The following is a 143,395-nucleotide window of genomic DNA, read 5'->3' as shown; positions in this document are numbered from 1 at the left end:
AGCTGAGGTTGGGCAGGAGTGATTGAGATGCCAGGTCCAGGAGACACTGCAGCGACAAGGTTCCCAATCTAGAGTCCATGTCTAGACTGAGCCTCGGACCTTGGTAGTCGGCCCTTCAAAGACACAACTCACATTTTCTGATTTTCGAAGTGAGCGCGAGCTCGTCCGAATTCTGCTGAATTTGTCAGCGCGCCGCCTGGCTTCCATTATTAGGTGTCGCTCCATTAACAGGGCCGCGATTACTCACACGGGTGTGTAATTATGGGGGAGTCAGAGGTGATTCATGTCGGCTAATTGCACCAAACTATCCGCCGCCACTTAGCTTTAAGTGCCGTCGGTAACAGTTGCATTTGGGGACGGATGTGTTCGCCCTAATTGATTTCCCAGCGCTCATCAAAACAGATTGCTTTGAGTAAAAAGAAGAAAAAATCCAATGACGCTCTGAAGTGGAAATGAACGTCTTTTGAATTTCTGAGAGACGGCGCGAGCTGAAGGAGTTTGGGGGAAGCGTGCGCGCCACATATTGACATGGCCGCCTCATCCAGCACGTGCAGTCACTTGTGACGGCCAATTAGAAGCGCTTGTCACCGAGCGTTGCCAGCCAAATTGAAATCATTTCTCGGTGTGACAGCGGCGATGATGACACCCTCATATTGCCGGGAGGGATCTTTCGGGCTTGGACTTGTCATAAATTATTAGGGTGATTCATCAGTGCAGATGACCGGAGATAAACACCATTTAAAAAGCCAATATTTTACTGAGCTCCCCTTTCATCTCTCTATGAAAACAAGATGCACATTATGTTTTGTGTATATGTTTTCGAGGTCACATATGTGCCACATCCAAGTTTTAGGAAGTACGATGAAGGACATCACCCTGTTGTCCGAACATCGGGTTCTAGACTCAGAGTCGGGAGCACGAAGAAACACAGATGTGGAGGGATGAAGGCTTCAGTTTATTCCAGGTCAGCATCAGCATAACAACATTGCTCAGTATCAAGTTGCCATTGCTCAACATCAGGTTGTCATTGCTCAACATCAAGTTGTCATCGCTCAACATCAGGTTGTCATTGCTCAGCATGAAGTTGCCATTGCTCAGCATCAGGTTGCCATTGCTCAACATCAGGTTGTCATTGCTCAGCATCAGGTTGTCATTGCTCAGCATCAGGTTGCCATTGCTCAGCATCAGGTTGTCATTGCTCAGCATCAGGTTGTCATTGCTCAGCATCAGGTTGTCATTGCTCAGCATCAGGTTGTCATTGCTCAACATCAGGTTGTCATTGCTCAACATCAAGTTGTCATCGCTCAACATCAGGTTGTCATTGCTCAGCATGAAGTTGCCATTGCTCAGCATCAGGTTGCCATTGCTCAACATCAGGTTGTCATTGCTCAGCATCAGGTTGTCATTGCTCAGCATCAGGTTGCCATTGCTCAGCATCAGGTTGTCATTGCTCAGCATCAGGTTGTCATTGCTCAGCATCAGGTTGTCATTGCTCAGCATCAAGTTGTCATTGCTCAGCATCAAGTTGTCATTGCTCAGCATCAAGTTGCCATTGCTCAGCATCAGGTTGCCATTGCTCAACATCAGGTTGTCATCGCTCAACATCAGGTTGTCATTGCTCAGCATGAAGTTGCCATTGCTCAGCATCAAGTGGCCATCGTGCAGCGTCAAAGAAGTAAAAGTACAGACACGTTAAATAGTATGAAGGGTAGGTGAGGTTTCATGAAACAGTGTCCTGATTTTCAGAGGCCACCAGATGACGCTGTCTGCTGTAAAATGTTTCGACTTGAACAACTGATTCAGTGAAACCTCACATCATTTCTAAAACAAGAGCTCCATCTAGTGGCCTAATACCCTGAGGACACTGTATCATCAACCCTGCAGTACTGTTTCATGAAGCCTCACCTACCCATCACTACACGACACTAAATGAGCTGGTTGAAGTATTAGCTGCGAGCAAACATTGCCTTGGTCATGAGCAATAGTTATCCACCAACAGCCAGAGATCCTGCTGCAGATGGAGTCCTGTCTGCGCTGCACTGTTTCCTTCTATCTTGGAGGTTGTTGATCAAAACACTAATGTGTTTTTAGCAAGTCTACTGCTTAGCATGATTAGCAGAGACAAGGGCGGTGAATGGAGGCGCCTTTCATTAAGCCTAAGATTTACAGACATTCTACCGCTCTACATCTCTAAATGAACTCTCTTCCTCACTTACAGCGTCCGTGCAGTTTCACAACACGTTTGGCAGCGCTGCGAGATCACTAGCTGAAGAGGGGAAACTTGAGAATCGTTTGCTTTTGTCTCTCAGGTTGTATTTGTTGGGAGCAATAAAGAAAGAGTGACATCAATATTCAACAGAGATGAGACTGCAACATCCTCTCCCGGCCGAGACAATACCAGAATCATTGACCTACATTCACAGATCCCAGCATCTACTCCATAATGCTGCACTGATTCATCCCTAAAAGTCTACTCTACTGTTCAGCCTGCATGTGATGCATGTTCCCAGCCTGTCCACTTCATCAGGCCAGGTCTTCCAGAAACAGCACTGCTGCTTTATGCACTCATAAAATAAACTCGCCCCCTGGAGGCCTCTGGTCCACAGTTTGTTGCAATGTCACTTTGGAGGGACTACATTAGTGATGGCTACATGAGGCTTCATGACACAGTATTGAAGGGTTGATGAGGTTTCATGAAGCAGTGTCCTGATTTTCAGAGGCCACCAGATGGTGCTGTCTGCTGTAAAAAAAAAAAAAAGAGCACCTTCTAGTGGCCTCTGAAAATGAGGTTTCATCCACCCTACAGTACTGTTTCATGATGCCTCATCTACCATCACTAGACTACAGCCTCCTTTTCAAAGAATTGAGGCGTCACACAATGTTGATAGAAGAGTGTCTGCTGCCAAGACGTGGAGGAGGGAATCAGCAACACAATATTTAAAGTTGGACATTTATAACAAAACTAGCGTCACGTCTTTTTTTATCAGCACCATCTGTCGCCCTGCTGTTTCAGAGCATCTTTAAAGTCTGTGGTTTACTAACCAGACCAAAACCGTCTCCTCATTTTCAGAGCCCATTAGATGGCACGCTCCACTTTTTCCAGAGCCATTTTTATGAAACCTCTCATCGATTTCAAAAACCTAGAGTGGCACCTGCTGAACTCTGAAAATGAAGGCGATGTTTCGTTGGGCCTCAGCAGCCAATAAGCAAACAGCTAACAAGCGCCTACAACTGATGGTTGAACGCGTCATTAACATCATCGTGTGGCACTCAAGCCAAACTGGAAAAAAACACAGAACATAATTTAAATAATAATAATAATCCAGTGTCCTATTCTTTTTTTCAGAATCCGGAAATGAAATTGACCACGCGACAAAAAAATGCCAAGTCAGCACATCTGGGGTGGAGCTTAAGACGCCGCACCAATGATTTCATTTCACTTCATACTGAAGTCACAGCAGATGCTCCTCCTCGTCGGTAGTGTTGTCGCACTCAAGACTACATTTTTTTTGTCAAGACCAGTGAGTACTACACTCACACCACCTCTTGGATGTGACCATTATTGAACGTTACTCACGTCAGACATGAGAGGGAAGAGAGCGCTCTGGCTGTTTGGGTTCACAGTGACATCTAGACTCATGTGTTCTGGATTCACTTTCGGACTTGGTCTTGCCCATCCTTGATCTTGACTCTGTTCCACACCCTCGGAGTCTTGGTCTTGTCTCGATCTAGGTTCGCTCCGGTCTTTGCTCTGTATAGGTTTAGATGGTCTCAAGGACAGCGCTGCTTGTGGATCCTCTCTGTCGGTGCAATAAGTTACTGAGAATGACTGTACTCTCTCGTGTGCAGTTGTACTGATATTGAATTCATATTTTCTGATCATTATCGGCCTGAGAATGAAACATTGATCCCTACTCAGCACACCTGTCCAATTATTATTTTTTTATTTGTTTGTTCATGATATTGCCGCAAATATTTCATCTGTTTTTTTTTTTTTAATGGAATATCTTTCGGCAAATAGATCGTTGGAATTATTCTCCCTGGCATTTCTCGGATGGCTGCGCCGTAAAACTGCTGAGGATGTTTATGATTTGTAATTGTTTTTCTTGGCATTTGAGAAGGAGAATCTGCATTTCATGAAGACTCGGTTGTTTTTCCTCTTCCTCTTCCACAGCTGTGGAGCTGTGAGCTCGACACAACAATCGCACAGCGGAGAAAATAAAATGGTTTTATGTCACCATTGTGAAAAGCCATTTACCATAGCAGATATTCACGCAACCTTTGGTGGCCAGTTCATCTCCTCCTCTCACCTCGCTGGCTTTAAAAGCCAGCTGGGACCCATATTTCTCTTTTAATAGAATATTTAGATGAAGTATTGAGTCCATATCCTCAGCCTTTAATTGGTTTTAGGACAAGTGAACGGGAGGATTTCTCGAGATTAGAACGAGATATTTCTCTCGGAGGAAGACGTGTTGTGGCGAGGCCTTCTGTCTTTGAGTGTACATCCAGATATGCTGAATAAAACTATAGGACAGACTCAACCATTGTTCCAGCAGAGTGACCACCTTGACTTCCCAGAGTAATATCGTATGTTTCTGTGTGTTTCTACGCCAAGTGATATGTGAACAATTATTTTCATCGATTGTTTTCGCTTCTTTCTATTGGGCTGAAGTCGTTTTTTTCCTCCTCATTTTTTGTTGGTAGATGAGGCATCATGAAACAGTACTGGAGGGTCAGTGAAACAGTGTCCTCATTTTCAGAGGCCACTAGATGGTGCTCTTGGTTTGAGGTTTCATTGAACAGCTGACAGCGCTTATCTGGTAGCCTCTTAAAACCAGGGCACTGTTTCATGAAACCCCATCAACCTTTCAGTACTGTGTCATGAAGCCTGATCTACCCATCACGAGCAAACTTTTACTTCATTACTTCGGACAGCATTTCTAAACAATGGGTGCCATCTAGTGGCCCCTGAAAATGAGGACACTGTTTCATCAACCCTGTAGTACTGTTTCATGATGCCTCATCTACCCATCACTAGAGGTAACATTGTAATGGCCAACATGGGGCTCAAACTCAGCCCAAAATTGAAACAATATGTCAATATTATATTTCATATCAACCCAATATGACATGATCACTTCACCTAAGAAACAGTGCGACCCAGTTGGATATATTTGTAAGATGGGTCTGTCCCCACCATCTGTATCTGGTGCAACCATGCGATCTGAGTTTAAGTCTGTATCCCTTGCACCTTACAGCCTTGGTCTAGCAGAGGAGATAAGCTCACACGTCCCCCATTATTCGATAAAACCCAGCAGTGGACCTCAGTGAGGTTATCAGCAGCCAGAGATTTGTTCTGAGGAGGAAGATTTGCAACAGCACCACGGAGTCTATTCAAAAGCCTGTTGAATTAACAGCCGAGGGATTACGTTGCATTTCATGAGCCTGGTATTTAAAAGTTTCTTCCCCTTTCAGACGTACTTAGGTGTGGTTTCCTGGTATGTATTGCGCTGCCGCACAAGATCCTCTGAAGCGGGTCCAAGTGCCATGTGACTCACTTTCATTTTTTGTTTCTTTGTCTGTCTGTGCTTTTACTGCTTGAACATCCAGGTCACCAGCAACAACCTACGTACCGTGGAGCCACTGATGTAGTCTTCGCTCTGTAATTTGAAGATTTTTGTTCATCTCTAGTAGATAGTCGACAGTCAAGTGGGTGTTTGCTTACTCCCAACACTTTCTTGTGTAAGCGAAACGTGGGGAACTAATTCTGTATGCCAACTGCTCCCAGCGTCGCTGGAGATTATGCAAATATGCCCACCAGCTTTATGACTTAAACCTCTCGTCCTGACCCCACTCGCCTTCTCTACCTCAGTGAGCAAGCAACCCGCAGCCAACTCTCAGGTGATGGATTCTCCTGCAAAAAACTGGGCCAGATAATGATTGATGGCAAGGTCCCGCAGCCATTTTTCAACTGTCTCCACCAGCTGGGCAACCGATGTTAATGGCCTCCGCAGGACGTCGCGGCGTCTGCTTTCTGCATTGTGATAACCAAAGTTGTCAGGTTCATGGAAAAGTCAACATTTGAGTCACCTCTAACATGACAGCAGGTCCGGAAAGATGGATATCAGGTCACCAAAACCAACCCAGAATATAAACCAATATTTATCTCTGAACTGAGAAAAGACTTTCTGCCACACGTTGCCTCTCTGAAACTTTCTCTGCAGTACAGCGCTTCAGCACAATACACTCCGTGTCTAACCTTGCGGTCTTGAGGGTGGTTTGCCAATTTGCCTTTTTTGTTTGTTTTTCTTCATTCTTAGATTCTTGCGAATAAAAAACAAAACAGAACAAATCTCTCTCATCAGTTCCATGGATTAAATTTAAAGTTCTCTGGCTGGACACAAGGCCACTGCTCGGAGGCGTGAGGCAAATGAGCGCTAAATACTGCGCCTGGATAATGGATAGTTGTCGAAAATAGACAAGTTAAAGTTGCTTATTTCGACATTTCAACAGCCCCCCAAATGTCTGTGCAGGCGCCTGGTGGAGGGGGAAAGTTGACGGTGCTTTCGGGAGCTTGGTTTTCTGTGTTACATAGATGTGATCGCGGCATGTCTGGTGTATTTTTAGCAGCGTGTATGCAGCGGTGCTGAGCCTCGCGTGGAGCCGTGTTGAGTCCATTGTTAAACATTTGTTGTGCATCATTAGGGCCGCAGGAGCGATAAAAGTCTACCACATTTGCTGATTCCATTTTTGGCTGAAAGATTCCTACATTATATTTCCAACATCGCTGTGCAACATCCTCCCTCAACTCAAGTGCTGGTCTTGGCCAGCAGTCACTGACTGATGTCTGCCCTCTGCAAAGTTGATTCAAGTGAACTTTTACTTACACGTTTACTTATTTAATACCAAAACTGAGGCTATACTTGAAGTTCACTTTTGACATACTACAATTGAGATACTTAAAAGTAGCACGCTGAGGTATGGTTATACTCAAGTATGAACTTCACGTAAGCTACTTTTTCCGTTGGGATTTCAAGTATATTATTGGCACGAACCAGATGTAAACTGTGCAAAGGATCATGGGAATGGTTCATGGTCCGAGAAAACAGAAAGTTCTTGTTTTTGTGAAATGCTTTTGCTCTGATATTTGTGTTCTCATTTGACAGCTGTCACATAGTGCTTTCATTGCATTACTAAATAATTGTTGACCCTTTGTCTTCAACCATGCATCCAACATAGCATACGATATGTCTAGCATTAGACATTAGTTGGCAGTGTACTCAGATGGTGCTAGCTGTATACGACTGAGGGTGAAGGTTCTCACCTATAAATAATGTGTACATTAAATATACTGTATATTGCATTGTTGAAATGTGTATGAGAAGTATACACTTAGTAGTACCTCTTGTATACTTACTGAATACTTGAAAGTATCCTTTAGTAAACCAAAATTTTTACTATTTAGAAGCATAAACTTGGTATACTTCCTAGTATACTACTAGTATATCATCTGGGCTATACTTGTACCTGTGTACTCAAGTATAGATAACAAAATGAACTTCAGGTATACTAGTTTTTGCTAATGGTGTTAGTCTTCTTACTTTCCTTGGAGAGTAGCATTAATGCTGCTGATGAAAGGATGACGCATCTACAGATCATTGTGGAGGTTTGCAAACGTTCAGATCACGCCAACATTCCAGAGAAATATCCATCTGCCAGGGAGGTTTGGAGCAACAGGCGGGTGAGTCCATATCATTGCTCCAGGAAAGCTGTTCTCCTCGTGTCTTCCTGAAACCAAGACACTGGAGCGATACATTAAAAGAAGCGGCCGGCCCTCCTCTTCACCTGCAGGTGATGATCTTTTCCGAGGAAGCTGGAGGTGGGAGGATTCATCTCTTTCATGCCTTGAATGGAAGGGCATTAGCTGTAAGGAACTCAACAATATCACCATAAAGATTTCCTCTGCAAAACTATTGGCACTGGAGCTGGGGATGGACGGATGCTTTCAAAACCCCTCCTAGTAAATGATGACTCCAGCCCTTTAGTTTATCTATTGCTGCAGGTTGAAGTCCACAAAACAACATTTTGAGAGACCTGTTCAATGTGTCTGCGTACTGAGATGATATACTCCTAATTCTCGCGGTTCCTGGAATGTAATCTCTTGTAAAAAAATAACATAGACTAAGGGAAAATGCAGGCTGCGGCACAATGGCCAGATTAGACGTCTGAACATGCTTGGATGGCGGGGGCCACCATTTGGAGGCGAGGCGTGTCGTAGCACTGCGCAGGTCAAATGTATTGGAGGCGCTTGAAATGATTCAATGATGGTGGATTGAAAGAAGAAAAAACAAAAAACAGAATATCAGATAAAAACATACCATTTCTAAATATATTTGAAATAAAAATAAATAAATACAACTTCATCACCTTTGCGCGATATAAATAAATCCGGTGGACCAGATCAGGCAGTGACAGCACTATCTGCCGTCCTCTTTATCTGCTTCCTGGTTCCAGACTGCGGTGCCTGATGGCACTTGTTCCTGCCCTGGAAAGATTCCCTTCTGCCGCGTTCGTGTTTACCTCCTGGTGCTTGGATTAGTATTGAGGCTCCACATGTGTGTTTGTTCATTTTCTGTTATCTACCTCCGCATGTGTCTCACGTGATTGTTCTTCTTAGTGAGTGTTTATTGACTCACATTTTCTGTTCTGTTTTATTCCTTGTGAGTGCTTGTTGTTCGTTGCTCCTTGTTTAGTTATACTCCGAGTGCCTTTTTGTTCTCCTCCTATTACGGCTTTGACTCTCGCCTGCCACCTTTGCCAGGAACTTTGCCAGTGCCAAACCCGCTGGAAGAGCCGATCAAATACCAACCGACCTCCTCCAGATTTTGCCTATCCCTCGCCGCCCTGGTTACCAAAGTTCTCTGACAGTTGACAGCATTGAAGCACATCGTATAGAAAATGAAATTTAGCAACTATATTTGCCTACAATAATGGCCAAAACAAATTTCAAGTGGACAAGGACTGAGGAGTCACATTGCTGTCCACGAACCTTTTTTTTTTTTTTTTTTTTTACCCTTGGACTTTGGTATGTACTTTCCACAACAAGCCCAGGGAAGAATTATTAGAAAGCACAGAGTCATCGATCACGGAGGCTACGGAGGCTATGAACACAGGGCAGACCCGCAACACTGAGTCCAATCTTGTATGTTAGACCTCCCGCCTGAGCATTTATCACCGAAGCTGCTGCAGCGCTGGTGATTCATTGTGTCGTTTTACTGACTCCATCGATGTTCCTTACACCACCTCTTCAAAAGCAAATGTTGTGTAGGATGATCCCTTTGTCCTTAACGTTTCATCTCATTTCAATGTGTTCTCTGGAGAGGACGACTCCAGCGTGCGTCGGCAGGAACACCAGGAAGGGAAATTGTTTGCTCTCCTCTTGTCCTCGCCGAGCTCGTGTGGATCCCCCTCCAACTCATTTGGGGCTTAACAACTTCCCTCTTTAGTTATTCGAGCACTGAGGAGTTCTTAGGGTTCAGCGGCAGTGCAGGAAGGGAGCAGTGGAACAAAACAGAAGGTGTGAAATTGATTATGTAGATTCACAAAAGTCGGTTTTATTTGTGTTTTGTTGTTGTGTGCAGCATGAGGATGACAAATGGAACACGGTTGGTTCAAACAGGGAAAAAAAAACCTAATGAAAATGGAAGAAAAGTTGGGCTTTTGCATGATTCATGAGCGGGAATATATTCCTTTTGCACGTCTGCGTATCAACTTTGACGGCAACTCCTTGATTTCAGCAATTATGGCGAGCACAGACTCGTTTGTTTTGTCCGTGAAGTGAAACGGCTTTTCTCTCACGTGTGGTCAAAGGAGGGATAACAATGAAATGAACAAGTCCCGTGTGTGTCATGGGTTTTTATAAAAGTGTGGTTGATGGAAGGATTGGAAGTGGACACACGACTGCAGGAAATGTAAACACGTATAGATTCTGCTGCGCACGAGGGAAGTTGCAGGTACAGGGCAGAATGGCACATTTTTTGAGAGACTCTCGCTCGGCTCGGTTGTTTTCTCTCCCATGATTGGTGTAATGAAAGCGCAGAATAATCCATCAGCAGATGTGTGCAGTTTCAGGTATTTTCCACACCTCTTTCATGAAATGCGTCAATGCAAAATCCTTTGAATGTGTGCACTCATGCTGAGTATTCTTCATTTCTATTCATACATATTCAACAAAAGGAAAGGCTGCCAATGTGCCCACGCTACATGGCTTTATTCATTTATTTTTTTTTACATTTTTTTTTCTGGGTGAGTCTACCAGTGGATGGAAAACAATAAATGGAACAACTGCCCCCCCCCCATTTATCTTCTACCGAGTGTCAAATGCTGCTCGAACACAGCAGACGGTGATGCAACCGGGAACCAGAATCTCTCCGTACCTGGATGCATTGTTCGGTTTCTCTTGTGTATTGTAACTTAAAGGGTTTAGAGTGGTCATTGAAACCACAGACGCACATCCCACAAAGCGTGCGGGTTTCAATTGTTGTTCTTGTCATGTCAAATACATGACCTGCACTCATGGGGTCAACTGGATCAAAGCATTTTCCAATGTCTACATTGGTGACCCACATGAAAACTTATGAGAGATTCTCAGAGAAACAACCGGGAAAATTAAGGTTGTTTTACCTCGGGTTTTGGTGTCACTTTTGGGGTTGTTTTGTCTCCACCTCACAAAATTCCTGTTAGCCCAGGGGCTCAAACCCGTCCTCAAAGCACCACGGTGGCCGCTGGTTTTGGTTCTAACCAGTGAAGAGCTGGTCTTTTGGCCAATCAGGAGTCTTAAGACTGCACACCTGATTTGTTCACCTTTATGTGCATGCAGGGCTGGAACCTGCCTCCGGTGCAGCCCTGGAGTTTGTCATTGTAACCCCAGATGTTTCCATGACTATACATAACACTCATGAACGCATCATATGCACGCAGGTCTGTCTCGCAGATGCTTTTAGTATATATATATATATATATATATATATATATATATATATTTCTCTGTGAGAGCGAGTTGTCCAAAAAATGCAACAAATACTGGACCTTCTCGGGGGAGACCAGTTAGAATCTCTGTTCATCCTCTTCTTCCATCCTCTAACTTCTCTCACTGGCACAAACAGTGATCAAAATGACGGCAGAGTGCTGAGAATTGTAAAAGGAGGCAGAGAAGATTATCTGATGGCTGGACAAGAGATGTTTGCTGTTGATGTCCTGTCGCCAGAGCAGGTGGGCTTGACAATCATTTCTGTCAATAAACAACACCCCAGGACAAGTGTTTTTTATGGAGGCAGAGGTCGCCTTCCTGTTCATAGTGGCCTCCGGCGTCAAAGGATTTCTTATTACGAGGGTTCGCCGTCTCTGTGCTGACTTTCTTCCCGCCGAACAACATGGCGTTTATAAATGTAGACCTGGTAAATTGGAGATAGTGGATGTGTAGCCTACATTCCTCTTATTCATCCATAACCGCAAAACATGGCATAGAACACACCACATCGAGTCAGTCCAGGGATCTTGGTATGGTGGCCAGACTAGCATCTTTACTGGTGTCTCAGCAAAGTGCTGGCTGGCGGCGTTGATTTGTTCTGCACTTTGATCCCACCTTCACACTCATGGCATAATATATTGACGTTGGGGAAAGTGGACTTTTGTGTCCTCTACTGACGCCAAAGGCAGCCTTCAGTGCTGCATGTTGTAGGTGTTTCAGTGAAGTAAATCATTGATCTGAAGGTCACTTTGTTGTTCTTTAAATGCATGGCCATTTTAAGGGTCTTTAAATTTTAATCGACACATTTTTACGTGTAGAAAGAAAGGAGCGCCATCCCACGGCTCACCTAACTCCAACCTCAGGCTTTGTTTCACATGACACGACGTAGTGATGGGTAGAGATGAGGTATCATGAAACAGTCTTGCAGGGTCGATGAAAACGTGTGCTGGGTTTCAGAGGCCACTAGATGGCGCTCTTTGTTTGGAAGTGATGTGAGGTTTCGTTTTAGTTTTTAATTGAACTGGTATTAAATTCTGCTGTCAACAGTGCCACCTGTTGGCCTGAGGAAATCAGGACACTGTTTCATGAAACCTCATCTACCCATCACTGCTGTCAAGTAAACATCACAACTTTAACAACAACACTATCGCACAAACATCTGTAATTATCGGTGACATTTCCGTTGTTTGCAAGTCGTTTCAAAGCAAGCCACGATTCTAAAAAAGAATGTGGCTGATATAAAGAAGAAATAAAAAGACCATTCCAACAAGATCAATAGGAAGTGACAATAAAAATGCAAAATAAACGGCTGATAGTTTGACTTTAAATCTAAGATTCAAGGCTTTTATTGTCACTGCACTCACACGCCGTGATTTTTCATGGCTGAGGGCAAAAAAAAGCCACGCACACACTCACAAAGAGAGAAGCCATATACACCGGGATGGAACAATTATGGATCAATAAAGTTAAATGTGATGCTTACTTGAATGAAAATGGCTCATCGGTTTCCCAGAGCATTTGTGTTTATTGTGAGGTGTGATGCTTTACTGAGGCAATTAGCCGTTAGACCAGAGATGGAGCTGCAGCTCGAACTTAAAGTGCACGGCTGAGGATAATGGCAATCATGGAAATGTTCGCGCGCCACGTTCGGCGTCCTCAAGCCGCACCGTTATTTCTCTACGGTGTGTGATGAAGCCTTGGACGTCTCAACATTCGCTGGCGAGGATTAAAAATTCATGAGGCAGTTTTGTAAACACTAGACCCGTGCTATTCAGATGTGACTGACAAAGAGCAACAACTCAAGTGTGATGGAAAATCGTGCACCTTTTAGTCCGTCAATGTTTGATACTAATACAGTGAATGAGATTGGCAGCGATTGTAGTGAGCAGGAGACACTGAGAACACATGTCTGAGCCACATTTCACGATAGGATTTCATTCTTATGTTGTGACATGCAGAGCACAGAGGCGGTTTCATTTTTGTTTTCTGACTTATATTAGTGATGGTAGATGAGGCATCATGAAACAATACTGCAGGGTTGATGAAACAGTGTCCTCATTTTCAGAGGCCTTTGTTTAAGTGAACCTGCTCTTCTCTCTCGAAAGCTGCTGACAAATCGCTCAAATATTTGCAGACATTCCTCACAACTTCCTCCGCATCCACGCACCCAGTCGTTGCTTACAGAGTTGGTACCTCAAGATTGCCCCGGTGTTTGAGCCGGTTTTGACGACTCATTGCACGTTGTGGGAATGAAGTTACTTTTATACAATGAATGAAAACACAATGGGACTGAAATTACTTTTATACAATGAATGAAAGCACAATTGTTCTTCCTTTTGATCATGTCGAGGTTGACTCGATTTCAGTGACCCTTTAAGGTACTTATGATAGATGAGGCATCATGAAACAGTGTTGCAGGCTTGATGAAACAGTGTCCTAACTTTCTAAGGCCTCTAGATGGTGTTCATGTCATGATTCGCTTTTATTTTGGTTATTGTAACTTCTGTTTTGTGTTCTGTTTCCTGGTTCATGGCACACGACTGGAGTTTATGATCTTGTCAGCGTCAAGAGCTCTTAAGCACCTGGACTCCAGCAACGTGGGCCAGATCGACTTTGATCGTTCCTTGCGGTAAATTGGCTCTCCTCGTTCGTCCTCACTTTTCGCTTGCGCAGTTCATTGTTTTCATACTTTTTGATAGTCTTTGGTGCCTGAGTTATTGTTTTGTTCCGTCCTCTCTTTCTGCGTGTTTTGTTATTGCTGTTCATCGTGTTTTGTCTCTCTGTTTACAGATTTATGTTTGTTTGATTCTTTGTTTGGTGACACTTTCATTTCTGACATTTCTTTTTTTTGCTTTTTTTCCTTCCGGTTTGGTGGCGCTTTCTGTTCTGGATCTATTGTTGTGTTTCATTAAAGATTGTACTCGCTCCGCATCTGGCCTCCTGTGAGTTCCTCATCACGGCACTTGGGTCCCAACAGTTCAGGCCCAAACATCACAAATCAGGTCTGAACCAACACCTCAAGCGCCTCCATTGTGTTTAATGCTGTGCCTCCATCACTGAGTTTCACAAAAGTAACTTTGACATCATGAATGCATGACTTACTTCTGCGACTGAGTGGGCACATACCATTTGAGAATATCTCTCTTTACAGCTATGTGCACATAGCACCATCCAAAATTAACAGTGATAAGTTCCCACTTTCAGAAAGGTGCTGAAGTATGAAAGTGTGAGTTTCATTCTCGAAGGATAACGGTGTTCTAATACAGCCCTTGTGAGAAGTTCCCATCACTCTATCAGAAGAAAATCTGCTCAGACAAACACCAGTGCTGGTCCATGAGCTCTCGTCCTTTTGGTTGACAGGGAAGCAACAGGGGCTCAGAAGAAGAAGAAGAAGAGAAAGTAAGTAGAGAGACAAAATGTACATGAGATAAATAGCACACATTTGCCAACAATGTGACCTAGAAAGTCGCACCAGAGTTCCTTCACACAGAGCTGAAAATGAAATTAACAAAGTTGGTTTCCTGCCAAAACGATAATCCGTTGACAAATTGGTCATTACCCAGAGGTTCCTCTTCGCTCTGTGGGGTTCCTTTGTTCCGCGTTATAGCTATAATTAAAGAAATGTATATTTGGTATCTTCACTGAGCGTCTTTACTGAAGTTTAATATGTCAAGAAAAAGTCAACCCTTCTGTGGAGAGTGGCTACCTCATGGTGTACAAGCACCAAGGTCACGTACATTACTTTGAGCGACCGAGTCAGTCGAGAATGCAACGATGAGGGTAAACAACTCAAGAGCATCTGCCTTCAATGTTCTTGGCTCGAGTTACCGGTATCTGATGAGCGTCTTCCACGATTGTTGCAGTACTTAAGACCAGTCTTCAGACCACGTTTTCAGGGTCACTTCCAGGATCAGCCAGAGTTTTTTGGCCAGTCAAAAAAACGGTTGACACACTTCAAATGTCAGAGATTCCTGGGTTAGAAGGCAACCAATGAAGTATTTTGGGTCGAACCATTTTACAGCAGACAGCGCCATCTGGTGGCCTCTGAAAATCAGCACACTGTTTCATGAAGCCTCATCTACCCTTTGTTATCAGATACACTCAAGGCATTTATTAGCGGCTGTTTTCAATTGGACTTTTGTATCCAGTCTTCTCGCTGAAGTTGGTGATTCCCACCACTTCCGTTTGGAATGTTACACGGGAGAGGAAACATTTTACTCCAATGAAGCTCAACATTCAAGGCAAAAGCCAGATTATGGCATCAACATTGGTGGAAAATAATCGGTATTTTGTTTGAATTTCCCCTGTTTGTTTGTGTGAACATGCGACTGCTCTGGAATTCTTCAGCATTCTTCAACATTCTGTCACTTTATGAAGGAAAACATTGCATCGTTGTGCCTCACCATTCATGTAGCATTGTGAAAAAGTCAAGTGAAATTATTTTGCAGTGAGTTGCAACAGAAAGAAACACTCACATTTTCCTCTGTACGACTCAAATGCTTCCTATTTTTGAGTCTTAATCTTGACTTGGACGTGCCCCCTAAATGTCATGGTCTTAGTATGGTCTTGTTCTCGGATGAGATAGTCTGAACGACAACGCTGTCTCATAGGAAGGCTAAGTCACGCCTCAACAAACAAACAAAAAAAAAATATGAACAAGAGTCAGTGGAAGGATGTCTGTGTTGAAAGATACATTCTAATGGCGTGAGAGCACCTGTTTCCCCTGGCATCAAAAGTTACTTTAGGTTTTGGGTGATGTATAGTAGCGAACTAGGATGTTCGTCGCAGGCTCCAGACACCAGGCGGGACAAGCTCTCCAGGGTCACGGTGAGTGTTTAGCCATGTCAGCTCATGTTTGCTGTCTTTCACCTTTGATAGTTTAGCACCTTTAGCATCAGCAGTTCCAATAGTTCTGTATATTCACAAGCAAATAAATCATAAATGACACAACAAACGTCGTGGAAAGTCACATCACTATTTCGCATTTAACTGAGGTACAGCAATGTGGCAAAGTGGACCAGAGAATAACTTTGGTCTCCCCATAGACTTCTAGTCATTTCATTCCTGATCTTATGTCCCATGGACCGACCAGAAGGGGCGGAGACTTGGGGTGGGTCCCTATACACATCAGGGCGGGGAAGTGCCACGCTGGACTTCAACATCACAACATTATATTCTTGCCACCTTAAGTCGTGATCACCTTTTGACCGGCTCAAGGACTCCATCTTGGATCTCCATGATATTGTTTTCCAGCTCCAAAAGCCATCCACTGCGGTTCATCTCCAAATATCACAGTAGTGTACAAATAAATATTAGAGCTGCACCATTCCATCCACCACGTCTGGATTTGGGAAGAAAGGTTCAGCGCATGATTGTAAATGATCCGAGCAGCTTTCTAACGCGTTACTTTGGAGATGATTCATATTCAACACAGGCCGTTCATCCGACTTGCGACTGTAGTGACAGTCTCACCACTGTGAGAGACATCAGACAGCTTTGATAACAGCAGCATGGTGGTCCCTCCCAGTCGGGGGGCTCAGATGAACCAGCTGGAGGTCTGGCAAATAAAAACCCTACACGGCTGAACAGAGACTGTCTCATGCTCTTTCTTCCATCATTTCCTCCTGTACCCGGCTGGAACTCTGAACTTTGAACAGTTTCATTGCCATATTTTTCCCCGACAAACGATTGACAAATGTTGGGATGAATGGCTCTTTGTTGATCTTTAGTGCTCCAGAAGAAGAAACCTTAAATATCCTATTTTCCATTTAAACGACTGATGGAGCTTCGCAAGACAATTCATGATTCAGGTTTCATTCACGACACCTTTGCAACAATTACTACTGTTCTCACTGGGATTAGAGAGACATATATATTTAACATTCATGACACAGAGCTGATGGGCAGATGAGGCTTCATGAAACAGTGTCCTGGTTTTCTGAGCCCACCAGGTGGCGCTGTCTGCTGTAACACGTTTGGACTCATTCAATGAAACCTCACATCATTTCTAAACCAAGAGCGCCATCTGGTGGCCTCTGAACATGAGGACACTGTTTCAATAACACTGCAGTACTGTTTCATGATGCCTCATCGACTCATCACCACCTTCAATTGTCATCAAAATTGAGTCACACCCAGCATGATTAAAAGGAAGAAGTATTGTGTAGTTTAGTGTAGTAGAACACACAGCCGCCACCCAACGGTTCGGCATCTCTTCTCTGACAATGAAGCTGAAGAGCTTGTTTGCCTGCACCTACTGAATGCGTCCACGGGAGCTGACTCTTGTCACGTCACCAAGGCAATGCTGAGCTGAATCCACAGAAGCTACTGATCATCTCGTGCTGCATATTTATGCATCGTCTTGCACAGTCTTGTCTGTGACTGTTCTGCTTCAACTCTAATCCACGTGCAACTCAACATCTGTATATGCCCTTAACTCAACACTCAACTTGGTCCTGGTCAAGGTGCGGCTTGATCTATCGCCTGCAAGGGAGAGATGAACCACATCCAGGTTTGCCCCCCACGACGGTGACGTCCCACCAGCCACCACTTAAATTGCTGACACCATTCTTCTTTTATTCTGTTATCCACTCAATATTCGTACAAAGGCCTTCATCAGCAAAACTTCCAGGTGTGAGAAGTGCATAAGTCTTCAATTATTCAAAGCCCCCTGCCTTTGAAGACGTTCGCCCTTTGAGACGTCTCCATTTCTTACAAATTGACCCAGTTGGGTGCTGCGTTAATGGCGCCGTAGACTGAATAATGGGTCACAACTCTGTTGTCAGAAATAGTTAAAAGAGCGTAATTTCCGTGGTGGTGGGGTGAGTACAGGCACCGTGACTTAAGGACATCTGCGTGCACAACTCAGCCTCATGCTGTGGTGTGAAACCTACCACACGCATTCCATGTTCGCCATGCACTGACTTGGACTTGTTCACCAGTGGCCGGACAAGGAGTCAAGGCACAGAGGCCAAACGTGGCCCTCTTGTAAATACACATGAAGTTAAATGCTGATTTACGGAGCCGATGTTTCTGCTTCAAGGAGGGAAGAGAATGAATGTTTTGCGGGGGCGATGGAGGTGAAATGTGCAGCCTGCCACCAAGAAACTTTACACAAAATAAGTAAGTGAACCAGAGATTCCGTTTCAACTCATGTCAGTGGAATCACTTGTTTCCCTCCCACAGCATTGCGTGGTATTCTAAAAGAATGGTTGAGGTTTTGACACACGGTGGTGATCAACAGCTCTTGTTATATTAATATATTTAGCAGCCACGCGCCTCACTCGTGGTTCCGCTAACCCAAGCCCTTAAAGTCTCTATTTGATGCCGTAGAATCATTGTCATATTAAATAAAACAGTTCAAAGACTAGAAGGGTGTGGTTCATCTTGATAAATTCTGGACACCGCTCGATGAATCCCACTGGTTCCAGTCGTCGCAGCCGTTGATATGTTGCGGTAGAGTAGGTTTCATAAATGGATCCTTTCTTTCACAGAATGAAACACATGTCCCTGACTTCTGCCTCCTCTACTGGCTCTTTGCAAGGGACTCATTTCAAATGACGTGAATCGCGTGGTTATTCTGCCTTTTAATCTCAGGCAAAGAGGCAGAGTTCATGACTCTCTTGGATCCTTCCATTGACGACTCAGCATTCATCACAAAATTGAGAAGCATAAACATAAAGATCTTGTGTGCTCAAGGTCTTGAGGTGTTTGGTTAATGGACGTTTTAGAGCTGAGAGTGTCATCTAATGGCTTCATGAAGCACCAAAAGCCCATAACTAGGACTCCGTTGAGATGTTTTTTTTTTGTTTGAAAGCCCAATTGACAGACCTTTTGAAATTGTCTTTGGTAAAACAATGTTGAATGGGCAACACATTTTGGCACCACAGCCACGTGGAAGTTGTGCTTTTGTTATGACTGTATGCTGAAGATTTCTGCATCAAATCCGGATCAACATTGAATCAGCATTCAGTTAGCATTCATTTTTCCTGAAAATTCATCCAATATGTTGCGTTCTCTTTAAGTTATTTCTTTCTCTCTCACACACACACACACATACACACACACACACAAAACACCTTTACAGATATCTTTGTCTGGACATTTCACTGACTTTCATGCGTCCCCTGCCTCTCCCCCTAAACCTAACCATCCCAAACACATGGCTGACCTGAACCAGGACTCTGCACCAAAGAGAAACCCAGAAAGAATCACCCCGTTATTTTGACGTCTTCATGCTCAAACTGAGCCTTCACCTCGTAGGGTCCACCAGAATTGGACCTCACTAGGATAGTTATGCTTCAACACACACACAGGAAGAGGGACAAAATGGCAGAGGTCATCATGATGGATTAGTAGCCTGAACTGATTCACCTCCTCGTGAGGAAGCGTAGCTCCCTAATCCTGCAGTTTCATGGTCCACGGTACATTGAAAATCAATAAACCAGGATGCCAATGGATAATCCTGCAGACAAGCCTCCTCATCTGTTGCAGGCTCTCCGTGGGGAAGACCTCGACCGGACGCACAGTTAAATCATCCAACTTTGGAACATCATTTGTTCATGGATTTTCAAGACATATATTCTGCAGGACGGTTTGCAATTTTTCTTTTTTTAACTCGAGGACACTTCACATTAGAAGCATAGAATCCGTGTTAACATTACAGCAGGTTCAGTATCTACGTATGTAACAGCAATAAAATTATAGACAGAATGTAAATAATGTTTTCCAAAGACTGAAGTGTTGAAGATGTGGGTGTTAAAAGTCAAGGGTGCATGTTTCTGCTTGTTTTTATTCATTTCCATTAGAGTTATAATGTAGACCGTACGTACAGACTCCCCATTAAATTTAGTATTTTAAATGTTTCATTTCTTCATCAACAAATCATCTTCATGCATCATGTAGAAACCGCTCAGATTTTAGATTTCATTTCGAATCAGAATCAGAATCAAATTTATTGCCATGGTCAGTGGGAGCCCACCAACTAGGAAAGTGTTATGAAATAAAGTGCCGACAAAAATAATATTTATAATAATAATAAATAAATAAAATAACATAACAACAAGGCTGTTCATGAATTCAACAGTCCGACGGCCGAGGGGAAGAAGCTGTTCCTGTGACGGGCGGTTCTGGTCTGGATGGACCGTAGCCTCCTGCCAGAGGGAAGAGGAACAAACAGTCCATGTCCAGGGTGAGAAGGGTCGGCTCTGATCCCACCTGCACGTCTCTGGGTCCTGGAGACATACAGGTCCTGAAGAGGTGGCAGGCTGCAACCCATCACCTTCTCAGCAGAACCTACGATGTGCTGCAGTCTGCTCTTCGTTTTTTCTTCGTTTATTTAGTCCAAGAAGCACCCCATGGTTTAGGCCTCATACTGGCCATCAGGGAGAGGAGGAGTCACAGTGAGTCACAGCTTTGGTTTCAGACGCACCTCATCATCGTCCTTTGACTTCGATCCAACACCTGGGCTTTCTCACCTACTCAGCAGTGATCTTCAAGCGAAACCCAATTGTGACTTTACCGATTTCTTCTCCGACTCCAACTTTCAAGCTATTGACAGCTGCCCAAACAAATCCATGGATTTTATAGACACATTAGATGCGTTCCACCTCACTCGGGCAACACTGGAACCTACCCACACAAAGGTCACGCTCTTTATCTTGTTATCCACTCTGGTATTGATCGGAAAGATACTCCGGCCAAGACATCCCAGTGTCTGACCGCATCCCTTTCTGTTTCATGGAGCTTTGTTGTCCTTCTCTAGAGGACAGCATTTGCTATAAACAGAATAAAAAATAACTAGGTAAATGAATTCAGAGTAAATGGTGACCCGATTCTATGGATACATACGAATGGGCAATTGTTTAGAAGGTGAGACACGACCTTCCCTGCGAAGAAGAAATACACTCGCAAACTGAAGCAATGTGAACTGACTTAGATGCCTTTTTTTTAGGTCTTTATGGTCTTTAAAAAATCTGTCAAAATGAGTTCCAAAATTGGAATGACTGAGGTGACACAAGTATTTTCCAGAAGGACTAGTCTCTAATACCAAACGCTATGTGAGGTGGTTCACAATAATTATCCTGCAGATGTTGCCGAGAAGGAGCATCAGAACTTTGAAGCAACGTAAGCGGTGAATGTGGCGCACGTGCACTGCAGAACCTTATCTATTTTGCTGGTTTTGTTTTGGTCAACTTTACTGCGGGTCGCTTGTAAGTGGAAAGGAAAAGAAACAGAAGGTATGACTCATTGGAGAGTGAATTAAAAATGCTAGGGAAACTCAGTCTGCTTGACCACAGAGCACCATGAATGATGCATTCGGAGGCTGCCAGAAATGAAATAAAAATGAAATTCGACTACTTTAATGTAGGTCTGCTACTTCACTAGAGGAGCCAAATGGGTTGAGCTTTTGGGCCACATGTGCTTGCTCATCATGTGTTCAGATGTACGGAGCCCTGGAAGTGACAGGCATGTGTTTCTTTTTTTTGGATGTGGCATGCATGACTTTATTTTTTTTTTGCCTGAGATAACAGTTATCACAAGATAATTTTTTATCTCGTAATAATGCGTATCTCGAGACAACAGTTATCTCGTGATCATTTTTATCTCAAGACACAATGTTGAATGTCTCTCTGGCAGAGCATTTTGTATACGTCCTCCTGGAACCACCATGTATCCCATGGCTTCCTAACTGTTCGCCAACGTTGTCAGTCACTGTCTGCAAGTCTGTGTGCCTTTAACACTGTGATCAAGTGCCTTCTACTCAGAATAACACCACACGTGGCATGTATGACTTTATTTTTTTTATCCTGAGATAAAAAATTATCCTGGATACAAATGATCTGGAGATAACTGTTAAAAAAGTTAAAGTCATGCATGTCACACGTGGTATTATTCTGAGTAGAAGCCACTTGATCAGGGTGTCAAAAGCGCACAGACTTGCAGACAGTGACTGACAACGTTGACGGACAGTGAGGAAGCCATGGGAGACATGGTGGTTAAAGGAAGTCATCGTTTCTTGAGATAAAAATGATATCGAAATACTAATTATCTTGAGATAACAGGTATCTCAGATAACTGTGATGTCGGCTAAAACAAACCAACACATGCCGGTCACCTCCAGGGCTGCGTGCAGGTGACCATCTGTACCTCTGAATCTTTTTATCAGGTGCGTACAAACAAATAATACATATAAAACTGCAATCTACAATACAACAAACTTGACCAAAAACCGCATTTAACTTGCAGAAATGGAAATGAATTTTCTTATTATTTCATAAGAGCATCGTTCTGGAACCATGTAGTGGATATACTGAATTAATTAATAAATTAACCGCACACGTGTAACCAATTTGTGTTCATTTAACGTTGCGGCTGCAGGTGTTTACTTTTCCCTCAATTCCACGCGGATTCTTTTCCACAGCCGTCCAGCGTTTGGTGTCGGGGGACGTCAACATCATCGCCTCTCTCTCTCTCTCGCTCTCTCTCTCTCCGTGCGCGTCTCCTCGCCGCGATTGGTCGGTCTGGTCAGGCTCGGAGAGGATGGAGCCGGAGGAGGAGGAGGGGACCCTCTCCCCGGCGCACTCACCGCCGCACACTCCCAGCTAAAAGTGAAGATGCTCCCGTCCTCACGGGCTCCACCTGTCTTTGTTTCCTTGAGCCGGCAAACTGCGCCCCTGACCGCTGAGACGGAGGAACTTTTCTTGGTGTGCGCGGGAGAGACCTCGGCGAGTCCGACCGTGGACTTGGACTCTGCCTCGGTATGGACGCGCGGGCGCACGGAGCTAGTCTGTTCCTAACTGGACTCCTGCTGCTGCTCCACGGAGCCCTGCCAGTGGTCTCTAAAGGTAAGCGCAACCTCCACGCAACATGGCCACTTTCTTTTCCCTTGTTTCATCGCCGGCGTGCGCCACCTCCGCCTTTACGCACCGCCTCTAATGCATCTTTCGCCGTCGTGCGTTTGTTTGCTGCTCGCTCTCAAAACGGAAGTGTCTCATTGGAATAAAGAGGTGGTGTGTATCCGTCCAAACGCCTGACTATGTCCTTGTTGTAGCCGTTGATTCACAGTTGCCACAGAGAAACCGCTCCACACACAGCAAGTGTCTCCGGTGTTCCGCACTTGTGCAACAGGCTTGACAGCGCTCTTTGTGCTGCAGCCCCTCGCTGCCTGTCAGCAGCTCCCTCTTGGTGCAGTTTTTGGGAGGCTTCTCTGAGGAGGCGATTGTGCTGCTCTGGATGGGATGGGAACAGATGTGCGGTTGTATGAGAACGGTCTATAAATCCGGTGTACCTGAAGCCTCTTACAACACTGGGTTCATGGGCAATAAATGCTCTTGCTTCATACTCAAACCCTGCTTTCTCACTGGCCTTTTTGTTGCTTACGTTGTAATAAAAGTGAAGAAGCGAATGAGCTAAAGTGAGCTATGTTTCTGCAAGAAATGACATACATTTACACACAAATATTACTGCACACTAATGTAAAATAAACAAAAAAAAACATTGCGTTTACAATTAGGACACAACAAAAGACACTTTGGAACAATATTTGTTTTCTTGAACAGTGATATCTCTTCATAGTAGAGGCCATCTTGGTTGTGTTGCAGAAAGGACGAGCGCCATCATCAACATTTATCTTCCCAAGTCCTTTTCATTGTAGAGAATCCAAGCGTTATTGATTCCAATATGCAAGTGTTTTGGGGTGAGGACCATTTTTATTCATGGCCACGCTTCGCAAGAAACGATTTCTGGACTCAGAGTGGAGAAATTGTTGGATTGTACCCGCCAGTTCTATGAATAGTAAAAGACGCGGTTTGTTTTTAACTGACCGCAGTAGTTTTCAAGCTGTCAAGGGAACGTGTTCTGTGTGCTCTGAAATGAGATGCTCACAAAGAAGACAACTGAAAAGCAAACACTTCTTGCACGTCCCAACGCCGCTCTTGTACAGAACACAGTTGCATGGATTTCACAGTACTAACATGCCACGCTGGCTTCTCTGTAGTCACCGACGTCACCTCTGTCAGATGGTTGTATTTTCTTTCCCCCCAAAATTGTCGAGCCGTGACAGCTCCGCTGAACGTACTGTACGCTGATTCTCAACTGGCTGCTGTTGTCTAAGCTTTTATCAAACACTGTACGTGTCTGGAGATCTTGCAGATTCTTTCATCAGCCGTGATGACAAAGGCATAGTAATTGACTTCCTACAGCAAACCTCTACTCTTGCATTTCTCAAGTGTCTGAAGTGAACTGAATGTGAGCAGTTGAAAGAATGTGCTCTTCTGTTGGGATCGTGAAAGGAAAGTGATGAAATCTAGAGCTTCCTTTCGTAGTAACCAGACACATTTGGCTGAGACATGACTGAAATAAACAGAGTTGCATGCGTATATATGTTTCATACACACTTCAAATATTATCATCAAGGATGCACCGATACCATTTATTTTTCCCAAAATGAGGAGTATATAAATACTTGCATTTGAGTACTCACTGGTACAGATACAGTGTCCTTACGCCATTACACATGAACCATTTTTCCATGTACATTGTATGTTATTTGAACAACATTCCTCAGTATGTCACCAGTTGCACCGCAGTACAAAACACAAAATGTCATAAACTGGCATTCATGTATTTCGTGGCTATTTTATGAGCACGAGTACTCGGTGCATCCATAAGAAACCTTGGAAAAATCTCATTTTTATTTCAAAAGGTGTGACTGCACTATACACACACGAGCACAGGGAAAACGAAGAAAACTAAACTCTGCCCCAAATATTATATTATTATATGTTGGCTGTGTGAAGAGCCACTGACGTGGCTGATGTGAGGATTGTTACAGTACTTACCAAAGATAGCAGCAATGACAGCAGGAAGGACAAAGATAATGGTCAGCAGCAGACCAATAATTTCTGCGAGATGAAACGGCACACTGGGGAGGTTAAGGCTGTCAACCCCCGGTGCCAATTAAATCTGTGTGATATACATATGTAGCTCGTAGCGCTGAGCTATAGGTGCTTCAGTATGAAACAGGCAGTGCGCTGAAAAAGCCATGAAAGATTCAAACAAATCTGCACCCTCTCGGCGGCTTGTGTTCACGTAAGGTGAGAACGTTTTTGGAGATGAGATTAAAAAGGTTGTTCTGCTCCAGGTAACTTCAGGGAAAAGACCCTTTAAATACCGAAGACCAACTCTTTAGCTGTGTACAGATTTTTTTAGTCATGGAAATAAGGCATTTTCTGTTGACATTAATTGGATGAACATTTTTTTGTTGCTGTAGGAACACAATGTGATTCTTAAACGCCTGAGTGAACATTATTTTTCTTAGTACAAAAATATTCAGCTTTAAAAGAAATGCAGCTCAGTTCCATATCAACCGCTGGAAATGGAACATACATTATTTTTGGGGGTATATTTTGGCATTCCAGAGGACTAACATATTCCACTTCGGGGTTCACCCCAGGATTTTTTTGTCGGCTGAAGACGGTGTACCAGAGTGTGTTAACTGGCTGGACGTATATCCTTAAGGGTCTACCTTAAAAATGAGGAGTACTCCTTGATCGACTGACAGTGAGCTTGCGATGACATTCAGAGTCCAATTCAGGTTGACAGGAACTGCGGAACACTCGCCCTATGCTGGGAAAGTCCCAGCATCGGCGAGTGCTGTGGAGAACCATGCACTTTCTCATCATTGGATTTGATCATAGTTCAGTCTGAAAACAAAGTAAACGGTCATTTCTGCAGAATGAACCCTCTCGCCAGCCTTCCGAGGGTTACGAAGCGCACAGCTTGACTGCCCAGATTTACATTTAAATGAAACTGTATATTCAGAACAGATATTGAGGAAATGATAAAAGCGATGTGCTGTAGAAAATGATACCAGCAAATGCTCAGGGTTGGTAAAAATTGTGGATTATTCAGCATTGAACTCATAATGGAGTGAACACAGTTGCGGGGTGAGTCAAAATTAAATCTCAAATGTTTCCTTTTTTTGCCAAGGCTTTCAAAAAGTAGAATTTAAAAAATGATTCTGTGCCAAATCTTCAGTTTGGGAACCACAGTCCTCTATATCTGCAGTAGTAGTAATAGTAGTGGTAGTAGTAGTAGTAGCAATTGTATCATATTTTGAAAAACAAATGTTATATTAGCATCAAGTCAGAGTTAAGGTGGAACTAGCAAAACACAGTGGCACCATTGCATCTAATATGCTAGAGCTCAACCATGTACGTATATCGTTCCTGTATCTCTATATGCACAGATCCAAAGATCCAAGGTGTCCTTTGATGCACAGCTAAAACAGTGGGCAACCGCATACTTTGTTTCTTGAAGCCACGTAAACAGCTTGTTTGCGTCCTTTGAAGTCCTCGCGGATGTGTTCAGGGACACGCTCAGCAGAGCAGCCCATCAAAATGACACATTTTATATCTGCAGCAAACACAACTTTCAGACCCAAATCAAACAAGGAATTGAAGCAAATACCCTGAACTCATACAAGCTCCACGTAAGGTTAGCCACTCAATGCTAACTAAAGTGTCGCAGCTCAGAATCGCTCCTCTCAGGTTGTGAACGCAGAATTATTGCGTCGATATGATCAAGGGTCGTCCTGAAAGTGGTTGGTTTTTTCATTCCAGATCCTGATGGTTTTTCTTGTGCTGCGTCTTGATGACGCAGGTTGGGAATCTCTTAAATAATTTCACCCCAAACTGTTACTGACAGAAGTTGTTCATGCATGCATTACGTTTCTTGTTTTATAAAGAGTAAAAACGACTTTTTAAAATCTCAGTAAATTAAGTTGTGCATTCACTGAAACCTAGGTTGCACCTCATTATTACACATGAATTGCTTTGTGTATTTATAAAGAGTAAATTTAGTTTATGCTAAAATGTATGACCACTGATTATTTTTATGAAAAATTAAAAAGTCAGCGACTCATGTATCAACATCACGACATCTAGCATGAAACCTGAAGGTACGAAATTCGTCCATATCATTCAGCCCTGCACGGCCTGACTAGAGCTTTTCTGACTCGGACCTTTGCGTGCACCGTTCTGAGGACATTCCTCCGAAGCTACTGTTGTTTCAGTGATGGAATCTCTGCTGGGTGGAAACCAGAGCCTCCCTCCATCCTACCTAATCGTAGAGGACGGCAATCAGGGCCCGGCGAGTGTGGGCACTCAGGAAGGTGCTAAATCATGGAGGGACGCCTCCGACACTCTTCATCTATCTCAGTCAGAAGATTCAATCAAGTGGAGCTCTGAGCGCCGCGAGTCTTCATCCCACATTGTCTTGACGGAGTGGGGTATCTTTTAATATCACCATCTCTGGCATGAGCCCCGAAGTTATACCGTCGTTGCTTTTGTCTGGATAGGCTCCCTGCGGGAGGCCCACACTGGGGAATATGGTGAGCAGTGGATTCTCCACGGAAATGTAATAAGATAAAGTCTCTGGGGTGAGTTGGTAACACTGTCATTAATACTGTGATCTTCTTTTTTTTTGCATTGATATAGTGAGTCAGTTCAGACTTTCATGACGCTACGGTGCGCACACTTATAAAGGAAAATACTCCTCTAAAAGGATCAGTGAGTTGGGCTTGTGGTGGTTGTTACCGTTGGTGGGGATCGTTCAGCAAAACAAACAACATATCACGACAGGATTCGAGACTGATCGTTGATCGTGAAATTTGGCCCAGAAACCCAGTGATGACAGCAAGATAGCAACGTTGACAACTATATGACACGTACATACAAAGTTGCTGTGAATGTCAGTGCCTTGCCATGTAGCGTGTTTCAATTCTTTATGTAACACATTTAAGCTGAACGTTGCGTATATCCCATTTTAATGCAGATTGTGGGTTGAGTTTGCCTGAGTGAGTCAGGTCTGTTGACAAAATGATAGATCAAGAAAGTGATGGAGCTGTTGAAACAGTTTTTAACATTAATTTCAACATTTTATGGTGATACTCACATTCACACTTTACTTATCTTCTTTAGCGTTTATTTATTAAAAAGAAAATGTTTTAGGATATTTATATTATTCATGACATACAGCTTTTCCAATGTTCTCAACTGTTTGCATCAAAGGTATTTTTTTTTCTTTTTTGGGGGGGATTGTACATTTGATGGACATGACTTGCACCTGGTTCTGTTGCTGGTTGGACTTTTCATCACATGGTTTCATGCCATTTCACCAGGCTTTGGTTTGTTTACATGTCCGGTTATTGAACACAAATGAAATCACAGTATTATATAGTGAATAGCCGGCAAAAGTGGACGACAGACAGACGACAAGTGCAGAGCTGCTGTTTGCCTCTGCCATAGCTTTACATGCAGGGCGAGTAGGGGACATTGAAGGCGTTGATTCAGAGGTATCATCTTAAATGCTCATATCTCAATGCAAACGTGTGAACGATTTCTTCCTGTCAATCAAATTTAGGATCTTGATTTGTCAGATGTGGATAAATAGAGGAGATTGTGCCCAAAAGACAAATATGGGGCCTGTGATGGCGAAGCCATTTCAATGTAATTCAGCAAAATTAACAGGAAGAAACTCCTTTTTCTAGGAAACCAGCATGATGGCACTAGAGTTAGGGCACTATCCAGGCTCTAATGATCATAAACTTGTAAAAAAAAAAAAAGAAAAACGGACATCCAGTTTGTCATGTTTCCATTTCTGGTGCGACGCCCCTCTAGTTAGAAGTTAGTAGTTTAATGGCCGTCTGTCTCTGTGTTGCGAGTCAAACAAATAACAGTTATTTCACCTAAAAAGTGTGACCACGTGGAGTTACCTAAAATTCAAAGCTGTCCAAGAGGTGCCCATTCTTGACCCATTTGGAGCGCAACCCATGTGATTTAGAGAAGGTGAAGAGCTGAGTGGATTGGTGTATAACTTAGAGCTGATGCTTCTGGCCTTTGGGTGAGCTGTTCAAACATGGTCTCAGTTGATCCAAGGTGGGGTGCAGCAGGACCAGTGGGAGAGACGAGTGCTGGAGGACCGGACATGATGAATGGACTTCTCGCTCCAAACCTAAAACTGCCGGGTCCTGCCTTCAGTTGTGACTGAACTATTTTCACTTCAATAAAGTGAAATATGTATAGAATTTTGAAAAACATTAATTTTTCTTTCTTCTTCTTTTTTATGTGTAAAGTTAGTTTTAAGATTCTCATGAACAACAGTTACGTCCAAACTGGTCACACTTCTACTCTGTATAAGAGAAGACTTCACATGAGAAAAGTTCATTCATAAAAAATAATTTTGAAAAGGTTCAGACAGCTGAGTGTCTACTGAGTTAGCTGAGCTGCGGTTTGGAACGCGATGCCACCAATTTGTTGCACACTCATTTGTGTTTGATCTCGATCACTTGGAGAATGATGGAAGAGACGTCTTCTTCTTTTATCTTCCCTCTGTTGACTTGCAGGTCCTGACAGCTCGACATAAAACCTGATAGCAATGTCTGAAGAGCCGTATTTGATTGTACATTCATGCGCTGTCTTGTCAAGTAGCGACCGTCTACCTCCTCTATCCCTGCAGTGCCCAAGGCAAAGTTGCTCGGCCTTCTTTGTATGCCAAAAGTTTTCTCTGTTGAAACACAATTTGGCTTTTGATACAATCCCAGAGTTGTTTGGGGCCAGGCCCGCTGAGGCTTACTCAACCGCAGCACACTCATGGCAACCTTGTGGGCCTGTGTGGAATCTTTGCTTGCTCACAGTTGCCTCTGCCCACGCAGCATCGGCAAATGATTTTGTTTTAGCTCTTGGCTTTTTCTTCTCATGTTCAATTTGATTTTGTTTAGAATTAGATTTTTATTAGAGTTTGGATCACATGGTGACGGAACTTGGTTGTGTGCTCTTTGTACCGACCTGGAGCTGTATCCTCACCCAGTGTTACAGTGTGATACAGCGCTCTTGTTTTGATAATGCAAAGGCCTGATAGTTTTTTCCAATTGATTTGCTTGTTTGACCCATTTTTCTGTGGAATTAGTTTTAAGTAGTTACTTTCACTGCCAACCCTGGCAGGAATGAGATGGTAGAGACAAACCATCACGCCAGCAAAGACCGCGCTGCACTTCTGCATACATATTTCATATTCACGTGAAAACAAGCTTGACTTACACATGCAGAAATGATCAGGTTATACACACGCCGAGCTTTTCATCCACTTCAATCTCCAGTATAGAGGGTTTTCACGGCGCGTCATGACCGCGCCATCCAACCCGGAAGCCGCCATGTTGGAGATACTCTTTGTAAACATCCACGTAGGCTGTGAATGGAGTGCCATGGAAAAAAAAACACAGAAAGGCTCGTCGAAAGGAGTTGGGAGTGACAGGACATACAGAGAGGGACTTGATGAATGAAAATGCCCGACACTTGGAAAAGTTGAGCTTTATTGGTGGTGCAGACCTGTACGAGTTGGCTCCCTCGTCGCGGCTGAACGACGATCCAGACATTCTGCCGTCGGTGACGCATCCTGATATCGTCAATGACCTGTTTTTTCGCCTCTTCCATCCACCGCCGAGCACCTGAACTGTCACTGGAGTTCAGAGGCGTATAACCAGATGGTGTGCGGATGGGTCAGGGAACTGTTATGCCGAGTCATCGACGACATTTGCACCTTATATGAGAATGAGACGTATTTAAACATTTTGATGAGTGTGCGCATGTGTGTGTGTGTGAGAGAGAGAGAAATAGCTTTTTAAGGGAACGTTCTGAAAACTGTGTGGGTTGGCATCAATAAACATGCTCTGACAATGTGTATTCTCTTCCATGGCAATGCAATGCAAATTGACAGTCATTTTGGCTATATGTTTTCTTTTTTTAATGAGCACAATATTCGGATGTCATCCACAGTTTCGCCACGGAGGTCCTGCTTCAGCTTCGTGAACCACAAGCGACTCCTTTCTTCCGACAACTTTGGCGTTGTTCTCCTTGATTTGTCATAACTTTCGGAAGTCAATAAAATTCCAAATGTTTTTCATGATCGGAACGATTCGTACGATCCGAAACACGACCGTAATTCACAATTTTTCAAGGAAACGCTGCAGAATCGCCTTCGGTACCGCTCTGTGCTGAGCGGTGAGTGTCTCCAACATGGCGGCTTCCGACACGCCGTGAAAACCCTCTATTACTGATCTAAAACTGTACTGTTTTACATTTCGCACTTCTGGCAGTTTGAAGCTGGCTGTTAGCTAGGACTATGAAACAGGGCGTCCAAAGCCCCGCCCCCAGCCCATAAGCCCGCCCCAGCCCATTCCCCTCCCGACGCGGCATGTCACCGACTGACTTAACTTGCTCTGTAAAAAAGACGCATCTTCCATCATGTGTAAATATAAATAGCATCTTATCATAATTAATAAATCATACAAAAAAAATCGGCTTAAATTTGCCATTTGATCGGCGGATCATGAAGACATCATGAATGCCGATATTGGCACCGATAAATTGTCGGGCCGATCGATCGGTGCAGCCCTAGTGTGACGCGTTAAAGGGGGGTCAAACATTTGACTGGACTCAAGACAGTAGCCATTGCAGTTTGGTTCTTTTTGTTGGAAATCTTGTGCATTTCCAACAAAAGCTAAGTCGGCCAAGTTTGCATTTTTAGTCAACCTGTTTTCCTGCGTTTTTTTAGTGGCTAGGCTTAAATCCTGTTTACATGGCTAAGCATCACCACAGTGTGAGGTGAGTTTTGTCGTACGAGTGCCGCTATTTGTAGTGTAATTGGTTTAATACAAAGGAGCCAAAGTCCAACGTGACCCAGTACGATTATGAAAGGGTTGAAATAGCAGTGAGTTTGAGTCTAAGATGAAGTTTAATGTGCACGAATGGACCTGAACAGACAGAAGTTTGAGTAAAAAAAAGAAATCCAAAGAGGTCAGCAAATGCCAGCACCAGATGCACAGCGAGGTCCTTAAGTTCCGTGTGCAGACTCTGGAATAAATTGAAGCAGTCCATCACTTGCTAGAGTAATGAGGAGAGACCTCAGGGCTGTATGGAAATCAGAAAAGTGACTGCAGACAGCAAAAGAACCAGGATCAGACATCCATTCACTGAAGAAAACAAACCGCATATTAGATCCAAGTCAATGAAGTATAGTGTTGAACCTTTGGTTCTGAAAACCCCGTGTGAGTCATGAGGATCATGTGCCCGGACCGGACGCTGTGACTTGTGTCTCCTCACACCCGACGGTTGGGAGAAATGTCATATCCGTAGTTTTGCTTTGAGAAACGTTGCGATTCAATTTGGATAAATGTTACCATGTCGCACATGTCTGTGGTCTAAGGCTTCTTCAAAAGGCCACATTTGTCATAATACAAGTCTTTTGCTCAAAATGGACTCCAGGAGACTTAAATGTCAACGGCAGGGAGCGGAGGAGTCGCTGTTTGACGTCTTGTGTTGCGACTTGAGGTGGCAGCTTAGCCTTGGTGTGTGGTGCACATGCACGCACAATGAAATGAGAGTCTGTTTGGAAGCTTGAGAAAGCCGAAGGGTTGAAAAACAACAGTTGCAAATGATCTAAACTGGGAGAACAAGGAGTAGTGGTTACCTTGTTATTGAGCCGTCACCAGCACTGGGGAGTGACAGACGCTGAGCTTAACCAGACTCACATGCTATTATTATGATGTAGTTCATTTGATGTTTTAATCCTTTGATCTTTAACCTTGTGAGGTCCAGCAAGAAAGTATGTTTCCGAGAAGTAGTCCTCTCAAGTAAACGCTGTACAAGGCACATACAGGTTTTTGAGTTTTGCGGGGTCCTCTCATCGCCCTCACCCTTTCCCACTCTGTTATCTTTTTGTCTTCAGCCTCAAATTGGGGCTTGGATTTGTGGGGTCCAGCCCAATGGTCCCTACTGTGAGAGAAGGTTTTCTCAAGGAGAGAAATGGTCCCCATATACGAGGCTCAACTAGACACAAACGTAAACATGCACACACACTTGTGAAAAATGGTAAGAATAATAAATAAACAGTCCCATTAATATCATCCTGTGATCTGTTAAGTCAATAAAGTGAATATAAAAAGATGCCCTCCTTCATCCGTGGCAAACCTTCACGCCTACATTTCAATGAAAACAACTTAAATAATACAATGATAATACAGTTGTAATACAGCTTTAAAATGTGCATGTTTCGCGGTATCTATTATTGGGCCGTTGAATTTGTGTTTCTGTGACTTCAGTGTGTAATCTCCGGCTGCACTGCCAAATCCATCAGTGCGACAGGAAGGCCCATCATTTCAATGTGTCACATACAGGAGGTAGAGCATTTCATTACTGTTGCCTGCCATCTTGAGACGTTGTTCATCACTCAGCGGGATTCCAGCGCTCTGCCAAGGCAGCCTCCTGTTCTACAGCTCCTCTCCTTGAGGTGAGGAGGATTATTACCGGTGAAATAACTGGGAGAAGGGGACACGGGCTCACCTTTGAAAGCAGGCTGTGGTTTACTTTATTGATGCCAAGCTGGAAATGACAGACAAACCTTAAACTTCTTTTCCTATTTTGACCTTGTGCTTCCCTTTGTAAGACACAAGCAACCTCCCCGTACACTCTTGTCCATGATACTCTCCGTTTAGAAGGAGAAGCAAAGGCATTTCTGTTTGAGGTTACATTTGACTGTGCAATTCCACTGAGGCATATGTCAGTGCAGCTCCGGTTACATTTCAGTACGTATTACTTTCACGCCGCTTATATTTCCTTTCCGTCACTTCATGCAATTGTCTCCTGATGGAAAGTCAATTAATGCATTTTACAACCAGCGGCGGTCATGGTTGCTCTTAGTGGCACATTTCACTCAGCTAGATGAATAAATCGGAGCTAATTTAAGCCTTGAAAAGCTGTGTGGAGGTTACACGAAGAATTGTTATTGTGCAGACGACTGTCACACTGTTCTGTTGCCAGGAAGGTTTGTGAGTATTTGACCAATCCGAGCTCCCTGTTGGATCACCTCAGGAAGTTCAAACTGTGGGACAAAATCTATATCTGCAGCTTAAAAATAGTGCTACAGGAAAACACATTTTCAGTCAGGCGAGCAAGTTTTGAGTGTCAAAAAACGACATTCAAAATTCAGAGATGTGGTTCACTGCAAGAAAATAAATAAACACAAAAAAGTTTTCGTCCGTGCTGAAGTGGTGGATCGTGTTGCCACACATCTACAATGAGATCTGAGAACGGTGGCATGGGTTCTTCGATTTTGTCATTGCTCCACTATTCGGCTTCGGTGCACCAAATTTTTGGCGCACGCCTAATATATTTAGTATTAAAACCCATGCAGTAAGACCAAGGTAGGTATGAGGTGTGGGCAGTTTTATTACTTTGACAACAGGCCTATTATTTCCATCTGAAGTGGGTCACATGCCATATGTTCGGGGACTAGAACACAGTGGGTGCTGTTGCATCGTTGACAATGTTCCCGCTGCGTCTGTAGAAAGAGTCTGTGATGGTAAAAGACTCGGTAAAATTAATCGTTGCACGGAAAACAAGGCTTCATTTACACTCGTCATAGAGTGAGTTTGACACGTAAACAATAAAGGCAATTCATTATCATGAACAGAATTCGATTTCTTTGTGCAACACAAGAAAACAGATCGTACAAGCAAAGAAACACACACATGCTGTGGTCTTAATAAAACTGTCCCTGATTTTATGTGTTGCCTCCACCAAAAGTGATGCACATCACAATCTCAAAACAAATAAAAACGACACAAACATCAAACACAGCGAATGAGATTTTGTCTTGTTCCTGTTGTTCTGCACCACCCAGGTTGATCAGTCATTTGAAAAGGTCATTTTGTTTTCCTAAAAAACACATTATTTTGTTCTTGAAAGGCGCTCAATAGAATGCACACCTCCACCAAGCTGCTCATTTCTTCATGCAGTTCTTTTGATCTCTTGTTCTCGCCATGTTGTTGAGCCAATTGGCTCAGTCAGACAGCAGGTGGCAGTAGTGTTGCAGAGCTCCAAATATCTACACAAGACGTGTGAAGAAGAGCTCTTGCATGAAAACAGTCTGGTGTTATCAAACATCTGCTCACGTGCTCGGCTCCTCACCACCATCCTCACTGCCTGATGCTGCAGTGGTTCAGATCCCTGAACTTTTGCCTTCAACTTCCACTTCAGATGCCATTTTCCCTCGTGGCCGGCAACAATGTTGCCCCACGGGGAATCAGTGAGGGAAAGTTTGGATCGGACTTAAAGCCAAATTCATCGACACAACACCTTCAGAATCAAACATTTTTCAAAGATAGCTCTTTTCCAACCGACCTTGATAAACAGTGGTCCATTATAGAGGTGTTCTGAGTCCAAAACAACAAATGAATGAGGAAGCACATGTCACACAACCCTGCTATTCAGAGGCTGCAGTAGTAAAAACGCTCGGCTGAAGGATGCTTTACAGCCTGAAGTTCCCGGTAACCTGCCTTCGTCTTGCGTTTTCCTCCCTGGCTACTTGGCCCCTACTTGGAGGTAAAGGCAATTCACGAAGATGCAGTTTACGAGACAAAAAATTCTGACTTGAACACTCGGCTTGAGGGCGCCGGCTCACTGATGATGTGGAAATGAGCGGGCTCACAGCACAGAGGCAGCATGCAACATTGATTTGAGCAAATATGAAGGTCGTTCCAGTCACATTTCATCTTGGCACTGTTTTCGAAGCGTGATCGAAAACATATTTAATATTGAATAAACATGGATCCTGTGATGTTACCGATGTCTTGTGCATTCCAAACAGACGTTCTTATCCTTTTCCACGTAACATCTGCGCATTGTTGAAGTGAGTTAAAAGAAAAGAAAAGAAAATCTATGCAGGAAGTTGGTCAGTGACAGAGCACAGTGCTCCGACTGCTCTAATGGTTTGTCATGACAATTGCTCCCCAGTCTGACAATTACTGCTCAACATTCCTAACCATAATGGGGACAAGTCTTTGGCTGGAAGTGAGTCGGGCCTCTGGTGATTTGCAAACTGATGTGGCTTCGTAGTAATGTTTACGGATGAACCGTTGGGTATTGGCTTCATTGTTAATGGTAGCATATCAAGTCAATGGACGTAGTTCCATGAAGTGCTACTTAACTTTTAGCGATGAGTAGTGTCAGTGTGTTTAAACTGAATCTAACCTTCCAAGACATTTGAGTCCCGGTACTATGGTGCTGAGAGGACCATCGTGACAGATGCCCTTCTGCGCAAGACTGACCGTTTCCCTGGTGTTGTTGCCTGCCGCCTTTCAACCATTCAGGTAGTACGTACATAATACGTTAGGTGTGGGCAATAGTGGACTTGTAGTCTCACTCCGTGTCCTGGTGGTCATGAAGACCGATGTCACATGAAAAACATGTGGACGATAACTCAAAAACAATATGATCATCTGTTACTCTAATAAGGGGTGTAAAAAAATATCAAAATGCTCAGGTATCGTGATACTTGAATTGACGTTTTTGCTGAAGTATCGTGATACTTGTTAAGTGATATTGTCTTGATATTTTAAGTCAGCTACATCAATGTTTAATACGTAGGTACTTGGATATGCTGCTGTATTTGTGGTGTGTTTCATTATATTAGCATTTTCTTTCTGTACACTGGAGTTATTTTGTAGATTAAAGGGTCATTTCTCTGTCGGACTCGGAAATTTAACTGAAGTCAAACTTGACATATAATAGTATTCTGCATTATCTTATTTTTTTTCCCGTAAAATGATGGCTATTATTACAATACACTACTGAACTCACAGGATTGCAAGATATCGCAATCTACCGTATCACCACTCCTGCATCAGGACTCGTATTCTATCGCCAGAAATCTGCCGATAACCACTACCCTAGTTCTAATGCTGAATAAGAGAAAAAAAGTGCTGTTGTCACTAGTCAATGTATCTTCTGAGGACCATGTTTTGTGATTGTGAGGGAGGCTTGTGTGTTTTACTGAAGTCACGAGGAAGTTCAGTTCAAAACAAAGTGATAACAGAAGTCATCCATCCTTTCCCTCACCCGACTGTATTTTGCCTCTTGTTTGACTTAGGGTTATGGTTAGTAGCTTTGGATTCAGTGCTAGATGGATCCGTTTCTACTGTCTATGGGAGAGAGGCTTTTTTTTGTGTCATGAAACAAAGATCTGCACGAAGAGCTCATTGGCAGGGAACATGAATGAAGTGTTAAACCCAATTTTCTCTGGTGAATAGCTCTCATTCAAAGTGGAGCAGGTTGATCAAGTGACGCCTTTGATTTGTCAGTCTTGTTCTGAAGGGATACTTTAGCATCCCGTCTTCATGCAGGCTGGTGACATCACTGGTGCCTACCTATGGAGAGCTCATGGAAGGGTGAGGGTCACATGGAAGCAGGTTCACTGTGAGACTAACTGAATGGATCGACAGATTGATCTTTTACGAAACAACTGATCTCACCATCAAGGTTTTATAACATGGCAGAAAATGTTGTCCAGGGTTCTCTCCATTTTGTCCCATTTGTGGTAGAGTAGCTGACTGCATGTAGAGTTGAGGTGACTCCGCAGGGGTGGGGCTTATGGTAGAGAAGACGTGTTGGAGTGTGAGGTGGTCCACCTTATAATAGTGATGGGTAGATGAGGCATCATGAAACAGTACCACAGGGGGGACTAAACAGTGTCCTCATTTTCAGAGGCCTCTAGATGGCGCTTTTGCTTTAGAAATGATGTGAGGTTTCATCGAATTAGTCCAAACATTTTACAGAAGACAGTGCCACCTGGTGGCCTCTGAAAACCAGAACACTGTGTCATGAAACCTGATCAGCCCTTCAATACTGTGTCATGAAACCTCATCTACGCATCACTACCTCATAAGTCCTGCTTGACAGACAGAGAGGAAGCGCTGACATTGTCAAGTCACACTTTGCTTTTGGACAGAAATAGAGGCGTGGTTAAATCCGAGCATGTTGAAGAACCTTGCTGTTGTTGAGACAGTACCACAACCTAGTTTTATTGAGTGGGTTACAATTTAGGTGTTAGCTCGGGGATTCATTATTGATATGATCTCATGAGCTACCGTGCCACTGTAGTACTCATTATCTTCCCGTGATCGTGTTACCTCGTGCCTTCACTGCTGAACAAGACTGCTTTGAGTTATCCAGGATGAGAAGGTCTATATGATGGATGGCTTCAAATCCATTAAAAATGTTTCACTACCTTTCGTGGTCTCCCACTGTTCATTCTATATCTGTCAGAAAATCTTGGCGGATGAGTCACTTAAAAGTAGTTTCTATAAAGGAGTGTGAAGAGCATGCAGGGGCGATATGGCACTATAATTCATCTGCGAACCACAGGGAAGTGATGGCCTTCGACTGATCAAACGTCAAGCCCAGCCTCGCTACTCGCATCACAAAGAAACTGCTGACACTTCAGCTCTGCTCAGATATCTGAGAGTAATCTTTTTATCTGGAAGTTGATTGAAAACAAACTCAGCTTTTTGATCTACTGGAGCACATTTTAAATCTCAGGAAAATGTGAGACGTTTGTTTAAAAACTGCCACGAATGTCACATTCTATTATTTACCTTTGTTGTTTCCTAGGAAAAATACAATAAATTAAGAGAAAACACGATCGTCCCTGAACATAAATTCCTGTATGAATTCATGGCCCAAGTTCTTTCTCCAATGTTATTTTTATCCCCAGAACTGATGGATCCAGAAGCTGTGATCGGTGCAGCTGCTTCTCTGGGCCGTGGCCGAAAGGGAGCTGAAAACTGGAGCTCATACATCATATATGTGTCACTGACCAGAGCTGTCCAGCGCCCCCCATAGACCTGAGCCCACTGCAAAATGTATGATAATTTGACACCAATGAAATTACTGGAATTTCCAGACTATAAACGGCTACTTTTTTCTTGTGGTCTGAACCATGCGGCTTATACAACGGATGGATTTCTACAGGCTAAAGAGCCTCATGCTGCCTAAATATTGAGCTTGGTCACATCAAACCGATGACATCACAGGCGTTAAAGCTCCAAATGTGCTGCCCACCTGTCCACAGCTCTGCCCACAGAGCCGATCTCCGGGAGACGAGACGAGAAGCAGCAGCTGAGACCGGCTGTGGTGTCGGAACTTCGGATGGGCGGGTGAAAACAGCATGTTGAGCGCTTTACAAGATGTGAGGAGTTGATGATTTCAGGTCAGAACATTGCCCAGTTTTTATCAAGAGTCAGTCTCCATGCTGGAGCCTGTTTTCCAAACTAGTTTACAAGTGATCCTCATGCATTTTCCAGCCTTTCTATGGTGCAGACAGCACCGCTGCACCTGCAGCTTCGAGACCTCTGCGGCTCATGGATGAACTGGATCTGTTTTCCTTCTTTAGTGGAGGTGGCTAATATTCCGGTGCTTGATTTCATTTGAATTAAATCTAATCTTGATCAACATTTTGGAAAAAGGGTATTTCAAATGTGTTTCAGTTAAAAGTTGATCCGGTAAATAATAAGGGGGGAGAGGGGGAGAAATCATCATTAGAATCTTTGGTAAATATTCTTCAAAGAAATCAATTTCTGTCATTTCCATTGTGATGTCTTGAAATCATGACCCTTAAAGAGACGACGGCCTTACTTTCTCCCAGTTGAACATTCCTTAATGCCTCAAACTGGAAGTAGTGGCAGCCAAATACAAATGTCATTGTCACTTCTCATGGAGGTTGCTGTCATTCTATTCACTTGCAACTAGTGATTGGTTTATGAGGCTTCATGAAACAGTGTCCTTGTTTCTAGAGCCCATTACATGGCACTCTCATCTCTGGAATCTTGGGCTCGGAACAACCATTTCAATCTCTTATCATTTTTCAAATGAGAGCGCCACCTACTGAGCTCTGAAAACGCGGAGCTCTCCATGTTTATACTGTGCTCAGCCATTCAGCCCCTTCTGTGTTGTCTGTTGTTTTTGGTGGTTTGTTGTCAAGCTATGGCAACTTTGAAATCAGTCCTCCCTATTTGTTCAGATTGTTTATTGTTTTTAAAAAACCTTTCATTTTATTTTCACCAAAAATGATGCAAGTCTTGGCTGTTTTGCTTCCATAAAAATGGGTACAGTGCTGCAGCTTGCCTTCATTTTCAGACATTTAGAGGCGCACAGTTGATTGTTATGGAGCACAATGTCTGTCGTTCTTCTATGTACAGAAACCCAACCATGTTGAAAATGATCTGCTTTTCAACGCGACAAGGACAATAGATGCTCTGCAGCTATCGATCAACCAAGCTCACAGATGCTGCGTTGAAGAGCAAATTAACAGAGGAGACAGAAAGTGGCTCATTGAGATGACAGACTGCACAAAAGTGAGTGAGTTCCTGTGACTTGAGTTCAGAGAGAAGTCTGTCATCACAACGCAGGTACGGCTCTCTCATGCCGTCAGCTCAGTGAGGCTGCCTCTCTCAGAAGTAAAGACAAGTCAGTCCTCTGTTAATAAATCAAGGGCGAAACATGGATTTAAACATCAAGAAAAAGGGCTGCGTGTATGCTGGATGCTGTAGTTGGAAGTAAACGTCAACCATCCTTGTGGTCCATTTTCATCGTACAGGCTTAAGTATCGTAGAAAATCAGTCAGAATATAAGAAGCACTGTTTTTGCCCAAGGATTGAAGTCTTTCACGGCCACACTGAATGAACTACATCCTTGTTGCGTGAGCCCAGTGTACTAACAATGAGAGCTACTTAAAGCAAGATGAATTGAGGGCAGGTCAAAGTCTGCTCAGGTCAGATGGGAGAATGTGCTGCTGTAGCATGTTGTCACCTCCATAGTCCTCGGGGTCAGTCGGCAGTCTCAAGTGTCCTGACAAACCAGAGCAAAGCTGGAAAAACAGGCGCTAGATTGGGACATTTTCTTCCAACATTTGAATGAAAGCTCCGGGGTTAAATTGTGTGTTGGTGTGAAGTGTGTTTTCTGGGACCAGGGTTAACATTGGTAACATTGAAAAACATTCAGACCAGCATCTGAAATGACCTACAGGACCTAAACGTTTCAAACATGAAGACGTAATTTTCCAGAGGTTAGATGAGTTTATACTTCTTGCTCACGTAAAACTGCTGTAAATTGACATTTGCTTGGTTTTTATTGTTTTTATTTTGTTCTCTCTCACTCCCTCTATTGTTTTTTTTTACTGTTTCATATTGTCATATTGCATGATCACGATTAAGTAATAATCAATCTGTCAGTCTTTCATAACCTCCCGATCATTGAGATTCTTTGGATTTTAACCGGGAAATCTTAGCATAAGTGCTAAGATTTCCCGGTTTCTACTGACTGAATAAGTTCAGTCAGTAGAAGAACTTTTGAGGGTTTGTGAGGGTCAAGAACAATTCAGTTTTCTCCAGTTCACCAACAGTTATTGACACCAAAACAGCAAAAAAAGCCAATATATACCTCAGATTCAAAGGCTTCCAATGTGCTTTCAGTGAGTTTTTTTTTTCTTTCAAAATTTGTCTGCATTTTTCAAATTGAGTTAATTACTTTTTTTCTATCATTCTTTTTTCATCTCAAATGTATTTGGCTCCATTTCTTCTGCCGCTTATCCGGGGTCGGGTCACGGAGGCAGCATTCGGAGCAAGGAAGCCCAAACTTCCTGATCCGCACAAACCTCCTCCAGCTCTTCCCGGGGGATCCCGAGGCGTTCCCAGGTCAGAGCGGAGCTGACGGTCCGATACAGCGACCGCATCACTGCTGCCGCTGCACCAACCCGTCTATCAATCTCCCGCTCCCCTTTTCCCTCACTCGAGAACGAGACCCTGAGATACTTAAACTCCACCACTTGGGGCAAGAACTCTCCACTGACCCAGAGAGAGCAACCCACTTTATTCCGGTCGAGAACCATGGCCTCAGACCTGTATTCAAATTGTATTTGACTCATTTTCATTAAACGTCATAAATGGCATTGTCATTATTCTTATTCCACTACTTTATAAATCTGAGATAAAAGTGACATCTTCAGGATTCCTGTGACTTTATTATATTAACAGAGTGTGATCACCCTTGGCCCGCAGCTCAGACAGCGGTCAGAATATTGGCCCCTTGTGTGATCATGCCTGACACCCTCTGCCTAATGAACACGGAGGTCTTGGCCTGAAAGCACGTTTTCATCGTGATACTGAAAACCAGTGACTCTTTTAAGCGCTGATGGTTTTCCTGTTGTTTCAAATGTCGTCTGGTTTGAGAGGATATTTGGTTTCCTCCTCTGAATGCTGGTTGTGGTGCCCTGCAGAGAGCACAGAAGCACGAGACAAATGTGTCAGCAGCAGTGAACCCATGGTGTTTTGGGGGATGGTGATGTGTGTTCACAAGAGAGTGGAGTACACAGTGGTACAGAGTGTAAATGTTGTAGGCATTCAGGTCGGACTAGAAAAGTTCAAGAAGAATAGTCATGGCAGTTCAGAGACATACTGCAGTGCAGTTCTTCTGAGTGAAAATGGTTTTGTTTGCATTCGAACTATAATTCTGTGCCGGTTGATCTGTCCATATGCTGCCTCCTGTGGCCAGTAATGGTAAATCAATATCACTGTCATCAATATTAAATGTGACACAGAATGTGTAAACGCGGTTTCCTTCTCCCTCGTCGAACCCGTGGCTGCCCTGCGCTCCCAGAAATTCTGCGGCAGAAAAACATTGTGGACTGAAAGGCATTGTGTCGGTGCCCCCAGTTAAACTCATCAAGCTTGGCAGCATAAGAAGCGCTTTCAAGTCTGCGCAATGTGGGTCACCAGCGCTCCACGCGCCGTCTCTGTGGTCCTTCTTTGCATAAATAACGGCACATCAATAGCTCCTCCAAACATCCGTTCTGAGGTTGTGACAACACACCCAGCGCCAAACGCTGCTTTTGTTTCCCCTCTTTGTTGAGAGAGCAACTTTTGCCCTCTGTTGTCGCTGCACCGACATAGATCGAGCTGTATACGTACGGCTTCTCATTTAGAGGTGTGAATAAGATGCAAGGAAAACAGCTTGTCAAGTCGTCGCTGGCTTCTGTTCTGCTTATATCTCTGACAAGTCCCTGTGACATTTATTTCTGTGTTGGCTTTGTTATTGTGTTGCTGCTATTTTCACTTTTTACTTTGATGTGTCTCATGGCTTCAGTGTTCACTAGTGATGGTTTCATGAAACAGCATTGAAGGTTTCATGAAGCAGCGTCCTGTTTTTCAGAGGCCACCAGGTGGCACTGTCTGCTGTAAAGAGTTTGGACTTGAACAACTCATTCAATGACACGTCACTTCGTTTCTAAACCAAGAGCGCCATCTAGTGGCCTCTGTCTCATCAACCCTGTCAGGTGACTCTCCTTGTTCAACTTTCACGAAGAGGTTCCTGAAGACGAGGAATTGTGAAAAACACAACCAGTAAAAATAGTTGACCATAGCCCAGTGCTAGAACAAGAGAACTATGTCTTCAGCATGATGATGTCAGACGTATTGAAACACAGTGGACTGATCAAAATAATATATACCTGGCATCGTGTAAGTGGATGTGGGTTGGTGGTTTTTGCCATGTTTTGGGAAAATCCCAAAAGAAACGCCGTAATAACTAAGTGACCTTCATGCATGTGTTGCTCACGGGTCTGAAGTCGCGCATCCGGCCGGACGTCCCGAGGCCATTAGACCTTTCACAGCAAGTAGTGATGTGCTGGTGAGGCTTCGTGAAACAGAATTCTCATTTTCTGAGCCCACTAGATGGCACTTTGTGTACTAAAATCTAAAAATGAAACTGCACATCACTCACCTACTTGCTCTGAAGAAGAGGACACTGTTTCATGAATCCCATCAGCCCATTCTTCAATGCAAGTGATCTAATCTTAAACCTGATGGCTTCCAACTTGAGCCATTTTACTGTCTTCTCCTGTAAATTTTGACTTTTCAATGAAACTTCACATAGTTTTTAAACTAAGAGCGCCACCTGCTGGACCTTTTGGAATTGAGGACGTTGTTCCATGAAGCTTTACATCCACAGAATCCAGAGTTTTTCACAGTTAGCCAGTCTCACAGTCGAGAAATAGTGCCTTCTGAAAGAACATGTCATTGTTATGCAATAGTGCAAGGGGTTTTTAATATTAATCATAATTGATTCACACTCTTTAGCAGGGAAGGAATGATGAATTCTAATGAGTGTCAAAACAGTGGCCCATTGTCTGAAGAGCTGAATAAAACTGAAGCCGAGTTAGTGGCAGTACACAGTAAGGACAAAAGTGCGTGAATAAATAACAGGCACGGACGTTGTGGGAGGTTCATTTGCATTGTACAATTGATTTCTCGGAAACCTCCTGCCAAAATGTCACTCACTCTCCGTGCCGGTCTGAATTAAATCCCCGACTTAGTTCTCGTCAAATTTCTCATTTGGAGATTGGCTCGATGAGGCTGAAGGGTCCACTGGTCGGTCCCCGATCCCTGAATCAAGTCCAACAGTGCTTCCAGACTGGCTCCACATGGGGTTGCAGCTCCTCTCTGTGAGGTCTGGTGGAAGGATGGAGGACCATTTTCTCTTTCTCATCGCGCCTTCCTGCTCTAGATCATTTCCGTGTGATGGTGCTCGTGTAAAGATTGGAGCTCATTTTCAAATACGCAGATATTAAATGACAAGATGAAATCTGATGAATAATTCATGACTGTGTCCTTTGCATATGTATGGCTCCTCAGCAGATGATCTCCTCAACCTTGCATCTCAGTGCTATGTACACGGCCATAGACTAAAGTACAGAAGATTTCATGCTGAATAACAATGGCTGTGGTGCAATTGATTCGTCCCGCTGCAGTATTCTCATGACTTGCCACCTCCAGCTTGCTCTGTGTTTGTTATAACAATAACACACGGCTGAGAAACAGAGAACAGAGAAACAGCTCCTGCTACTTTGTCACACATTTTTTTGCACATTAATGTCAGGTTTACTGTGAGTGTGTGGTGGAATATTCAAATACACTGCAGCCACATTAAAATACACTCATCCCTTCATTCATTTATTTCTCTTCTGATATGTCCGTGTGTCATGGTGGGAATGTGCAACTGAGTGAGGTTGATGCAAAGATTCTTCTGGCTCTCAAACAAAGCTAAAAATGCATTGTATGTCAGCCTTGTTTGGTCTGTCCTCCAGTGCAGAGGCTTCATGAAACGGTGCCCTCATTGATGGCCCTTGCTGCTGTAAAGTCTTTGGATTTGAACAACTATTTCCAAGAAACTTCCCGCTCCTTTCAAACCGAGAGCATCACCTTCTGAGCTTTGAAAACAAGGACAATGTTTCATGAAACAATGGTGAAGGTCCATCAGTTGACCCTGCAAGAGCATGTGAATTTTATGGGCGAAGCTTCATGATGCACGGTCCTCATGATCAGGGCACACTAGATGGCGCTGTGTACTCTATCACATGCAGCATTTTGCTACAATATTCATTCTGGTTTCCTCCAGAATACCATCCACCACCCTGTGCTACCTTCCACAAAGACCTCCACAAAGTGAATTAACCTGCACATATTATAAGTTCCTCCATTCATAGCCATCCACAACCTCAGCAAAACATCAAACCACAACTGTTGATGAAACTGCGTCCTGGTTTTCGGAGGCCACCAGATGGCACTGTCTGCTGTAAAAGGGACTTGAACAGCTAATACGATAAAACCTCACATCATTTTATAACCAAGAGTGCCGTCTAACTGTCATCGATCCTACAACACTGTTTCATGATACCTCATCTACCCATCGCAAGCTATTCATGCGCAGTATTTGTGTATGTTATCAGTGCATCATGCTTATCCACTGATGTCAAACGTGACCTGGAGATTCCTGAAGGACAGCTCTATCATTATGATACCTCACACTCATGATGGGTTGATGAGGCTTCACGAAACAGTGCCCACATTTTCATCGCGTCTTTATGAAATAGAGGATTATTTGAAGAAGCGTCATCGCCATGAGTATGGTATAGTTTAGTACATGAATCTGACAGCTTCTTTCCCTCGGTCAGCAGATGGATACATTTGTGATCAGTCCCTGGAAAATCTGCCAAATAAACCAGGAGAGATGATGATAATTTCCTTTGACTCTTTCACCTCCTCATGAAGAGAAGCAGTGTTCTCTGGTAGTGAGATGCCCTTACTCACCCTCTCTCAACAGAGCCGCCACCACCACACAGTTCTCTCTGCAGCAGTGAGCTGGAATATAAAAGGTTGAGATTTAGTCCAGCAAAACATGTATTCTGAATGTTAAATTTAGCCATATTCAAGGGTCAGCTATCGTCCTCTGGCTCCAACCTCACCGACAAGATGTGGGCATGTGGTCTTAATGTTAGAGTGTTGCTGCGCAGTCATTTAAATATTGGGGTTTGGTCAGGTGAGTGGTACATAAGTGGGCAAGTGTGTGTGTTTCACACCTTGTGTTCCACAACAAAGCAATCTTCCTTGAACAAATGCTTTTGAGTTGCTGAATCCCGCCTTATATCGCAGACCCCGATGGAACCTGTCCAACTCAGGGGTGCAACGACTACTTTGATAGTCGACTAGTCTTCACGACCAGTCATCATATGACATGTAACTAGCGCTGACGTTGTGATGCATCGCCGCATTTTTCTGTCTGTGACTAATGTAGTAGCCGACTGCGTCGACTAGTCGCCGCACTTCATCTGTAATTCCACCGACTTTCCTCCAACCTGTCAGTTTAATAATGGTCTGAGAGTTCTTGTCTTGGAGTTATGTGACTTGATGTAATGAATTAAATGGACACTAATAATACCCTCGTCCATCTGCAAATGCCCCTCTGCTTCCTCTCTGCCTCCCGTCCTTCCTCCGAGTCATTAAAGTGCCTGCCTCGGTTCCTGGTCGGAGGGTGGCTAAAAGCCGGATCAGTCAATTCCCTCTGAAATGTGAGACGCAAGTTGACATTCATCCTGCACTTTATCCTGACTTTTGTACGCTGGGTCGTGTGGCTGTCTTGAGCTGCGCAACTGGAATATCAAATGGAATCATCAGAGATTCATTTAAAGCATTTGTTTTGGGAACTAGTTTCAGTGCTCTGCGCAGAATGTAAACAGAAAAATATTCTGCCTCAGAACAAGTCATTTCTATAAGGGCGTCGACGCAAGGCAGGTCCTTGTTTATTCTTTTCTTGCAATTGTTCTTTTGTGTTCACTTTTGTGCAACTTTTACAAGATGTGTTGCAGCCACCCAAAACTATTCCATAATTTCAAGGTAGTCATGGATTTTTTTCAGTTGTGATTTATGTTCTGCTGGGAAAAGAAAGTATTCAATAGGCCTTGTACGCAGGTCATGTTGGCCCTGGCACAGCAGCAGCAGCAGCACGGGAGCTGGAGAAAGAAAATCCTTGGTAGCTCTTGCGAGTGTGTGCAGTGGGGGATTTGCTTCTCCTTCCCCCACCTCGACCTCTCTATCTTCTGCCCTTTCTGGGAAGTAGAGGCGGGCTGTCAATAGCTGTCAGAGGCTCGCTCAGTCCGTCAGGCGGCCTGGGCCTGTGGTGTAACAGGAGGATCTAACAGAAACATCCTATAACTGACACGGCTCTAGATCTATGCTCTGTAGTCACCAGGGAGCGCGCATCTCCAAGTGCAGCCCTGCCAGCTGCCTGACAGTGGACACATGTGCCGCGTAATTGCTTTCCGTAGCAGGCAACATTTGAAAATTGATTACAGGATGTATGGCAGGATTTACTGAAGGGTATGTAGAGGGCAAGCAATTTGGAGTGAGGAACTGTACGCGTCAAGCATGTGTCACACATGCGCACGCACACACTCCCCTGTGGACACGTCCATTAGATGTCAGTCGGGAGTTTTGTGTGTCCTCACCAAACTATCTGCAATGTAAATACAGCCTGAGGAATTACCACCTCATGTACCACAGTATTTGTGTGTGCAAGTCAGACGTTTGTGTTGATATACATCATGGATTGAAAGCTGTGGTCTTTCAGGTATGTACCCCTTGAAAATATATATATATTTCCACTTAGTAGTGATGGGTGGATGAGGCATCATGAAACAGTTCTGCAGTGTCCTGATTTTTCAGAGGCCACTAGATGGCGCTCTTGGTTCAGAAATGAGGTGAGGTTTCATTGAAATAGTTGTCAAGTCCAAACATTTGACATATATATATATATATATACATATATACATATATATATATATATATACATATATACATATATATATATATATATATATATATATATATATATAGAGAGAGAGAGAGAGAGAGAGAGAGAGAGAACGAGATCTGGCTCACAAGCCATAGGTTCCAGACCCCTGCTGTAGGAGATATGAAGGACACAGCAAGGTCAAAGAGCAAACCTGATTTTTCATCCATCAGCAACAAAGGAGATTCCCTTGTCATGAATGGCGGCGTGGATAGTAGACAGGTATGAACCAAAAATGTTGTGAAAAATGCAGTGCTTGGTGGTCGTGAAGTGTACATGATGTCTGATATATATATATATATATATAAAATTGTGAATTGACATTTTAACATCTCAAAAGGTGCCCAACCCATAACCTACAGGGAAACAGGCTTGCAGACGTATGACCTCACAGAACTTTTCATCTGGCCCGTCATATCCACAGTATTTGTATTGTTGAAGACAATATTACGGCATTGAAAAGGTAGAATAAAAATACACAAAGACAACAATGATGATACTTAAACGGGCGTCTATTTTATTGGATCTCATATAACGGCTGTTTAAATCGTAGGTTGTACTGTGCGTTTCTTGGTTTGCAGTAGAGTGAGTCAGTCCATGAAAATAACAGAAGCATAATATATATATATATATATATATCATGTGTACCAGACCAATATCATCTTTGCATTTCATAAATGTGTGCTGCTCTTTTTCCCTGAATTAGAGACTAGTTGTCTTTAATGAAGAGATGTTTTAGCGCCAAGTTGTTTAAGTACTTTTCAGGCAGCAATTTATTGGCTCCGTAATTGTGTATGTATCAGTGTCAAGCTTGTTTGTTCTGTTTGTTTTCATAGCTCAGCCATTAAGTTGCGGTTTCAAAGTGTCATATATTGCAAAACTCCCTTTTTTTTCTGCTAATGAGGCCATTGGAGCTCAGAGGGAGATGAATCTTTATGAACTGAGCAGTGCTCCGCTGGGGTCTGGCCATTTAAAGGGCCGTGAAATGAGCCTCGGAAGCCGACTTCCGTGCAACATTCACAGGCATCGTGTCCCGTTTGCAACTGGCATGTTTTATGTGTTTACACTTTCATTCCTCCCTTTAACAAGCATTGATTTAGTGGACTGGTGAGAGAGCAGATTTAATTACATGAGGCAGAATTAGATTCGAAGGTGGAGTGTAATGGCTTCCTTCGGCCCTCACCTCCGGCTCTGTGTTGGTCCTCCTGCAGGGGCTGCATTTCTAAGAAACAGCAGAGGCAGCAAACACCGTGTTGCTCATTGTCCCGGCCTTCTCTGCTCTCTTCTTTCCTCAAGTGCAGGACACCACGCCATAGCTTAAAAAAGAAGAAGAACTGCTGCGTATAAAGTCACTGGCGATATCAATTCTACACCCTAAATCGATGAGCTGTCTCATGCTGGTGGAAGTGTGCCGGCTGATTGTTTGGCACAATGCCTAAAAGTTCCTTTCTCGGTCTGCCGGAATGACGGCAGAGTCTTTTCACAATGTTTACAAAAGATTTTTTTTCTATTTTTTTATCTTGACCCGGCGTCTGCCGGTGAGGATGAAACAAATCCACTCGCAGTAGACACAGTTTGAGCTCGGAAGGACTGCGGTCCAAGTGTGCTGCGCTGGAGACTCTTGTGACATTGAATTCTCAGGCTTGTTGAAAGTCTCGCTCTCATGCTGCAGTCCTACAAAAAGAAATGGAGCTCTGCTGCCTTTTAAGCGTGACTGATTTATTGACACAATCCACACTTATACTCAGTTCTAGAGGTGGGACTCTTTCACTATCTCACAATAGCATTCGATTCCGATTTTTTTGGGCCACCATTTGATCCTGCCATATACCCTGTAATAAAGTTTAAAATGTTACCTGCTGCGGAAAGCGACTGTGGGGCACATGTGTTGACTGTCATGTGTTCACAGCTGGCAGGGCTACAGTTTGAGATGCTTGCTCCAGGGCGAGAACAGAGTGTGGATCTAGAGCTGTGTCAGTTATAGGACGTTCCATGGGTACAGCCACTGAGACGATCAAGCCAACAGTGTACAGAGACCATTCAAGCATGTGAAATGTCATAACAATTTTCATTCCATCTCTTCTTGTCCTCCGCAATACATTTTGCAAGGTTTCGTTTGCAAAGCTTTATCCTATTCCCCTTCATTTTCCACTTTGTTAAATGGCGACTTTGTGTTTGTTGGTAGGGTCTGCGGCAGCTGTCCAGCCAGATGCCCTGACCTCCGCCCAGGGAACGCTGCCTCACTTCATCCAAGAGCCGGAGGATGCCTACATTGTCAAGAGCAATCCCATTAAACTCCGATGTCGAGCTGCGCCCGCTCTGCAAATCTTCTTCAAATGCAACGGCGAGTGGGTTCACCAGAGCGAACACTTCTCCCACGAGTACAAAGATCTCAACACCGGTAAGACTGTGAAGGAGTGAAGTCAGGAAAAGAAACCATACGTGCACATGACATGTACTCTGCCTGAGGGCCGGGTGAGGTACCGAAATTTGACGTCATTTTGTACAAATCTTTTCCCTCTGTTCTGACTCTGTGCTAGTAGGCAATGACATCTGACTCCACCCATACAGTGATCGACGTCACTTTCGTGTTCTCCCTTCACAGCGGAGCTAAACACCGGCCGACCACAAGCCTTGTGTCGTGCTTCCTGCTGCTAGCCTGACCGTTTTTATGTCTCTTGAAGACATCACAAATACGTCAAAACCGCATTCAATATATGGAGCATTTTGTTTCCCAGACGCACATCAAACAATGAGCTAGTACAAGTTAGCCGTGCAATGCTAACTCAGACGGAGCTGCTCAGGTTCCTCCTCTGAGGTTGTACATGATGGTTTGACACCATCGATATGATGGATGTGAATTGAGCTGGATGTTGGTTTCATCGGTTTCCTCACTTCTGCGTCTGTGAGAGTGTATAATACCCTCCATAAATAATGACCTCATTTGACACACAACCAAAGTAGAAGGTTGAACCCCGACGGTGTCGTGCATGTCTTGTACAGCACACCATCATATCTTTTTTTAACAGTGCTTCCCAACTGAGAGGGATTTTTTTGTGTGCATTTATTGCTATCGAGGTAAAGAAGAGAATTTATCGTGATATTGGTTTGAGGTCATATGGCCGAGCCCTGCTCTCTCTCTTGATCTGCTCATCCTCATGTTTAGGTTCAGGGGATGATCACTTTTATTTCATTGTCCTGAGGTTCCTGATGGTGATACAAAACCTTATTCTTCCACCTGTGTACAGACGATGCGATGCATCGAAACCAACACGGAGTTGGCTCTTTTAATAGTCAACGTGGTGCCTTCCAGCAAATCGAACATTTGCTGGAGCGATGATTTCCAAATATAAGAGCAGTGTTTCCCGTATTTGTCAACGCTCCTCCGCAGGAAAGGCGTCTTAATTGCTTCTGGAAGTTAATGACAGTGTGATTGGTGTGCTGTGAAATTGTTGCAAGCATGGTGATGAACTCTGCCACCTCAAACCGCTCTCTTTTGTTTTTCTCCCACTTTCATTATCGTGTTCAGAGAAGTGTTGGAAAGTTTGCTCAGGTCACAGCGGCACTTTTATTGGGCAGCAATGGGCCAGTCAGATGCCAAACTAGCTGCTTGGTTGTTTTATTGAAGTCATGTGGTTTGGGTCGTGGCTCATGACGTAACGGTTGAAAAGGGTTTCAGCTATCGCTCCGCTGTGTGGTGGGTGCGTGGCGGCTTATTATACGACACTGTAAGCTCAGCAATATATTGTAACTAAAGCCATTATTTTAAGGGGGAAAATCAGATGCAGTGCAGTACAATAATATGTGCAGGGAAGCAAGTCTATTATCATGACGTCAGTCCAGGTAGAATTACAGTGAAATTTCACACTTCAGCAGAGGAATGAATGAAGAGTTCATCATTGTGGTGCTGAAGTCGGGCTCAGAAGAGGCACCACTGGTCGTCATTTTTTGGGCTTGAAACCTTGAAACATTTTCTTACTGCAGGATCTTTAGAGCAGACATATGTTGTCACTCTGTTTTCTGTTCTGGTGCTACACAGGACTAAAACTGCCCACAGTGCTTTAGGTCTACATTCTCACCTCTGGTAGCATCACATCAAAAACGTCCAGAAGGCCAAATTCCCCCGTTTTTATTCTGGCAAAATGACATAATTAGATGTTAGAAACTCTGGTAGAATCTGTTAGAAGAAAAAAAAAATGAATTTAAAAGTGTAAAGATAACATGATGTATCATCGTGCATCTTGGAAAATAAGCCAAACAAAATTTACATTATTTAAAAAACTATTATATACTGTTTTATTGCTCCATATTTCTCAAATACACTCGCTGCGTTGAATCGTTGATATGCAAATGAAGTGATGACCGCATTGGTTCTGTTTTGAGAGGAGAATAATGGAGGATCCAGTCTGGAGGAATGACGTCGGCCATCTTGTCTACAATTTGGTACCACTCCCATGAATAGTGAATCAAAATACCTCCAGCATACAGGAACAAAAATGTGAGGGGTTTGATGTCCTGTTGTGGGCTGGAGCTGGGACAGGGATGAGGCCAGTCTGGGACAGAGCGTGACTTGGTTTATGACTTTGTCACAGCCAAACTGCACAGAAGCGCACATTCAGAGCTGGACACGCACCGGGCACCTCTTCCCTTCTGGAGAGACGTCACTCACTCGGCAACCCCTCCCACATGCAGCGGCCACACACATAGAGGAACAGCCACCTGCAGCAGACACTCTACATTCACTCATACAAAAGCCTGTTTTAAGGCTTGGAACACATTATAGCTTTTTCCATTCATTGTCATGGGAAGAATCGATTCAGATTTCGAACAAATCGCTTCTCGAACGGCCGTCTGGAACGGATTGTGGTCGAGAACCGAGGCACCACTATATAGCACACATAAAATACCAAGACACATTGACACAATTAAGGATTGCGATATTCAGCCTAAATATCCACATTTTCTTACACCACTAAGAGTGAGTTTATAGTCATGATCTTGTTGCAGATATCTTTCAAAAGTTACGTAGATGCCAGATTCTTTAGCGCAAATCATTTGCGTACTGTCCATCAAACAGCTCCCTGAGTGACCTGTTGTTATGGGCCACGTAACTCCTCCTTTCACTTCCACCTGTGAGAATCTGGAAACATTCTGTCTGCGGCTGCCAGTTGCATCATCAGAGCCAGCGACATCTCTTTTCCCGCCCAAGGGGACTGGCAATTTAGGGAAGCGTGAGAACCTCGGGGGAAGATCCATTCTGCCGTAACAAAGGAGAGATAAGGCTAATCTAATGGAGCGGCTTTGTTATGGACGGCAAATTGGGCCAAATAATCAGGAGGACATCAGTGAATAATTGGACCATTATTGATGAGGACATGGTGTCTCAGTGCCACCAGGAGCAGCAGATAGCATCTCTCTATTGACCAATGGGCTTCATGAATCACCGGCGGACGGTGAACCACGCAATGACCTTGGCCCTTCCAGCCACAAACAATCACGTGTGTTGCACTGAAAAGAAACAACAACAAATGCACATGTGAAGTACAAACATGGATAACACAGTGAGGTACCTTCTACCTTCCTTCAGCTATCTTTAGGTCATTTCAAGTAATGTATCTACTCATTTGTTGTCATGATCCTGTGGCTACTGTGGCTTCAGGCACTATTGACAGCACACGATGGTTATATATTTAAGCTGCCACAGTGACTGCCGTGTAGCCCACGTCATCTATTTAGAATAGAATGTTGAGCTACAATGTGTTTATTCTAGTGTTACCCACTATTTAAAACCATTTTAATCCAATTCATTGATGTGGATTGTGATTCGTATGTATTCATTTTAATCTACATTAGTCACCTCTCATTTTGCATTGTGTAAACCGTGTTTATTAAACAAAGTCAATCGTTCATGTTGAGAAAATAAAAGATGAATGTGGGCCTATTACTCATTTTTAAAACCAGCCACAAGGACAAATGAATCAGATCGAGTCTTTCCTTGAAATACCGAATGATTCAATGTTTTCTAGCTCTGTGTTTTGGAAAACAAGGTCTAACCAAAGGCCAAAAATGTTGACGGCTGAAAGGCAAGGGACTAAACCTGCACCTGCGGCATCCAAAGCTTTTGGTTGAACTCACTTTGGCCTCCGAGGAAGGTGAAGACATTGACCTGAGTCATGCGGTTTTCAAGATGCGCCACTTTCGATGAACTTGGATTCAGCTGGGCATCACACCGGTGTGGCATTACCTCTCACAGTTAGTGTGAAAGGGCACGACCCACTCACAGCGTGTGGCTCAAAATGTCTGAGCTCCTCGACCTGTGCAAGCACAATAACCCAGTATGTATTATGGTGTATTTGCAAAGATCAGGCCTCCTGATGTCGCTGAGATTAGATGCCGTGGCATGATGAACACTGGACAGATTTGCACGCACGTGTGTAGCCCAGGATGCACACACAAGTAAAAGCAAGTGAATGGGACAGCAGAGAGAATCACACTGACATGCAGCGCTGGGACATGGCATGCCACTCACTGTTACACCAGATCACATGACCAATGTGGGTGCTGGACTCATGCATGCTGCAGACCACTCTGCTGAAAACAAAGCAGCGTTTCCGAGGCTGGAAGCTAGTGAGATTTAGGGGCCACAGATTCAAAACCAAAACACATACTGATCACAGATGTCGCTCTTTTGAGAAGATTGAAAGGATTTTAGAACATCCACCAGCCTTCTGTGCAGCTCGACTTTCAGGGAGCCAATGAAAGCCGCCATCTTGGTGATGTCACAGGAGAGCATGCCAACGCTCTGCCAGCCCCCCCTTCGTGCCAAACCCATCATGAGAGCAGAAGACAGCCTTGATCTTGACATGCCAAGAACATCGAGGCTGTTCAAGATGAATGAAAAAGAGGCACCGTTCAAGGTGTCATCTGTTGATCCCAGATTCAAGGATCTGCATTTTCACATTGAACCTGAAAACAATGAGATCTTCTCAAGGATGACAGATGCTTTAGTGGCTGCCATCATGAAGCAGCAGCTGAATTCAAGTGCCTACTGTATGTTGCATTCATACTGAAGAGGTTGTTTTTCTAACACCAAGGTTGTAAATCTTGATTCCGTTACAGCAAAAAGGTAGAAACATATAGGTTCCTTTTTGGTGCAGAACTTGGATAATGATGCAGAAATCTGTTGAATGTTCTTATATTTACGAAGCATGGATTTGAATGTTGGATCACTGGTGGTCAACTGTCCACTGAATGCTGTTGAGAGGCTGCAAAGCATCGCGGAAGAAACCAAGCGTCTTCTTGGAGACACGTCTCCCCGTGCAGGGAATTTTCAGGCACCCAAATATCCATCTTAAGGCCCATTTATGCTCAACGTTCCACATTGATCCGGGTACGGATTGAGCCGTCTGTCTGTGCTCCGCGTTTATTTTGTCCGTATGGAGCAGTACCAGTGGAAACCATGGGGGGCAGTGTTGCTGTTCCTCCTCGATACGTAGCTCTAGTGAGACAGGAAAGAGACATAACAATGGTGGAAACTCTCCGTCCTCCAGTGGCCATATATTTCACCGGCCAGCGCCTCCGACAACACTGCCTCCGTCTCCTCTTTAAATGATCAATGCTTCTTTAACAGTCGCCATGTTGGTTTGGAGTTTGTTGTTGTCATAAACTTTTGACTGCGGGTTTTGAACAGTTATACCAATGTAAATACACAAGGAAGCATGTGACATTGGTCGAAACAGTCGGGAAAAACACAGCGAATACCACCACATTCAAGTCCACCTCCATGATGCGTTATGTGTTTGTTATGTGTTGTTTCCACTTCCTTTCAGTAAGTTTGCTCACGTGGAAGTGAAGGCGTGGCGACTCTCATTAAAGCTGTGGCATTGCACCGCACTCATTTACATGTAGCAGAAACCCTGAGCACTAAATGAATCATTTATGAATGAGGTCTGCGAATTCCTAACTCCACTGACCACAAGTTCTTGCCAGTCCACTGATCATTTTGTGGTGCTCTTCTACAGAGAGCTTTTCCATCCCTGCACCCTGGCGAAACTCATCGGCGATGACCCAACTTTCTTTTTCTTTATTGTAAAATCGAAAATAGCAGCGTCTCTTATTTTCCTTTGCTCTTATCCCAAATCTAACCTGCTGCGGTAAGATCAGTGTTGACAACCACGCTTTTGACAATAAAATTGTCTGACAAAGTCTATGCAGTTTTAATGCTTAAATGTGCTCCACAGTCGCACACAATAACATCAAGCGCCATGAAAGCTTGGCTGTTTCTTTTGCCTTCTCGTCAGCATGGACTGGTTCAGTGAAATTTGGTCTTTCCATTCTATTCCGTTGCCTTGAGAAAACTTTCTGACCTTATCATTGGAACGTTTCTTCTGAAAAAGTAATCCTTAGTCCTGAAAAAACAAATCATCATATTAAGAAAAATAACCTGGGAGAAAATGGGTAGAAAAAAAGGAAAGTATCGAACGACGTTTCCCAGAGTCAGTAGTCCGTCCAGACTCCAATGACGCCCTTCCTGTTCCCGTTGGGGGCTGTTCCCGAACCACAAGTGGCTCAGACCACTTCCTTCATTACGCGCAGCGTCTTCCGTCCTCCATCTGCTGGGAGACGCTTCACCATTATCTTTGGCGGAGTCGTGTCCTCGCGGTTAGGACTTGCACATTCTCTTTTATGGGATTTTAATTGCAGCCGTTAAGCCACCCTTGGAGAAATATTGTTATTAAGCGCTCGCAGTCGCAAACACAACCCGTTTTGTTTGATCCAATGAGCCAAATTGCTTTTTTTTCCCTGTGCATCTGTTGATTGTGAACGTTATCGTCGATGTGCAGCAAGCAAACACAGCTGCTAAAAAACAATGAAGGAGCCACATTGAGTGTTTCTGCATGGCGCCGGTGTTTTGGGTGGTCATAAGTGGCTTTTCAGCGCGTTCTCACTGAGGGCAGGTGTGCGCCGTTTGTTTTAAAATAATGGCGTCTATAAGCCTGTCAGTTTGGAGAGAAGAAAACGCTTGTAAACACAGCTAAAACGCAGCCTTGATGACACATTTCCACCTTGCTTCCTGTCAGAACACTTTCAAAATAGTCCCATGTTGAAGTTTTAGATACATGGCTCCACAGTTCCCTGCACTACAGCAGGGCTTCCTGCAGCGTCATACAGGGGCGGCTGCCTTGACAGGCAATGCTCCCTGCCTTTATCGTGTATTCCAGAAGAAAGTCCCTCCACTGTGTGGTTCACACATTATATTAGTGCCTAATATATTGCTACTTTGACTCCGTTGAACCCATAACCTCTTCGGAGTTTCAGGCCAGGCTTGCTGCCCAGTCGGTTCAGTCTCATCCAGGCCACCTCCGAATGTTTCTCAGCACGCTTCCTTCCCATCTCTGCCGACCTTGTGAAGAACCGCTTGATAAAGAATGTGTGAAATATCAGGAGGAGAAGGCACATTATCAAATGCAAAGGCAGGTTTAACTCGTGACGTGGACGTGTTTAATGAGCTGCTGTGTTTCTTGTATGCAAACAGTGAAATGGTAATAATGTTTGGCTGTTACACACCAATGTTTGGAGACAACCGTCTGGCTTTGACTCGCCCTGCATCTGTGAGCAGTGCCAGCTTAATCTCCTCCACTGCTCCAAATGATGTTATCATTGGCCCTCTGTTGCTGTGCGGCCAGTAAATGGGGTTGCTGACCCGGAGAGCGCACCTCTCACCCAACTACACACTTCTGAAAGCAAAATTAAGTTTCTCTGTCAGAGATTGTATTCAGTATCAAGATGTTGGTGCGAAATGCCATAGTATATTGTGGGTTTTTTTTGGTCTCCTCTGTTACCAGAGATGAAAGAGCTCTTTGTCATGGATGCAGAGTCAGCAGCTTTTACTTTGAAACCACGGCTGTCAGAGTAGTCGTTCTCCATGAATGGTTTTGGGGATATGACGTGCCGTGTGGGTGTATTATTCTGCATTGCTTTAAGAGATTTTGACCTTCTGTATAGTTTGATTTTCTCTCCATAATTCGACCTGAATTCAGTATGGCTCCGTCCACACCTATTGCCTGGTTATTGATGACATATGGGGGATACGTTTATAAACACTACCTGCTTCATTTTGTCTCTTCCTTCCATTTTGTGATTCATTTCAAGGTGCTGGCATTTTGGAAGCTTATGAAACAGGTTGGGAAGATAATACATGATGATCCCAAACTGTTTCCCCTTCATCTCTTACCAGAACACCAAAAGAATATTTGCACAAAAAGCCGTTGAACAGCAGCATCCAGTCGATCGTGGATGTCCTGTGGAGATTACAGTGTTTAGCCATTGCTCTTTGATGACGGAATGCTGTTTTGCAAGCAGAGATTATGCTCATTAATCTGGAAATATCCGCCTCCAAAAAATGAGGGATGCAAATGTGATCAAAAACGGAAAGCCTCTTGTGTTATTAAGCGGCTTGGCTAGTGAACCGCTGAGAAATGTTAAGCCATAATTAGCCTGTAATAATTAAAGGGAGACCATTCATCACCGGCTCCATTTTTAATCCATAATAATCCTTTCACTTTTCACTTCATCACCCCAGGTATTCTTAAATGCAGAGGTTTTGCCTCCTGGAACATGTGAGTTTTCGTCGTAGACACTGAAGTCGCTCACATTGTTTCTCCACGTTGTTGAGTCTGGACTCTCATGTTGGTGGAGAGGGAGTCAATGCAACCGTCGAAACACTGAAGATGATCACTTTTTCAAAATAGACACATGTAGCTTGCTAGTGAAACGCATCATTTGTCATCTTAAATTTCAAGACACAGAAGCAAATTGTTTTTCACGTATGTTGAGATTTGGCTACTGTGTGAATGTTGGAGTCAAACTGTTTGTTCTTCTTGCTATTTACAATCCAATAATATGCACGCATGTTAGAGATGAGTAAGAATTGATTGAATTTCGGACCTTTGTTTTCCTCCCGCTTCCTCCCCTCCCCCCGCCCGATTGTCGGACCACAGCCTCACAAGAGGGCATCATGAAAATTCATCGCTCATTATTCTCTCCCCCCGTCTGTCTCGTGGCGAGCCGCTGTGACACTACAGGCCGCGGCCGTGCGCGTAATGTTGCAGTCTCGCTGCAGGAGTTAGGGTTTTGTTTATCCCCGGCTTTTTCCCTTATTATTTATTTTAAAGCCTGTCAATCATGATTAAAAGGGCACTGTTGTCCAAGTTGACAGCAGCAGAGCGTAATGATGTTGCAGAATATGTGGAGCATGTCAGCTGGATCAAACTCTCTCATTTTGTCCTCAACAGATTCAGAAGCAGAAACACAAGAGCACAGGTGTACGTGATGCACTTGGGTCACAGAACCACACCTTTACATTCATATATATGTGTGTGTGTGAGTATATCCAAACCTGAAAAAAAGCTGGTCCACATATGAAACCATAAATCTCATTATTACAGCACATACATAATGTGTACTTACATATGTTTCACGTGTATGTGGCTCTACAGGAAGGTTTATGTCAAATCTAATGCCAATGTGTTAGAGGGGATTGATTTAAACATTCATCCATTCATTCATACATGGCACCTAGTGCAGCAGAAAGTGAGCGTTTGTGTTATATGTCTATTCTACGTGAGTGCATTTCGCATATATTCCCATATAAACAGCAGGAGGCAGAGACATCGTATATATATTTGATATCAAAGCACTTACTACATTTCTGTATGGGTGCTTGATAATCTGCAAGGGATGTATCTGGTCCTGTTTTTTTTACAATATACATTGTTATCTTATTGCCTTTCCCTCAGCAGTGCCTCGGCTTCAGGGTGACTCAAATTGTTTTCTGGGTGTTTAGTGGTAAAATGCAAAGAAACAGAGAGCTTGCTGAGCTTGAACTATGTGACCATGTGAAAACCAAGACCAGTGGACACGATGTTCTTTCCTTGAGTGGAAAGAACATTGTGATCTCTTGGAAACATTTAACTCAGTAACGGCCGTCGTGGCTGATGGAAGAACAGCTCTTTGCAATGAAGTTCTATTTATTTATTCATTTATTGACTGCTGCAGTTAATATATACTGCTTCATTTTCGTTCAGTCAACGTTCAATAGGTTCGTGTCAAATTTATCTGCCTTATTTTCTGACGTATTTTTTTCATCTGCTGGAGTCAGTTACCAGCGGTAGAAACCTCACACCAAGTCTATTTGAGCATGTCGGCGTGAAGAGACATGTGCCATTGTGTCTTGCTGAGGGAGTCATCGTCGTAGAGAACAACAGGAAATCTGTGACTGGCATTCGACTTCTCAACGATTATGTGTGGAGACATGGGGATCAGTTCTGTTGGTGGCGCACATTCGCTACACAGGATGTTGGTGTTGGCGATGATATCAACCACTTCCTCGTCGCCAAAACAAACGCTTACCAAGCCAGCAAGCGAGATGACAATCCACACTGACCAGAAAAACAGAAAAGAATATGTGCTACTGAATAGTTCAAAAGAAAGTTGATTTGTTTGTTTATTTATTTGTGTTTTGGTGTGTTTTTAAGTACATCCACAATGAGTTGAACCTGGATTTGAACCGGCCTGTCTGGCACCAAGACCATGCTTCCATGTATTCAAAAAGACTACATCATTGATTGGTTGAAAATACTGGTAAAATTGGTACATTACATTCTGTTATGTCGAAAAAAAACAAAAAGAAAAAAAAACAGCAGTTTTTATTTCCACCCTGTAGTTCCCAGCACTGTGTCTTATTTTTTAAAATTTAATTGTATTATTTTTTAATGTAAATATTTGGGAGTGAAACTTAACTCAATAGCCAAAATTGACTTGCCAAACATTTCAAAAGGTGCTGGTCTATTCTCCCCTCAGGGCTGAAAGTACGGGAGGTGATGATCAACGTCACCCGTCAGCAGGTGGAGGACTTCCATGGGCCGGAGGACTACTGGTGTCTCTGTGTGGCCTGGAGTCATCTGGGGACCTCCAAGAGTCGGAAAGCTACAGTTCGTATCGCATGTAAGTGTGAAACACTGCTGCCTCAGAGTATAGGTGGTCGGGTTCGGTGGGTAGATGGACAGGTCAAGTTGCCTGAGTTTCAGACAAAATCATGTCAATAAAATGTTCCTCATATGAACATCTTTGATGAAATGGTGAGTAGAGCGCCCTCCTATGACTATGTGGACCTCACTCCTGTGGCGTATTATATCAGTGTTGGAAGGTGGACTTTAGCGTAGTAACACATGTTCTGCATTTCCATTTCCTCCATATTTCTGCATGTTTCCACAAAGCTTACAGATACAGGCCAAACTGAGCAGGACCACAGGAAACCGTGGGGGGCAGTGTTGCTGTAACAAGCCGATACATAGCTCTAGTGAGACAGGAAGAAGACATAACAATGGTGGAAACTCTCCGTCCTCCAGTGGCCATATATTTCACCTCCTCACCGACCACCGCCTCTTACAACGCTGCCTCTCTTTCCTCTTTTGTGCCAGAGCTACATGATCGATGCTGACTCCTCAGTCGCCATGTTGGTTTGGAGTTTGTTGTTGTCAAAAACGTTTGACTCTGGGCTGCTCCCCCTGGTGGATACATTGGTAAACAGTAGAACAGAAAGAGTTACTAGTGTTATTTTTTAATTATTTTGACAAATAACTTCAATGTCTACCAGTGGAATGTACCCAAATTTCGACGTGTTAGAGTTAATATTAAGTTATAGCTGGAGACACTTACAGTTCCTAACACTAATTACAGCATAAATGTGGAGTAATACACAACTGTGTCAGCATGATTAAGTGCTATTAGGCTGTGATTTGTATGTTTTGCATATCAAACTGGCTCAGCGCCTCCTAGAATCATTTTTTTTCCCTCAGAAGCCACTGCTGAGTATTTACCCTCACGACTGTATAGTGAACCATCAGTGTCCAATACTGCTCATGAATGCGAATTACTAGCTTTGAGGAACGTATTTGATGGTATGTGGTGGTGTGTGGCGTGATGCAAAGAAAGCAGGGGGAAATACCGTCTTCATTTTTCAAGACTTACTGGCTTCCCAGATATTCCATCAGTTTTACAAAACGCCACTTTAACAGTCAACTTATCTGATCGATGAAGCCTCGCATCAGTCAGGATGAAAAGCAGCCATTTTTGACGTCTCTATCCAGACACTCTTCTCTCAGCAATTTGAGCTGCAGAAGCCTGTGTGCTGAAGTCTTTTCATTCCTTGCATCTCTTTTGAAAAACAGACCACTGCATAATGTGGATCGCTCTGCAAAGGAGCTTTGGTTTTTGTGACAGTTCCTGTATCCAACTGGGAGCGGATCAAGGACACGCTGGATTCCGCTTGGCGTGGGACCCCCACAAAATACACAGCGAGTGCAGGAAGCCTCCTGCCGACACCCACTCATCTCATCCTGGCTCAGCACAAGTGTAGGAACGGACCGTGGCTACACTTTACACAGGGTCATGTTGCTGCCTCACAGGATCTAAGAGTTTCATTCAGTTCAGAGAGGCTCGAGCCGAGAATGCTACTCGGATTAATACGGCTTGTTGACCTTGGTGCTATCACTTCATTGGCCCTTTTTTCTGTTCCATAGATCTGAGGAAAAACTTTGAGCAAGACCCCCAAGGAATGGAAGTTCCGATCAATGGCATGATCGTCCTGCACTGTCGCCCACCAGAGGGAGTGCCGGCGGCTGAGGTACGACTCCTGTTTGGTTGGTGAGAAAGGAACTGTAGATGAACCGCACGACTTTGTGTGGCGGTGTCTTTCAGGCAAAAGCCAGTACTGGAACAGTCCCAGCATAGTTTTTGATGAAGCCGTGCAATGTCTTCTCTTCTTTTCTTGTTAAGAAAATCTTTAGAAGACAAACCAGCTGTTCATTTACGTAAGCTTTTCTATTGTGTGGCTGTGTTGTTTTCACAATTTTCTCTCTGAATATATTATTTCAATCTCCCCCGCAGGCAAACTCCTCCACTCCACTCTATATATGTATATTCTAGCTTGAATTCTGAGTCGGTCTCAGCGTCGCTATGGTCCTGTGACGTCGTCCTATTTTTCATGACCTCATTTGCACCTTCAATCTCACACATGGACTCAGGACGTTTCACACAGTCAGCTGGTCAACTGGCTGAGGCCAATGTTTGTGCTGCTGCTCTTTATTAGCCATGCCGCTGCACCACTTGGAGTCACTAGACTGGATTAGATTAGAGAGCTTTTTAGAGAGCAGTGGGGACATTTTGGTGGTTATGCCGACATACGAGCATTATGACCATTGATAGACAAAGCAACAACAACAGACAAAGAGAACACGAGAAACAGAAAAATTATCATCACAAAAAATAAATATTCTTAGCTATATATTTTTTTTCGTCTTTTTTTTATTTCATTTTTTTCCACAACACAAAACTCACTCGTTTTTTTTTTTCCACAGCAATTATTTCTAATAAACTATTAATGAATTTCCAATGAACAATGAACAGATCAACCCCACAATGTAAACGTCAGAGCATATATATCCAAAGGCCTTGAAAATGCTTTTTATCATTTTCCCATCGACTGTCTACAACCTGACTGAGATTCCTTTTTTCACCTCATTGTCCTTCTGCCATGACCTTTCATGTGATGCTGTGACCGTGTGGAGACAGGCGTTCATCGCATATGTACAGCAGAGAATTGTGACGACATGACTGAACATATCTTCTTCTAAAAAAGTGCTGCTAAATCAAAAAACGACTTCCAGCTCTTTTGTCAACACAAATGAGCCCAGCCGCAGGAGATGGGATTGAATAATGTAGAGGGAACAGGCCAAATGTTCCCAGCCCAGTCGATCCCAGCACACCCTGTGCATTAAAAATGGAGCTGCGTATGAGTGAGCGGTGAAAGTGCCAACACAGCGGGCGCAGACCGAACCCAATAAAAGGAAACCTGCTGTTTTCACATGAGCATTAACGCTGCAAAAAAAGGGTTTGAATAAAATGGGTGGGAAAAAAAAACATGTTGAACATTCACAGTATTTCAAAAACAAATCTTCATCTCAGATTTTCTGCTCTCAGGGGTTGGTCTGTTATCTGGGGTGGAAGTTTTCTGGCTTGGAACGCGTGAAATGACAGCTGCCATTGGAAGTTAATGTCAACGTCTCATCTTAAAAGGCTGTAATCCGATATGAATCGTCTCCACGGTTGCTCAGGTTGGTGTTCTGGGTCTCGGCACAAAAAAAAGAAAACAAATAAACAATCCTGCTGAGCGATACAAGCTATCACGGTCCAAAAACAGACTGTGTTGCTTGTCCAAAACTGGGCATCAATCTCCAGTGTTCTGTCCCCGGCCAGGATCATTGTTGTTCCCAGCGTAACAGCTCTGGTTTAGCCTGCCTTCCTACATTTAAAGACCCCGTTTGAGATGAGCCGGTAATGACGCTCATTATAAATCAGCCCCCGCATGCCTCACCTGAGATCATCCAGGTGAATATCTGGCATCTCTTCAGGACCTGTATGTCTCCAGGACCCAGAGACGCAGGTGGGATCAGAGCCGACCCTTCTCACCCTGGTCATGGACTGTTTGTTCCTCTTCCCTCTGGCAGGAGGCTACGGTCCATCCAGACCAGAACCTCCCGTCACAGGAACAGCTTCTTCCCCTCGGCCGTCAGACGTGAACAGCCTTGTTGTTATTTTATTTTATTTATTTATTTTTATTTTACTTTACTTTATTTTATTTTATTTTACTTTATTTTATTATATTTTATTTTATTATTTATTTACTTTTTGACTGCACTTTATTCCAAAACACTTTCCTAGTTAGAGGGCTCCCCACTGACCATGGCAATAAATTTGATTCTGATTCTGATTCTGATTCTATCGAAGGCATGGAAGCCTTCTCTGTGCCCACTGCATGCCAGCGTCTGGTCACTCATTCCTCCAGGCTCAAGAGGTGCGTGAAAGAGCTCTGAATAAAGACACCACTTCTGCCTCCAGCTGTAGAAGGCGACGTGGCGGTCGCAGGGCACAATGGGGCAACTCCATTCCTGCCATGGCTGACACGTTGCTAAAGATACAAGATGAATATGGTGATCCAAATCAGCCCAGCAGCCACTGCTGTCGCAGCGTCCGCTCAAACGGTCGGCCCGCACCTCCTCGTCCGAGGAAAGACTCCAGAGCCGCGGGCTCAGGAAAGCGATGACAGAGTGAAATGATACGGTTGTACTGACACGCAGCATTGCCTCGGTGTCACCTTGACCATTACAACTAGTTTTTAAGTCTTGTGCAACACTTGCCGGAGTTGAACCGTGTCACCCGGCAAGGTCTCCGTCATCATTTACCTCCCCAGTCTTGGTCGTGCCCGCCGTGTCACTCATTCCATTACGCTGCCGTCCTCTAATTTTCCCTCCGACGACACATTTATCAACATCCAGCCATTAATAAATGTCACCCGGCTGTGTTGTGCGGTGGTGTCCTCGCGCTCCTGTGCCGGGAAGATCAATGTGCGTGGCTGGAGGTGCTGACATTCAGGTACAATCTGCTTAATGGAATCATCATGAAGAGGCTCTTTTCCGTGGAGCCCCGGTGGGAACACCCTTCTGTCACGTCTGACACTGATGACCGCCTCCTCATTGAAACAAATGTGCCAATTACACTGCTCATTCCTCACATCTGCTGCCGCACGCTGCAAGAGGAGCATTTATATTTGTCCCTTCCTCTTATTTTTCATCCGTCATTAACCCTGATAGTTCCGCTGTTTGTCTGCGTGAGCTCCGTTTGGATCCGGGTCTGTTCGTGCATTCATCATTAGTGCAGGCAACAACAAAAACACACACACACACACAAACTGGCCTGGATCTGCTTCTGCAAGGCTCGGAATATCGTTAACTTTCTGGCCAAAGGTCAAAACTGATTGCTATACTCTGCACAGTAACGTATTGATTCTTTGACTCCTCATACTTTCGGTGAGTCGAAACACAAACACACAAGTGTTAAAACAAGATGCATGAGTGTGTGGCAGAGCTTTTCACTTCATTTAAATGGGTTCTGCTCGTGTCGTTGGATGAGTTTCGTGACACAGTATTGAAGGGTTGGTGAGGTTTCGTGAAACAACGTCACGATGTTCGGGGCCACCAGATGGCACATGAAATCTCACATTCTTTCTCAACCATCAAGTAGCCTGAAATTGTTTCATCAACCTTGCAATACCGTTTCATGACACCTCATCTACCCATCACTAGCGTCTGTACCTTGGTAGATGGATGTGTCTGAAGTGAATGGGCTTCATGAAACAGTGTCATTTTCAGAGAGGAAACTCTTTTATCTAAAGTGTTGGCTTTCATTGACTATTAAAATCAAACCTCACATCATCATTTTTAGAGCTCTGAAAATGCGGGCAGTGTTTCATGCAGGCCTCACCTGCCCATCACTGGCACATGGTGGAGTCCAGACTTCATGACCCTGCCTTCCTCTTCTCCGCTCTCTCATTTGTTAGAATGTTTTGAAGCCTGCTCTCCTTTCTGTGTCCGACACAGAGCATGGCAACCCCCACACTTTTCACCTTTGAAATATACGAGATCGGAAGAATAATAATGTCATAATTACCTAAGAAGTGACCCAGGTGCAGATGAGGCTGACAGAAGGCACGGACAATGAGATTAAATTAATCAATTTAATACAAAACTCACAATAAGTACAAACGACGACGACGGGAACTGAAGGTGCCGGAGCTAAAACACGAACCCGGAAATACACAGAAGGACTGGGGAAAAATCAGGGAGAACTCGAACACGCTCGGATACAAACTCACGAGGTCCAGATCAACTAAAAGCACTACGTGGAGGAGAACACTGAAACTCACACGAAGGGAAAAATCTACACAATCGACAAATGAAAAGTGAGTTTAAGAACACTCACACGTGGTCTGGCTAAAGAATTGAGGAGATGAAAACAGAAGCGAAGCAAGGAGGCGAAAGCTAAACTCAGGAAACGGCTGAAGAGAAATTCAAGCACGCACAGGAATCTAGAAAAATTCAGGAGAACAACAAGGAATAGAAGTCTTGGGAGATTTACCGAATGACACGAAGTGACCATCTAGCGGCCTGGAACCCACGAGAAGATATCCACAGAGGAGTTGATGACGGGATGAGCTCCAGCTGCGCTGCCATTAAGCTGGATGGGACACAGGAATCGGCAACTACAGGGGGTTAACAAAATAAAAGCACGTGGAACAGACAAAGAATAAGAGGAACGTGACAAATAATGAGATAGGAATAATGAGTTTTTTGTATTTCAACTACTCACCCCAAAGGTGATCAAGGATTTGCCTGAAGAGAAGAACCATATTCTCATCACATTGATCTTAGAACGTATTTGATTCAGGAATAGTGTACTGTGTATAATTACTAGTAGTCTCGTCATGTAACACTCCTTGAGGTTTTGTTGTCATGTTCATGTCACATGGTATCTATACCACCTCATGTGCTCAGTTGGTGCCACCGTCAGTGAGGTTCATGGTCTTCAGTTACATCTCCATTGAAGTAGCTCACATTCGTCGGCAATGATTAGACACCATTGGACGCTGTCATTGGACGCAACAGTCTGCTTGTGACCTGACACCTGCGGTGCCCTAAGGGCAGATGATGTTGAAAAAGTAGAGCTTCTATCCCCATTCCGTGTTTCTCTTCTGAGACCACGCCCCCTTAGTTTTGCAGCATTGCTTTGCTTACGTTTTCTCACTCCGATGGTGGGACAGTTGAGTTTGTCCTGTAGAACCACTGTCCACCACTACTGTAAAAACAGCATCCGATCATTTTGCACGGCTCAGGATTTTGCACGGATGATTTCACCATACTGTCCGTTCCACAGGAGACCAAAATACTTTATCTTGGTTGTATCATTTAACGGTTACGCTTGGGTTGAGGTCGGAATAAAACTATGGCGAGAGAAAAGGAAGCGCTGAACAAACCTTTACCATCTTATACCATATTTTACAGGAAGAAAACGAATCAGCAGTTCCTAAAAATCCTATGCTTTTCATATATTTCTCCATGCTAGTTACAAGACAGCAGGAGTTTGAAGTCCGATACTGTATAAAGGTAATCACCCAACAGTAATCTAGCTGAGGTGGAAATCCATACTGGAGGCCAGCAAAGATGATGAATGCTTTATTATTGTTTACTCCTGAATAGGAAATACTGTGCTCAAATCTGCTGTAATGAATACCTGGATGATGAATGATCAGTGTATTGTAATTATAATTCGTAATATTTAAGTCAATAGGCAGAATATGCCGACCATCCATCATTCCTGGGCCATGTCCTTCCTCTTTGCCCGGTGTTTACATGCCTGCGGGCGCTTTCTATTTGCATGCAGCCGGGATGTTGTTTATTATGAAGGCTTTCTCTTCATTTCCCTCAGAAGCCTCAGTCAACGATGGATGGAGTTAAAGCGCTGTTGCTAAGTCTGTAATTCCGAATGAGATTTCCTCTCTGTTGCTAACACCTTGTGTTGTTCAGGGTTTAGTCGTGGTGGAATTGCTGACTCGCTGGAGTGATTCAGCTGAATCAGTTTACCGTTTCTTGACTTGACGTGGCGGGGCGAGACAAGACAATGATTTGACTCAACGGGACTTGACCAGACTCTTGCTGGACTTGATGTGGAGACTGGAGTTAACAGGGCAAGACGAGATGATGACTTGACGAGACTAGACAGGTCTAGACCAGTCTGTTATTTGACTTGCCATGGAGACTAAACTTGACAAGACAAGACTGGAAGACTTGACTAGACAGGACTCAAACACACTGCTACTTGACTTAACGCAGAGACTTGACTAAACAGACTTACCAGCTGCATTCATCAGACATGCAAAGGATCATGGGATTAAGGGTTCAGTGCTTCATTTTCATCCTGAAGGTTCAATTCAACCTCTCTAAAGGCCACAGTGATGGACATTTTTCGTAGTTGGAATGGGAACGCAATCACAGGTTACATACGTCGGCCATTTTTCTTGCCATTGCCGCACTTTTAATGTAAAAATGTGGCCATTTTGTTTGCGAATTAAATGGGGTTTCAATAGAGTTGAAAATGACTTGGTGCAAAACACTTTTTTTCAGTTTTTTTCTCTACATTAGTACATGTCTCCTGCTTCAACACATATAATTGGAAGACTTACTGTTTAATGCATATACCGTCACCACCGAGAGGTGCCATGGCAACAGGGTGGACTCTCTTCAACCATTAAAATGACTCTCAAAATGGCCTCATTTTCCAGCAGAGAAGCTGAAGGCACGAGGAGTCAGGTTATTAGTAGTGTACCCATGAGTCTTTGATCATCATATCAGCTTTGGATCCCCGACAATAATTGAACCCCAGTGTGAAGGACTCGAGAGATGGTGGAGCAGAGTGTGAGGCGCCCGGTGTTTTGGTGGAGGACTGACTCGGGCATGATGACGGGTGCAAGAGGTGACGGGCGCAACATTAAGTATGCACATAGATTGCCATACCCAAGAGCTGTCTTCGTGGGTTCAAGGATCCGTGTGCAAAGTTCAGGCAGAGGACACGGTCAGCTGCAGTAGGCAGCACCTTGCATGACGATGACCTGCAGAATGTTGACGTCCTTCAGCGGTTCACTTCAGTTTTGATGCTCTAAACACATCATTTAAAAAGACAACTTGCTAAGGCGGCTCTGATATGGTCATTACAGGTGGAATGGCAGAAAAATGAGGAGGCGGTGGGTTTGGGGTCGGACGACAACATCGACACCAGAGCAGACCACAACCTGATTGTCAACAAGGCTCGTCTCTCCGACTCGGGCAACTACACCTGCCTGGCCAGCAACATCGTCGCCAAGAGACGCAGCGCCCCTGCGACCATCATAGTCTTCGGTAAACCCCATGGTTTTCTGTTTTGGTGACGACTGTTGTCATGCCACTTCAGCTCCCAGAAAAACTACGTTCTGTTGCAAGAAATCCCAATGGTTCAAACTGGCTATTCGCTGGTCGCTGTGGAAGCCCTGTGAATTTAGGAACACATTGTTTCAAAAAACCCTTTAGATCGTGTTCCAGCTTTGTTCCTCCTGGTTCAGGCCAATGGAGGATGGTCCTTTATGCAAAACAGGGATTGTCGTGGTCAGCAGCAGGAGGCACGTTGCAGTAAGATCAATTCAAATTGGCATATTTTACCTAGAAGTAAATTTCCCCCCAAGACCATAACACCACCATCGGGAGCATGAAGTGTTGACGGGAGACGTTTTTGTCTTCAGTTGTTTTGGTTCAGCATCCGTCGAGACATAAAAACGTTTTCATTAAGACTCTTTTCACTCATTTTCCAGTGAATGGTGGTTGGTCTCAGTGGACGGAGTGGTCACCCTGTAACGTGCCCTGCGGCAGAGGCATCCAGAAGCGATCGAGAACCTGTACCAATCCCGCGCCGCTCAACGGAGGGGCCTTCTGCGAGGGGATGTCCGTACAGAAGATCACGTGCAATGCCCTCTGCCCAAGTGAGTTCCTGCCACTCTTTACAGTGCCGTCCTCAGTAGACACTTTAAAAACAATTTGTCATTATTTGTTGCAAAAAATAGCTCAAAAAAAGATATTAATATTTTCAGGTTAGGACACCTCATGTTTTCAGTTGTACTTGTTTGTATGTCATTTTTATCTCTTATTTGATCTCAGTGGTACTTCCCTGGATAAATAAAGGTTTATAAAACCTGCTGCGTTGGAACCATTTTAGTATTTCATATATAAAGTTATATTTCAATAACATTTCCAAACAAAAAAACAAAACCCATGTTGCATCTCCATACCTCCGACATGTATCGATTTCGATACAAGTACCAACACCGACACCTTCACTTAGACACTGGTTCCTTATTTTATTATTTTATTTTTTTGACAGAAATTGTACAATATGTAAAGTGAAGTGGCTAAAGAGTATATTTGATATGTTGAATGTGTGAGCCCACAGTGTTTCCTAAAGAATTTTTTGAAACTTTGGTGGCACCACAAAAAAAAAATCAACACATGGATCCCAGCAAATCAAGATGCGATGAAGGTTTTTCTCTCTGTTTCCACTTTGTTTTAATCCGTTTGATCCCGAGAGATTCACCTTTACAAAGAGACCATTTTTCTGAAGGCGTGGCAGCTCTTACATAAGCCACAACTGTGCGCCACCATCGTTTACCTGTAGCGGAAACCCAGGCCCAGCATCAGGGTCCCAATGACAATGTCATGAAAGTTTGGTATCCAGCCCTAAACATACGTACAAACGTACTCCAATCTCAAACACAAGTGACACGCACAACTACAGTTCAATCCCTCCACAAAATTTGAAAATATATTCTTTGGTTTGACCCGTCTAGGACATAATGCTCTTGATGACTGTTGAGTTAACCAGGCTGCCAAAACAAAGCTCGCGAGGGCTACTGGTTATTATTGTGATTTGCCTTGAAACCGTCTCTTGACAGCACACAGGGTTTCACACTGGTCCCCATAGGGCCACAGTGGATGCAGGCCTTTGTTCCAAGCAAACACACTTAGGTTAACCAGTCTGGTGGAAGCTGAAACAAACAGCAACTGTTTACAGTCTTCAGACACCTGACTGGTGAAAAGTTGTCCTTTTGATGGGTTGGAACAAAGACCTGCACCCCTTTTGTGGACCAGTTTCTGACCCCTGGTCGCGCACGTTGTTTAATCATCTCGTTGTTTTGTCAGGCTTCAACTGCGCCGTGCGTGAGTCTGACAGTGGAATAGCTTTTAGTTTCCCATCTATTAGTAAAACAAGCTCTTCCACATTCTTTCTGTTCTGCGCTGCTCTGCTGGGAACATGACAGTCAAGCTCTTCCTGTTACGCATGAATTATTGAGCAATAAAGTCTTTAATTCAGTTATTATTATTTAGGCAGCAACGTTTCGTACGAGCGTTCAGGTCTACTCTTTTGTCTTGTGTTCATCTGAGAGGGAAAGTGAAAGAGAAGAGAAACCCTTTATGAGACTGGAAGAAGGTGGTGGAGGGAAAGTCAAGTCAGGATCAAAGAAAAGGTTTGAAGTATCAAAGGTTGGCAGCAGTTGTCTCAGACTGAGCCTGTCTTTCTTCTGTAGTTCATTTGGAACTGGGAGTGTAAGCAAGTCCATAAACACTGGAGACTCGGCAGCCTTTACGGCCTCAAGACTTATGTTGACGCCTCGTCCGCTGAAGACAAAACACTACCTTAAAGCTGTTCATTTTGGAGAGCTGGGCCTGCCTCAGGCCGAGGACAAAGCCTCTTCTGGTGTTTATTTTTGGAACGATAACAGCGTGCTTAGTTCATCAAGAGAAAGCCTGAATTATTGAATATTATCTCAACCATCCATCATCATCAGGCACTCCAGTATCTTGACCTCATCTTTGTCAAATGACTGTATTTAACCACCTGGAAATAGGTTTTTAAACTTATATTCAGCCTGATATTACCAGAGTCATATTGCTCCTATGAGGAGCTAAGCTTTAAATGTGAGAATTTAAAATATAAAAATACTGTGAAGCGGATATTTTCTCTCTGGCCAATAAGCTGATAGCCATCGTAACCATTTCCCACAGTTGCCTGAAGTCAGGTTAGTGTTAGTCGTCCAGATAACTGAGCTTCTCTCCCTGTTTCTTGGAGAGAGTCCAGTCAAATCCATTTCAGCTTCTTTTGTCCACTGTCTTCTGTTGGTCGATACCCAAAAGTCGAGACCGTTCTGCCTTCGCTCAGCTCTTTCTCATCCAAAAACTTTCAGACCAATATTCTGACTTTTCCTGTTGGTTAGTTAGCAACATTTCCAAAGCCATGCTTACAAAGAGAACCATCGCTGCCATGGCTGCCGAGCAAACCCATCGGAAACCTTCAAAGTCAAAGCAGACTCTGTGAAAACTTGTCTAGTCGAGGGAGAGGGTTCCAGCCAAGTCCCAGCCAAATGCTCTTTTCTCAGTGTTTGTGTGCAGAACTGATTGTTTCTCATTTGTTTGCAGTCGATGGAGGTTGGGACGAGTGGAGTGAGTGGAGCGGGTGCAGCAGCCAGTGTGAGAGACAAAGGAGCCGCGAGTGCAACTCCCCACCACCCCGACATAAGGGCAAGATGTGTGATGGAAGCGGTGAGGCCACGGAGACCTGCACGGATGGACTCTGCACCCAGAGTAAGAGCATCCTTCATGCTTGCTCCGTCGTCATCATCACCTCAGATGGCAACCTCAGAAGAAGGAGTCTGACGACACCATCCCCAGCATCACGTGTCAAAACACGTTTTGTTTGAAAACCAAGGCCAACAAAAGTGCATTAACGTGTCAGGCCTCAAGTTACTGAGCAGAGAATCGAGTCTTTTATACGTCCAGCACTTTTGTGTCTTCTCATTCAGATAGAAGTTATATTTGTCGTTTTTCAAAGTGAACCCTTGATGGCCTCATTTGCTTCAGCATCAGAATGTTTCATCTCTAGCCACCGATGTCCTTCAATATTGTTCGCTTTTACCAAACAAACGACTCGCTCTAAGTATACTAAGTGTTAAATTGGATTGTGGATGTATCAGTCATTGGAGGGTAGTTGCCAGTAGTTGGTTACAAATGCTCTGAAGTCGATGCGTGGAACAAACAAATCACTACATAACAATGGAGTGAGACTGGTCATTGCAGAATGATCCTGTGGTAATAAAAGTGGGAGCAGTAGTGATATGGAAATATGAGTAGATGTGAGTCGTTTGTCTTTTCTTATTACGATACAATAATACAATGGATATTAGTGATGGGCAGATAAACTTTATCAATCCCAAGGGAAATTGTGTTTGTAACATGCTCTGTACACATCATGTCACAGTAAATTAAAAATAAATAATATTAAAAAGTGCAAAAAAAGTGATACAAAAGAGCTTAGAAAACAATGTGCAACAAATGCAGTTCAAGAAAGAAAGATGAGGTTTCATGAAACAGTGTCCTGATTTTCAGAGGCCACCAGATGGCGCTGTCTGCTGTAAAATGTTTGGACTTGAACAATGAAACCTCACATCATTTCTAAACCAAGAGCGCCATCTAGTGGCCTTTGAAAATGAGGACACAGTTTCATCAACCCTGCAGCACTGTATCGTGATACCTCATCTCTCCATCCCTAATATATAATGCAAAGATAAATATAGTTATTGTCAAGAGGGATGTAAAAGTTGAATTCATCTCAGCAGGTTAATTGACTTTTGAGTTTTCTTTCTTGTCATAACAGATCGCAGTTTTCTGCAATGTATGAACATGAAGGCAAGGTTAGTGATTACAAAGCTGGTAGTGGTCCAAATGCAGATTATACTCTCCTTGGTGCATATATTCTGATGCACCATTCAAAAAATAAAAACAACAGGGTCATGATGAAAACTAGCTGCAAACAGCCTTTGCATCAGAGCCGATGCTTTTACCCAACGCCCCATATTTTCTTGCCTCTTGTATCTTCCTCTATACTGGGAAATGTGTTTCCACAACCAAAGCATGGTAAGAAACTGGGACTGGTGAAGGTACAGCCTCCCTCTGAAGCTCCATCCATTTGACAGGGATTTGCTGCCCACCAGAGGCAACCAAAGACCGAACCACCTGGGTTCATCCAGGTCAATTCAACCATCTCATTCTTGGAATCAGCGCTCTGAAAAACTAATTACGACGGTACTTGTAGTACACCATTACCTCAGTTGTTCAGCATGTTCAGACCCATTCCATTCATTGCCTCTTCAACTGGGATTTGCTCTAGCAAAAGTGTAGCACCGTGGTCTCTGAATGTATGAGCTGTGGCTGCAGTGCAACACACAGTCCGTCCTGTAAACAAATGTTTTCCTCCCAGAGAGAAGGGTCTTGGTCCCAAGGCAGCGGGAAACAGCTTCTAGCGTCTTTGTTGTCAAGAGGAAATACGGCTCCATATAAAACATTTGGGGGATCGGGGAGGTTTCTGGGTCCTTTGCTTGTAGCAAGTCACTTAGAAGCCCAGGTTCAGGTTCAAACCCGGTGGAATAGAGTGAAATCAGTGAATCCTCGAGTGCAGATTTATAACTTGGTGTTAGTGTTGTGTGTATCGTTTCGTAATGCACTTTTCCTGTGGCCCATCTTTCAGGTCGGGACAGCACCAATGACCTGGCCTTGTACTCTGGCCTGGGAGCAGGAATTGTCACCGTTGCGATCCTGGTTGTGGCGGTCATGCTTTACCGGAAGAACCACAGCGAGTACGGCGTGGACGTGATCAATTCGTCAACGCTCACGGGGGGTTTCCAGTCCCTGAACTTCAAGAACAACCGCCAAGGTAAGAAGGGGAGAGTGGGAGTAGCATTGACTCCGTGGGGACACGAGCTCATGACCACACAGAGCTGCTCTGGTGATTGATGACATTTGTTTACGCCGGTCTCGCCTGCTTAGGATTTATACCTCTGCGATGGGAGACAGGAACTGTCCTTCAATTGAGACAGAGGCTGTTTGTTTTTTTTGAAGCGCCAGATAATCAATCTGTGATAACTGCTGTGGCTGGTTGTCAGGGACCACACGCTCGACTGTCAGCTAACCAATCTCCTTCATCAGATTACAGCGCCCTGAGCTGCTGACGGATAAATGAGAGCGCTTCTGAAGAGGAAACATCAATTCTGTTGTGGGCGTGCGAGCCATTAACTGCTGGAGGTTATGGGATTGGAAACCATCTGTGCAAACCTTGCTGCACACATTTGTATGGAACTGTCTGACACTTTTGGGCACGCGTCGTGGCTGAGAGATCGGGTCATGTGGTGTGCCTCTTCCAAGGCCTTGGGAGTTGCTCAGGCCCTGCTTCTTTTTCACGTCACATGAACAACATGGGTGTCCGAGGCGCGTGCATTGATTGAGCCACTTGCACCATCAGAAGGTCATCAATCATATTAAAATGGAGCAGCTACGGGACCTTCACCCCTGTTATGTTCTCCGTGGGCCACGTGAACTTGTTTCCTGAACCAGTTGGAAATGACTCTAACCATCTGGAGCACTTTCTCACCGCCTCTAAATCTCTTGACTCTCTTATTTAAAAGTTTCATTTTTGTTTTTTTTTGGTTGATTTCAAAGTCCCTACTTTGAATTTTTCACAATTTCCTGGTTATAAGCCGCTACTTTTTTCTCATGGTCTGAACCCTGTGGCTGATACAACGACTCAGCTAATACATGGATTTTGACAGGCTAAAGAGCATCATGCTGCCAAAATATTGAGCCTTGTCACATCAAAGCGATGACATCACAGGTGTTTCATTGACCTTAAAGCTCTCAAAATGCGCTGTTTTCGCCCACAAGTCCACGGTTACAACCACCGAGCCGATCTCCTGGACAACCAAGGACAAGACGCAGCTGTGGTGTCGGACACACAGGAGAAAACACCACGTTTTGAGCGCTGTAATGTCAGTACAAGATGTGAGGAGTTGATCGTTCCAGTTCAGAACATTGCCCTGCTTGAGCCCATTTTCCAAACTAGTGTACGAGTGATCCTCATGCATTTTTAAGCCTTTCTACAGTGCAGACAGCACCACTGCACCTGCGGCTTATAGACAGCTGAGGCTTATGTATGAACAAGATCTTTTCCTTCTTAAATTTAGTGGGTGGGGCTAATGCTCTATTGTGCGGAATATACAGTTTGTGTATAGAGGTCTAAACTTCCCTCTCCCTGTAATCTCCCTCCAACCTTTTCAGGAATGAAGAGGTTTCCAGGTCAACAGAGAAGTTATGTCTTTCAGACTGCATCCTACCATTTTGACCTCCCCTGAACAGTTTTCCAGGGGGCATCCAGACGAGAGCTACCTCATTTTCAGGGTGTCTCCCCTGTCTTGCAGCCCTGGCCTGTCAGTGGGTTTAGCTGTCTCTTCCTATTACTTTTCTCTTTGAGTGATTTTTAATCAGACGCCCAGCTCCAAGCCTTCCCCTCATGGCATTCTACCTGAGGCGTCAGCCATTAAATAATCCTATCTCCAAACTGCCACGCTGTTATTGCGGCCCACTATAAGATGCACACCGAAGCAATAAATGGAACATCCCACCCTGAAAGGGAAGAAACTTCAGCAGCAGAAGGGCATCTTTTCTTTTGAGCTGGTTAGTGGACTGGATCCAATCCCGGTGGACATCGCATGGGCACTGGGTCATTAGCTTGGTGGTAGGTTGCTCACCCTGCCCTCCTGGAAGAGGTGGATCAAAACCTATCATTTTATATTGATACTTTTTATCTTACACATTTTAATGTTATTTTCTGTCTGACTTAAACACTCTTTGCCGCATGTTATTACAACATGAAAGGACTTTTGGCAACCGCATACAAAGAGATCTTTGGGATTCCATAACACTGCATCGGTCGGGTCCCGGCGCTAGCAACCAGTGTGGTTAAAATTTCTACTTCAAACATATGATGATCAATAATTTCCCATTTCTTCACACTTGCCCTTCCTCCTACCAACTGCACCAACCATACTCCCATGTTGCCAAATTCACTTTGTAGCCAAGAGCCTTGTTCATAGGTTTGTTTAGTCATAATCCTTTCCTACATGCGCCTCACATCTGTTTGGTGTCATTTCCTGCTTTAAGAAATCAGATTTATTATTAAGATGCGCTGATACTTATGGTGGGCGAATTAATATACCGTAAAATTCTGGACTATAAGGCGCTACCTCTTTCTGTCGGTCTGAACCCTGCGGCTTATACAACAGATAAAATATGGATTTTCACAGGCCAACAAGCTTCCTGCCCCCAAAATATTGAGCCTTATCACATCAAACGGATGAAATCACAGGCGTTTTATTTACCTTAAAGCACTCAAAATGCCCTGTTTTCCCCTGCCAGTCTGCAGCTGCGTGGCGGAAATGTGGACATGTCGGTGAAAAGCAGCACATTTTGAGTGCTTTCATTTTTTTTTCAATAATAATAAGCATGGTTGGAGTTCAGAACACTGCCAAGCTTGTTTCATGGATCAGTTTCCTCAATCTTGCTCCTCAACATAACTGAGAATCGGGGAAGCCCTTGCACGTCGCAGGAGTGTGTGTTTTTAAAGTTTAGTGCTGAGGTTGAGGATTAAACAATGAATTGTAATTCACCCTAGAAGTGATCCTCAAGCTTTTTTATAAGCCGTGTGTGTGGGTGGAAGTCACTGACCTTCCTACGGCGTAGACAGCACCGCTGCACCCGTGGCTTGTATATATCAACCAAATCTATCTTCCTTCTTCAATTTGAATGGTGCGTCTTGTATTCTGTTGCACTCTATAGTCCAGAATTCCGAGTTTGAAAAGGAAACTGCGGAGTTAAATCATTTCATCGGAACATCAGATTGGTCTTCTGTCAAAAAGCCATGGTTCGTGTACATTTTGATAAGTGATGTTTGTTGCATTAAAATATAAAGAACACTTTTTCCCCTCCCGCAGTTTTGGATATCAAGTTGAGTAATTATCAGATTTTCTAAAAATAACATCCCATTAGTTCCTGTCACAGATTTCTTGCCAGGCCACAGCTGGATACGAAGGGCTCCTCCTGAGTTGAAGTATCTTGCTCCGGCTCGTCGGAGTCAAACAGATCGCCGTACAGGACAAGTAGCGCTCCCCCCTAAAGAGTGCTGAGTCATCCCAGGCCCCTACTGCTCCTCCCTCTGTCTCCCTTTGTCCTTCACCAAGGACTCTGTCCAAAGTGGCTTTTTCTGGCAGATGGATTATGGAGATCAAGCTGCGTGTGTCTGGTAATTAAATCTTATGCTGTGACCGTGGCTCAGAGCCCTGGACCTTCGGTCCGCTTCATGCTCCCTTAACCCCTGTGTCCTGGTCCTCTGCCTAATCTCTCTCTTTTTTTTTCATTGAGGCATATATGTATGAAACTGGGACTGAAGGACGTGCGGTTGTTTTTGCAGCTGTTTTTGAAGGTCCACTGTTACGCTCCTGTTATGGGCATTTAGAATTAAGTTGGACACAACCGATGGAGATCGTAGTGTGAGATTTTTTACCTCTATGCTGAGGTGTCCTCCGAGATTTCTGTTGTTTATATAGTGAAGTGAGATTTACTATGACAGCATTACCTGTTAAGTATGTACCTCAGGCTCTGCCGTTCTGAGGTGACTAAAATAGCGATTGTTCGAGGGACGATGTGTGAGGGAGATGTGTGGTTTCCTGAACTGTGATGAAGCTATTTTTTGTATGGCTTTTCAGGCAACCCTTTGCTTCTCAACTCCTCCATGCCTCCAGACCTAACCACCGGAAGGGCATACAGCGCCCCCCTCTGTATCCAGGACGGTGCCGACAAAGCCCTCTTTGACCCTCTGCCTGATATCAAGCTGCAGAGTTCATTCATGGTTTCGCTCAACATGGCTGAGCAGGCCGAGTTTCACGCCAAACCTCCATCGAAGACTTTCCCCCAAGACCTTGGACGAGAATACTGCGGCTCAATGGATAACCGCAAAAACGGACTCCTTAAACTGAACGGGCACTTGAACATTTGTAAAGAGCGGGAGACGGCCACTTGCTTGCTGGACCGTGCTGGAGGAAGGCTGGTGGTGCCAAACACAGGTGGGTGGGAAAACCAACGTCTGCCGTTGTGTCTGAACTTAGCCGCCTTACAATCCCTTTCTTGTACCTCGTGAGTAGTATCAAGCCCCGCTACCATAACCCTTCCTGGAGTAGGATTGAAAGATGCTGTGCATCTGGAAGCCACTGAGCTTCATCCACAAGCACCATTTAGAAATACTTGCTGCCCATAAGCCGTGCCAAAAGAATCCTCTACGAATCACCCTTTCACCAGATCAGTCTTGTTCTTGTGGGTAACCAAATGCTTGTTCACAAAACAGAAGATCCTCTCAGTTTTCTGCATATTTCCAAGTCCATTGTGAACATCAACACAATTCCTTGTCTATTCCAGGGGTAAGTATGCTGGTGCCTCATGGAGCTGTGGCCGAAAATAATTCCTGGGAGATGTACGTGGTGATCAACCAAGGCGAGACTAGGTGAGTCCAGAGTCAAGCATGTGAGGGTGCTCATGATACTGAAGCTGGACGTTCCATATCGTTCCAAGAAAGACGTACTCTATAGGAGCTTTGATATCGCAGGGATAAGAAAACAACACAATACCTCAAAAGACACACTTTTACTCCTTGGCTTTTATACAACCACACAGCTGATCTTCTTTTTAGTTTTTTTTTTTTTTTTTCCGTCGATCCACCCTGTTTTAACTTTATGTATGTATTGTCTTTAATGTCTGTTTTATCCTGATTTTACTGCTGTACAGCACTTAGTGACAATCTTGCATTGTGCTTTATAAATAAACTTGGTATGGTATGGTAAAACATTCTATGACCATAAATAGGAAAATTGCAGATTGAAACAATTTAATAGAAATATGAATGATGATAAAAAACAATTTGATCACAAACCGTATCATCTTTATTTTCCAAACAGCAGTGGAAGAGTTGGCTGTTATTTCTTCAGCCTGCATCATTTCTTTTTCAGTCCTAGACAACACTTTTAAGTCATGTTAGTGACTTAAAAGTGGAGAGGGCTGTTAGTACTGCAGTAGTGCAGAAGCCACTTCAGACAATTAATCCTAACATCTACCAGCCAGAATAACTAAATACAATCAGGTGGATGTTGAAAGGGGAGGTTACTAACCAACAGACAGGTGATGGGCTCTCTCTCTGGGCGTCTTAGCTAAACTGCAGCTATGTGGTGCGTGCTCCCGCGAACGTTCACGAGTAAAAGAAGCGTAATCCAGGTTTACTGCAGCCAACTCAAGCAGGTAGTACAGGTAGCGCAGGTAGCTTGAGCTACAGTGGCCTGGACTCGACAAAAGGTTTCGGAAAAAGGAGAAATGTTTACCAAACTAAAATAGTGACATTTCACTTAAAACGTGCAATAAGCAAGTAATAACCCATTATAATCATTTGAAGGCATCCGCCGAACAGGGGGCCCTGCTGGGTGAATAGTTAGAGGGTGTATTCATAGAACTGAAGTCACTTTAGGTAACTGAACACGTGTCATCTTAGGAAGCAGCGTCTCCAACAGATTTTTTGGGTCAGAATGAATTATTTTGTACATCAAAAGAGTCCGTATTGCAGGAGGGCATCCAAGCAAACTTGTATAAATATCTGTGAGCAGCAGTGAGGGCCAAGATATAGGGGGTAGATGTGTGTCATCCTCCCCACTGCTATCCTCTGCTTCCTGCTGGATAGTGTGACAGATGATCCCAGCGGTCACTGTAGCCTTTCTGCTGCACCCTACTGGAGCCCTTTCTCTCTTATACTATCATTTCCAGAAGCCCATCACAGCTGGTCGCCTGGGCTTTCATGACCCAGCTGCCGCAGTGAAACTCAAGTTCATGCTGCGTGACCCCCCAGGAGGGGACATGGCAACAGAGCCCTTCATTTATTCAACTGACTTCCAGGAAGTGAGACCTGCGACTCACAATCTCCGCCACTTGGTCCAGAGTCAATATGTAGTTATATACTTCAGTCTGCGTCAACAGTGTGGCGCCCTGTGAGACTCGGAGGAGCTGGTGTTAATGATGACGGATGATGTAATGAATGGCGCAGTGACGGACAAAGACACTGATGTCTCTGGCTCTTTCATCTCCACGCTGCTCACTGAAAATATTCTGATCACGGCTCTTTAATGACTCTGGATGGACGCTGCCTCTCTCCAGGGGGAGGTTTGCCCGCTCTTCCCTGCAGTGAGGCGCTTTACCTCTGAAGTGTCAGTGTGAATTCACGCCACTCCTCTTGAACTGTTGAAGCAGAATAAGAACGCCAGAATGCAAAAGTTGGACACGGGCTACTTTAGAATGAAATGGATTTCTTTTCGATTTTAAAGTAAGTTTCTTGACTCTTATGCCCTTAAGTGTCTTGTTTGGTGGAGAGACGGCACGGTCATATTTCTTCTGTCACCGTCTGTCAGTCCAAAGATGTTTACTGCCGACACACATTCCTCTCTCTAGTGTGTTGTGCTTGTCGCTTCACCACCTGTCAATCACGATTTACATTCCTACAGACCCCGAGACTCGAGGAGAATCTTAATGTCACTGTGTCTGGCACCGTCCCAGCCACCGATTCACGCCTGACACACTCCTCTTAAGGCTTGTTCATTCTTAATAAGACCTTTTCTTTGGATCCTGACAGGTAGTTTCTTCACCCCTGAGATTTAATAGGGATGTTTTAAGATTTAAATCAAACCATCCGCAACAGGTACATTTCTGGGACATTCTATTTCGACGACCAGAGTTTGTGTCTTGGTGATGCTGAAGCGCAAGACACATTTTGTCCACGGTGAGCATCAGCATCATCGGCTTGTTTCCAGTGCTGACTGGCCATGATGAACTGATGAGGCTTCATGAAACAGTGTCTTCATTTTCAGAGCTCAATAGGTGGCGCTGAGTTTATGAATGATGTCAGGTTGTGTTGAAATGGTTGTCGAAATACAAAGATTCTAGAGCAGAGAGTGTCGTCGAGTGTGCTCTGAAAATGAGCATTGTTTTATGAAGCTTCATAAGTTTTGATGTAGCCTGTAGTGAGGCATCATGAAACAGCGTCTTTGTTTTCAGAGCTCAGTAGGTGTTGGTTTATGAATGACGTGAAAATGGTTGTTGAAAAGATTTTAGAGCAGAGAGTGTTTTCGAGTGTGCTCTGAAAATGAGCAGTGTTTTATGAAGCTTCATAAGTAGTGATGTAGCCTGTAGTGAGGCATCATGAAACAGCGTCTTTGTTTTCAGAGCTCAGTAGGTGTTGGTTTATGAATGACGTGAAAATGGTTGTTGAAAAGATTTTAGAGCAGACAGTGTTGCTCTGAAAATGAGCATTGTTTTATGAAGCTTCATAAGCAGTCATGTAAATGAGGCATCATGAAACAGTGTTGCAGTGTTGATGAAACAGGGTCCTCATTTTCTTGGTTTAGAAATGATGTGAGGTTTCATTGAATTAGTTGTTCAAGTCCAAACATTTTGCAGCAGACAGCGCCACCTGGTGGACTGTGAAACATTGTTTCACTCACTACTTACAAGCCAATTAGTGTTGGGGATGAGGAGGAACCACACAAACCTTCCGTGCTCAGCTGTGCTGAGGTTGGACAAGATAGTCCCAACTGTGTTTGGACATTTCATCATGTGACTGAGACTAAGACGACACCACAGTGAGGTGCTGGATGTCTCTTAAAATGTCACGTCTGTCTGTTTCTCCTGGTTCAGTGTCGGCACACTGGATGGGTATGAAATCCTGCTGGGACCAGAAGTGACGTACGGGCCTCCAGGCTTGGACCTCTACAGCCCTGTGGCCATTACTATCGCTCACTGTGCAGAGATGGACGATGACAGCTGGAACATCCAGCTGAGGAGACGAACCCAAGACAGCAAATGGGAGGTAAGAGCCACATGACAATTGGACGGGTTTTCAAAAACGCCCCAAATAAAAAGCGATCCCCAGACTCTACAGGATTACACCATTGAATGAATCAACTCTTTGATCGCAGAGCTTCCCGTAAAATCGCCGATCAGAAGTGAAACTGCGCTTGATGCCGAGGCGACTTCCATTTTACCATGGCAACATTCAAGCTATTAATCTTGCAAGCATTAGCAAAGTACTGAAAGCTGCCAATGTTTAAGGTCAGCAAATTCTGCCGCTTAAACCCGGCTTATATCATCGATAGCTTCTAAACTTTTCGAAAGTGAAGACAGCAGACATGAAGTCTGACAGCGCCTGGCTTCTTCCGTCGCCGCTCTACGCCGCCAAACGCTGAACTTGCCTTGTACTTTTTTATAACCAGTAATAATTTAAAGACATGTTTAAATCAAGACTGAAATATTTGTGCATTGGAACAAATCTGCATTAAAGGCTGGACTTGTTCCTAATGTGTATATTTAAAAAGTGTGTAGGCCAGATTTTATTTTTGTTCATTTGAGAGAAAACATTTTCGGCAAATCTAGGACGGTTTTCACTGACACCTGGAAGGATACGGCGCTCTCTTGCAAAACAACTTGTCTCTTTGCCTATTTTCTTAATGTGGACGGTTTTTGTTTAAAATGCAGATCTCTGGATTTGGACAGCTCACCGTGACACCGACACCGTGTCCCTACTTGTGAGTGGGTGGTCTCTATGTGGCAGGAACTAGTGCGTTCTCTGTGGCGACATATTCATATTTATGATACAAATATATGGGGACAGTTCTGCATGCTCTGCCACAGACTGAACCAAAGGGCATCTGTGTGTTCTGAGTCGGCGTGATCCCGCGCAGCGTGGCTTCTTGACTCACACCGTCACCAACACATATGTGTTCTGTTCACGTGGTGAAAGCAACACTTTGTCATTGTGACGCACCATTGTTACGATGTGAGCGCTCAAAGACTGTGAGCGAGCTGATTCATCCTGCCAGACATGGTCTGTGGGTCCAGAGGGACTCGGGAGGCGGCCAGAAAAGCGGACTGTGAATTGCTGTGTGGCGTGTCAAGACGAAGGGAAATACACCTCATGTCAGTCGATGAATGACGGCAGCATGGAGCTAGTGTCATCGACCCTCCTCTGGAACAGTGCATAAATAAGAAGAATGAAATGATCATATATTGTGGACAATCTTCATTCTGTTGACTTACAACGCTAAATAAGTGTAAAACTAGTTCTCAGTGAATCAAAGCGAGATCCGTGAGGTCACTGCAGGTGGATCCTGTCTGAGCTCCATTAGAAAGCAGGTGAAAAAGCTCTTGAGCTTCAGGATCAGAGGAGAAATGGCGATGTTCTCATGGAGCCAGTGAGCATGGAAGCCTGTTCTTCTCACCAAAAGATGAAGAGCCGCATCAGAACCAGTTGAAGCCAGTTTAAAGAATGAGGGAGGAGTGGTAGCCACTGAAAGTCTGCCACAAACGGCTTTGGAAAGTGACTGCAAATGTGTAAACAAGCCGCGATAGCAAGCTATCACAACAGCAGAGCAGCTCTCAGAAACATGGGTGAGGAGGCGTCCACACTGGACCCAGTCAGTCCCCCTGTTGACCCAAACACATGACAGGTTTGGTCCTGCTGAGCCTTCTGAAGAGACTTGGACCTTAGCCTTCAGTGTTGATCCGTTCAGACACTTCATCCTCTCACAGTAGTCCGAGTCGTGGCTTCCACAATGATGTGGATGGAATCAAAACAAGTCCTTGGTTCACATCAACCTGCTCTTCTTCCTCCTCAGAAACCCTGATGACCCACTTATGAGAACCTTGTCAGAATCACAATGTGTTTTATAGTAGCATATGGAAACAAAATTCTATTGAGTTTTTTGTGTACACAACATGAAAACCCAGTATTTTTTTTCTCCAATTATACATTGATTAAAACACAACACAATTAAAGATTAGTCAGTGCATGGTTTCCATGTTGTTATCTCCGACAGTCATTTGCTTCAGCAACCGTGTGTCTGTGGATGACTTGGTAAAATCATTCATTCACCCTGAGCGAAAGCCTCCACAGGCTCAGCTTTCCTGCAGCAAACTTCAAATTCACACTCACAGTTCAACAGATGGGTTCCGAGTCAAAACCCAGTGCTGGGTTGCGAGCACCATATTGCTTGTGAATCTTGTGTGAGGCAGTCGATTCTGCTTCTCCGGCTGCGCAGCGGTGTGTTGGATATCACGACTACTCCATGATGAGCCTCGTGACTTTTCTGCCCTTCACCCCGGCGACAGATGGGCCACTTTCATGATACATTCCACACAAGTTCACTAAATCAGGACTGTAAAGATGACGCTAACAGGACAAGGGGAAGCTTGTTCACAGTTTAGGAACCATTGTTCAAAATGCTTTGAACACTCCGACTTAGTTTTGGCTAAAATAATATTTTCACTTTCAATTTCAGTTGATCTAGTTTGTGCTGTTTCGACATTGGACAGGACATATGTCATGATCTTTCCTCTTGTGAGATCCTTTATAAACATACTTTTTGTTTTTTAGTTATTTATTATTTGTTTTGCTAAACAAGTCCTGTGCATTCATTCATCGTCTTTGCTCCTCTTCATTACAGGAAGTGATGTCAACAGAGGAGGAGTCTATGTCCTGCTACTGCCTGATGGACTCGGCTTGTTGCCACCTGCTGGTGGACCAGCCAGGCTCCTACGCGCTGGTGGGGGAGCCGCTGACTCAGGCGGCCCTCAAGAGGCTGAAACTGGCCGTATTTGGGAACCTGGACCCCGGAAACATGACGTACGGTCTGCGAGTGTACTGTGTGGATGACACGCCACACGCCTTTCAGGTGAGGGCCGCTTCTCTGGGGCCACCTTTCAAATCCATAGTGCCTTGTTTCTCGACCACAATCCGTTCCAGACGGCCGTTCGAGAAGCGAATCGTTGGAAATCTGAATCGATTTTTCCCGTTACAATGAATGGAAAAAGAAATCATGCGTTCCAAGCCTTAAAACAGGCTTTTGTAGGAGTGAATGTAGAGTGTCTGCTGCAGGTGGCTGTTCCTCTATGTGTGTGGCCGCTGCATGTGGGAGGGGTTGCCGAGTGAGTGACGTCTCTCCAGAAGGGAAGAGGTGCCCGGTGCGTGTCCAGCTCTGAATGTGCGCTTCTGTGCAGTTTGGCTGTGACAAAGTCATAAACCAAGTCACGCTCTGTCCCAGACTGGCCTCATCCCTGTCCCAGCTCCAGCCCACAACAGGACATCAAACCCTGGAGTGAGCGCTCCAGCACCTCCCCTGTGACACTCTACCACGGTCCAGTGTGGAGACAGGAAAGGTTTTACACCTCAATATGAAGGAAAAACAGTCAGTAAATGGAGCTAACGGGACACGTCTGCATACAGAGGCTGCGTTATACACAATAGCAAAGCGCGTCGTGCCTCAGCTGATCGGTCTGCGCATGTTGTGTTTTTCTTTTTTCGGGGGCGTTCGAGTTCTGGATTTTCGTTCGAAATCCAAAGCAAAAAAATATTGGAATTTTTGTTCAAACTCCGATTTGCTCGAAGTCCAGGACGTTCGAAAAGCGAGGCACCACTGTACTTGCTCTTACAGTTGAAAAGACCGGCCCATGAAATGTCCATTGCAATGAAAATATATGACGTTTTTCTCTCGTTGGAAAATATTTGTGTGAATTAAATGTTGCTGCATCCAGGTACAATGGTTGAGGTATTCAGAGGATGACCAATGTAACTTAAGTTCATATGGTATTTCTATTAAACAGAACACAGTAATACACTGTAGTACAACGCCTCCAACAGTGTGGTGAGTGTCACGTATCACATATCTTAAAATGTGCCTTTTGTTCAATAGATTTTGCTATTCCAAGCTATTGCTCTCTTGGGTGAACTTTAGAGGGGAAACTGTGAGTGTGATCACAAGCTTGGGCCAGTTGTGTTGAAATCCAGGCAGACCGAAGTGAACTGAAATGATAGTCGTCTTGTGCCCGACTCTCCTTCATGTCACGTGCGTCCGCAGCATCTGGCTTTAAATTGGGATCTGGACCAAGTTTGTTTTCTCATCCTGCCGAGCAGATGCCAGACTTTTGTTTGTCCCTGGGGTTAGCGGCGAATTTCAGAGGTTTGTTTTGCCAACTTCTGCTGAATATCAATCTCCTGAGTCAACAGGAAGTCAGCACCAGGAGGATTTTCCATTCTCCTTTTACCTGGATGGAGCTTCAGCAGAGATCTGTCTGGTCAAATCATTATAGCTGGATAAAAGGGTTTCATAGTACAAAACTGCATTGCATGTTAAAAAATATGAGTTTTCATTCAGTCAAAAACAATAAACCTCGATGTGCCAATTTTCTTTTTAGTCATTATAAACCAAGTTTTCATCAGTGTTGACTTTGACAGCAGAATTTGATTGAGTTAGTCTTTTGACTAAAATGCAAATTTAGTTTCAGTCCCAATTTTGTCCTCTAGTTTTAGTTAGTAAAATGTCATACGATTATAGTGGACAATAATGAAGTTTGTGATAGAAAGTCTTCTTGCAATAGAGGACCTCGGTAGCTATGAGTAAGGAAATGAGTGAAGTTAAAGGTTTTCACACACTCAGAGTTTGTTTTTATTCCACACATTTCAAGTGGATGTGTGCGTGTGCACAACTGCACATCACTCTCTCTGAGTGTGACGTCATGACTCGCTGAATATCCAGAGTCAAGAGTTATTTTCTCCCAATAATTTGGACTTCGGACGACACAGAAGCACAGAGAGCCAGGAGGCAGACGTTTGTATGAGTGTCCTCTCTGACGTCGTGGATCATATTCACACTGTTGAAACTACAGTTTGACAGAGGCACGTGCCGAGGCTGGAGATCGCGAACATTATGGTGCATGGCTGAGGTTGTCCGAATGCTGTCACACAGACTGAAGATGGCGGTGGGGACGCCAGTCTCTCTCAGACCCGTGTGAAAAAGTACATAAACATATGCACATTTCCCCTCAGGTTACAGTGAACTAAAGTGTGAAAGTGTGATTTATCAGATTTGATCAAACAGTCGTTGAAATTCAAACCTTATTGAGCTCGGTGGAATAAAGATTCCGCTCGAGGTCATTATTGGAAATACGCTTGTTGGGTTTGAAAAGAATATAAAGTAGGCAAACGGAATGCAAACTGTTTTTGCAGGTGATGCACAAGACTGGAATTTGGAATGGTAATTTATTCGTCACAGTGTCTCAGATGAAGTCGCATCTGTGTGTTTATCTTTCCGAGTATAGTTTCTCAGAAGACAACGCTCACTGTTCTTTGTGCTGTTGAGCTCATGGGAGGGTGGACAAGTCTGCTGCAGCCTTGTACGACATTCTGAAGTGGAAATCAGTCGTAATGAGTTATTTATGAAAAGAAACGTTGTGCAAATAAAGGTCAACTGTCTTCCTATGGTGCTTGGAGCTACATGAATATAGTAAGGGGCCTTTCAGGTCAAAGGTTTTTTCATCAACTCACTTTAGGATTAGGAGAAAAGATGGCATCAACTACTTTGCTTTTTTGCGTTTTTTTCTTCTTCATCCATTTAAAAGTGTTGTACAGCCCGTCCCTCTGGTCCATGACAGAGCATGGGGCGAGAGACCTCTGTGGTTCCAGGTATACAGAGGCTCAGTGGGTTTTGCTGCTGGACACATTTGATGTGTCTCTGGCCGAGGAGTGGCTTGACACTGGAATGCAACTGTTGAAGTCCATGTCCTGGATATGTCATGCCTTTTGAAGCGCAGACTCGAAGAGCAATACACTCCTTCTTCAGCCCCTCAAATCCTTCAATCGGCTTTGCTTCTCCATCCTGTGTACCTCGGAAGGTCATCACTTCCTAGTCAGCACAGGTCACGTATCTCTGACTCACGCTGGGGTGTGGGCTCTTGACAGGATTCTACTTTGCCACCGAGGTGTAATGGAAAGACATATTCCCACAGCTGATGTGCTCAGGCCGTGGCTTGTTGGTCTAGTGGCATGATTCTTGCTTCGGGTGTGAGAGGTCCCGGGTTTGACTCCCGGATGAGCCCTGCATTAGTCTGTGTTGACTCGCTGGTCCTGTACCACTTCTTCTCAATACATTGCAATAGCATTGGTTTGTTTTATGATCGAACCATGGATCCCCAGAGCACTGCTTCTGCTCAGCATGAAGGTTCATGGTTCGAATCCACTGAACACTTCTCTCTGTCGCTTGTGGCCCATTGGTCTAGGGGTATGATTGTCGCTTTGGGTGCGGGAGGTCCTGGGTTCAAATCTGAGCAAGAGTAGACTTGCAGCCTTTTTTTTTTTTTTTTTGTTGTTGAAAAAAATACAGAGACAAGTACGCAGATGGCAGGGCATTGTTCGGTCTGGTTATTTCTGAAACCTTAAAGTTTGCGGGAGGTGGACTCCTTGGGTCAAAGGACATCACCTTCAGAAGAAGGATGAGGCTGTTTCGAGTAGATCGACAGCGTGATGGTGAAGTTTCCTGCCAGCTGCCAACTGTGTCAGACTCCACCATTTCCATCTAGCTGCAATTGCCAACGATTTGCGTGAGAAATCTTCTTGTCAGTATCTCGTGCTCGCTCTTGCACTCGGTTGTTCTGGATGACTGTTGTTTTATTCTGTGCATCCCTTATTCCTTCTGCAGGGAGTTGTGATGGCAGAGAAGACCAGAGGAGGTCAGCTGCTCGAGGAGCCAAAGATGTTGCCTTTCCAAGCTAACACCTTCAACCTCCAGGTGTCCATCCAGGACGTGCCCCAGTTCCTGTGGAGCATCAAACCCTTTACCACATGTCAGGTAGCCAAGGAAAATAATTGCTATGATGTCACTTATATCACTGAGCATGTTGTTTTCTAAGCAAGTTGCTTATTTTGTTTTTATTGTGGTATGTTTATGGCTAAAAATGCCAGATTTTTTGGCACATTTTTACTATTGTAAATTAGCGTCTATAAAACTGGTCAATTTTAACCTAATAAAATAGTTCTAGGATGCAAAGATTTAAACAAAATAAGCTTTTTTGTCAGAGCGATGAGTATTTCTACTGATCACGTTTAACTAGACATTCAAATTCAGAATCGTTCATGTTCCAATGAATGAATCATGATCATGTAGCTCTTGCACAAAACTGGAGCGTTGTTGGTGAGGAGGCGAAATATATATGGCCACTGGAGGACGGAGAGTTTCCACCATTGTTACGTCTTCTTCCTGTCTCACTAGAGCTACGTATCGGGGAGGAACAGCAACGCTGCAACGAAATGTGCAGAAATAAGGGGGAAATGAACGCAGACCACGGACCTAAAGATCCGTCTGTATCCACATTTGTACGCAACGTTGAGCATTTCATCAGCACCTTTAGAATAGAACATTAATTTTATTTGGATTACTTTTGTGTCATGGTGCGTTGCTGTGTGCTTATTTTATTTTATTTTATTTTTCCGTGGCACTTTCCTAGGTGGTGAGATCCTCACTTACATTGCCAATAAAGCAGATTTTGATTCTGATTCTGTGGCCCCTGAATAGATTCCAGAAATGCTGATGCGTTACGAGCAAATGGGTGAAGGGAAGGTCCAACCCACCCTATTTTTTTTGTCTTATTTTAGTTCATTTTTCCACCACTGAAAATGGATGCAGGTCCCTACTTTTCATGTGAGAATCACCAACTATTGTCAGAGGTTTCATTCCAGTAACCTGCTTTGGTGAGCAGTGGCGGAATCACTGGCTCAAAACTGTCCTTATGTCAAGTCAGCTGTGGCGTGTGGTGGTTCCACCTCAAACACTCAGGTCACCTCATCGAGTGTCCAGTCTTTTTCAAGGCGCCCTGAAGGTTTCAGTTGAAGGTGCTGATGTTGTATGAGCTGACAGATTCATCCTTTTCTCTTGGAGAGTCCAGCGATGTGCTGATTTTTTTTGGAACAATGACCTGGATGGAGCCCAGCAAACCTCTCTTCCAAAACATACTTTATTGTTGCTCCCCGGCTTTATACGTCATTTGTATTGTGATACACCGTTATGTTGTATTTGAGTGATGTCGCTGGAGGGCTGGATGGAATGATGTCCTCATTTCTGTGGGCTCAGGAATTCTCCTTCGCCCAAGTGTGGAGCAGCAACCAGAGGCCCCTGCACTGTGCCTTCTCTCTGGAGAGATACAGCCCTGCCACCAACCAGCTCTCCTGCAAAATCAGCGTTCGACAGGTCAAAGGTCACGAGCAGATTCTGCAGGTGTACGCAGCTGTGGGCGAGGTGAGGCTGTCGACAGCCCTGTTTTCAAGTGTGTGTGTGTGTCTGGAGTTAACCAAGTTTTGTCCTCAACCTTTATATAACCTTCCCTCAGTGTATTCTCTGAATGCGGTGAAGCTTTTTTGAAGCTGGTTTTTAAGTGCATCTGGTTTAAGCCACAGCATTAAAAGAGATCAGCCGAGCGATGACTCGAGTCAAAATTGTTGAACATTGTGTTGTTTTCTTCATGGTTTTCACTTTGACTGGTCATAGAAATGTTAAATATGGTAATTTCTGGACTATAATCCTGAATCTGATACAATGCTGCGGCTAATATATGGGTGTTTAAAAGGCTGAAGAGCGTCATGCTGCCAAAATATTGAGCCTTGTCACCGCAAACCGATGAAATCATAGGTGCTTTGTTGACCTTAAAGTGCTGAAAATTCTGAAAAAACAGCGGATTTTGAGCACTTTAATAGTCAATAGTCAGTCAATAAAAGATGTGAGGAGTTGATGTTTCCAGTTCAGAACATTGCCCAGTGTTTCATGAGTTTTCCAAACTAGTTTACACGTGATCCTCATCCAGTTTTGAGCCTTTCTACGGCGCAGACAGCACCACTGCACCCGCGGCTTATAGACCACTGCGGCTTGTGGAGGAACAAGATTTATTTTCCTTCTTAAATTTAGTGGGTTGTGTTCATATTCCAGTGCGCTCGACAGTCCGGAAATTCAGGTAAACTAACTTCCAAATGAAGCAAATACTTGCCACGTAAAAAAACATCAACTCACACTATCACATCCAGAAGTGTGCATACAATGAAAACAGCACTTGAACTAACTGTACGTCACTGAGGCATCGAGACAGAGACTCACAAGAGCAAAGGTCCAGGTATCTGTAAAGTTGCACCAACAACTGGTTAGAAAGGAAAGAAAATCCAACGCTATTTTATCCTACAGTCTATTTTAGATGCACAAATAGAACTTTCTTTTTCTTTTTGAAGGTTTATTAGGTCGACTGCTGCTGAGAGAGATTTTAAATCATGAATTTCTGCTCAACCATCGGTGTTTGCATTGATGTTTGTTTGTTTTTCCTTCAGTCTGAAAAGGAGTGCGTTCCGTTCTTCATGCAGTCGGACTGCACCATCACGTCCCAGACGGGGTCCAAGGCCTTCAAAATCCCCGTGTCGATCCACCAGAGGATTTGTGATACCTTTGACACTGCCAACGCCAAGGGCAAGGACTGGCAGCTCCTAGCACAGAAACTCCACATTGACGGGTGAGTAGCGCTGATAAGACGGATTCCTGATCCGCAATCGATGCCGGTTCTCACTCAGCTGCCGTCAACCCGTTTCTGAACAGCAACCTGTTGTGAGGGACCTGTTTCAGGTCCCACTTCCATGACATGACTGCACATAATGAGTACTTGTTGTTCCTGTGGGCTCTCTCTGAACCGCACTGGAGGAAACCCGTATTATAAGTCACTCGGTGACAAGAAAATCCCTTGTCTTGTTTCCTACCAGGCTAAAGTGGTTCTACACTTTAGCTAGTGAAGCCACTTCAGATGAGGAAAGATTTCAATTTTTATCTCACGAGGGAGAAAGTGTTTGCTGCTGATGGGTCGGTGAGGCGTCATGAAACAGTACTGCAGGGTTGATGAAACGGTATCCTTGTGTTCAGAGGCCACTAGATGGCGCTCTTGGTTTAGAAATGATGTGAGGTTCCACTGAAGAATTTGACATGTGGTGGCCTCTGAACATCAGGACACTGTATCATGAAACCTCATCTACCCTTCAATACTGTGTCATGAAGCCTCTCTAACCCTCCAATATTGGGTCATGAAGCCTCGTCTTAGCCTCACTAGTGTTCGGGGCGCCGATCACCATCACTCAAACACAGCACATCCTGGTGGTACTTTTATGAATCAAGTGTGTTTTCAACACCCTTAAAAAACAACAAGGTTTGGGGTTTGGTCACATTCCTGTACATGTTATTTCATGTGGTAAGTAGTGATGCGTTAAATTTCAGAGTCTCAGAAGGTGGCACTCTCGGTTTTAAAAATGACTCCATTGAAATAGTTGTTAGAAGCTAAAGAGTTTAGATTCCAGAGAGCCTTATGGTGGGTTCTGAAAATGGCGACACTGCTTCATGAAGCCTCGTTTGCCCATCACTGATACTTCAGTGAGAAACGGGCTCGTGCTCAGGGGCCTCCCCCAGGGGGGGTCTTGAGTTCAGGGTTGTTTTCAGCATCACCAGTGACTGATTCACTGATCTTCCCCCACACAGGAACCTGGGCTATTTTGCCAAGCAGCGGAGTCCATCAGCTGTCATTCTCAGTCTGTGGGAGGCCCGACATCAGGACACTGCCGACCTTGACTCTCTCGCCAGCGCCCTTGAGGAAATCGGCAAGGTTCACTCAAAACTCTCCCCGCAGAAACACGAGGCGTCGGAGTCCGACTTCAGTCAGCGAGCGAGAAGCCTTGAGAGAACACTGAGCAGTCAGGAGACGGAGGGCGCTGCCCCGGAGTGAATGTGTGGAACAGACTCTTAAGTGTCAGTGAGGGCTCATGGACGACACAGCAGGTGAAAGGTCAGCCGTGCCTTCAACGGATCCGCCCGAATTCTCTCAGAGGATGGACTGAAAATCCTCTTTTTCAATCTATTTATCTCCTTATTTATGGGGTTTTGCGTTTCCTCCTCTGCGATGGGGATGAATGTTTTGGATTCCTCTTCTCATGTGGTGTGGGATCAGCCGGCGGTACGGTACGGGGCGCAACCCTCATCAGACCTGTTAGATGTGACCCATCCCCCTCCTCATCACTGCTTCAGTCACTCTTGGTTCCTGATGATATTAAATGAAAGCTGCTGATTTGCTTCAATGTTGTGATTGTGCCTTTTAAAAGCCAAGTAACTTCGAATTGAGAATACTTCTATTTTATTAAATCCTGATGATCGTGTGCTATTAAAGGTTTATGTGTGCGAGCAGACATGTAATGTATGATCTTTAACGTCAGCTGAGGATTGAACAAAAACGTCAACACTCCACTGTGTTGCACCCGAGGTTAACACACAAACACTTGCACACAACTTTGAAACGCTACTACTATTTCAGAAATCGGATTAAAAGACAAATCGGGACGGCTCTTCACACATTCCCGACATGCCTTTCAACACACCTGTCGTGAAGCCTCACCACACAGTGTCCTCATTTTCAACCCCTAGAGGGCGCTGTCTGCTATAAAAGCTTGGGATTTCAACCACCATTTCAATGAAAGCTCACATCATTTTTAAACCGAGAGCGCCATCTATGAAGCTTCGAAAACGACTGTTTCATGAAGCCTCACCAGCACATCGCTACTTACAAACTCACTCACACAACACTAAATCGCCATTGACCAGCGATCTCTGGAAGACGACACGCATCATCCAAAACATCGTACGATGTTTTTACCTAACCTTGGAGGAAGGTTCCCACATGAGTGTGCAGGAGATGGTGTGAGGCTGTGCTCATGCAACATGGTGTTAACAAGAGATTCAATTAAACTTTACGTCATTTCTAAACCACAAACGCCATCTAGTGGCCTCTGAAAATGAGGACACTGTTTCATCCACCCTGCACTACTGTTTCACGATACCTCATTTACCCATCGCATCCTTTCATCCTTTTTTTGTGGGCAGACATGCTGGATGGTTCTCTTGAAAAGACCAAGCCCCATTTTACACTTGGTACAACACCGTCAGACAAACCAAGAGTTTCCCATCCGGCGGCCAGATGGATAAGTGAGATGACTCACTCCAGGAAACGCCTGCGCTCCTTGGATGATGCAGATCCTCGGCCTTGGAAACACGCTCCATGAGGCTCTCTCTGTTCGTCAGCTTCTCAGAAGGTCACAGGAAGCGTCGCCTCAAATGACAGTGTTAACTGGAGTTAACATTCTAAAGTACTGTGCATGTTTTGCCGTTCTTGTGAGGACCAAGTCCTGACAAACCACCAAGCCGACATGTTTAGAGGGTTCAAATGTTTCAGTCTGGTTCAGAGTCCTGGTTCAGGCGAGCCATGTGTTTTGGATGGTTAAGTGAAGGGGGAGAGGCTGGGGAAAGGGTGATGGCAATGAGAAGTCCTGACAAAAATAACAAGAATTGTAGTTCAGTGTCAAAAACAGGATGACATCGATCCCTGGTCCTCAGAACCGTATTCCCCCTGACAATGAAGAGCTGCATCCTTTCAGCTTCTTCTCCTGTCACCGCAGCCGAGGCCTTGTATCAGACGGCCACCTCACTTCCTGGCACCTCACGCCAAAGGTGCTGCACATGATGCGGGAGGAGGAGCAGCAGATTGGGACGGAGGCGTCACGTGTCTGCAGAGACCTCAGTCCAGGCAGAAATCTTCACCTCAGCAGATGGTTGCTGGAACAGATCATTCAAATGTGTTCCGTTTGGCTCTTTCATTTTCGGCCCACGTGCCCATCAGAGTCTTCGCTCGCTTCACTGTGAAGAACTGGGGCAGATTTCCAGTCAGGTTTTTATTTTTAAAATTTTTATTTTATTCAGTATCAAACTGAAACACAAAAGGCAATAAAATATTAGATTTAATGCCTTTTATTCATAAAATTGTGATTTTCTTTTTTGTTGTCAAACGGACAAGACAGGGTGGAATTTGAATATCATCAAGCTACACGTTGCCCCAAGAACTTTGATCTCGTCACTTATGAAACCAAAAATAAAATGTGTCATTGCGGTGTAACTGGAAATGTTTTCTACGTGCCAGAAAGACTGGAATGGTTTTCTTTTCAGCAGCTTATTTTGAGGACTGTCAGCCCTGTGATGGGTTGGTGAGGCATCATGAAACAGTGCAGGGTTGATGAAACTGTGTCCTCATTTTCAGAGGCCACTAGATGGCGCTCTTGGTTTAGAAATGATGTGAGGTTTCATTGAGTTGTTCAAGTCCAAACATTGTAGAGCAGACAGCGCCACCTGGTGAAAACCAGGACAGTGTGTCATGAAACCTCTTCTACCCTTCTGTACTGTGTCATGAAACCTCATCTATCATTCACTACTGTGTCATGAAACCTCTTCTACTCTTCAGTACTGCGTCATGAAACCTGGTCTACCATCCCAACTGGCAGGATGTGACCTCAAGGTGCAGCCCTCCTCCAAGTGTGGCACCTTGAGGGCTTTGTTTCTGGCCGCTCCACTCTGAACTCACTGATCAAACCCCTGTTAATGTGCTATCAAGACATAACAGAGGGAAGTGAGCGCTGATGAGGCTCAGGGGAACAGTGAACAGTTTTGCAGCTAATGTGCGTCACACGTAATGGTCCTGTTTATGTTAGCGTCCAACACCACGGAGAGTTTTAACCACTGGCAGCCGTCCACGTCTCTGTCGCAGCAAAGCCTCCAGAAAATATTCCCTGTTGACTTCGAAATGGCTTTTTATCATAACTGCCTCCATGTCTCAGGGAGTTCATGTACATATTTACTCAAGTTGCACATTTGCTGGCGCGTAATGGTTAGCATGTCATCGGCTTCACGCAGTCATGAGGCGCTGTGGTGGCGCGCAGGGAAACGATTATCGCCATGCAGCGTCTTTAAAAGCCTCACAATCACATCTTTCAATATCAATTCATTTCATGACGTCGGCAACACTTCGCTTGTTGGTGCGGAGGAGATGTCTCCTGATTTGGTCGTTGTTTAGAAATGATCTCGACTTTCCGACCCACGTATCACATGTTTTCCTCTTTATTTGTTCGCTCATTTCTACGTTGCCCATGGCGTCAGGTATTAAGCACCAGCTCCCACCATTGTCATGGCGACTTCTTTATCTCTGCATCCTGTAGCTTCCCCTGTCCACTTGGATCCCTGTCGTTCGCAGACACGGCTCGTTGGTCTAGGGGTATGATTCTCGCTTCGGGTGCAAGAGGTCCCGGGTTCAAATCCCGGACGAGCCCTGAATCTTGTGTTTTAGTCAAATGCTTCTACGACCTACAGCATTTCAAATGACAACACTGCAAGCTTGCTGGTTTGTGGTGAGTGAAGGGCAGATGAGGCTTCATGACTCAGCACTGAAGGGTGGGTGAGGTTTCATGAAACAGTGTCCTGATTTTCAGAGCCCTACAGATGCTGTAAAATGTTTGGTCGTGATCAACTAATTCACTGAAACCTCACACCACATCTAATCAGACACTGTTTCATGATGCCTCATCTGCCCATCAGTAGCATTCACACATATCACCCAGGTATTAAAGCGTAGTTGGGTGATGCAGCTAAAAACATCCTAGATGTTTTCAGGGAGTTTCTCTGAGGCCTCAGTTTGGCTCCCTTTAGACCTGGTTCATTGAAGACCACTAACTCTTGCTGGAAAGGCAGTGAACTTTGTAGCAACCAGACTGAGGATCACTTTCTCCAAATCTGAGACCTTGGTTTTTCCCAGGTAAAGGGTGAAGTAGGTTTCAAAGTTTCAGTGGGAATAAGTTCAACGCTTCAAAACAAGTAAAGCCCCACAACTGACAGCAATATTTCCCAGCAGAACACATTCCCCCAGCGAGGTAGGGAAGGTAATGAGGTCACCCCCCTGCACCCAGCAGGCTGTGATCACTCACTGTACGCTACGCCACTCAACTCCAGGCTGGATTCTCACTGATGCTTTGAGCAGGCTAAACATTTTAGTTATTCCCGATCACTGTCAAACCCGGTTGTCTGATGTGTTACTTTGGCTCCAGAGGTCTTCATAAAAGAGCAGCATGTTTCATGGCAGAAAAACAAGGATAAAATATGCAAACTGTGTTTGAGGTTCGGTGATGAATCGCTGGCAATAAATTCCCTGCACATTACAGGATAAAATGAAAGAGATTTGTATGGAAATGCGGGCGTGGCGACGGCAGCAGGTGCTGGTAAATGGGCGCATCATAATATTACGCCTTCTGCTGCCTCCGCGCAATATCGCGCGAGGATGTTTACGATTCGGCTTTGAGCAACTAAATCTTTCCCAATCGCTGTTTAATGTTGCTCACTCACCTCGCTGGGATCCGCCTGGACAGGGAGAGCGGCGCCGCAGCAGGCGGCGGCCAGCCGCTGTGATCCGCCTGCAGCGCAGAGGAAGACTGTTCCGACCATCGACGCCACACTGAGCCTATTTTAGCAAACGCTCCAGATGTTGTTAGTGTCGATGCGAGTCGAGACAAAACAACATCACAAGTCTGTCTTTCATCTGTTCTTTTGTCGAGTCGTGTTGCAGGGGCGCGCTCTTATTACCTGCCTGTTGGCGACAAGCTTCAGCGGACAGAGGGAGGAACTGTTCATGTGTAAGTGTGACAGTCATGTTAGAATGCTCACATGATGATGGACCAAAACTAAAATGCAGTCATTTGCTCTGTCTCCGGCAGAAGCTCCAATGGTTCTTCCTTATTATCGGCTTCTTCTCTGGCCACGCATCAGTGGAGATTCTTCACGCTGTGCTGTCAATCAAAGCCAGCAGCCAATCGGAGTGGGGAGCTCTTGTGACAGACAAGTCATTTCAGCGGCTTTCAGCAGGAGATTGGATGCACGCAGAGCACGACAGTTGGATTCTATGGGGAAGTCCTGGCATTGCTCGCAGAAGGAAACGCCGTTCTTCGCCTCCCAGCGACAACATTAAGGGGCTTTTAGAACTGAGAGGGATTTTAAAGTCTTGGAGCCTGGTGCTGCAGCAGGGCTCGAGACGCGAGAGGCGTTTTGGTTTGCTGTGGGATCTAGTTGTGATGGCTGGGTGTGTTTTCAGCAGAGTGTGTGCGCGGCCTCTCTGAGCTCTGAGTGTCGCTGGGTGGAGGCAGTGATGTGGTGAGGGGCGTTTGAGGGATGAAAGGAAGCCACTCATGTTGATTCCTTCTTTGTCGCTTAAAGGTGACCACAAGCAATGAAACAAGTTCATTCACCACCTGCTGTCGTCAAGCCAACCCATCCAGATCCATGAGGTTTCATGACACACTGCTGTCGTGGCTCGTTGGTCTAGGGGTATGATTCTCGCTTTGGGTGCGAGAGGTCCCGGGTTCAAATCCCGGACGAGCCCGCTGTTTTAGTCAAAGGCTTCTATGACCAACATGATTTCAAATGACAACTCCGGGAGCTTGCGAAGTGAAGGGTTAATGAGGTTTCGGTGTCGTAATAGGACGCAAAAGTCCACTTTCCCAACATCAATCTATTACGCCATGGGAGGGCAATAAATTAAACTGTGCGACCGTGTGAACCGATACACATAAAAAATTATGAATGAAATTCATACCGTCACTTCTGGACGATAAGACGCTGATTTTTTCTCGCGGTCTGAGCCCTGCGGCTTACATAACAGTGCAGATAATATATGGATTTTTACATTCTGAAGTCAATTTTTTTTCCCCTAAAGAACTCAAAATGCGCTGTTTTCGCTTTCATGTGAATAAAAGATGGGAGACGCTGTCAGACAAAGTGAGTTCGGCTAAAAAGTCCGACATGAGCACCATCGAGTCAGATTCTGGCCGCGGACTTGATCCCGACTGGAGAGCTGCACCTTGTCTGTGGTGAGAGCAGCGTGGACCAATCAAGACGCTCCGTATTACGCAGCTTATTTCCTCACTCTCCATGCTGGACCCCGTTTTCAAAACTAGTTTTGAAAAGCGTTTTCAAGCCAGTTCACCACTGACCTGTCCAGAGAGCAGACAGCACCACTGCACCTGTGGCTTATATACTATTGAGGCTTATATGAACCTATAAGTGTCATGATTCCGTTTTTATATTGTCCCTTGAGTCCTGTTTTGTTCCTGTTCCTGTGGCACACGGCTGGAGCCAGTCAACCCCTGATCACCTGAGTACAAGAGCACCTGGACTCCATCAACGTGTGCCAGATCGTCTCCTCTTTTTCTCATGGTAAATTGGCTCTCCTCGTTCGTTCTCTTGTTCTGTGCGCTAGCTAGCTTGTTTTGATGACTTTGTCTGCAACCCTGGTGCCTGAGTTAGAGTTTAGTTTCTTCCTCTGTTTCTGTGTGTTTCCTGGTTTATTCTGTGATTTTACTTTCTCTGTTCATTGTGCTTTTGTCTCTGTTTCCAGATTTGAGTTGGTTTGATTCTCCCGGTTAGGTGACGCTTTCTGTTGTGGTTTTCTTGTTTTTTAATGATTAAACTATTATTTCTGACTCGCTCCTGCCTCCTGTGACTTTCACCACTGCACTTGGGTCCCACTCCTCGTCTTGAGCCGAAACAATAAGACCTATTTTCCTTCTTAAATTTAGTGGTTGCGGCTAATATTCCGGTGTGCTCCATAGTCCAGAAATGACGGTCAATAGAATGTTTTTGACCTCAAAAAAATGTAAATCAGTGACAGCAATATAAACACAACACAGACACAAATATTGTAATTTATTTTAATATTTTATAAGACAAACAAATTCAATACATTCAATACATCTGAATGTTTCCCTCATTGACTCTTGGCCTGCATCATTTTGAAATATTCATGTAATGCTCTGGATAAGTCATGGTTCACCAGAAGGCTGTGCTTGGCCTGCCGTTGAGCTTCATCTCAATAAGCCTCCCCACACACCAACAGTTCAAAGGTCGGCGTATTGTCTCCTGCAGGGGTCGATTGCGCCGACACTCGCTGCCTCTCCAGGCTCAGCGTGGAGCCGCGGTGATACATTTTAGATGGCGCCTCCCGCAGCGAGGTTGATATGGGCACCTCCATCTCTGCGGAAGGGTCAGAGCCTCACGCTCTGCTGTCCCTCCCTCTCCTCATCCACCTCCGTTCAGGCCGGTTATTGACATTTGAATTGATTTTTCAAATATTGCTCTCAAATTGGCAGAGAGCGTGAACTGCACTGGTGTGTGAGTCAATAAAGGAGCACGGCCCATGATGGAATCTGGGCTCCCGTGCCCAAGGTTGCATAGGAAATCACAAGAAATGGTGGTTAGAGGCTACCTCTTCTCTAATGTGTCCGATGTTTCCTCACCTCTCCAGTGACCCGTGCGCAAACAGATAGCAATTGGGATTCACATTAGCAAACATTCACATTTTTAGTTTGTTTTTTCAGCTGAAAAATGGTTCAGTTGTAAGTGAAGAAAGCAACATTAAATAGTTTCTGCCATCCACTTCCTGTGTGACCCTTTCTTTCATGCTTCTGCAGCCCAGGTTCCCCACCGATCTGACGCAAGCCATGAGTTGGTATGTGGCGCTGGTGAAACCACTCTGCAACAGCTCCTTCTCCTCTCCAGCAGTCGCACAGCAAAGACCCCTCCACAGTCTTGTTCACTGTTTGTTTCCCACTGACCACATCACCTTCTGCCTGAGACTGATTCCATTCACGCAGCATCCCATCATGGTGTGTCTGTCGGTGGATTTACACGTGCGCGCTTCCACTGGTTAGAAACATTGAATGGAGACAGGCCAAAGAAAACACGTGCACCAGTAGCTTTGAGAGCAAGTCCTCTGCCGCGATGACTTTCCCACTTCCCTCGGTGCAGAAACACGGACTGCGTCCTCTGGCCACTCATTTCCGTCTAATCTCACACACAGCGCCATCAGCAGGATTTTATGCCGCCCACAGCAACTTCTCACTCCGGCGATCGATTATTGATACAGGTACTTCCACCGGCCTAATGATGCACTGCTGTTTTCTGATCCCGCTCCGCTCCAACACTTGTTTTGCTCCAATGTTTACACTTCCTTCCCAGCTCTCGGAGATAGGCGAATCAGACTGGACAGCTTGATGTAAAGTTCTGCTTCAGCTGGTTCCTCGTGTCCAACAGAAGAGCGTCGATACATCAACAGGTTCCACACTCCAACTGTACAGTAATCATAATAACAATCGGAGGAAGAACAAGACGGAGGTTAGGTCAGAACTGGGGCTACAGACATTGAGATAAGTAAACAGCAGGAGGTTTAGGAAGACTCCCCACTGCACCACCACCACAGTTGACCCACCTACCTCTACAGTCAATAAGAACAAACACTCATAAGTTCAAATTAAACATATAAATGCAACATTTCTGTCACGACACAAAAACACCACAGTCATTACTACAGTAGTTTTTGCCAACATATTTTGAAGAAGTATGTTTTTTTGTTGTGGTTGTTCTGTGTAAGGTACATTTTAACTGACACCTTAAAAAATAATAAGAATATCAATCCTCCCAATCTTATCCTCTTGTAAATGACCCAAACATTAACGAAACATTAATAATGTAAATTATAATTATTATGGCACATAGAAGCACATGATGAGACAAACGCAAATATTCCATATTAGTGTAAATGACAATGGAGATATTGACAACTAATAAAGTCACTTTTTAACTTCCAAACTGCAAGAACACTGTATCTAAATGATAAATGTAGTCAGTGTTTGCTGTGAGTGCTTTACCAGTCATGTGACTCTTTCGAACCTCCTTCACCTCACAGTGAACTTCACTGCTTCAGTGAGAACTTGCTGCAAGTTACTGACATTGGCCTTGTTCCACTGGCATTTGGCTTTCTTCTCACAGCCCACACGTTGCACATTTGGACGTGTCTCCCACCCAGAGGTCACCCACAGATGAAATTGTCTGAGCTGACATTCACTTGAAAGAAAGCTATGCCTGGCCTTTACACCCCCCTCCCTCTCTTCAATCCTCACATCGCCCTGTGAGGAACACACTTTCCTGGTGGCCCCAACATCTGCTCTGGAGGGGAGCTCTCTTTCTGGAATAAACCTCACTTACTCATGCAAGTTTGCAATGTAAAGCACTTGTTGTTGAAATGGTGTTGGCGTTTAAGAAAGTCTTCATCATCAAGGCAACAGTTGAGACAGAATGAGGTTCCACTGAAATGGTTGTTCAAATCCAAAGATTTTAGAGAAGAGACTTTGACATCAACATACAGCATGACTTGCAACAAATTGTTATTTAGCACCTTGTGAGTAAGAATGTGTTGCTAAAAAACATTAGTTTCTTCCACAGCATTTCCTGTCGCTTCAGCTTTGTTATTAACGCGTTGCACCTCAAGGTTGTGAATTTGTGTCTGTCCGACTATAAATGATGATTGTATTGATACAATTGTGTGCAGAAGACACACAACGGCAGAGGTATGCACTGTCCCAGTGCCTTTCCAGTTTATATTCTAGTTCTCAGATTGCATGCAGCCCTTCTTTGACACGGTGGGTGTGGCCATCGGACTTTCTCATCAACGGCTTACTTATGTTAGCAAAAGTAGTTGGCGACTTTCACCGAGAGAAGCCACCAGAACCTCAAATTGATATGTCTTACCCAAGCAATACGAAGGGCTACTTTTTCGCTAGTTTTTACTGATTGTCCATTGAATATTGTGTCATTTTTATGGTCTGTGACATTATCATACTATTCATGACTTGCCCTGCTCTTTCGGTGTCAAAAACACGGATCCGTCTGTGCCGGCGGGTTTGGGTCGGCGCTGTCTGCTGTTAGTTTCCGCTCGGCTAAGCAAGCCTCCTGGGATTTGAATGAATTTGACGACTCTATTTTGGCCAATAGAATGTTTTGAAACCATACATGAAAAATAAATACTCCCGCATGTGTGGACCTGTTTGGGGGGTTATTAGCCAATGAGTGATGCTAACAGCGTGGAGACAAAAAGTGTCTCAGATCCTAGAATCTACGTGGAATCAATACTCAGCAGTGTAATTGCTGAGCTTCCATCAAAGCTCCTCTCCCTGAAACAGAGCTCTGTGAAGATCTGAGGGAGTCTGTGTTCCCGCCGCTAATCTGCTTCTACGTATCAAACAAAAAGAGGCGGCTTGTTTACACAACATCGGCAGATTTAGGACCTAAAAGCTCATCGGTGTGAGAAAATAAGAGTTGCTCTTCAGTGCAGCGCATCTTTCTGTGACTCATGTGGCATTCATTTCGAATGTGAAAGGAAACTCAGCACAAAACACGGCGCGCATTCTGCATTTGTCCAATCCATAGGTGGCCCAGGTCGCGCACCTCTTTGTCAGTGCACATGTACGTTGGCAGAGTGACAATGCCAAGAACACACCGCAACGCACGCACTTGGTTTTCAAGGCCACAGAGGCGAGAGAGGCCAGAAAAACAGCTTCTGTTTTCTTCAGACCTTGAAATGCACCCATTGTGTTTAATCTTCTTTCACAATGCTGCGGACAGACAAGTCTGTCAATGCGGAAGTGAAGATTAAATACACAAACAGATTTCATTTCTGTCCAATACAATGTGACTTCAGTTATATCCATAAACATAACTGGTGATGACTGGCAGCGGTGCCGTCTGCGCCGTAGAAAGGCTTAAAAATGCGCGAGGAAACTTGTTTGGAAAATGGGCTGCGGCATGGAGACTGACTCATGAAACTGGAATCCACAAACTCTCATACCTTTTATTCACATTAAAGCACTCACAGCATCTGACTGACAGTGAGTTTATGTGGTAGACTTAAACCAATGTTCACACGAACCAGGTCGTCGGGTCCCCCATCCCCAACTGCCACCTAGTCCTCTTTACACCCGACCCCTATGACTCCCTCTGCGGGTGATGGGTCTGCAGGAGGGACGGCCCATGTCGTCTTTTCGGGCGAGGCCCGACCGGGCCCCAAGGGCAGAGGCGCTCGCGTTCGAGCCCCAACCCCAGGCCTGGCTCCAGGGTGGAGCCCCAGCTGCGCCATGCCGGCCGACGTCACAGTCCCTGTTCTTATTATTTTCATAAGGGCTTCTGAACCGGACCGTGGTGGTGAAGAGGGAGCTGAGTCACAAGACGAAGCTCTGGATTTACAGATCGATCTACGTTCCCACTCGCACCTATGGTCACGAGGTTTGGGTCATGACCGAAAGGATGAGATGGCGGATTCAAGCGGCTGAGATGAGTTTCCTCCGCAGGGTGGCTGGGCGCACCCTTAGAGATAGGGTGAGGAGTTGGGTCATCCGGGAGGAGCTCGGGGTGGAGCCGCTGCTCCTCCACATGGAGAGGTACCAGCTGAGGTGGCTCGGGCATCTGATCCGGATGCCCCCTGGACGCCTCCCTGGGGAGGTGTTCTGGGCATGTCCTACTGGGAGGAGACCCCAGAGTAGACCCAGGACTCGCTGGAGAGATGATGTCTCCGCTCTGGCCTGGGAACGCCTCGGGAGGTTTGTGCGGATCAGGAAGTTTGGGCTTCCTTGCTCCGAATGCTGCCTCCGCAACCCGACTCTGGATAAGCGGCAGAAGAAGGTGAAGGTGACTTAAACCAATAATGTGGCGTGGCAACATGCAGTTAACCTTTGACCCAACACTATGTGGTTCACTTTTGTTGAGATTTTCCTCCCTGACAGAACAGAACTTTCCCCTCACATCATCAACTCTTCCGCACACTTCAGTTGCAAATGTCATGAGGTGTTGTGTGGTTGAACCGCACCTGTCCAACTGAGTCTCGTGTTTGCAGCTCAGCTTCGCCTCCTTTTCTCACAGCTTCCGCCTGCCGTGAGCAAACTACGGCATTTCGTGCTTGACAAAATCTGCGAAGATGATGTTTTCTCACGGAGGTGTAAGAAGCCATGTTTGTGTTCGGTCCTGTCAAGTGATTAGAATCGAGCTGTCAGCTGTTGTTTGGAAAACGCTGATAATTGGACGACGTGTCAAGAGCCAACCAGAGGCTCTACTTTGTCTCTTAGCCTCCATTATTCATTCCCCCTCACCATCAATCATGTGGCTGGGTGAGATGTGCTCGTGCCTGCAGAGGTTTAGCAGCTCCAGGAGGTGAGCAACGCTGTTTTCTCATCAACCGCTGTCAAAAATAGAGCGGGTGGGATGGATTCTCTTTGTGCAGCTCATGTACTTGTTTTACTTTGTTCCGCTGATCTGGCTGTTAATAAAAGGCTGTGTTTGTGTCGGTGGTTATTCATTGTAACACAAAAGCAGATAAACGTCTGACCTGTCTTTTGGAGATGGGCTTCGTCAACTGTCCCGGCAAAACCCTCCAGACCATCTGCTGGAGAGCGACAGCATTGGTTTGAGGATGGAGCAGGATTGTCCTGGAGAAGAGAAGGACAAATGTCAGGGTTTTTTTTGCAGGAAAGAGCAAAGTAATGAACCCTCTGTCAGCTCTTTCCATTCTTGGTGTTTCGTGATCCAACCTTCCGACAGACATGAAGGGAGCAGTGAGCCGCTTGGCTTACCTGCTGTGGTGAGCTGGAAAGAATGAGTTTTGGCAATTTTCCGAGCGAGATCAAGCTCTCCTCACGGGAGGAAAACAGTGAGCGACAATCCTCGGTCTTGAGAGAGTCGGAGAAGCGAGCGTGCTCTCAGAGTAGGATATTGACATGAGATGAGTCAAACAGGAGACCACACGCCTGTTTAAGAGAGACTCAGCATATTTCACTCAATTTTCATGGATCAATTGTAATAGATGGATGCTGGATGGATGGATGGGTGACAGACAGACAGACAGACAGAGAGATAGATGATGGATGAATGGATGGCTACAGATAGATAGATTGGAAACTTGTACTATAGGTTTGTTACTAGCAGTGGCTCGTTGGTCTAGGGGTATGATTCTCGCTTCGGGTGCGAGAGGTCCCGGGTTCAAATCCCGGACGAGCCCTTGTTTAATCTACCACGCACTTTCCAGATAATGCCGGCACATCACTATGATACGTTTCAAGAAACAGTATTGTGAGGTCTATTTTCAGAGAACTCATCCCCTCAGTGGGTCGGGTCACGGGGTCTCATTCTCGCTTTGGGTGCGAGAGTTCCTGGATGAGCCCTTGAACTCGCTTACTCATTGTGTTTTTCTTTCTTTTTACAGTACTTGCTGTCTGTAGCTTTCAGTTAAAGGCTCAATGTGTTTCAGTTGTAAAGCCTGTGCATCAACATGCACTGCACTAGATACCACCTGATGTTTCATGCCACAGGAGGGAGAATGGCAGTCTCTTGTCATGGTGCCGGGGCCCAGACCCAGAAGATGCTCTGATGTGCAGGACTACAAAGATCAAGGGCCGAGCCTCCGAACCCACCTCCAATATGCTGGAGCGGTGAGAGAACAGTACGGTTCCCACCACAGTCCTGCGTTGAACCCACGCTGTCCTTTGATGAATGCTCAGTCTTGCAGAGTGATTCACAGCGACGATTGTAAATTTTTAAAGTTCAAAGTTGGCCCCCACTTTCCAGCAAGGCCTTAGCGTCAACACAATGACTATGCCATATGGCCACCATAGATAAATAAGGAAAGGGATGATGAATAAATAAGGAGTGTTCCTGAGCGTGAAGGCTAGTGCGCACACAGCTCTCCATCTCTGTGGCATTTCATGGTGGAAACCTCAACTTGGCTTTCGAGTGAGGCCCCATGAGCCACATGTCTATTTCCTGCGCTTCTGGAATGACTTGTTACTCAGCAGGAAGCTGAGCGTTTGCGTCCTGGATGACGACTCGCAGGCCTGCACCTGCACGTTTTCCTTGGCTGCTCCTCGCCCGTGTTCATTATGCACACAATGACAGTCATTACATTACGACCGCGAGAGACTTCATCACTTCTACTCACTGTAAAGCTGCCAACCGCTCTAATCTAATAGTCATGTATAAATTCCTTCTGGCAGCCCAATAAAGCCCAGATGAGTTTCTGGTCCAGGCCAGATCCTGCGGTGGCAGCATGAATGGAGCCTCAGCGGCTCCCGGGCTCCAAAGATGCTGATTCCTGCTCACCCCTCACCCCAGCCCTGATCTGGTTAACACCTCGATTGTCGTAATCCAATTACCATCGCTGATACGCCAGCCGCCGACTTGGGTTCTGTGAAAATGAAAGGGAATCACGTGACTGCCTTTCAACAGACCTGCCAGGTCGCAGCGGAACTCACACGTGTAGAGACTTGAGATGATCGGTCACAATGTAATTCAACACCAGGCCGATGGAATGAGTGAAGGATTGAGCAGGAGGTGAGTCACATCTGGGCGAATGCAGTGGCCCTGAAGAGGACGCCATCGTCACCAACGCAAGTCACTGAACACAATTCCAATTCCAAACAATATATATACATACGTTCAGATCCTGAAGGTTCCAAGCGTCTTTCAGTCGTGGAGTCGTACTTTGTTTCAACGACTGTTTCATCGCGACTCGATCTGGGAGGTCGAAACAGACCTGAAAAAATAACTGTTCCTAATATTTCTGCCATTTTTCCTCTGTTTTGTTTTCCCAGACAGATTATTTTTTTCAAACATGTATTTTATTATTTTCTTTTTTATATATACAACAGAACAAAAAAAATCGTTTTTAATTTATTGTGATACGTTGTGTACAGAGCATGTTACAAACACAATTTCCCTTGGGATTCATAAAGTTTTTTCTGATTCTAATTCTGAAACAGCTCTTACACTCCACATAAAAAACATTCAGGAGCTATGATGGTAATACACCTCCCTGACATTATTCCAAGAACAAAACTAAACAACACACAACAACAGGTTTCGATCACCATATTCCCCCTCAGCCACCCCCCGTTTCTGTCACAGCAGACCAATGATATTATTATTTTCTTGGAAAGTAAAAAAGGGTTTCCAAGTTTTTTCAAACAGTCGTGTTTCATGTAAGTTATTTTGAGCAATGACATAGATATGGACATTCCTGAAGTCACGCACCTATTTGGTGTTCATGAACACATGTAGAACGCACATGTCCACCGACTTTACTGACTGGTTGCTGGGGAGTTGTAGGAACCTTGTACTACAGATTCTTTGCTGCATTGGCTCGTTGGTCTAGGGGTATGATTCTCGCTTCGGGTGCGAGAGGTCCCGGGTTCAAATCCCGGACGAGCCCTTATTTAATCTACTATGAACTTTCTGGGTAATACCAACGTATCACTATATTAGGTTTCATGAAACTGTGTTGTGAGGTCTGTTTTCAGAGGACTCTTGATCCTCAGTGGCTCGTTGGTCTAGGGGTATGATTCTCGCTTAGGGTCGACGAGCCCTTGAGAGTGGTTCAGTTTTAGTTAGATGATGTTCACACATAAAAGCAACTCTGGAGGGATTGATGGCCCAAGGTCTTGTTCCAGACGAGACGGTCCCACCAGTGCCTCGATGAAGTTCTCCGTGAGGAGCCTCAGCTTCTGTGGCTTCTGGCAGTGAGTGGATCATCATCTTCTTCGCCCTGGTGGTGGGTTCTTCTCTCCTCAGCCAGTCCTTCCTTCAACTTGATTTGCTTTGAATCTACTTGAGCACCTATTGCTATCACACTGCACCTACTGTATAATGTTTCTTTCATCTCTGCCTCTTTTTTGTCCCTGTTCTCCCTTTGTTTCTTTTGTGACTACTTCAGTTGACAAGTTCCTGTTGTGGACTTTTAACAAGCTCTCATCTGACATGACTGGTTACCTGTTCTGTTTTGTAATTTGTGATTCCATTTCTGCGACTAGCTCCGCCCCACAACCACGTTTTCCTCCCAAAATGAAAGCCAGTGCTTGTAGCCTGTTCATCTGCAGAGTCGACAGTCAAAGAGGAAAACAAAAAGAGTATGAGTTGATCTAAATGAGGCCGATATTAAGGCTTCTCTGGAGGAAATGAAACTGGATAAGATCTGCACTAAATGAATCTAGTTATAAAGTAAGGCTTCCCACATGTGATATAAGCCATTAAAGGGCTTCATTGTTGATCATGAGAGAGTTTGCAGTGGATCGTGAAACAGTGCGAGAGCAGCAACTGTGTGAAAACACAATCTGAGCTGAATAACACTCATCTGTTCTACCTCTTATTAAAACAGCAGCCTGCAGGCCTGCTCTATATTCATGACATAAACACTACTCATACATTACATCTGCGGAATGGTCCCATCATGTAGCAGCGAGGCAGCCCTCGCACCTGCGGCGCGCCGCCACCTTTATTGATCTGCAGGTAATAAAGCAGCCCAAAACTGCTGCAGGAAATGAGATTTTTATACAAGTGAATATTACATTACCGCAGTGGGCTTCCGACATTTTCTTAAACAAACCCAAGCAAGTATTACTGGAACGTGGAACTCCGTAATAATAAAGAGATAATTATCTCCAGAGAGAAGGTTGTGTTTTTATGAAATTGAAAGTGCATTCAAGGGAGTTGTTCAGTAATTTCACCTCATGTTTTCAGTGAAAAGCAGGGTTCTCTTCAATGTGCCGCTGACTATGATGATCTTATTCTTGCTTCTCTTTGGGTCTGAAGTGTTTCGACTTTTAATGACCTGTCACTCATGAAGTCATTGCACTTGAAGACAGAGGTTGTCACATCCCAGGATCAGAGCACGGTGCCGTGGTGACGCTGCTGTGGCTCATGACTCAGGACTGACCAGGGAAGGGGGGTTTGTGTGGTGTGAAAAACCTTGAACCAAAACATTAAAAAAGTGTGAGAACACACATTTCCAGGCAGTTTTCTTTAGTCCTGGGCTTTGAGTTTTCACCTCACCTAACTGTCCATTGGTTAAAAAAACAGGCATAAACCAACCGACTGTCTTTCTCTGTGCTATGGTCTCACTGTGACTCTAAACCTGGGGGGTCAGACTCAGTCATAGCAAGGGGCCAGATGCCAAACCCAGTCCAAATCACAGGCTGAGTTGGGATCTGAAACGTTCCTGGAACAGTTGGATTTGGTCCCTGGTTCCTTCCTTGCAAATGTCTGCTGGTAGCCATTGAATTCACAGTGTCGTTCCTTGAAGAAAACGTTAGTTCCTACAGTGAGAAAGATGTCAGAAGCTTCTCAGGTTTGCTGTGAATCAGTGTGTGTTTCATCTGTATGTCCAGGCTCCACGTCTCAGCTGCTGTGTACAGACGTGTGTGGAAACCAGAGGAACAGGTTCTCCATGTGGCTCGTTGGTCTAGGGGTATGATTCTCGCTTTGGGTGCGAGAGGTCCCGGGTTCAAATCCCGGACGAGCCCTTGTTGGTCTCCATTCTTTAGTTAAACCTGGCTATTCCTCATTCTCATGTCAGGACAGCTCCAAATAGCAGTTTTGTTGAGTCAAGACCTTCCACAACAGCGTACTCAGAAGCAGCTCCAGCCTCAACTTCCTTCATGGTCATGCGTTTCTCCACACCATAGAAATGCCTGGCAAGTGGGGTATGATTCTGGCTTTGGGTGTCAGAGGTCCCGGGTTCATGTCCCGGATGAGCCCAAAGTGGAGTTCTCTTTTAGTCTGCCAGGTCGGTGGCTTCTCAGAGATGTTCACAAATGTCCACCACTGAACTCGATCATCACCATCCACTCAATTCACCAGCACTCTGAACTAAACTCAGCACAGTACTTTAAAACTATGATCAGGGATGAAAGTCCCTCAGACTCTCCTCGCTGTCTTTGTGTTGATCGTCGCAGAGGTGTGATATGAACCATTGGATTTGGTTTCAGCTGAGGGAATATGGACTGTAGGCCATGAGTTTGATCCCCAAGTGAGCTCCAGTCCAACGACTTTCAGAGTGAGTCCAACCACGGAGGGTTGTGTGGTTCACTCACACTAACCAAGTCAAGGCTGAACGTCTGAGCCTCAGCTCGAGCAACGCTGGGCACTTAGTAAATAAGATTTAGGGAACTTGTACTTCTAACACTCTATTGGCACAGGCTCGTTGGTCTAGGGGTATGATTCTCGCTTCGGGTGCGAGAGGTCCCGGGTTCAAATCCCGGACGAGCCCTCTATGTTCTCGTGTTTTAGTCCAAGACTCCCAATCCGCTATGTCAAATGACAACATTGGAAGCTTGGTGACTTGTCATGAGTGATTTGCTGAGCTTTTATGACTCAGCATTGAAGGGTGGATGAGGTTTCATGAAACAGTGTCCTGGATTTCAGAGCCCACCAGATGGCGCTGTAAAATGTTTAGACTTGAACAGGTTATTCAATGAAACCTTATGTCATTTCTAAACCAAGAGCGCCATCAAGTGGCCTCTGAAAATGAGGACACTGTTTCATCAACCCGACAATACAGTTTCATGATGCCTCATCGACCCATCACTAGTTGCCGACATTCTTGGAGGTGATTTTACAGATGTCCAAGACTGAAGTCTCTCATCGCTGTCATCAGAGTTTCATGTATTATAACATATGATAACAACCTTGGGAGTGAGTCCAGAAGCACTGAAGTCGATCAATACACTTGACTGGAGCAAACCTTCGTGTTTGACTATCAGGAGACATCTGGCAGTTTTCTTTAGTCCTGGGCTTTGAGTTTTCACCTCACCTAACTGTCCATTGGTTAAAAAAACAGGCATAAACCAACCGACTGTCTTTCTCTGTGCTATGGTCTCACTGTGACTCTAAACCTGGGGGGTCAGACTCAGTCATAGCAAGGGGCCAGATGCCAAACCCAGTCCAAATCACAGGCTGAGTTGGGATCGGAAACGTTCATGGAACAGTAGGATTTGGTCCCTGGTTCCTTCTGTGCAAATGTCTGCTGGTAGCCATTGAATTCACAGTGTCGTTCCTTGAAGTAAACGTTGGTTCCTACAGTGGTAAAAATGTCAGAAGCTTCTCAGGTTTGCTGTGAATCAGTGTGTGTTTCATCTGTATGTCCAGGCTCCACGTCTCAGCTGCTGTGTACAGACGTGTGTGGAAACCAGAGGAGCAGGATTTCCATCTGGCTCGTTGGTCTAGGGGTATGATTCTCGCTTTGGGTGCGAGAGGTCCCGGGTTCAAATCCCGGACGAGCCCTTGATGGTCTCCTTCTTTTGGTTAAAACTGGCTATTCCTCATTCTCATGTCAGGACAGCTCCAAATAGCAGTTTTGTTGAGTCAAGACCTTCCACCACACCGTACTCAGAAGCAGCTCCAGCCTCAACTTCCTTCATGGTCATGCGTTTCTCCACACCATAGAAATGCCTGGCAAGTGGGGCATGATTCTGGCTTTGGGTGTCAGAGGTCCTGGGTTCAAATCCCGGATGAGCCCAAAGTGGAGTTCTCTTTTAGTCTGCCAGGTCGGTGGCTTCTCAGAGATGTTCACAAATGTCCACCACTGAACTCGATCATCACCATCCACTCAATTCACCAGCACTCTGAACTAAACTCAGCACAGTACTTTAAAACTATGATCAGGGATGAAAGTCCCTCAGACTCTCCTCGCTGTCTTTGTGTTGATCGTCGCAGAGGTGTGATATGAACCATTGGATTTGGTTTCAGCTGAGGGAATATGGACTGTAGGCCATGAGTTTGATCCCCGACTGGGCTACAGTCCAACGACTTTCAGAGTGAGTCCAACCATGGAGGGTTGTGTGGTTCACTCACACTAACCAAGTCCTTCGTGTTTGACTATCAGGAGACATCTGGCAGTTTTCTTTAGTCCTGGGCTTTGAGTTTTCACCTCACCTAACTGTCCATTGGTTAAAAAAACAGGCATAAACCAACCGACTGTCTTTCTCTGTGCTATGGTCTCACTGTGACTCTAAACCTGGGGGGTCAGACTCAGTCATAGCAAGGGGCCAGATGCCAAACCCAGTCCAAATCACAGGCTGAGTTGGGATCGGAAACGTTCATGGAACAGTTGGATTTGGTCCCTGGTTCCTTCTGTGCAAATGTCTGCTGGTAGCCATTGAATTCACAGTGTCGTTCCTTGAAGTAAACGTTGGTTCCTACAGTGGTAAAAATGTCAGAAGCTTCTCAGGTTTGCTGTGAAGCAGTGTGTGTTTCATCTGTTTGTCCAGGCTCCACGTCTCAGCTGCTGTGTACAGATGTGTGTGGAAACCAGAGGAGCAGGTTTTCCGTGTGGCTCGTTGGTCTAGGGGTATGATTCTCGCTTTGGGTGCGAGAGGTCCCGGGTTCAAATCCCGGACGAGCCCTTGATGGTCTCCCTTCTTTGGTTTAAACTGGCTATTCCTCATTCTCATCGAAGGACAGCTCCAAATAGCAGTTTTGTTGAGTCAAGACCGTCCACCACCGGCGAGTTTGTGGTGATCTCGTGACTCTCGTCTGGTGTGTCCCGGGCCTCACACGTAGACCAGGTCCCGGTCCCACTGAGACACTCTCGTGGAATGTTTGTCTTTTTGCCGCGGGGACCAAATACTTAAAATGAACCACACGGAGGGTTGTGTGGTTCACTCATTCTAACCAAGTCAAGGCTGAATGTCTGAGTCTCAGCTCGAGCAACGCTGGGCACTTAGTAAATAGGATTTATGGAACTTGTACTTCTAACTCTCTAATGGCAACGGCTCGTTGGTCTAGGGGTATGATTCTCGCTTTGGGTGCGAGAGGTCCCGGGTTCGAGCCCTCTATGTTCCAGTGTTTTCGTCCAAGACCCCGAAACCACTATGTCAAATGACAGCATTGGAACCTTGGTGCCTTGTCATGAGTGATTTGCTTGGTTTTATGACTCAGCATTGAAGGGTGGATGAGGTTTCTTGAAACAGTGTCCTGATTTTCAGAGCCCACCAGATGGCGCTGTAAAATGTTTAGACTTGAACAGGTTATTCAATGAAACCTTATGTCATTTCTAAACCAACAGCGCCATCAAGTGGCCTCTGAAAATGAGGACACTGTTTCATCGACCTGACAATACAGTTTCATGATGCCTCATCTCCCCATCACTAGTTGCCGACATGCTTGCAGGTGGTTTTACAGATGTCCAAGACTGAAATCGCTGTCATCAGAGTTTCATGTATTTGTAACATGTATAACATATTATAACAACCTTGGGAGTGAGTCCAGAAGCACTGAAGTCGATCAATACACCTGACTGTAGCAAACCTTCGTGTTTGACTATCAGGAGACATCTGGCAGTTTTCTTTAGTCCTGGGCTTTGAGTTTTCACCTCACCTAACTGTCCATTGGTTAAAAAAACAGGCATAAACCAACCTACTGTCTTTCTCTGTGCTATGGTCTCACTGTGACTCTAAACCTGGGGGGTCAGACTCAGTCATAGTAAGGGGCCAGATGCCAAACCCAGTCCAAATCACAAGCTGAGTTGGGATTTGGTCCCTGGTTCCTTCTGTGCAAATGTGGTACTGGTGTCGTTTCTTCAAGTAAATGTAGGTTCCTACAGTGGGAAAGATGTCAGAAGCTTCTCAGGTTTGCTGTGAATCAGTGTGTGTTTCATCTGTATGTCCAGGCTCAACGTCTCAGCTGCTGTGTACAGACGTGTGTGGAAACCAGAGGAGCAGGTTTTCCATGTGGCTCGTTGGTCTAGGGGTATGATTCTCGCTTTGGGTGCGAGAGGTCCCGGGTTCAAATCCCGGACGAGCCCTTGTTGGTCTCCATTCTTTAGTTAAACCTGGCTATTCCTCATTCTCATGTTGGGACAGCTCCAAATAGCAGTTTTGTTGAGTCAAGACCTTCCACCACACCGTACTCAGAAGCAGCTCCAGCCTCAACTTCCTTCATGGTCATGCGTTTCTCCACACCATAGAAATGCCTGGCAAGTGGGGCATGATTCTGGTTTTGGGTGTCAGAGGTCCAGGTTCAAATCCCGGACGAGCCCTTGTTGGTCTCCATTTTTTGGTTGAAACTGGCTATTCCTCATTCTCATCGAAGGACAGCTCCAAATAGCAGTTTTGTTGAGTCAAGACCGTCCACCACCGGCGAGTTTGTGGCGATCACGTGACTCTCGTCTGGTGTGTCCCGGGCCTCACACGTAGACCAGGTCCCGGTCCCACTGAGACACTCTCGTGGAATGTTTGTCTTTTTGCCGTGTCGACCAAATATTGAAAATGAACCACACGGAGGGTTGAGTGGTTCACTCATACTAACCAAGTCAAGGCTGAAAGTCTGAGTCTCAGCTCGAGCAACGCTGGGCACTTAGTAAATAAGATTTAGGGAACTTGTACTTCTAACACTCTGCCGTCAACGGCTCGTTGGTCTAGGGGTATGATTCTCGCTTAGGGTGCGAGAGGTCCCGGGTTCAAATCCTGAACGAGCCCTTGTTAAGCGCAGTTTTTCAGTCAGACACCACCATTGTTCAATGTCCTGTGCGGTTTCTGAATCCTCCACCAAGAGATCAATGATCAATTCATTGACCATTAAACAAACCAATCCATGTGCTTTCTTCTTGTTTTCATTGATCAAGATGCCACACATTCGAGCAGATCATGAGGATCCAGGTCTTTGTCACAGTTGGGATTTGGTCCCTGGTTCCTTCTGTGCAAATGTCTGCTGGTAGCCATTGAATTCACAGTGTCGTTCCTTGAAGAAAACGTTGGTTCCTACAGTGAGAAAGATGTCAGAAGCTTCTCAGGTTTGCTGTGAATCAGCGTGTGTTTCATTCTCAGAGATGTTCACAAATGTCCTCCACTGAACTCGATCATCACCATCCACTCAATTCACCAGCACTCTGAACTAAACTCAGCACAGTACTTTAAAACTATGATCAGGGATGAAAGTCCCTCAGACTCTCCTCGCTGTCTTTGTGTTGATCGTCGCAGAGGTGTGATATGAACCATTGGATTTGGTTTCAGCTGAGGGAATATGGACTGTAGGTCATGAGTTTGATCCCCAAGTGGGCTACAGTCCAACGACTTTCAGAGTGAGTCCAACCATGGAGGGTTGAGTGGTTGACTCACACTAACCAAGTCAAGCCTGAACGTCTGAGCCTCAGCTCGAGCAACGCTGGGCACTTAGTAAATAAGATTTATGCAACTCTTACTTCTAACTCTCTGATGTCAACGGCTCGTTGGTCTAGGGGTATGATTCTTGCTTCGGGTGCGAGAGGTCCCGGGTTCAAATCCCGGACGAGCCCTCTATGTTCCAGTGTTTTAGTCCAAGACTCCCAATCCACTATGTCAAATGACAGCATTGGAAGCTTGGTGCCTTGTCATGAGTGATTTGCTGAGGTTTTATGACTCAGCATTGAAGGGTGGATGAGGTTTCATCAAACAGTGTCCTGATTTTCAGAACCAACCAGATGGCGCTATAAAATGTTTGGACTTGAACAGGTTATTCAATGAAACCTTATGTCATTTCTAAACCAACAGCGCCATCAAGTGGCCTCTGAAAATGATGACACTGTTTCATCGACCAGACAATACAGTTTCATGATGCCTCATCTACCCATCACTAGTTGCCAACATGCTTGGTGGTGGTTTTACAGATGTCCATGACTGAAATCTCTCATCGCTGTCATCAGAGTTTCATGTATTATAACATATGATAACAACCTTGGGAGTGAGTCCAGAAGCACTGAAGTCGATCAATACACTTGACTGTAGCAAACCTTCGTGTTTGACTATCAGGAGACGTCTGGCAGTTTTCTTTAGTCCTGGGCTTTGAGTTTTCACCTCACCTAACTGTCCATTGGTTAAAGGTTGAGTTGGGATCGGAAACGTTCCTGGAACAGTTTGATTTGGTCCCTGGTTCCTTCTGTGCAAATGTCTGCTGGTAGCCATTGAATTCACAGTGTCGTTCCTTGAAGTAAACGTAGGTTCCTACAGTGGGAAAGATGTCAGAAGCTTCTCAGGTTTGCTGTGAATCAGTGTGTGTTTCATCTGTATGTCCAGGCTCCACGTCTCAGCTGCTGTGTACAGACGTGTGTGGAAACCAGATGAGAAGGTATTCCATGTGGCTCGTTGGTCTAGGGGTATGATTCTCGCTTAGGTTGCGAGAGGTCCGTGGTTGGACTCACTCTGAAAGTCGTTGGACTGTAGCCCACCTGGGGATCAAACTCATGACCTACAGTCCATATTCCCTCAGCTGAAACCAAATCCAATGGTTCATATCACACCTCTGCGACGATCAACACAAAGACAGCGAGGAGAGTCTGAGGGACTTTCATCCCTGATCATAGTTTAAAAGTACTGTGCTGAGTTTAGTTCAGAGTGCTGGTGAATTGAGTGGATGGTGATGATCGAGTTCAGTGGTGGACATTTGTGAACATCTCTGAGAACCCACCGACCTGGCAGACTAAAAGAGAACTCCAATTTGGGCTCATCCGGGACATGAACCCGGGACCTCTGACACCCAAAACCAGAATCATACCCCACTTGCCAGGCATTTCTATGGTGTGGAGAAACGCATGACCATGAAGGAAGTTGAGGCTGGAGCTGCTTCTGAGTACGCTGTGGTGGAAGGTCTTGACTCAACAAAACTGCTATTTGGAGCTGTCCCAACATGAGAATGAGGAATAGCCAGTTTAAACCCAAAAATGGAGAGCACCAAGGGCTCGTCCGGGATTTGAACCCGGGACCTCTCGCACCCAAAGCGAGAATCATACCCCTAGACCAACGAGCCACATGGAAAACATGCTCCTCTGGTTTCCACACACGTCTGTACACAGCAGCTGCGACGTGGAGCCTGGACATACAGATGAAACACACACTGATTCACAGCAAACCTGAGAAGCTTCTGACATCTTTCTCACTGTAGGAACCTACATCTACTTCAAGGAACGACACTGTGAATTCAATGGCTTCCAGCAGACATTTGCACAGAAGGAACCAGGAACCAAATCAAACTGTTCCAGGACCCTTTCCGATCCCAACTCAGCCTGTGATTTGGACTGGGTTTGGCATCTGGCCCCTTGCTATGACTGAGTCTGACCCCCAGGTTTAGAGTCACAGCGAGACCAAAGCACAGAGAAAGACAGTCGGTTGGTTTATGCCTGTTTTTTTAACCAATGGACAGTTAGGTGAGGTGAAAACTCAAAGCCCAGGACTAAAGAAAACTGCCAGATGTCTCCTGATAGTCAAACACGAAGGTTTGCTACAGTCAGGTGTATTGATCGACTTCAGTGCTTCTGGACTCACTCCCAAGGTTGTTATCATATGTTATACATGTTACAAATACATGAAACTCTGATGACAGCGAGTTCAGTCTTGGACATCTGTAAAACCACCTGCAAGCATGTCGGCAACTAGTGATGGGGAGATGAGGCATCATGAAACTGTATTGTCGGGTCGATGAAACAGTGTCCTCATTTTCAGAGGCCACTTGATGGCGCTCTTGGTTTAGAAATGACATAAGGTTTCATTGAATAACCTGTTCAAGTCCAAACATTTTACAGCGCCATCTGGTGGGCTCTGAAAATCAGGACACTGTTTCATGAAACCTCATCCAGCCTTCAATGCTGAGTCATAAAAACTCAGCAAATCACTCATGACAAGCCACCAAGCTTCCAATGCTGTCATTTGACATAGTGGATTGGGAGTCTTGGACTAAAGCACAAGAACATAGAGGGCTCGAACCCGGGACCTCTCGCACCCTAAGCGAGAATCATACCCCTAGACCAACGAGCCTTTGCCAATAGAGTGTTAGAAGTACAAGTTCCCTAAATCTTATTTACTAAGTGCCCAGCGTTGCTCGAGCTGAGACTCAGACGTTCAGCCTTGACTTGGTTAGTGTGAGTGAACCACTCAACCCTCCGTGGTTGGACTCACTCTGAAAGTCGTTGGACTGGAGCCCACTTGGGGATCAAACTCATGACCTACAGTCCATATTCCCTCAGCTGAAACCAAATCCAATGGTTCATATCAGACCTCTGCGAAGATCAACACAAAGACAGCGAGGAGAGTCTGAGGGACTTTCATCCCTGATCACAGTTTTAAAGTACTGTGCTGAGTTTAGTTCAGAGTGCTGGTGAATTGAGTGGATGGTGATGATCGAGTTCAGTGGAGGACATTTGTGAACATCTCTGAGAAGCCACCGACCTGGCAGACTAAAAGAGAACTCCACTTTGGGCTCATCCGGGACATGAACCCAGGACCTCTGACACCCAAAGCCAGAATCATGCCCCACTTGCCAGGCATTTCTATGGTGTGGAGAAACGCATGACCATGAAGGAAGTTGAGGCTGGAGCTGCTTCTGAGTACGGTGTGGTGGAAGGTCTTGACTCAACAAAAGTGCTATTTGGAGCTGTCCTAACATGAGAATGAGGAATAGCCAGGTTTAACTAAAGAATGGAGACCAACAAGGGCTCGTCCGGGATTTGAACCCGGGACCTCTCGCACCCTAAGCGAGAATCATACCCCTAGACCAACGAGCCACATGGAAAACCTGCTCCTCTGGTTTCCACACATGTCTGTACACAGCAGCTGAGACGTTGAGCCTGGACATACAGATGAAACAAACACTGATTCACAGCAAACTTGAGAAGCTTCTGACATCTTTCCCACTGTAGGAACTAACGTTTACTTCTAGGAACGACACTGTGAATTCAATGGCTACCAGCAGACATTTGCACAGAAGGAACCAGGGACCAAATCAAACTGTTCCACGAACGTTTCCGATCCCAACTCAGCCTGTGATTTGGACTGGGTTTGGCATCTGGCCCCTTGCTATGACTGAGTCTGACCCCCCAGGTTTAGAGTCACAGCGAGACCATAGCACAGAGAAAGACAGTCGGTTGGTTTATGCCTGTTTTTTTAACCAATGGACAGTTAGGTGAGGTGAAAACTCAAAGCCCAGGACTAAAGAAAACTGCCAGATGTCTCCTGATAGTCAAACACGAAGGTTTGCTACAGTCAAGTGTATTGATCGACTTCAGTGCTTCTGGACTCACTCCCAAGGTTGTTATCATATGTTATAATACATGAAACTCTGATGACAGCGATGAGAGACTTCAGTCTTGGACATCTGTAAAACCACCTCCAAGCATGTCGGCAACTAGTGATGGGTAGATGAGGCATCATGAAACTGTATTGTCGGGTCGATGAAACAGTGTCCTAATTTTTCAGAGGCCACTTGATGGCGCCGTTGGTTTAGAAATGACATAAGGTTTCATTGAATAACTTGTTCAAGTCTAAACATTTTACAGCACCATCTGGTGGGCTCTGAAAACCAGGACACAGTTTCATTTCTATTGTGTGGTGAAACGCATGACCATGAAGGAAGTTGAGGCTGGAGCTGCTTCTGAGTACGGTGTGGTGGAAGGTCTTGACTCAACAAAACTGCTATTTGGAGCTGTCCTAACATGAGAATGAGGAATAGCCAGGTTTAACTAAAGAATGGAGACCAACAATCAGTGAATCAGTGTGTGTTTCATCTGTATGTCCAGGCTCCACGTCTCTGCTGCTGTGTACAGACGTGTGTGGAAACCAGAGGAGCAGGTTTTCCATGTGGCTCGTTGGTCTAGGGGTATGATTCTCGCTTAGGGTGCGAGAGGTCCCGGGTTCAAATCCCGGACGAGCCCTCTATGTTCCAGTATTTTAGGCCAAGACTCCCAATCCACTATGTCAAAGGACAACACTCCAAGCTTGGTGACTTGTCACTAGTGATTTGCTGAGGTTTGAAGACTCAGTATTGAAGGGTGGATGAGGTTTCATGAAACAGTGTCCTGATTTTCAGAGCCCACCAGATGGCGCTGTAAAATGTTTAGACTTGAACAGGTTATTCAATGAAACCTTATGTCATTTCTAAACCAACAGCGCCATCAAGTGGCCTCTGAAAATGAGGACACTGTTTCATCGACCTGACAATACAGTTTCATGATGCCTCATCTCCCCATCACTAGTTGCCGACATGCTTGCAGGTGGTTTTACAGATGTCCAAGACTGAAATCGCTGTCATCAGAGTTTCATGTATTTGTAACATGTATAACATATTATAACAACCTTGGGAGTGAGTCCAGAAGCACTGAAGTCGATCAATACACCTGACTGTAGCAAACCTTCGTGTTTGACTATCAGGAGACATCTGGCAGTTTTCTTTAGTCCTGGGCTTTGAGTTTTCACCTCACCTAACTGTCCATTGGTTAAAAAAACAGGCATAAACCAACCTACTGTCTTTCTCTGTGCTATGGTCTCACTGTGACTCTAAACCTGGGGGGTCAGACTCAGTCATAGTAAGGGGCCAGATGCCAAACCCAGTCCAAATCACAAGCTGAGTTGGGATTTGGTCCCTGGTTCCTTCTGTGCAAATGTGGTACTGGTGTCGTTTCTTCAAGTAAATGTAGGTTCCTACAGTGGGAAAGATGTCAGAAGCTTCTCAGGTTTGCTGTGAATCAGTGTGTGTTTCATCTGTATGTCCAGGCTCAACGTCTCAGCTGCTGTGTACAGACGTGTGTGGAAACCAGAGGAGCAGGTTTTCCATGTGGCTCGTTGGTCTAGGGGTATGATTCTCGCTTTGGGTGCGAGAGGTCCCGGGTTCAAATCCCGGACGAGCCCTTGTTGGTCTCCATTCTTTAGTTAAACCTGGCTATTCCTCATTCTCATGTTGGGACAGCTCCAAATAGCAGTTTTGTTGAGTCAAGACCTTCCACCACACCGTACTCAGAAGCAGCTCCAGCCTCAACTTCCTTCATGGTCATGCGTTTCTCCACACCATAGAAATGCCTGGCAAGTGGGGCATGATTCTGGTTTTGGGTGTCAGAGGTCCAGGTTCAAATCCCGGACGAGCCCTTGTTGGTCTCCATTTTTTGGTTGAAACTGGCTATTCCTCATTCTCATCGAAGGACAGCTCCAAATAGCAGTTTTGTTGAGTCAAGACCGTCCACCACCGGCGAGTTTGTGGCGATCACGTGACTCTCGTCTGGTGTGTCCCGGGCCTCACACGTAGACCAGGTCCCGGTCCCACTGAGACACTCTCGTGGAATGTTTGTCTTTTTGCCGTGTCGACCAAATATTGAAAATGAACCACACGGAGGGTTGAGTGGTTCACTCATACTAACCAAGTCAAGGCTGAAAGTCTGAGTCTCAGCTCGAGCAGCGCTGGGCACTTAGTAAATAAGATTTAGGGAACTTGTACTTCTAACACTCTGCCGTCAACGGCTCGTTGGTCTAGGGGTATGATTCTCGCTTAGGGTGCGAGAGGTCCCGGGTTCAAATCCTGAACGAGCCCTTGTTAAGCGCAGTTTTTCAGTCAGACACCACCATTGTTCAATGTCCTGTGCGGTTTCTGAATCCTCCACCAAGAGATCAATGATCAATTCATTGACCATTAAACAAACCAATCCATGTGCTTTCTTCTTGTTTTCATTGATCAAGATGCCACACATTCGAGCAGATCATGAGGATCCAGGTCTTTGTCACAGTTGGGATTTGGTCCCTGGTTCCTTCTGTGCAAATGTCTGCTGGTAGCCATTGAATTCACAGTGTCGTTCCTTGAAGAAAACGTTGGTTCCTACAGTGAGAAAGATGTCAGAAGCTTCTCAGGTTTGCTGTGAATCAGCGTGTGTTTCATTCTCAGAGATGTTCACAAATGTCCTCCACTGAACTCGATCATCACCATCCACTCAATTCACCAGCACTCTGAACTAAACTCAGCACAGTACTTTAAAACTATGATCAGGGATGAAAGTCCCTCAGACTCTCCTCGCTGTCTTTGTGTTGATCGTCGCAGAGGTGTGATATGAACCATTGGATTTGGTTTCAGCTGAGGGAATATGGACTGTAGGTCATGAGTTTGATCCCCAAGTGGGCTACAGTCCAACGACTTTCAGAGTGAGTCCAACCATGGAGGGTTGAGTGGTTGACTCACACTAACCAAGTCAAGCCTGAACGTCTGAGCCTCAGCTCGAGCAACGCTGGGCACTTAGTAAATAAGATTTATGCAACTCTTACTTCTAACTCTCTGATGTCAACGGCTCGTTGGTCTAGGGGTATGATGCTTGCTTCGGGTGCGAGAGGTCCCGGGTTCAAATCCCGGACGAGCCCTCTATGTTCCAGTGTTTTAGTCCAAGACTCCCAATCCACTATGTCAAATGACAGCATTGGAAGCTTGGTGCCTTGTCATGAGTGATTTGCTGAGGTTTTATGACTCAGCATTGAAGGGTGGATGAGGTTTCATCAAACAGTGTCCTGATTTTCAGAACCAACCAGATGGCGCTATAAAATGTTTGGACTTGAACAGGTTATTCAATGAAACCTTATGTCATTTCTAAACCAACAGCGCCATCAAGTGGCCTCTGAAAATGATGACACTGTTTCATCGACCAGACAATACAGTTTCATGATGCCTCATCTACCCATCACTAGTTGCCAACATGCTTGGTGGTGGTTTTACAGATGTCCATGACTGAAATCTCTCATCGCTGTCATCAGAGTTTCATGTATTATAACATATGATAACAACCTTGGGAGTGAGTCCAGAAGCACTGAAGTCGATCAATACACTTGACTGTAGCAAACCTTCGTGTTTGACTATCAGGAGACGTCTGGCAGTTTTCTTTAGTCCTGGGCTTTGAGTTTTCACCTCACCTAACTGTCCATTGGTTAAAGGTTGAGTTGGGATCGGAAACGTTCCTGGAACAGTTTGATTTGGTCCCTGGTTCCTTCTGTGCAAATGTCTGCTGGTAGCCATTGAATTCACAGTGTCGTTCCTTGAAGTAAACGTAGGTTCCTACAGTGGGAAAGATGTCAGAAGCTTCTCAGGTTTGCTGTGAATCAGTGTGTGTTTCATCTGTATGTCCAGGCTCCACGTCTCAGCTGCTGTGTACAGACGTGTGTGGAAACCAGATGAGAAGGTATTCCATGTGGCTCGTTGGTCTAGGGGTATGATTCTCGCTTTGGGTGCGAGAGGTCCGTGGTTGGACTCACTCTGAAAGTCGTTGGACTGTAGCCCACCTGGGGATCAAACTCATGACCTACAGTCCATATTCCCTCAGCTGAAACCAAATCCAATGGTTCATATCACACCTCTGCGACGATCAACACAAAGACAGCGAGGAGAGTCTGAGGGACTTTCATCCCTGATCATAGTTTAAAAGTACTGTGCTGAGTTTAGTTCAGAGTGCTGGTGAATTGAGTGGATGGTGATGATCGAGTTCAGTGGTGGACATTTGTGAACATCTCTGAGAACCCACCGACCTGGCAGACTAAAAGAGAACTCCAATTTGGGCTCATCCGGGACATGAACCCGGGACCTCTGACACCCAAAACCAGAATCATACCCCACTTGCCAGGCATTTCTATGGTGTGGAGAAACGCATGACCATGAAGGAAGTTGAGGCTGGAGCTGCTTCTGAGTACGCTGTGGTGGAAGGTCTTGACTCAACAAAACTGCTATTTGGAGCTGTCCCAACATGAGAATGAGGAATAGCCAGTTTAAACCCAAAAATGGAGAGCACCGAGGGCTCGTCCGGGATTTGAACCCGGGACCTCTCGCACCCAAAGCGAGAATCATACCCCTAGACCAACGAGCCACATGGAAAACATGCTCCTCTGGTTTCCACACACGTCTGTACACAGCAGCTGCGACGTGGAGCCTGGACATACAGATGAAACACACACTGATTCACAGCAAACCTGAGAAGCTTCTGACATCTTTCTCACTGTAGGAACCTACATCTACTTCAAGGAACGACACTGTGAATTCAATGGCTTCCAGCAGACATTTGCACAGAAGGAACCAGGAACCAAATCAAACTGTTCCAGGACCCTTTCCGATCCCAACTCAGCCTGTGATTTGGACTGGGTTTGGCATCTGGCCCCTTGCTATGACTGAGTCTGACCCCCAGGTTTAGAGTCACAGCGAGACCAAAGCACAGAGAAAGACAGTCGGTTGGTTTATGCCTGTTTTTTTAACCAATGGACAGTTAGGTGAGGTGAAAACTCAAAGCCCAGGACTAAAGAAAACTGCCAGATGTCTCCTGATAGTCAAACACGAAGGTTTGCTACAGTCAGGTGTATTGATCGACTTCAGTGCTTCTGGACTCACTCCCAAGGTTGTTATCATATGTTATACATGTTACAAATACATGAAACTCTGATGACAGCGAGTTCAGTCTTGGACATCTGTAAAACCACCTGCAAGCATGTCGGCAACTAGTGATGGGGAGATGAGGCATCATGAAACTGTATTGTCGGGTCGATGAAACAGTGTCCTCATTTTCAGAGGCCACTTGATGGCGCTCTTGGTTTAGAAATGACATAAGGTTTCATTGAATAACCTGTTCAAGTCCAAACATTTTACAGCGCCATCTGGTGGGCTCTGAAAATCAGGACACTGTTTCATGAAACCTCATCCAGCCTTCAATGCTGAGTCATAAAAACTCAGCAAATCACTCATGACAAGCCACCAAGCTTCCAATGCTGTCATTTGACATAGTGGATTGGGAGTCTTGGACTAAAGCACAAGAACATAGAGGGCTCGAACCCGGGACCTCTCGCACCCTAAGCGAGAATCATACCCCTAGACCAACGAGCCTTTGCCAATAGAGTGTTAGAAGTACAAGTTCCCTAAATCTTATTTACTAAGTGCCCAGCGTTGCTCGAGCTGAGACTCAGACGTTCAGCCTTGACTTGGTTAGTGTGAGTGAACCACTCAACCCTCCGTGGTTGGACTCACTCTGAAAGTCGTTGGACTGGAGCCCACTTGGGGATCAAACTCATGACCTACAGTCCATATTCCCTCAGCTGAAACCAAATCCAATGGTTCATATCAGACCTCTGCGAAGATCAACACAAAGACAGCGAGGAGAGTCTGAGGGACTTTCATCCCTGATCACAGTTTTAAAGTACTGTGCTGAGTTTAGTTCAGAGTGCTGGTGAATTGAGTGGATGGTGATGATCGAGTTCAGTGGAGGACATTTGTGAACATCTCTGAGAACCCACCGACCTGGCAGACTAAAAGAGAACTCCACTTTGGGCTCATCCGGGACATGAACCCAGGACCTCTGACACCCAAAGCCAGAATCATGCCCCACTTGCCAGGCATTTCTATGGTGTGGAGAAACGCATGACCATGAAGGAAGTTGAGGCTGGAGCTGCTTCTGAGTACGGTGTGGTGGAAGGTCTTGACTCAACAAAAGTGCTATTTGGAGCTGTCCTAACATGAGAATGAGGAATAGCCAGGTTTAACTAAAGAATGGAGACCAACAAGGGCTCGTCCGGGATTTGAACCCGGGACCTCTCGCACCCTAAGCGAGAATCATACCCCTAGACCAACGAGCCACATGGAAAACCTCCTCCTCTGGTTTCCACACACGTCTGTACACAGCAGCTGAGACGTTGAGCCTGGACATACAGATGAAACAAACACTGATTCACAGCAAACTTGAGAAGCTTCTGACATCTTTCCCACTGTAGGAACTAACGTTTACTTCTAGGAACGACACTGTGAATTCAATGGCTACCAGCAGACATTTGCACAGAAGGAACCAGGGACCAAATCAAACTGTTCCACGAACGTTTCCGATCCCAACTCAGCCTGTGATTTGGACTGGGTTTGGCATCTGGCCCCTTGCTATGACTGAGTCTGACCCCCCAGGTTTAGAGTCACAGCGAGACCATAGCACAGAGAAAGACAGTCGGTTGGTTTATGCCTGTTTTTTTAACCAATGGACAGTTAGGTGAGGTGAAAACTCAAAGCCCAGGACTAAAGAAAACTGCCAGATGTCTCCTGATAGTCAAACACGAAGGTTTGCTACAGTCAAGTGTATTGATCGACTTCAGTGCTTCTGGACTCACTCCCAAGGTTGTTATCATATGTTATAATACATGAAACTCTGATGACAGCGATGAGAGACTTCAGTCTTGGACATCTGTAAAACCACCTCCAAGCATGTCGGCAACTAGTGATGGGTAGATGAGGCATCATGAAACTGTATTGTCGGGTCGATGAAACAGTGTCCTAATTTTTCAGAGGCCACTTGATGGCGCCGTTGGTTTAGAAATGACATAAGGTTTCATTGAATAACTTGTTCAAGTCTAAACATTTTACAGCACCATCTGGTGGGCTCTGAAAACCAGGACACAGTTTCATTTCTATTGTGTGGTGAAACGCATGACCATGAAGGAAGTTGAGGCTGGAGCTGCTTCTGAGTACGGTGTGGTGGAAGGTCTTGACTCAACAAAACTGCTATTTGGAGCTGTCCTAACATGAGAATGAGGAATAGCCAGGTTTAACTAAAGAATGGAGACCAACAAGGGCACGTCCGGGATTTGAACCCGGGACCTCTCGCACCCAAAGCGAGAATCATACCCCTAGACCAACGAGCCACATGGAAAACCTGCTCCTCTGGTTTCCACACACATCTGTACACAGCAGCTGAGACGTTGAGCCTGGACATACAGATGAAACACACACTGATTCACAGCAAACCTGAGAAACTTCTGACATCTTTCTCACTGTAGGAACCAACATTTACTTCTAGGAACGACGTGGTGAGAAAGATGTCAGAAGCTTCTCAGGTTTGCTGTGAATCAGTGTGTGTTTCATCTGTATGTCCAGGCTCCACGTCTCTGCTGCTGTGTACAGACGTGTGTGGAAACCAGAGGAGCAGGTTTTCCATGTGGCTCGTTGGTCTAGGGGTATGATTCTCGCTTAGGGTGCGAGAGGTCCCGGGTTCAAATCCCGGACGAGCCCTCTATGTTCCAGTATTTTAGTCCAAGACTCCCAATCCACTATGTCAAAGGACAACACTCCAAGCTTGGTGACTTGTCACTAGTGATTTGCTGAGGTTTGAAGACTCAGTATTGAAGGGTGGATGAGGTTTCATGAAACAGTGTCCTGATTTTCAGAGCCCACCAGATGGCGCTGTAAAATGTTTAGACTTGAACAGGTTATTCAATGAAACCTTATGTCATTTCTAAACCAACAGCGCCATCAAGTGGCCTCTGAAAATGATGACACTGTTTCATGGACCTGACAATACAGTTTCATGATGCCTCATCTCCCCATCACTAGTTGCCGACATGCTTGCAGGTGGTTTTACAGTTGTCCAAGACTGAAATCGCTGTCATCAGAGTTTCATGTATTTGTAACATGTATAACATATGATAACAACCTTGGGAGTGAGTCCAGAAGCACTGAAGTCGATCAATACACTTGACTGTAGCAAACCTTTGTGTTTGACTATCAGGAGACGTCTGGCAGTTTTCTTTAGTCCTGGGCTTTGAGTTTTCACCTCACCTAACTGTCCATTGGTTAAAAAAACAGGCATAAACCAACCTACTGTCTTTCTCTGTGCTATGGTCTCGCTGTGACTCTAAACCTGGGGGGTCAGACTCAGTCATAGCAAGGGGCCAGATGCCAAACCCAGTCCAAATCACAGGCTGAGTTGGGATCGGAAACGTTTGTGGAACAATTTGATTTGGTCCCTGGTTCCTTCTGTGCAAATGTCTGCTGGTAGCCATTGAATTTACAGTGTCGTTCTGAGAAGTAAACGTTAGTTCCTACAGTGGGAAAGATGTCAGAAGCTTCTCAAGTTTGCTGTGAATCAGTGTGTGTTTCATCTGTATGTCCAGGCTCAACGTCTCAGCTGCTGTGTACAGATGTGTGTGGAAACCAGAGGAGCAGGTTTTCCATGTGGCTCGTTGGTCTAGGGGTATGATTCTCGCTTTGGGTGCGAGAGGTCCCGGGTTCAAATCCCGGACGAGCCCTTGTTGGTCTCCATTCTTTAATTAAACCTGGCTATTCCTCATTCTCATCGAAGGACAGCTCCAAATAGCACTTTTGTTGAGTCAAGACCTTCCACCACCGGCGAGTTTGTGGCGATCACGTGACTCTCATCTGGTATGTCCCGGGCCTCACACGTAGACCAGGTCCCGGTCCCACTGAGACAATCTCGTGGAATGGTTGTCTTTTTGCCGCGGGGACCAAATATTTAAAATGAACCACTAGTTTTACAGATGTCCATGACTGAAATCGCTGTCATCAGAGTTTGATGTATTTGTAACATGTATAACATATGATAACAACCTTGGGAGTGAGTCCAGAAGCACTGAAGTCGATCAATACACTTGACTGTAGCAAACCTTCGTGTTTGACTATGAGGAGACATCAGAAGCTTATCAGTGTTTGACCCAAGTCAAGGCTGAATCTCTGAGCCTCGACAAGAGGAACGCTGGTAACTTACTAGTAACTCAGAATAATTCAAAACACACTTTGTCTTGTCGATGGTAAACATGATGAAAATAAAAATATACACACCAATAAACACATTTCACAAATTGCTGCCCAGTTGGCTGAACTGCGCATCAAATACAATTTTAAAAATGACATTTTATTGGGCATTATTGAAAAATGGTTGCATTTCATCATTCAGAAACGTATATTTCAAGTTTTGAATTTTACTTTGACGTTGTCAGAATCCAAGATGCCTCGACAGAGCCGTCGTTTCTCAGGTGGTGTTGAGCTTCTGTAAATAAAACCCCTCCCACTCGGTCACCTTCACCTCCTGATCCAACGCCGACGCTCCCCTTCACACTTGCCATTTTCAGGAGCAGGCCGGGGTCAGCAGTGAGCACACTGACCTTTCTGTCAGAACCTTCATTAACCTTTGGAGCAAAATGAGCTACAGTAAATCGTTGGGCCGAACAGAACCGCGGAAAGAAGAGTTGCCCTTGAATTTCTCATCTGTTTTGTTTCCCCCTCACCCCTGCCATTTTAGAGAGGAATGTCTGAGGGAAAATATCCCCTTCGATTCACACTCTCTGACCCACAACCCGCAGTCACCAAAATGACTGGCTTCGTAACGTGTTTGACTGAAGGTCCACCATGAAGCGTAATCATTGTGTTTGTGCACAGAAACTTGAGGTAGATTTGTAGGTACGACTTGACTTGTTAGTGGAAGGTTATCATTCTATTCAGGGCGCATCACTGACAGTCTGGTAGAGCGTCATATTTTCATTAAGTCTGGCTGCACTCTCCGTGCTCGTAACCTTTACAGCGCCATTGATGGGAGGGTTGATGTTTCTGCTCTCCCTGCTGCTGGATTCCACCACCACATCATATTTCTCCACTGCCCCAAAGTGCCTTGTCAGCATTCTGCGTTTAATATCCCACAGCTTTGTTTCATCAGTTTTTACCTCGGAGGCACCGTGATCCAGACTTTGTGCCATATAAGCAGTAACTCTAAATACGACCGGACCAAACTCACCAAGCGGGTGCTTGGAATCGTGCTGCTTTTTATGGATGATGCTTTCAAGTAAGTGGATCCCAGTTCATTTAAGGGATTTATTTGAAATGGAGATGCGAGACGTCTGACGTCCGACGTCGATCGTTGTTAACCATTTGGTCAGACACTCTCTGGCGTGGTGACCGTCTGTGAAGAAAAACTTTTCTGTCTTCAGTGGTGGGTTTGTTATAAAAATACAAGGCCATGTCAATTCTCCAATGGTATTTCTACAGTGTCCGATCTCATGGCTACCAAAGGTAGAAATAGAGGTTTATTTTGCAGTGACATAATGACGTTACATTATTTTAATAGGGTGACACATACCCAATAGCGACCACTTTGAATATCATGACAAAAGTAGTTTATAGCCAAGCAGACATTTTTGTCATGTGCACTGGTGATACAACGATGTTAAGAACAAGCAGTTTTGGTCATTTCACTTCTGATCTGAGGAAGCAGTCAGTGTGGAGGACCTTCCTTACAGCAAGTCGGAAAGTTCTCAGCCTTTAGTAAATAATAGTCTTCTGGACAAGGCCGAATCCACAGCCACTAGACAAGCAAAAGTTAAACCATGAAAAAATCCAAAGCATTGTGGAATCGACAGAAACTAATGTCCAGAGCACGTGCTGGAGGCAGCATAGATGGAGAAGAAACTCGCACTGAAAATGAAGACCTAACAATACCAGAAACCAGGGCTTGGCAGATGAGGTATCATGAAACAGTATGGCAGTGTTGATGAAACACTGTACTAATTTTCAGAGGCCACTAGATGGCGCTCTTGGTTTTGGTTTCATTGAATGGGTTGTTTACAGCAGACAGTGCCACCTGGTGGCCTCTGAAGACCAGGACACTGTTTCATGAAGCTTCATCTATCCATCACCACCAGAAACAGGTCCTGAGTGACAATAGACGTGATGAGGTACAAGGTGTGGCCAGATCTGTGGTTGGAGACGGTATAATCTGACGCTTGCTCTGGAACGTGATGCTACATAAGAGGTCAACACCACCACTGAATCCAACTGACAGTTTCCAGCCACACTCACCCGCCACCGGCAGTCAAGCAGACGACGACACGCAACAGAACAAAAACAACACAGAAGAGCAAAGCAGAGCGAAACAAGGACCGTGACCAAAATGAGCGAGAAAAACGGTGCAAGTCAAGAGGCTGCAGCGAATTTGGTGCCTGTGTGAAAGCAGCAAACAGTTATTGTTATAATGAATAGCTTTAAAAAGGAAAAGCTTTTATTCATAATAAGCAACTGGGTTGGCATCTTTTGTGATCGACTGCACACACACAGCTGTGTGCTATATTTGTTCTTCACAATTAGGGAAATTGCTGGAAACCAAATGTGATATTAACATTGATGAAAAATAAAGGGACGCGTAAACAAGCAGCTGAATCATCGGGACTTGCTTGAAATTGCAATTCGTTCTGGCTCCAATCACAAACCGCACACATCAATGTCCCCCTGACTGTGCTGCGACCCTGAAGTCAAGTATAATTGAATCATCGGTGCACCACTTCACGGGCAAAACTGAAGTGCTGCCCACATGGATGCAAAAAGATAATTACCCTGGATGTTGTTCCCCTCATCTGGAATCAAAAGCTAAAGCTTGTGATTTATTTTAATTGTCCTGAAGTGCACCTTTCACTTCGAATTATGGTCGGAAACAAGCAGCCAGAGAGAAGCGCGTTTCACCAAGCAAGTGATGCGGCGACACAAACTTTCCCTGACATGACTGTTTAGTTTGATGGAGGACGTTTTGTTTGGTGCGACGCAGGCCTCCGGGCGACAGTGGATGTGATGCTGCGCACCAAAGCAATAGTGAGATATCATGAATAGGAGCAAAAAATATCTCTATATGTTATGATGACTATTTTGGAAGCGGACCATTAACCATGTATAGGACATCGCTCATGTTGTCGGGGAGGGAATGAAAAGGACCAGATGAAGAATGTTTTTTCTCCCTTCTCTCTCAACATCACATCCCCAAACTTAAATATGCATCTGTATACCACCCACTTCTAAATGCAGTCCTAAACCCCCCCCCGCTGAGCTTTGACTCGTCGGCCTACCTAGCAGTGGTACGTCTTGACTCTGGTCATGGCTACTTTAGCCTCCACCTTGACTTGCATGTGACCTCTTCCGGTCCCCATCTGCTGGGCCCAGCACATTCTCAGTCCTAAAGCGTCAAATATCGACTATTCTCCGGTGGACTCTTGGGTCCCAGAACGACGTAGGAGTCAGCCATCTGCGCCGCATGTTTCCACATTAGGTGTTCCATCAAAGCGCTTGTCATCACCCGAGGCCTTTGCTTACTCCACAGGTAGGTGGTTGACGTCTGCGTCACTCTGGGACACCGAACTCCACCTGAGGATAGTCGATATTTGATGCCTCAGGAGGGAGAATGTGTTGATTTGGGGTGATTCTTGAAGCAAGCTCAGCCAAGGAACTACAGTACAGGCTTTCAAACCCGGGGTAGATCCAGGTAGTGGTATGACTAAAGGCCCATTTATGCTCAACGTTACGGACGGATCCTTCTGTCGCTGCCCTGCCTTCATTTCCTCTGTTTTTCTACACATTTCCACAAAACTTACAGATACGGACCAAACAGAGCAGTACCACCTGAAACCATGGGGGGCAGTGTTGCTGTTCCTCCCTGATACGTAGCTCAAGTGAGACAGGAAGAAGACAGAACAACGGTGGAAACTCTCCGTCCTCCAGTGGCCATATATTTCACCGACCAGCGCCTCCTACACCTCTGCCTCCGTTTCCTCTTTTGTGCAAGAGCTACATGATCAATACTGACTCCACAGTCGCCATGTTGGTTTTGGAGTTTGTTTTGTTGCTCCCCCTGGTGGATAAATTGGTGAACTTTGCTTTACGACACCCTCAAGTGGGTCACATCAAGCACACAAATTCCCTGCAGTCCCATTTGTGAAAGAAGGCTCAAACCAGCACCCTTCCAAGGTAGGTAGAACTTTGGCAGACGGGTCAACCCACGGAGGAAATTTCCAGTTTTCCAATTTCCAGCTCATGCGAGGTGGTGTCCGCAGCAGCGGAACACTGTCTTAAAGGTTAACTTGGTGGAGATTACTGTGCAAATCATGTGGCGCCAGAGCAGGTGAATGACCTCAGGAAACATGGCAAGCATGGTTGTATCCTGTTGAGATTGGATGTCCATTCAGTCAGGAGGCTGCAGAGGGGCTGACGGGGAGCGGAGAAAGGAGGGTGTCACGTGGACTGGGGCAGAAACTCAGCGATTGTTGGAAGCCAACCTCCTGCCTTACAGCTCCGGTCAGTGCAGTGTGACTGAAGGCACCTTTCAGGAGAAATGACTTCACTAACCGATCACATGTGTGAGCTCTGTATGAATTAGTCCGGGAGCATGAGCACGCCCTCTCGATGGTCCATGTACCTCTGCACAGCACATACCTACTTCATTCGTATCCTGGCTGCACTGCAGTATGATTTTATAAGGAAAGTTTCAGCTGTTTATAAACCAGGGAATCCAAGCTAAAAACTTGAGTAGGGTTGTCTGTTTCCTTCCTGCTCAGACAGACTTCTGAATCAGGCTTTTAACTAAGGCTCTGTTGGGATCAGAGAGTGACATTTGGTGTAGCTCTGACTTGTCACGCTGCTTTCTGTGTTCTCCTGCTCTGAGAGTCACGGAAGTCTCTGAGGGCTGTGAATATCACAACAGATGTGACACAACATTCCCCCACCAGACTGTTTCTATTAACCTTATAGTGCATGCAGCGGCTCCTCCGTGGTGCGTTCACGTGAAACAGCACCCTTCATCCCAGCTGCTGCCTCCTCCATCACTAATAATGCTTCCAAATGCAAACGCTGATTGACTGACAACCACCAGTGAGTGGCTGTTTTATAACAATGGAAGGCTCAGATCGAGTTTCATTCGCGGGTGTCGTGGTGGCGCCTGTATTTTGTCACGTACGAGGTGTATTTTAAGCTCACTGTATTCGCAGAGAATTTCATTTGTCACTCTCCCGGGCATGAATCATCCTAACCGAGCTGCCGAGAGCGACAAGGTGCTCAGATTTACATTTAAATGAAAGCAAATGTCTATACATTGAGAAATGATGTACAGTAATGATGAGGGTAATAAAAGCCAGGTCATAATTCATCTGGAAATGGGAGCCATTGCCGCTATTTGGGGACTGTTCAAGAGCAGTGGCGGAGATTATGATTATGTCCATCACATTTCAATGGGCAGATTCACCGCTTTATTTCTGATGGACTTGATGCAGACACCGATATGTGCTGGAGGTCCATCAGCGGGCAGCTGCTGAATATAGGCACTACTGGAATTGGGGGGGGGGATGGAAAAAAAAGCGAAACGAAAGAGAGCAAAATGAAGGAGTAGAAATTTATTTGAACTGTCCTTTTGCAATTGAGAATCGGACTGACTGAAACACCACTGTTTTGAAGGGGCCCATATCCATATCTCTGAATACAGCAGGTTCTTGTTGCTGGAGGGCAGTGATGGCGGGGTTAACTGACGTAGCGGTGGGTCGATGAGGCATCATGAAACAGTATTGCAGGGTTGATGAAACCCAGTTTTCAGATGCCATTAGCTGGTGCGAGGCTTCATTGAATTAGTTGTTCAAGTCCAAACATTTTGGTGGCCTCAGGACACTGCTTCATGAAACCTCATCCACCCATCACTATTTCTTGCTTTGGATGTGAGAGGTCCTGGGTTCAAATCCCAAACAAGCCCCTCAATTTCTTGCCCCAACTTTGAAAGACGCTGGTCCACAACGGATCAGTGCTTGACTTTGGTTTCTTCTCACCCTGTGTTACTAAAACCTCATGCACCAGAGCAGGTTTTACTAGTGATGGGAAGACAAAAAAACGTTGTCATCAACGGACATTGTTGGTGCAGTATTTGAATAGATATTTCAAAAGAGAATTGCTGTCTCATGAGAAATCTGAGTGATACTGTGGAGTCGGTTCAAACAGAAATGAACACCACTGGGGTCAGCAGAACAGTGACCGTGCGTTTCTCCCGAGAATCTCCAGACTAAGGCGATAGCTGGACTGGAGCACATCTGAAGATTAGAAAGGTGCAGATCAACCCATGTCGGCACTGACAGTGCCATCTAGTGGCCTCTGAAAAGCCCATCACTGTGGAAAACATCTGTATCTGCTAAAAGTCCAACAGACAGACAGACAGACCATTGAAATGTTGGGCCTTGTTCTGTCCGACTTCGCACAAATTAGCCACCAATGAGTGGCCGGCACACGTGTGCCGTTGCCTGATAACATCTTCAATTTAAACAAGCCCGAGACTGTCCGTTTATCTTGTCTGATAGAATTCAACTACGCTATCGGGAAATGTGTCAGGGTGATTTATGGGTCACGGCCGGAGACTGTGTCAGCTGATCTCAAGTCGCTGGCCTTTTGAATGAGTCCAGTTTCTCGGGTCCATCCATCATGTGTGTCTTTTGTGAGGGAGACCCGCACGCTCCGGCTCATCACCACACTCTTCTGGAGCCGTTTGCATGCTGAAGGAAGGAGACACGGACTGTAAACAGAGGCATAAAACACGTCCATGAATATGCTATATTGCTTTAATATGCATTCCAGGATTCATGTTTCGCCTGTGGCCATGTCATGGCCTTGGGTCATCTGTTGCAATGTGTCCTCCGTAGATCCGCAGAACAGCAGCAGGGCAGCCGGGAGAAAACAGCGCTGAAGGACAAGAGATGACGAATGAACTGTCCTGCGTTTTAGTGCACTTTGTTCCATGTCCTACCCAGAGGTCCTCCCTGCTTCGCTGCAGGGCAGATGTTGGTCACCAGTTCAGGCTTTTTAGAGCTGCTGACATGCAGCGAGCAGCAGGACCGCGACACAATAGATGCACAGTAGCTGGAGGAAATCATAGAAGTGCAAACCTTCCTACTCCAACTTGGACTCAAGGAGATCAGGGAACATACATTACATCAATGAACTATTTATTAGCATCATATTGGCCTGTATTTAACCATTATAAAGTAATTCTTAGTGTCTTGCTATGACTGACCAAAACCAAAAGTTTGGCCATAAATTTATCTAATATTTATTTATTTTTGGACATATAGAAAACCGGAGGCCTCAAACCGTAATTTCGTTGCCATAATATAGTGATATGTTTTTGTGGAATGACAATAAAGAAAGTTTAAGTCTAAGCCTAAGTCTAAATAAAATAGTAGTAGTTTGATAATAGTTAATATGAACAGAGCCCCAGGTCTGACAAAAAATTGTGGGCACAAATTAAAGTAAAACGTGCGTACGAAATACTAATTCCAGAGAGAACAAAGTACTAATTTGAGGTGCGCACCAAATACTAGTTGGAGGGAAGAGAGTACTAATTCAAAAGAACAAAGTAGTAATTCGTGGGAATGAAGTACTAATTCCAGGGTCCAAAGTACTCATTTGAGGGAACAATGTACTCATTTGTCGGAATGAAATGCTAATTCGAGAGAACTAAATACTAATTCATGGGAATTAAGTACTAGTTCGTGGGAACGAAATACTAAATTGTGGCCATGAAATAGGTGTAAATCGAGCGCACCATCTCGAGCGCCATCATTACATCATTACTACGCTAAGGTAGAAATTATTGAGAGGCACGGTGGTGTCACAAGTATAGTGGCAGAAGTATTGTTTATTTGACAAGAGTAGTACATCCATATTATTTTGTCGCCAGCATTAGAGTGGCGCAGGTACTTCCATGAGCCACTAGGTGGCGCGATAGTATCGTAGGAGTTCCAACTTAACCTTAAACGGGACTACCACGTCGGCTAACACTGGCGCAAGAGAAGGTGCCCTCGAGTTGCATGTACTAAGAACTTCGTTCCATCGAATTAGTATTTCGTATTTGTATTTCGTAGTATTTTAATTCTGTGACCACAATTCAATTTTTTCAGGTCAGGGGCCCCGTAAATACGTGTTACCTACAGTCGTTGCTATAAAACAGATGTTTCTCAGACGTGACACAAGCAAAGGGACGGAAGCAAAGTTTCCTTCTGTCTCCATTAAATATAAGTCTACTCCGGAGCGGAAGATGATAAAGTCTAACTGTTCCTTCCTGAGTGTTCAGGGTTAAGTGCAATGACTTTCGCAGTCTAGCACCAGTCGGCACCATGTGCCATGGCACAGACCATGTCTCCAGGCTTCTGTGTCTCGCCTGTGCATCCCTCTAAAAAGCTGGATTTTGATCTCTTAATCTCGTGATCTGCTTTAAGCCCTTCCCCTGGAGTCGGAGCAGCTATCACTCCGTCAGCTCCAGAGCCAGTCATGCGGCGGTGAAGGGATGAAAACTGGTGCGCTACTCTGAAGTCCTTCTGCCAATAATAGAGGCAACATTTTCAGGCACTTTTCTGGCTCTGAAAGGTGAGTCTGGGGTTGTGTGAGTGCACTTAAGAGAAAAGATCCAATGAACGTCTTGTAATAAGTGTGATAGACTCCACAAATGCTCTTTTTTTATTGGTGCCTCCTGCGTCTCCCCAGAGGCGCCTCGTCGTCTCCTTGTTTGATTGTCCATCAGCTCGTTCCCCGGTTAAAGGCAGATTCAGCATCGACAGTCTGACAGTCTTTCATGCTTCCACATCTCAAAGCAGCGTTGGCTCATTGCACCAACACGCTGACACAGTCATTCACAGTCATTGTTTTGTCAGATGCGATGATGGAGTCTGACATTCATCGAGAAATGAGGGAGAATGATGTCGCTTTTTGACATTTATATGAAGGTAATCACAACAGCAAACTCTTCACAAAGTCCCTTGCTTTCATTATATACACTGTGTAAATCTTGGAGAGAGAATCAAATGTCAGGGATTGTGTGGGCCATTCTTCTGTTTTGCTTCTTGTCCTATATTGACACTGAACTGGCTCAGTCCTGTTCTTCCCCGTCTTTGTCTTCATGAGTGTTTCCTGTGTGCCTCAAGTAGTGAAGGGCTTCATGACACAGGAGTGAAGGCTAGATGAGGTTTCATGACACAGGAGCGAAGGCTAGGTGATGTTTCACGACACAGGAGTGAAGGCTAGATGAGGTTTCATGACACAGGAGTGAAGGCTAGATGAGGCTTCATGACACAGGAGTGAAGGCTAGATGAGGCTTCATGACACAGGGGTGAAGGCTAGATGAGGTTTCATGACACAGGAGTGAAGGCTAGATGAGGTTTCACGACACAGGAGTGAAGGCTAGATGAGGCTTCATGACACAGGAGTGAAGGCTAGATGAGGCTTCACGACACAGTATTGAACGGTTGATGAGGCTTCATGACACAGGAGTGAAGGCTAGATGAGGTTTCATGACACAGGAGTGAAGGCTAGATGAGGTTTCATGACACAGGAGTGAAGGCTAGATGAGGCTTCATGACACAGGAGTGAAGGCTAGATGAGGCTTCATGACACAGGGGTGAAGGCTAGATGAGGTTTCATGACACAGGAGTGAAGGCTAGATGAGGTTTCACGACACAGGAGTGAAGGCTAGATGAGGCTTCATGACACAGGAGTGAAGGCTAGATGAGGCTTCATGACACAGTATTGAACGGTTGATGAGGCTTCATGACACAGGAGTGAAGGCTAGATGAGGCTTCATGACACAGGAGTGAAGGCTAGATGAGGCTTCATGACACAGAAGTGAAGGCTAGATGAGGCTTCATGACACAGGAGTGAAGGCTAGATGAGGCTTCACGACACAGGAGTGAAGGCTAGATGAGGCTTTATGACACAGAAGTGAAGGCTAGATGAGGTTTCACGACACAGGAGTGAAGGGTTGATGAGGTTTCATGACACAGTGTCCTGATTTTCAGAAGCCACCAGATGGTGCTGTCTGCTGTAAAATGTTTGGACTTGAACAACTGATTCAATCAAACTGGATTCCGCAGTTAGTTTCTTCATTTAAATGGCAACAAAACACGACAGAGGACCCATGTTTCATGGGCTTCAGAACTATGGGAATCTTTTGTACTTAGTTGGAACCATCCTCCGTCATCACAGACTGTTTCACTCAGCCAGATGGGTGGCATCACCGCTGCATAACAGGAGCGCTAGGACGCACACAACAAACTTTAAATAGTGAGTGAGGAGGCAGCCTGTTCTCAGTATTGTTATTAATGTTTTTCGGGTTTTTTTTTCGTATTTAATTTACTAATTTATTGTGATGCTGCCAAAGGCAGAAATTTCAAACATTATTGATTTAAAGTTTAAAAAAATAAATTGCATTTGTGTCCCCTGTTGTACCAAAAATCTACCAAACTGAAGCTTTAAAACTGAGAACCCTCCCGAAACTGACGTTTTTGTGTTCCTTTACACTCCTTCTAAACACTGGCCTTATATATGTAGCGTGTGTAATGGGTAAAATGACAAAAGAAAAATCATCTGTCAATGGAATCAAGCTTTCAAAAGAAACATTTAGGCACAGTAAATGAACTCTGACTGAGCAGTGCAGCTACAGAATAAACTGTTGAGTGATGTGGAGGGATAGAGCCACAATCCAGTTGCCTTCCAGGTGGACTCCAAACAGCAATTCGTTGTGAAGGATTTAAGTGATTTTTACGCTTAACTTCCACTTTCCTCACCTGCTTCAGCGTCGCACGAAGAGAAGCCTGACTGGGAATCAATGTTCCTCGAGAATATTGGAGATGACAGTGACTGTGACTGGTTCAGCAAAACCAATACCAATCATTATTCACAATAAACGACAAATAGTTTCACGTAATAATATGATCTGAGTGCAGAGAGAAAGAAAAGTTATTTTTCTAGCAACAGTGCTTCCGGCATTGGAAGGCGGTGGGGTTTCAGGAACGATTTGAGTGGCAACACCAGTTGTTGACGCCTAAACTCCCGAACGTACACTGGCACTGAAGTTGAGTTTATTGGCGAAGACAGCCCCACATGCCATTATGGGATGTAAATGTGGTTCCTGACACAAGCAGCAGAACCGGTTGCATCACAGGCAGGTCATTACACTAACTTACATCACTGTGTTTTTTTGTCAGCTGATTCATGGTGAATTTGAATTGGTGAAATTCATGAACCTTCTGATCCAAACACTCCACTCTGAATCACACCTCTGTAAATAGCACTCCGATAACCGTCATAAAAATCTAACAGCCAGCAGCTCTGGAACATGGACGGCAGATTAACATTGGAAAAATGGCTTCCACATCATTATTTTTCTCGACTTAAAGCTGTTGTCGGAGCACAATAATGCTGCATATCTCAACTCAACAACCACAACAGTCGCTAATATCACTCTGGATTCACTACAGCCTCACTTTTGCAATTGAATATACTGCCACATTTTTCATTCTCACCCCTCAGAGTCGCTTCCATTTTCAGCTCCATTATATCAGGTTGGAAAAAATAAAGTTTTCTTCCTGTTGCATCCAAGCACGTCTTGGTCAACCTTCCATGCACCGACCGTCCTTTACCTTCAGTGAGATATCGATGTTCTGCTCGCTCCGCTTTTCCGGCGAGCTGTCAGAAGTGAGCCATCTTAATAAATGCCGAGTTTCCATGTTGTATTAAATCTTGATAAATGTTGCTTCATTGCAATCTTCTGTGGTCAAAGGCTGCCTTTAAAGGTCACATTTGACACTCTATTCTCCACTTATGGATGCACTGAGCACTGCACACAGGAGCAGCCTTAAATGTCAGGCGCTGAAAGTGAAGGGATCTTTCTGCTGCTGGCCAGAGACGTCTTCTCTTACCTGGCCAGTGAAACGCCAGGAGCATTGGGAGAATGAGTAAATATCTGGGAATATGGTCCAAAGCCAGAGAGGTGGAGGGTTAAAAGTGGCAATGAAGATGCAGACACGCAGGTATGAAAGTGTTTCAGGCAATCCATGACAGAGGGACACGATATCTGGTCGTCTATGAACATGGCATGGTAGAGGAAGAAGCTTGATCCAGAGCTCCGGCCGGCACTGAGATAAATGAAGAAACAGAAAGCAAAATGATGTGAGCAGCAGATGCAGTTGGGAAATGAAGGCGTCATGTTCTGAAAAACTCACACATACAAGTATTCAAGGTTGTCGAACTAGGGTTTCAAACTCGCTTCCCACGGGCCATTTGCGGTCCACGGAATGCGGTTCAGTGGACCGCCAGTAGGTGTCCAATTTTAGGATGGGTCAGTTTGCTAAAGTTGGACAAGTACACTCTCTTGAATGCATTGCTTAAACGCTGAACTAAAGGTGCAGGTACCTAATCTTTTCTTTCAAGTGTGGTGGATGCAGCTGGCATTTTCACTCATGGCTCCGGTGTGACTCATCTGTGGCAACCAAATTCAATGTGGATTAACATCGAGCGAGTATGAATCCATATGGGATGAGCCAAAACCACCGAATCCCCAACTTTGAGCCACATGTCTGTCCTGTGTGGTCTTTATACAACAAGCCTTCGGTGGGAGTCCCAAGTGCTATGCAGTGACACAAACGGAAATAACACAGTCTTCATGTTAGTAATGTGTCGACCCGTCTTGAAAAAGCATGGAGAACCTTGTATGAGCGTGTACTCATACTGCATATCTCCCTCTCCCATGTTAAAGTCATGAGCACAGTGAGGCGGCTGCCATGAGACTTCCATCTCCCAGATTCATACTGCAAACTGGTCACATGACTGTGCACAAGACGGGCAGGCAGCCAAGGCTGGAAAAAGCTTTTCATTAGCCTGATATTCCTCCTGTGCATTGGCCACTTTATTATGCTCTCCATTCTCTCACCACAGAGACTCATAGCTCTCAACTTGTGGCAGTGATAAATGACATGAATTTATTACTTCTACTCTCCTCTCCTGGAGCGATTTGGGAGTTCTGCGCCTTGCTCAAGGACAATGGGAGAGACTGCGAAGCTGCTACTATCAAATGACTGAGACCAAATGGTTGAGTCGTCCATGTGAGCAAGTGTTTATATAGTATCTGATCACGTATGTACATACATGGCGGAGGGGCAGCCATGATGACAACTGGCACTGTGGTGTATTCTCTCCCCCGGAAACTGTGCAAAAACACGGGACAAAGCTAAGGCTGTCACAGTTTATACTTGTGATTACAGAGAAACAAAGGCACCTACTGGAACAAAGGAAATATAGTCAATGAATGTGAAAAGACTCAAGTCATCGCCC

At 44.9% G+C, this 143,395-nt stretch overlaps 1 protein-coding gene and 22 non-coding genes across 23 annotated transcripts; 18 read left to right on the top strand and 5 right to left on the bottom strand.

Annotated features, from left to right (window-relative positions):
• The first annotated feature begins 22,555 nt into the window (after positions 1-22,555).
• Positions 22,556-94,666, top strand: unc5db (unc-5 netrin receptor Db). The gene is made up of 16 exons (XM_053871530.1): positions 22,556-22,875; positions 50,288-50,503; positions 60,964-61,107; positions 62,685-62,788; positions 69,770-69,950; positions 70,397-70,564; positions 73,053-73,217; positions 75,157-75,342; positions 79,223-79,579; positions 79,929-80,013; positions 83,238-83,409; positions 86,042-86,269; positions 90,068-90,217; positions 91,496-91,660; positions 92,734-92,912; positions 93,920-94,666. Exons 1-16 carry the CDS (start codon positions 22,791-22,793, stop codon positions 94,161-94,163), a joined length of 2,829 nt encoding a protein of 942 aa, XP_053727505.1. The 5' UTR covers positions 22,556-22,790; the 3' UTR covers positions 94,164-94,666.
• A 2,843-nt stretch (positions 94,667-97,509) lies between these two features.
• Positions 97,510-97,581, top strand: trnap-cgg (transfer RNA proline (anticodon CGG)). Its single transcript has one exon. It is a non-coding gene; the product is annotated as a tRNA-Pro (tRNA).
• Positions 97,582-99,605: 2,024 nt separating this feature from the next.
• trnap-ugg (transfer RNA proline (anticodon UGG)) lies at positions 99,606-99,677 on the top strand. The gene has a single exon. It is a non-coding gene; the product is annotated as a tRNA-Pro (tRNA).
• Positions 99,678-107,102: 7,425 nt separating this feature from the next.
• On the top strand, positions 107,103-107,174 carry trnap-cgg (transfer RNA proline (anticodon CGG)). The gene has a single exon. It is a non-coding gene; the product is annotated as a tRNA-Pro (tRNA).
• A 2,133-nt stretch (positions 107,175-109,307) lies between these two features.
• On the top strand, positions 109,308-109,379 carry trnap-cgg (transfer RNA proline (anticodon CGG)). Its single transcript has one exon. It is a non-coding gene; the product is annotated as a tRNA-Pro (tRNA).
• Positions 109,380-111,393: 2,014 nt separating this feature from the next.
• trnap-ugg (transfer RNA proline (anticodon UGG)) lies at positions 111,394-111,465 on the top strand. Its single transcript has one exon. It is a non-coding gene; the product is annotated as a tRNA-Pro (tRNA).
• Positions 111,466-112,139: 674 nt separating this feature from the next.
• Positions 112,140-112,211, top strand: trnap-cgg (transfer RNA proline (anticodon CGG)). Its single transcript has one exon. It is a non-coding gene; the product is annotated as a tRNA-Pro (tRNA).
• Positions 112,212-113,152: 941 nt separating this feature from the next.
• On the top strand, positions 113,153-113,224 carry trnap-ugg (transfer RNA proline (anticodon UGG)). Its single transcript has one exon. It is a non-coding gene; the product is annotated as a tRNA-Pro (tRNA).
• A 1,049-nt stretch (positions 113,225-114,273) lies between these two features.
• Positions 114,274-114,345, top strand: trnap-ugg (transfer RNA proline (anticodon UGG)). Its single transcript has one exon. It is a non-coding gene; the product is annotated as a tRNA-Pro (tRNA).
• Positions 114,346-115,673: 1,328 nt separating this feature from the next.
• trnap-ugg (transfer RNA proline (anticodon UGG)) lies at positions 115,674-115,745 on the top strand. Its single transcript has one exon. It is a non-coding gene; the product is annotated as a tRNA-Pro (tRNA).
• A 601-nt stretch (positions 115,746-116,346) lies between these two features.
• trnap-agg (transfer RNA proline (anticodon AGG)) lies at positions 116,347-116,418 on the top strand. The gene has a single exon. It is a non-coding gene; the product is annotated as a tRNA-Pro (tRNA).
• Positions 116,419-117,161: 743 nt separating this feature from the next.
• trnap-cgg (transfer RNA proline (anticodon CGG)) lies at positions 117,162-117,233 on the top strand. The gene has a single exon. It is a non-coding gene; the product is annotated as a tRNA-Pro (tRNA).
• Positions 117,234-118,648: 1,415 nt separating this feature from the next.
• trnap-ugg (transfer RNA proline (anticodon UGG)) lies at positions 118,649-118,720 on the bottom strand. Its single transcript has one exon. It is a non-coding gene; the product is annotated as a tRNA-Pro (tRNA).
• A 1,678-nt stretch (positions 118,721-120,398) lies between these two features.
• trnap-agg (transfer RNA proline (anticodon AGG)) lies at positions 120,399-120,470 on the bottom strand. The gene has a single exon. It is a non-coding gene; the product is annotated as a tRNA-Pro (tRNA).
• Positions 120,471-121,544: 1,074 nt separating this feature from the next.
• On the top strand, positions 121,545-121,616 carry trnap-agg (transfer RNA proline (anticodon AGG)). The gene has a single exon. It is a non-coding gene; the product is annotated as a tRNA-Pro (tRNA).
• A 901-nt stretch (positions 121,617-122,517) lies between these two features.
• Positions 122,518-122,589, top strand: trnap-ugg (transfer RNA proline (anticodon UGG)). Its single transcript has one exon. It is a non-coding gene; the product is annotated as a tRNA-Pro (tRNA).
• A 601-nt stretch (positions 122,590-123,190) lies between these two features.
• trnap-agg (transfer RNA proline (anticodon AGG)) lies at positions 123,191-123,262 on the top strand. The gene has a single exon. It is a non-coding gene; the product is annotated as a tRNA-Pro (tRNA).
• Positions 123,263-124,005: 743 nt separating this feature from the next.
• trnap-cgg (transfer RNA proline (anticodon CGG)) lies at positions 124,006-124,077 on the top strand. Its single transcript has one exon. It is a non-coding gene; the product is annotated as a tRNA-Pro (tRNA).
• Positions 124,078-125,492: 1,415 nt separating this feature from the next.
• trnap-ugg (transfer RNA proline (anticodon UGG)) lies at positions 125,493-125,564 on the bottom strand. The gene has a single exon. It is a non-coding gene; the product is annotated as a tRNA-Pro (tRNA).
• Positions 125,565-127,242: 1,678 nt separating this feature from the next.
• trnap-agg (transfer RNA proline (anticodon AGG)) lies at positions 127,243-127,314 on the bottom strand. Its single transcript has one exon. It is a non-coding gene; the product is annotated as a tRNA-Pro (tRNA).
• A 975-nt stretch (positions 127,315-128,289) lies between these two features.
• On the bottom strand, positions 128,290-128,361 carry trnap-ugg (transfer RNA proline (anticodon UGG)). Its single transcript has one exon. It is a non-coding gene; the product is annotated as a tRNA-Pro (tRNA).
• Positions 128,362-128,656: 295 nt separating this feature from the next.
• Positions 128,657-128,728, top strand: trnap-agg (transfer RNA proline (anticodon AGG)). The gene has a single exon. It is a non-coding gene; the product is annotated as a tRNA-Pro (tRNA).
• A 944-nt stretch (positions 128,729-129,672) lies between these two features.
• Positions 129,673-129,744, top strand: trnap-ugg (transfer RNA proline (anticodon UGG)). The gene has a single exon. It is a non-coding gene; the product is annotated as a tRNA-Pro (tRNA).
• Positions 129,745-143,395: the final 13,651 nt, after the last annotated feature.

Source organism: Synchiropus splendidus, chromosome 7 (genome assembly GCF_027744825.2).
Source record: "Synchiropus splendidus isolate RoL2022-P1 chromosome 7, RoL_Sspl_1.0, whole genome shotgun sequence".
Lineage (NCBI taxonomy): Eukaryota > Metazoa > Chordata > Actinopteri > Syngnathiformes > Callionymidae > Synchiropus > Synchiropus splendidus.
The sequence above is the reverse complement of the archived record's forward strand: the minus strand, read 5'-3'. Positions and strand labels throughout refer to the sequence as shown.

Excerpts from the sequence above, each read along its gene's own strand:
- unc5db (XM_053871530.1), top strand. The coding sequence starts at position 22,791 with ATGGACGCGCGGGCGCACGGAGCTAGTCTGTTCCTAACTGGACTCCTG. Across the intron at positions 61,108-62,684 it reads AGCTACAGTTCGTATCGCAT|ATCTGAGGAAAAACTTTGAG; the intron begins GTAAGTGTGAAA and ends TCTGTTCCATAG. Across the intron at positions 91,661-92,733 it reads TGTACGCAGCTGTGGGCGAG|TCTGAAAAGGAGTGCGTTCC; the intron begins GTGAGGCTGTCG and ends TTTTTCCTTCAG.